General features: G+C 43.4%; 2 protein-coding genes and 1 long non-coding RNA gene across 3 annotated transcripts; all 3 read left to right on the forward strand.

Moving 5' to 3' along the window:
* The first annotated feature begins 13567 nt into the window (after positions 1 to 13567).
* LOC118946510 lies at positions 13568 to 20398 on the forward strand. Its single transcript, XR_005041385.1, has 2 exons — positions 13568 to 16690; positions 18332 to 20398. It is a non-coding gene; the product is annotated as an uncharacterized LOC118946510 (long non-coding RNA).
* A 9822-nt stretch (positions 20399 to 30220) lies between these two features.
* LOC118936416 (metalloreductase STEAP4-like) lies at positions 30221 to 70164 on the forward strand. The gene is given in 5 exon segments (XM_036964639.1): positions 30221 to 30232; positions 66132 to 66187; positions 66285 to 66333; positions 66335 to 66373; positions 68879 to 70164. Coding segments are annotated over 5 exon segments (531 nt in total). The 3' UTR covers positions 69254 to 70164.
* An 8-nt stretch (positions 70165 to 70172) lies between these two features.
* Positions 70173 to 94680, forward strand: LOC110503853 (metalloreductase STEAP4-like). Its single transcript, XM_036964643.1, has 5 exons — positions 70173 to 70189; positions 73450 to 73639; positions 90153 to 90431; positions 92578 to 92742; positions 94116 to 94680. Exons 1-5 carry the CDS (start codon positions 70173 to 70175, stop codon positions 94377 to 94379), a joined length of 915 nt encoding a protein of 304 aa, XP_036820538.1. The 3' UTR covers positions 94380 to 94680.
* Positions 94681 to 144179: the final 49499 nt, after the last annotated feature.

Here is a 144179-nt window from a genome sequence, read left to right on the forward strand (position 1 = left end):
GTTGCTAACTCAATGGCTAGGAGGTATCACTTCTGTAGTGAATAAGAGTTCAAAGTCCATACCATTCGCAACCAAAGCTCACGCTGATGTTGGCTTCGTTCTGTAGTTATTATCTGAACCATTCTGACATCGGACCGTCATCCTCACGTCCTTGGAAAAGGAGGTTACATTGTCGTCAAGGGCTTATATAGGAAGGGAGAGGAGGGCGTGTTTAAAAAGTTTTATAGCCCATGTCACTTCACAGGCTTCACATGCTTCTGATTCTGATGCTTCTGATTGAGCAGAGCCCTATCTTATGAAAACCCAAATCTCACATTTTCGAAGCTAAAATCACATTTCATCCCATCACGAAACATTTCATATTCAAACATTTAAATTGAACAACAATTCCACGTGAATCCGATAACTCTGATGTGTAGACTTTCCACTGTAGAGTTTATGTCATCTCATCATTGATGAGAATGTCTCAGATGACAACTGAACAGACATCATATTCATTAAGTACCACCACATATGTTCCATTGGTCGGATTACCAGAATATAGTTAATTTCCCCCCACCTTCTGATGTTCCCAGAATCTCTATGTTAACCAATGGTTTTGCAAATGTAACATCAGTGGGGTAGAGAGAGGAAAACGGGGGAAAGAGGTATTTATAACTGTCATAAACCTACCCCCAAGCCAACGTCATGACAGGGGTAAAGGATAGCTGAACTTGATGGTGGCCTTGTTCAGTGTTCAATAATCAATGCAGGGGCGCAGTCCCCCATCTTTCTAAAACAATAAGCTTGAGGAGGCTGGTGACATGCGGATAAAACTCTGCTGGAGACTCTCCTGTACATAGTTCTCCATGGCCTCGGTCTCTGCATAGGAGAGGGGATAGACATGTCCTCTTGGGAGGGCTGCGTCAGACAACAGGTCAATGGCACAGTCCCAGGGGCGATGGGGAGGCAGGCGTGTAGCCTGGGTCTTAGAAAAAACCCGGTACAGATCCTGGCACTCCTCTGGTAAATCCACTTGAGGAGCACAGTCCAGAATTTCCACCGTAGTGGTGTTGACAGACACCGCGAGATACCTCCCCTGATACTCCTGCGACCAACCCAGCAGTCTCCTCTCAGATCAGGAAATAACTGGGTTATGCAAACTCAACCAGGAGATCTGTTCTGAATGAGTATACTGGATCAGCAAAGGAACAGTTATGTTATGTAGGAGCCCTGTCCATATTGGACCATTATCTAGGGCTCAAACCAGAATGGGTGACTGTAGGGGAACCAAAGGGATGTGTAATTCAGTGGCCAGTGCGCAAAAAAAAATCCCAGCAGCTCTGGAATCAATCAGAGCTGACTGGAGTGAAGGGCGAGAGTACTCATGGAATTTAACGGGAAAACACACTGGTTGATTCGACAGACAAGGAGATGAGACCTTGTCTCCTACCTGGGTTAGCGCAGGAGAATTCCCTGGCTTGTCACTTCCTCGGCTCCTAGGGGATTGAGAGCAGGTCGGGGAGAAATTACCCCTTTCCCCACAATAGAAGCAGATTCCTCCTTCTCCTGTGCTCTGCCTCGGGAAAACGTGCCAAGACCACCTCCATCGGCTATGGCCACGGAGCAGGTGTAGCCATGGGCTCTGGATTCTGCGCAGGTTTACATCAGGACTGCAGGAGATTGTCCAGCCGGATCGCCATGCTGATGAGCTGGTCGAGTGACAGGTTGTCATCACGACAGGCTAACTCCAGCTGTACCTCCTCCCGCAGTCCGTTGCGGAAAATGGTGACCAGAGCCAACTCGTTCCATCTGGTGAAAGCCGCGATAGTCTGGAACTCCAGGGCAAACACCAAGGCGGTCCTAGCTCCCTGGCATAGTTGGAGTAGACACTCCCCCTCCCTCTCTGCCCTCCACACAATGATCAAACACAGAGCGGAAGAGTAGGGTGAAGCGCTCATAGGACTCGACCTTGGACCCACCCGTCTCCCAGACCATGGCACCCCAGTCCAGAGCCCGTCTGGTCAGTGCCGAGATGACGATGGAAACCCTGTCTCTTCTGGAAACAGCCTTGGCATAGCGAGCGAGGTACAGGTCGCATTGTAGAAGGAACCCCTTGCATCTTGCTGTTGCGCCATTGAAGCACTCCGGGAGGGCCAGGGGTATTCAGAGGACCGGCTCCGATGGAGCGGAGGTAGGTCGTGGTGTTGGAGCTGGTACCGGAATCGGTGCTGGAGATTAGAGGGACTGCACATTCCGCTCCAAGCGCAGGATGGTTGCCAGCACACTGTCCATGGCGACACAGAGTCTGGAGAGACAGTCCTCATGGTGATGTATTGTCCCTACAATGGTTGCAAGCTCGGCCTTCCCTGTTGTCTCCATATGTTGGGTCGATCATTCTGTCATGCTGGAATAAAGGATTTGGAGAAAAGGCGCAGGAATACATCATCTGGGGTTTTTAATACAGCTAAAATAAACACGTATATAAACACTGGGATGTGCACAAACAAAAGAGCGCGGGTAAACCTCGTAGAACGACACGGGACGAGACCCGTAGTACACAAAGCACAAAACACGCAGCACAGGCTGAGCCTACGCATAGGTACTCACACGACCAACGGACATGGGAACAATAATCAACAGCCCAATGGGGAAACAAAGGGCACACTTTCACTGCAGTGCACTTTCCCTTAATCTGAATTTCCTGTTTTGGGACCTCAGTCAGTGGTCTGCCATGCTGGTCCTGGGAACTCAGGGTGTGTTGACTCCTGTTTGTGCTTTTTATGGTTATGGACTGGGGCTGGGGCTGAGACTGGAGGGTCATTGAACTGGTGGTTAGTAATAAGGGTCTGTGTGGGGTAGAGAGCAGTTCAGGTCACACGCACTGCTGACAGGCCAGCTGTAAACGACGAGATACAGAAAAAACAACAGAAAACAGTTTTATCTTGTCTTGTGACCCACCCAGTAACATCAACACGGCCTCTGTCTGGTCCTTAGCTAATACCAAACAATAATAAGCCTGATCAACCTAAGTCTGATTAACTACATTAATCCCAGTCTTTAGTTTGGACCTTGATTAGACTGAGTCTGGTGTTTTAGTGCTGGGCAAGAACAAAAACTTGCAAATTCCAATAGCGGTCAAAGCCAAAACTGAAGAACCTTGTTATTATGGGAGGAAGTGGATGCACATTGTTAGTTGCCAGGTAGCAGAAACTTTGCTGGTAAGGAGACAGACCAATCAGAAGGCCAGTAACTATGTCGGCGCTGTGCCCCATTATCAGTTTGGTTGTGTGTGTGTATTTTCCCCTCCCGTCTTATGAGATAATGACTGCTGGTGAGTGGGTGTGACATGGGTTCCAGAAGAAAACCCACAAATTACAGGTTAATGTAAGACCTAGTCTCTCTCTCCCTCTAGCTATTTCTCTCTCTCTCTTTCTCTCTTCAAATACACAAAATATTATTATATAGGACTTATAGGTCAAGGTTTAACATCATTACTCAATTCCACCTCTGAAAGCTCCTCTTCCTGTGTTCATAGAACACCATAATTGCTGTGTTTGGGTTAAGGTGAACCACAGTTCTGCTGACCTGTGATTGCTCTCTGTGGTATACTGTGGGTGGTTGGGTAGCAGTGTGTCTTTGTGTGTCTGTCTTTGTGTGGTTCATGATGTGAATGGGAGGGTTGTTTATGTCGTTCCCACACACACACTGATCACAAACACGCACACACAGAGAGAGCTCAAATCAAATTTTCTTGGTTGCGTTCACATATTTTGCAGAGGTTATCGCAGGTGCATCGAAACATTACCTTGCTTGACCATGCTGTAGGTCATGTAACTGTTTGTTACAGGCAATATGTTTTGTGGACTTCACCGGACAGAGGTTGCTCTTCGGTTTTGTAATGAAGAAAAGGTCTGGTTCAATTTATTCTGCCACTGTGTCTTCATGTTGTCTCAGACTTATGCCTATATATCAAAGTCCCAAGGCATATGAACTAACCGGTTGTAGAGCAAAACGCGATTATCACAACACATAGGTTGTAAAATGGCCATTTTTTAGCTACCCCAGTGATTTTACGCATGCACCGCTACTGGCTTACTGTAAACTAAGCCCAGCCTAAAGCTTGGGTTCATTAATTCTACTGTGCTCTGACCCCACCTCAAGCATTTAGATTTTTCTTGCTTTCATGAAACCAGTGATTCAAGACACTGTTCATGGTGATGTGACACAGTTCTTCAGGTATTTCACATTCTGTGATTTTTGTGGTTACAAGCTTATTGCTGCACACACACGCAAAAACCCTCCTCTTCCAACCGAGTTTCCAGCTTGGCAGAGAGACTACTCCCTTCCCTCCTCACACCAGGAGCATGCCCAGACACAAATAGAGACTCAGTCAGTAGTGTCTCAGTCAAACTTTCTTCTGGATAACTCAGAGGAGCTGCTCCAACTCTGAAGACTATTGTTTTGGGACATGTAATGCAGAAACCATTTCATAGCAAGATTTGAACTACAGCAAGCTGTCCTAGCATTTATTGACAGTGCTCTGTCTGGACTGTAACTCCGTCTAGAGGAGGTGTCTGCTGAAGAACTTAGCGAAGTGAAAGGGACGTTCATCCTGCGAGCTCCATTGATGTGAATGTACTTTTTCTGTGATTGCAACTTCAGGAAGGTATTTAAAATCTCTGGTCTTTCTGACACTTTCTGTTGACTATCTACGACTCGAGGAGGTATTTGCCTGTCTCTGTTCAGGCATGACGGGTCAGGAGAGGAGTGAGGAGAAGAGTGAATGTGTGTCCCTGTCTCCGATGAGGGAGGCTGTGCCTGCCCCACCTGAGTGTGAGAGGGTGTGTGTGTTTGGGACGGGAGACCTATGGTGCTCTCTGGGCGTGTTACAGGCGGGGTATGGGGTGGTGTTCGGCCCCACAGCAGCCTCCTACCCCACGGAGCACAGGTACATAATAAAATAGATCTGATTATGTGTTTTTACTATGTTGTAAATGTATTTCAATGTATTTGTTTATGTTTGAAAGAGTATTTATGAATATACTGTATGTGTGTTTGTGTGTGTATCAATATGTTGATGATGTATATGCAGGTCCTGGGCCATGCTGCAGCTGCAGCTGCCCAGTCAACGCTTCTGATCTTCATCTCTGTCCAGAGACAACACTACGACTTCCTTCAGCTAAATCAGCTAAAGGGAAAAGTAGCATATACTGTATGTTTTACTGTTTTATTACTTTTGCAATATGTATGAATGTCTGTTTTGCCAGCATGTAACTGTAAAGTTGCCGAATATAATGTATATCCCAGCGTATTTAGCCAATATATTCTATGTTCCAGTGTATTTCAAATAAAAAATGTATTGGTCACACACACAAGGTAAGCAGATGTTATTGAGAGTGTAGAGAAATGCTTGTGTATTTAGCCAATAGAATGTATATTCCAGTGTATTTGGACAATATATTGTATGAATCAGTGTATTTGATGCCCTGTTGATTTGCAGGTGTTGGTGGACCTCAGTAACAACCTGAGGAAGAATTATTACCCAGTGGCCAACGTAAAGTACCCGCAAATGTGAGAGCTATATGGTTGTTTTTATGTTTTTATATGTTGATTTGTATATTGATGTAATGTAAATTTGGTTATATGTACATGAACAGTCTGGTCCCTGGAGCTGAGGTGGTTAAAATGCTTAAATACCTTGTCTGCCTGGAGCCTGCAGAATGGACCTTCAGATGCCAAGACAGGTTCAAGCCATGCCCATGAAACCAATTGGCTGCTAGATTCAAGTCTATATACACTACATGACCAAAAGTTTGTGGACACCTGGTCGTCTAACATCTCATTCCAAAATTATGGCCATTAATATGGAGTTAGTACCCCCTGCAATAACAGCCCCCACTCTTCTGGGCAGGCTTTCCACTATGATGGAACATTGTTGCGGCGACTTGTTTCCATTCAGCCACAAGAGCACTAGTGAGGTCCGGCACTGATGTTGGCCGATTAGGCCTGGCTCGCTGTCAGTGTTGCAACTCCACCCAAAGGTGTTCAATGGGGTTGAGGTCAGGGCTCTGTGCAGGCCAGTCAAGGTCTTCCACATATCGACAAACCATTTCTCTATGGAGCTTGCTTTGTGCAAAGGGGCATTGTCATGCTGAAACAGGAAAGGGCCACAAAGTTGGAATGTCAAGATTCCAGCGTTAAGATTTCCCTTCACTGGAACTTAGGGGCCTATCCCGAACCGTGAAAAACAGCCCCAGACCATTATTCCTCCTCCACCAAACTTTACAGTTGCCACTATGCATAGGGGCAGGTAGCATTCTCCTAGCATCCGCCATACCCAGATTTGTTCGTCCCAGATGGTAAAGTGGGATTCATCACTTCCAGAGAATGCGTTTCCACTGCTCCAGAGTCCAACGGCGGCGAGCTTTACGCGACTCCAGCCGATGCTTGGCATGGAGAGTGGTGATCTAAGACTGGTATGCGGCTGCTCGGCCATGGAAACCTATTTCATAAAGCTTGCAGAAGTAGTTTGGTGCTTCCAGAGGCAGTTTGAAACTCCCGTTGTGAGTGTTGCAACTGAGGACAGATGATTTTTACTCACTACGCACTTCAGCATTCAGCCGTCCCGTTCTGTAAGCTTGTGTGGCCTACCACGTCGCGGCTGAGCCATTGTTACTCCTAGACGTTTCCACTTCACAATAACAGTACTCACAGGTGACTGGAGCAGCTCTAGCTGGGCAGAAATTTGATGAACTGACTTCTTGGAAAGATGGCATCCTATGACGGTCCCACTTTGAAAGTCACTGAGCTCTTCAGTAATGCTATTCTACCGTCAATGTTTGTGTAAGGAGATTGCATGGCTGTGTGGTGATTTTACATGCCTGTCAGCAATGGGTGTGGCTGAAATAGCACTAATTTGAAGGGGTGTCCACATACTTTTGTATAAACAGTATATATACACTGCCTTCAGAAATTATTCACACCCCTTTACTTTTTCCACATTTTGTTGAGTTACAGCCTGAAATTTAAAATGTATTACATTTATGTTTTCTCTCACTGGCCTACACACAATACCCCATAATGTCAAAGACCTACACTGTATCGGCAGGATAGAACAGCAGCATCTGGTAAGACAAGGGGTGGCGGTCTATGTATATTTGTAAACAACAGCTGGTGCATGATATCTAAGGAAGTCTCAAGGTTTTGCTTGCCTGAGGTAGAGTATTTAATGATAAGCTGTAGACCACACTATCTACCTAGAGAGTTTTCATCTGTATTATTCGTAGCTGTCTATTTACCACCACAGACCGATGCTGGCACTAAGACAACACTCAATGAGCTGTTTACCGCGATAAGCAAACAGGAAACGCTCATCCAGAGGCGGCGCTCCTAGTGGCCGGGGACTTTAATGCAGGGAAACTTAAATCCGTTTTACCTAATTTCTATGAGCATGTCAAATGTGCAACCAGAGGGAAAAAACTCTACACCGCCTTTACTCCACACACAGAGACGTGTACAAAGCTCTCCCTCGCCCTCCATTATGAAAATCTGACCATAATTCTATCCTCCTGATTCCTGCTTACAAGATCAAATTAAAGCAGGAAGCACCAGTGACTTGGTCAATAAAAAATCGGTCAGATGAAGCAGATTCTAAGCTACAGGACTGTTTTGCTAGCACAGACTGGAATATGTTCCGGGATTCTTCCGATGGCATTGAGGAGTACACCACATCAATCACTGGCTTCATCAATAAGTGCATCGATGACGTCATCCCCATAGTGAGTGTACGTACATACCCCAATCAGAAGCCATGGATTACAGGCAACATACGCACTGAGCTAAAGGGTAGAGCTGCCGCTTTCTAGGAGAGGACTCTAACCTGGAAGCTTATAGAAAAATCCCACTATGCCCTCCGACGAACCATCAAACAGGCAAAGCATCAATACAGGACTTAGATCGAATCGTACTACACTGGCTTCGAAGCTCGTCGGATGTGGCAGGGCTCGCAAACTATTACAGACTACAAAGGGAATCACAGCCGAGAGCTTCCCAGTGACACGAACCTACCAGACGAGCTAAATTACTTTTATGCTTGCTTCACTGAAATATGAAGCAGATGACTGTGTGATCACGCTCTCCGCAGACGATGTAAGACCTTTAAACAGGTCAACATTCACAAGGCCGCAGACGGCCAGACGGATTACCACTGACATTTTATTTATTTATTTATTTTTTGAATTGTATCCCTTTTTCTCCCCAATTTCATGGTATCCAATTGTTTAGTAGCTACTATATGTCTCATCGCTACCACTCCCGTACGGGCTCGGGAGAGACTGTTGAAAGTCATGCGTCCTCCGATACACAACCCAACCAAGCCGCACTGCTTCTTAACACAGCGCCATCCAACACGGAAGCCAGCCGCACCAATGTGTCGGAGGAAACACTGTGCACCTGGCAACCTTGGTTAGCGCACACTGCGCCCGGCCCGCCACAGGAGTTGCTGGTGCGACGAGACAAGGATTTCCCTACCGGCCAAACCCTCCCTAACCCGGACAACGCTAGGCCAATTGTGCATCACCCCACAGACCTCTCGGGCGCGGCCGGTTATGACAGAGCCTGGGCGCGAACCAAGAGTCTCTGGTGGCACAGCTGGTGCTGCAGTACAGCTTCCTTAACCACTGCGCCACCCGGGAGGCTTCACTGACATTTTCAACCTCTCCCTGACTGAGTCTGTAATACCAACATGTTTCAAGCAGACCACCATAGTCCCTGTGCCCAAGAACATTAAGGTAAACTGCCTAAATGACTACCGACCCGTAGCCCTCACGTCTATAGCCATGAAAGGCTGGTCATGGCTCACATCAACACCATTATCCCAGAAACCCTAGACCCACTCCAATTTGCATACCGCCCAATAAAATCACTTCAGGAAGGAACAGCTGTGCAACCTGAGGCAAGGAACAGAGCGCAAGTTTTTTTTGTTTCTCAAATCATCAATAGCTTATAGTTGCACCATGCAACCCATATATGTTTTGATTTCTAAGACATTCTAAGGTTTGTATCATTCACGACTAAAGTTGCCAAGTCACTCTAAATCTATCATATAGGACCTGTTTAAAAGTATAATTTGACGCTCAACATAGCCACTTCATATGGGCACTATTAGGCCATTAGGCTAATGGGGAAAATATCCTTTCTATTTTATTCAGCTAAATTGAATGATATACTTTCTATAAAATCTGATAAAATAAAATAATTGAACTTATAAGCATATATTGTCAGCTAAATGAACAAGCCTACAGCCTATGGCATGGAGCATAGCCAGATAACATGTGCCAAGGGTAGGCCAAAAAATATTCTGTTCTTCTGAAATACATTTTCTTCATATCATAATCAATGTTCCCTCAAACTGAGCAAATTTCAGGTCTGCTGAGCGCAAACTTAAACGTTGTGAACATTCTGTGCAACTTCCAGGGCCGGTTTACTGTGAACACTGAGGCTGTACCTGCTTTAAGTTTCAGTTTTAACAGTGCTCTGTGGCTATTTGGTCACAATGTAGGCCTACCAGAGTGGTCTATCATCAAAAACAATGTAGAAAATGCATCCCATAACATTTTAACAAGGAAATAGCTGTTATATCATTCAGGCTACAGTATAAGCCAATGTGTGGTGTTCAATGTAGGCCTAGATTCCATTAGACTTTTGAAACAACATGCAGGGCTTGACATTAACCTGTCTATCCAGACCTCCAGACAAGAAGGTGACTGAAAATGCTTTTGTGTTGTTTGATGCAAAAAACAGCTTTACAAAATAAAATGCATTATTATTCTCAGACTACTATTGGCTACTTAGCTTTATTCAAGCCTGTCTCAAAATGCAACACTGCCCCTTTAACTTCTTGGTGACAAGAACGTCCGGATGAAATGCATGCCAAAATTCAACTGCCTGTTACTAATACCCAGAAGATAAGATATGCATATTATTAGCAGATTTGGATAGAAAACACTCTGAAGTTTCTACAACTATTTGAATCATGTCTGTGAGTATAACAAAACTTATTTAGCAGGCGAAACCCCGAGGACAAACCATTCAGATTTTTTTTTGAGGTCACTCTCTTTTAAATAAGATTTCATTGGGAATCCAGATTTCTAAGGGACCGTCTTGCAGTTCCTACCACTTTCACTGGATGTCAACAGTCTTTAGAAATTGGGTGAGATCTTTCCTTTGTGTAATGAAGAAGTACGGCCATCTTTGTTTTCCTCCTGTATTGAACACAGATCATCATGTCTTCAATTTGATTGATTATTTACGTTAACAAATACCTAAAGTTGTATTACAAAAGTAGTTTGAAATGTTTTGGCAAAGATTACAGGTAACTTTTGTAGTCACGTTGCGCAGGTTGGAACCAGTGTTTTTCTGGATAAAACGCGCCAAATAAGTGGACATTTTGGATATATATCGACGGAATTAATCAGACAAAATGACCATTTGTGAAGTTTATGGGACATATTGGAGTGCCAACAGAAGAAGGTCGTCAAAGGTAAGGCATGAATTATGTTTTTATTTCCCGGTTTTGTGTCGCGCCTGCATGGTTGAAATATGCTTCTCTCTCTTTGAGAGAGAGCATATTTACTATGGTGCTATCCTCAGATAATAGCCTCGTTTGCTTTCGCCGAAAAGCCTTTTTGAAATCTGACATGTTGGCTGGATTCACAACAAGTGTAGCTTTAATTTGTTATCTTGCATGTGTGATTTCATGAAAGTTGGATTTTTAGAGTAATTTATTTGAATTTGGCGCTCTGCATTTTCCCTGGCTTTTGGCCAGGTGGGACGCTAGCTTCCCACATATCCCAGAGATCCCAGTTAAGACAACAAAAAAGTTATTTATCTGACTCTCTTTTCAAAGGTGTCTAGAAATGTACAAATGTTGTGCTCTTGTAGGAAGTAATCACTCCCCTATTGCTGACTACAAATTATCTATAACTGGGCTAATAACTCACTAACTAGCAAAGGAAATTAACAAAATGTGCACATGGGGCTACATGCAGCTCTTGCTTGATCACAAAAAAAGCACATATACTCATGACCGCTTATGTTGTAAACACAGTCCAGTTCAAAGTAAATGGCACATATCCAAATATGGCAATGGTCTATTTACATATAGGCCTACTGCAGCTCTGATTGTTTATGCCGCACGGGTCTGTGTAGAATACAGGCTGGGGCCTTCCGAATGGCGTGCGGTCTAAGGCACTGCATCGCAGTGCTTGAGGCATCACAACAGATCCAGGTTTGACCGGCCACGACTGGGAGACCCTAGCTAAATTGCCATAAATGTTTAATGCTTTTCGACCTGTCCCCAAATAAATGTTTTGATATTAATAAATGTTTTGATATTTTAACCTGCGTGTCGTGGTCGCGTTTGGTGTGGGGGGACAAAATAAATTTATGCACGATGGCGTACGCGAGCAGCCAGTTTGGGTTCCATGTTTTAAGTCACCCATATTGAAAAAATGTATAACAATTAGACACCCTATAACCCACACCTACACACTCGTGTATCAATCTGATTGATGGATTGTGTTGTGCAGTAAGCAGGTGTATAACTGTGGCTCCTTCCACCTTCAAAGAATAGGCAAGAGGACCAACCATTGAGAATAGTAAGACACCTCATTATTTCTGTTTATATAACTAGGCTATATTGTTTGTCCTTGTGTGTCTGTGCATGTTTTTCAGTATAAATTACTCTGCAGCCACTTAGTGTGGAGACCAGTTGAGACCACACATACAGATTCCTGTTGAGTACTGTCTCTTTAACTACCTTATTTTCTCAATAACAGTATCTCTCTCCTTCATTTCATCCCTCTTCTCTCTTCTCCCTAAATCCTCTAGGTTATATCAGCTATGTCGGGGAACCCCACCCACATCTGAACTGGCTAAAACATAGAGGGCACAGCATGATCAGAGGTGAGGTCACTTGGTCGGGTCAACAGGAAGTATTATTAAAGAGATGCTTTACATTGAAATACAGATAGAGATGTAGTAGTCCCAGAGTTAATGATCCAAGGTCAGTTTTGCATTTCCCCTCATGATGATTATAATGACTGACAGTGTTAGAATAATAAAAAAAACACAAGGCTTAATCATGCTCTCTCTCTCTCCATCTGTCTGTCAATATGATTGGTCATCACCCAGTGGTCGCCGTGGTGATTTCCATAAAGTTGTGAGATGCTGATTTCCACTAAGTTGTGAAAAGCAGAAATTTTTCACCACCTCCCATGCCACTTTTGCACCGCCCAATGGTCCCCTGCCCTCTCTTTCTCACCGCTTTCCTTCCATTGAGAATTAATGGGAAGAGGTGTTTCACAGCACAATACCACGTGCTAGTGTACACGGGGCATGAGGGTCCGCCTCTCAACATCCCAGCTAGAAATGAGGAATCGGCCCAGAAGCGGCCCTCTCCGAGGGGCAGGAATTGATTGAATCGGCCCGGAATCGGGTGTCGGACTCGGCCCGGAATCAAAATGAATGACTGCCCAGAATGAGCCCAAGTACATCTGGCCGTTTGCATCTACTGGAATTCCGGCAAAGTCGGCTCAACTCTCTCTAGTCATGGTTTTAAACATTTTGAAATCTCACAGTATCAATTTTGCTATAGCTATCTTTTATGCCTGCTACTAAGGTAATCTAAGCCATCCAATGAGCCAGTGGTAAACCTATTGTACACTTCATTTGCTCTCTGGGCCCACCGGGAAGGCAGTTTGTCTGAGAAATGGTTCAAAATGGCAACAGTTTGCCTAACCAGCACGTGGGGCAGCTGAATCGGGAGCATCTAAAGCCCAAATAAATAATAGGAATACAAGTCTTTATCGTTTTTTTTTACAGACATTTTTGGCGACCGACTAGGAATGGCTTGGAGATCGACCAGTCGATCAAGATTGACCGGTTGGTGACCACTGCTCTAGAAAGTTGAGTGAAGTTCAATCTTGTTCTCTCTGTGGCCTGATATTTCTCCTTGCAGCAGTCCGGGGGAGCTGAGCGTTAGTCTTGGGACTACTGCGCGCACGGGCACAGTTTAGAAGGAACATTGACCATAATGTTTCTTTAGACCCGACTAAAATAAATAATGGCTTTATTGTGATGGTGTATATTAAATTGATTTCTTAGACTTTTTAAAATGTAGATGTTCCAAAGGCGCTCATCCAGCTTTTATGTTGGAGGTCTGTAGATACAAAACCTGTTTATGTTAATTAATGATCAATTACTGTGAGACCAGCAGTCTTTTGCATGATAATAATGCATGATAATGCATGATCACCACAGCCCTAGACACCACCGTCTTTGGGTTGCCAGGCATCTCAATCTCACTAAGACCCCTCCATGTCTACCTCAAGTCTTCCTCCATCTGCGTCTTCAATTCCTTCTCTCCAGTAGGACTCCCAGGCTACCCGGTGCCTCACTGAAGAGGCTAGACCACCTACCTTCTGCCGTAGGTCGGGTGGATGGTGAGTACCCAGCAATTCATATTCCAATAGTTCTACCGTGTGTATGAAGTAATGCACAAAACAAACTGGGTAATAACATTGTTAGGAAATTATGATTAATATGACTGAACAAATCATTTTAAATGGAACTGTAAGTAAACTTATACTCTGTTATATTATGTTTAATAGGCAATATGAGTTCATAAGAAGAAATTGTGTGACAAGAGAAAGGAGTAATAAAATGTTAATGAACACCATTCCAACTGGGCAGGAACAAATGGGTTGTGGACTGTGTAAACACATAAGGTCGTTAGCCTATGGTTGACCCAACCTGAAACTTAGCTCTGGGGTTTTTAGATAAGGCAGTGAGTGCATTCCTAGGGTTTCTGTTAATTAAAACTGTCAGTTCAGTGGTGATCGATAATGTTGAGGGGTCAAAAGTTATCTGGGAGTGTGTTAGTAAGTTAGAATGAACTTTTCACCTTACTTTGTCCTGTCGAGAGGAGGGGGTTCGGTTAAGGCAGTGAAATGACGTCATGATCTGTATTTAAACTGATGCATGTGTTTGAGTGGGAGCGCGCTCCGAGAATAAATTCTATTACCTATTATTTAAAGACTGGTCTGCGTCTATTTTATGCAAACAAGAAATCTTACAAATAATCATAAAATAGATGAAGGGCTTTCAATTGATGAAAGCACATTGGCTTAATTAAATTATACTAACAATTGGTCCTTCGAGTGGATTCCACAAACTTCTCTGTCGTCCGAAGGGAAAAGCTGAAAACCGTGCGCACGGACGAGGTTGGACTCGTAGTTTAAAAGTCCTGGCCTCCAGCAGAGGTTTAATAACAGGCCGGTATATATATCTTAGGTCGACAGAGAACGTGACGGAATCGAACCGGCATTGCTTTTCCCAGTCTACAGGACGAAGGTAAATAGTCTTTATTCTCGAATTTGGGAGGAATTATTTAAGATATTTTTGATTGAAGGTGCTAAAGGAGTTTGGATTTAATCAATGATAGTTGCTTGAATATTTTGAACAAATACAATGGGTTTCTACTTTGTGGGTAACCAAAATCGATAGGAAGGAAGCGAGTCTGAAATGACTCGTGGTAAGGTGCACTACCGAAAGTAAACTAGGACTTAATCAATCTTGGCCTTGCAAACCGAAAGATTTTTTAAGGGTGGGATATAGTAAGTATTGTTAGATGGGACGTTCATTCTGTACAAATAGGATAGCCATTAATTCAATAAACATACCTAAATAAAGTTTTTACCTAATAGTCTATCTGTAATATGGGAAGTAGTCTGACTATGAAAAGTATCAGATAGATATGTTAAAACAGGTGAGGATAAATTAGGCTTGGTGAGGAGGCAGAGCAATTCTAGGCGAACCTAATCACTGAACCCATTCAATACTGAAAGAGATTAATATCCAGGGAGGAGAGGGAAACTAATTCTAGAAGTAGTGAGATATGAGATATTAATTAACGTTGAAAGTCCCAAGGAACAATAGTTTATAATGAGCTTATAATTGTATACGGGTGAAATGTAATGTCCAAATCAAAAGTCAACTATAGATGAGGTTTCCAGGAAGGAGAATACATACAGATTATCATTAAAGAGAGGATCTGTACCCCCTAATAGAGTTACCCAATCCCCAGGCGGGGGAGGGAGATCATGAACCTATTGTTCGGGTCTATAGACCTTGGACGCAGAGAGACGTAGAAAAGGCAGTAGAAGGTATCCCCCACCCGAAGACAGGAATGGCAGGTTTTGAGAGAGATCTGAATGGACTAGTTTCCAGTTTCAGGCTAAACACAGGGGAGGTGGAAAGAGCAGTTAGAACCATGGTGGGAAAGGATTGGTTTGCTGTGCGCGGGGCCTGGGTGCCAACAGGGAATAATGGGGACATTATACAGTGGAGCGCGGGACCTGGAGAGCCATCCAGAGCAAACATTACAGAAGTAATCTAGTCGATCAAATAGTGGTGGTGAGAATACGGCTGCAGGAGCTACTTGCGGGATTATCACCCATATATGTGAATCCTGCTGAAGCCGAGGGAGGTGTAATAGAGGTAGAAAAAGGAATAAAGACGAGAAAAGAGGAGAAAAGAGGATAAGGCGAGTCAAAAGAAAAAGAGAAAATGTTTTAATTGTAACGAAATTGGACATTTCGCCCGGGAGTGTAACACTCCCTGCAAAAGACGTCACCACCAATATTGTAGTTTAACTGAGGGAAAGGTCAGAGACGACAATCGGGTAAAGAAAAAGAAGGGTTAGATCCAAAGGGAGCGAGATTAATGAGAATCATAACTGAGGGAAAATGTTGGGCGTTTAAATTAGTTATATTTTCTGTTGTTCAGATGCTGGAGTAACAAATACAGATAACTGTAAATTGGGTCTATTTGCGGAGAATCTCAGTTCCATAGCATTGGTGGTATAGTGGTGAGCGTAGCAGTCTCACAACCTGCAGTCCAGGGTTCGGTTGCTGAGGCGTAAAAAAATAATAATAATATATATATATCTGAGTTTTTGGTTGTAATTAAACTAATTGTTTAGCAGAGAAAGTTATAGTCACTAGTATTGGTATAACAGATAAACTGAACGTGTTAAATAGTTTGTTTGGGACAAACTGAAAGACTAATTCATTCAACTTAAAATAAGAACGAAGCGAATTTTGATGCAAGACGATGTCTGTTCACTAAATTATCTGTTGGGAATAATATATTGAGAATAGAGTTGTAATTAAAATGCTAAATCAAAGACGAGACAGTAATTCAAATCAAATTAATTGTGAATAATAACGGGGAAACAATTACGATAGATTTGTGTCCATCGAAATGTTTTTATAAAATTAGCGAATTGATTGATGTTGTAAACTCTAATTCAGGATTCAACAGATGTGATAAATCAGGTTTGGTTTATCGGACCCAAAATACTGTTGCTGCAGACAGCCAACCATTATTTACAATTAATTGAAAATCGTTGCGAAATGAGTCGAGGTTGAGCGCTTGTTGATGACATCACTCGCGAGGCTTTCGTCGCCACGGAAATGATGTCGTGACTGGGGGTAACGGAGAGAATGCTTCGTGTCTTTTAGAAGAAAAATGCGTGCATTATTATTGAGTCACTTTTCAGAAGTTGATAAAAATGTCGAAATACATTTTTAAAAGGAGTATGTAAATCGTCAGGAAAGATGCAAAAAACTAGCAGCTGATTCGCTAGGTGGGTATCATTGATTTGTGGCGTTTATTTGGACTGTAATTAGGCCATGTCTGAATCGTAAAACATCATGATAATGGATTATGATGGTTATTGATTCCTGGTTTGATTTAACTTTAATTAAGCATTTGTTCTGGTGTGTTTAAGTAAGGATTATTTATACCGGGACGGATGGAAGTTATATAAAATATGTGAGTTGAAGGAGCCAAGGGAAAATACGCTACATTTTTATTAAATATCTGGGATTATAATCTTGGGGAGAATGAGGCCATAAACGACCAAATTGAAAAAGGCCTGGAAGTTTTGATTAATCATTAAGGTTTGCAAATATATACACATAAGACATTTGTTAGGACTATTTGTTTTGGTGCAAAGGTATTTTAAAGAGGCATGCTCAAATATGGAACTTTATGAGTTTTTATTTTATTAGTTTTAGATTATACAAGTGAATTTAGATTTTAAGGATAAAGGGTTCTTTAATATGTCTAATGTAGTATAGAACTTGACTGTAAAAGGGTGGGTTGACTTATTGACCTTATCATGACTGTCTTCTGAGGTCTGATCAGCCTCAGGGGAGAGTCATTGGTATAATGAATGTGGTCCTATTGAGTTACTAGTTTTAAGGTAAATTCATTATAATGGAGTTTTGGTTAGGGGTTTGGAATTATTGTTTGAATCACTTAAGAGAAAGTGTTTCAGGATGCTGATTTACAATATTAGCTGTGAAGTTTTTGAATGGGCTATTAATGATTTGGTATTGTAACGGAGAAAAAAAAATCCTATTTATCATTGAGAATAAATAGGGGAAGATAAGATACATTGAGGTTTGGATAGGATATATATTAAGCCAATAGGGCAGGGAATTACATAGAAAAATAAGTTGCAGTTTTTAGGGGTGATGAATTACTGTAGATAAGGTATTCCACACTTTGCAACATATATTAAATTCATGTTATTATCAGATAGAATACTGAGGGTCCCTGAAGGAAAGGGCTTGTTAGTGTAGGAAGGACTTTGATATGATTAGCATTTGTTTTGAATTTGTTTGACTATTAGGAGTTTTTTTTAAATAGTATTACATTTAACAGGAATATAGGACATCTGTGATGATTTAGGATTATTGTTAGGATTAAGATAGATTGATTAAGGAAATGTAAGGACTTTAGAGATTGTCACTCATAGATATGTTTTTTCTAAAATCAATGATTTTAGATAAAGTCAAACAGTTAGGAGCTTAGTGGTATTTGAGAGGTATGAGAGAAAAGGGTTATGGTTTAAATCGGTAAATATATATATTTAAGAAAATATATAAGTAGCACAGATACTTCTTTAAAGTAGATAAGAAACTTGACAGAGTATTGGTACAGGATTGACATGAATGGACGCCCAAGGGAGAATTGGACATTTGGAAAATGAAAGGGGCGCTCCTACATGATTTACTAATCTTACCTAAGTCATTGTTTAAGAGTAGGCAAGGTTGTTACCTGGGCAGAGCCAGGTAACAAAGGGGGGATGGGTAAATTGTGTTCTAGGATAGGATGTGACCTACGGGATAATTAACTGATAAAAAAAAAAAAAAAAAAAATATTAGCTAATAATAGAACAAATGAGAAACTGTTTGTTAACCAAACCTGTATGTCCAAGATTTTATGCACTACAGGTGAATTACAGGTGAAGTCACTCAATCCAATCCCTGAGGCCTGTTGGGGGTACCATACCAATGACTCCTGGGGACAGCTAGCAGAAAGAAATACCCGGATTCATATCACACTGCGGGAGGGTAAGACACCTTGTCACTGTCGAACAATAACAGAGTTCGAGAGGAGAACTGGAATTAACAGAATTCTGGGGGCCATCTCTCGAATGAAAAATACCTTACCTGTCCTTTCCTCACTGTTCTTGTTCATAGAAGTGAAAATGTGTCTGACTCTTGCTAATGATGTGTTTTCTGGAAGAGGGTGGGGCTTTATAGGTGAGCTGTCCATCCTAAGCTGTATGGTTGGAGATCTTATTCCTACAACATGAACCCGAGAAGGCCAGAGGGTAATATTGACATAATTAAATGAGAAATTAGTATTAACCAAGCATAAGAGATTACTTGATCTGGATAAACAGGATGGTTGAGATCTGGGGATTTCAGTAAGATAAGGAGACTCAGGGCTCACATCTGTTGAATGTGTGGGAGAATGACATGATGGCGGAGTATTACTGGCTAATTGAACAGAGGTATGTGTACTGAAACATTTTGAGAATGCCTTTTACGCTCATTCAACACCATGACATGGTGTTGACTAAACGGGAGAAAAGAAGTACTCCGACTGGGTCTTTTGATGATAGGGTTTGTATTAATAACATTGTGGATCCAAGGGTGGCAGATGAGATCAAAGCTATAAATTAGATCCTGGCAGGATTAGAGTCAAGTATTTTTTGGTGGTCCACTCTCAATGAGAATGTGGATTGGATCAATTATATCTATTAAAAATCCACAGCGCTTCACCAATTATTTTAGAGATGTAATGAATGACTTGGCAGAATAGAATAGTCTTGGATGTTTGCTGGCTGAAGAGGGTGGGAGTGTATAGGTAGTTTGACTCCAGGATATACAGTTAGGATGGATCAGTGACCAAGGCCTTGTCTGGTTTACACACCCTAGTTCACGAGTTGGAAATAAACTCAGGGGTGGATACTTCTTTGGCTAATTGGGTTGACAGTGTGTTTGAAAGATGGAAAAATGTTATGATTACTGTGTTATGGGCTACCTTCACCTGTGTGACTGTGTTAGTTTTGTACGGACGTGGTTGATTGCGTGTATGTATGAAAGTTATCATTTCCAGGACTCTGGCGAAATCGATGACACTTCAGATGGAGATATATGGACCAATCCTAAACTCTGACCAGTGGAATACAAAATACATGGCTTGGACGTAATAGAAGAATCCGGATCATTTCACTCGCGAGGAGACCATATTTGATGTTTAGGAAACTTAGATGTTTTCTTATTTCAATGTATAGACTGTTTTTTCATGAAGATTAACAGAAAATCCTGATAAGTAGAATTAAGATTCTGATGTAGGATAGAACAGTCATGGAAGTTGATTATGTACATACATGTATTGGTTGTCTTCTTTTAGTATCATTGATATTTCCATGTAGTGTTTAATGTTGGTATGAGTTGTTAAGTCATTTTGAGGGTGGATTGTTAGGAAATTATGATTAATATGACTGAACAAATCATTTTAAATGGAACTGTAAGTAAACTTATACTCTGTTATATTATGTTTAATAGGCAATATGAGTTCATAAGAAGAAATTGTGTGACAAGAGAAAGGAGTAATAAAATGTTAATGAACACCATTCCAACTGGGCAGGAACAAATGGGTTGTGGACTGTGTAAACACATAAGGTCGTTAGCCTATGGTTGACCCAACCTGAAACTTAGCTCTGGGGTTTTTAGATAAGGCAGTGAGTGCATTCCTAGGGTTTCTGTTAATTAAAACTGTCAGTTCAGTGGTGATCGATAATGTTGAGGGGTCAAAAGTTATCTGGGAGTGTGTTAGTAAGTTAGAATGAACTTTTCACCTTACTTTGTCCTGTCGAGAGGAGGGGGTTCGGTTAAGGCAGTGAAATGACGTCATGATCTGTATTTAAACTGATGCATGTGTTTGAGTGGGAGCGCGCTCCGAGAATAAATTCTATTACCTATTATTTAAAGACTGGTCTGCGTCTATTTTATGCAAACAAGAAATCTTACAAATAATCATAAAATAGATGAAGGGCTTTCAATTGATGAAAGCACATTGGCTTAATTAAATTATACTAACAAACATTTAAGAAGATTCAAAGCAATCTCACATTGGGATAATATGAGATCTGAAGAACAGTGACCCAAGATGGCCTTCCTTTCTTTAGCTGTAGCCCCAACTAGGCTTCGCAAGAGGGGCAGGTTTCTTTTAAACGCAGAGACATAGCGGTTACTTTTTAGGAATGTACGCAGCTGGCCACTGTTCAAACACATCCCCCCCAGTTCAACCAGGTCCCTACACATCAATCATCATGACAACTTCAAAGGAATAGATGCAATATAGCCATAAAATAACACACCCTCCAACACGTGACAACATGAACAGGATGTATATTTGGATGTACATGCCCATATTTGGACATATACAACAGAAAACATTAATTTTCACCTTACAGTGAAATGCTTACTTACAAACCCTTAACCAACAATGCAGTTAAGAAAAAGAAGTGTAAAAATAGATGAGTAAAAAATAAAATAAAGCACCCCCCCCAAAAAAATGCCATTAAAACCTATGTGTTGCGATAATTGCGTTGTTTTCTCTATAACCTGTTAATTCATATGCCTTGTGACCTTGATATATATAGGCCTAAAGGCTGAGACAATAAGAAGACACAGTGGCAGAATAAATTCAACCACACCTTTGTTTTATCACAAAACCAGAAAGCAACCTCTGTCCAGTTGTCACGACTTCTGCCGAAGTCGTTGCCTCTCCTTGTTCGGGGGGTGCTCGGCGTTCGACATCACCGGTCTTCTAGCCATCATTGATCCTTTTTTCATTTTCCATTGGTTTTGTCTTGTCTTCCCACACACCTGTTTTCAATCCCATTCATTACCTGTTGTGTATTTAACCCTCTGTTTCCCCTCATGTCTTTGTCAGAGATTGTTTTATTGTCAGTGTAGTGTGATTGTTGTATAGGTGCGCGTCGGGTCTTCGTACCCATGTTTGTGTGTTTATGTACATTTAGTGTTATGGAGCATACTCCGTGGACTTTATTAAAAGACTCCATTTTATACTCCATTTGACTCTCCTGCGCCTGACTTCCCTGCCACCTATTACACCTACGCCTTGACACCAGTGAAGTCCACAAAACATATTGCATGTACAGTAACAGACCTACAGCATGGTCAAGCAAGTTAATGTTTCTGACATTTTTGGACCACTAAACAACTATTGATTTAGAACCACAGAGAGTTACCGCAAGTCGCAAAGAAAACAGGAGCTGCCTCCACTATTCCAGCACCATTTCAACTTCAACATTTCAACATCATCAAATCACATATGCTTAGTCTAATACAGTGACAACTAAAAGATTTTAAAAAACAATTTAGTCCAATCAACGTAAGCTAAATATGATGTGGCTGTCCATGGTTCTGATTTCTGTGTGTGCGCGTTTGTGCAAGTAGAAAAACATGTTGACTCACCGACTTGTAGAGAAACACCAATGCCATCCTCCTCTCTTTCATGCTGGCAAAATGGTCTATCACTCTGTCGTACGCTACATGCTTTTATTTTTGTTGTTGTCCTAGGCTACCTGGCTAAAATGCTTGCTCGCTAGCCTAACTTCCATTTATGGGCAACGTTGGCTAGTTAACGTTAGTCTTCTACATCAAGCTACATATTGAACTTCCATCCTCTCAGGCCAGGGGCACAACAATGTATGAATTAATGGTTAGATCAGAATCGCCGTTATAATCATTGGCCAGTATGGAGAATTATGTAAAACCACAAGTCCTAATCCCTTTCTCCATCCATGGCTAATTCCAGAAAAGGGCAATTTTTAGCAAGCTGGCTAGCTAGCCACTGGAGGATAACAACACAAACAGATGTAACAAATCAAGTTGTCTGTCAATGATGTATGCTCTCAATGGGATTTGATAGGAGTGACGTTAAATCCAAGCTGGTTTCCCTTAACACCTTTTTTGGTGCGCAAGGATGATTCACAGTTGAGCTTGCTCAATTTCGCTCAACGCTGATTGGCAAATGTTTTATACTTTTTTTGTCAAGGGAGGCCAGATGCTCGCTGGCTTCCCTTGCCTTCAATGCTATGGGTGGCAACAATGTTATACTCGTTTGGACCAGACAGCATCAGATAGATGGCCTACATGTAGAGAGACAGAGAGGTGCTGTTTCGCTCACTTGTATGCTTTCTCCTGTGAGATCTATTCAGCCAATTGCGAATTGAAGAAAAAATTCTGAAACACAGAGACGAAGGATAAATTATTATCTTTTTAGAAAATGTATTGGTATGTTTTTTGGGGAAGCCTGGTGTCATGACTTCCGCCGAAGTCGCCGAAGGGCTGCGTTCGGCGGTTAACGTCACCGGTCTTCTAGCCATCCCCGCTCCACCTTTCATTTTCCATTTGTTTTGTCTTGTTTTCCCGCACACCTGGTTCACATTACCTCATTAGACTAAATGTATATTACCCTCTGATTCCCCATGTCTGTGTGTGGAATTGTTCTTTGTGTAGGGTGTTATGCTACAGGCTGGCTTGCGCTAGGTTTGTTTCAAACCTAGGTTTGTTTGTTTTGTTTATTCCGGTTCATGTTACCCTGGTTGTGCTTTGCGCTGCCTCGGGTGTGCCTTTGGGCCAGGGTGTATATTAAAGTTCTCCTGTTATCACCCATCTCTGCTCTCCAGAGCCTGACTTGAGCCCGGCAACCAGTCACTCACCCCTTTACACCTGGCTTCCCTTGGTGTCCATGAATGCACACTACTGAGTGTATTTTAGGTTTAAAAATGCTAATTTCCATGTAGAAATTTCCGACTCGATTTACCCTTATGAAAAATGTATCAATCCCAACAAAAATTGGAATTTAATTGTAATCCACATAATAATTCATATTTCCTGTTGCTGCAGGATTATTTTCCTGCTGTAGCAAACTGTCTCAAATTAAGATCCTACATCTGTATCTATGTGAGAGAGGGAAGTGATGGAGAGATTCAGTCAGAGAAAGTGAGAGAGATGTGTGAAAGAGTGAGATTGTGAGGCAGAGAGCATGAGAGACAGCGTGAGAGAGTAAGAAAGAGGGAGAGAGAGCGAGATGATGGTTTGTCTGGGGAGAGCTAAGCAGCAGAATGTAACGTCTTAATAGGCCAGTGCAGTTACACACACACACAGACGTGCACAGTTTTAAAAGTCTGTTTAAAGTTCCTAATGTGCTTTAAGCAATTTAGCCTTTGGAGAGGAGCAGAGTGCATGTAGGATATTAACCCCTGGCAGTAACCTGCTCTAATTAAATTACCCTCACACACACATCTATAAAACACACACACTCTTCAAAAAGAGGATGAGATTAGTGAGGAGGATGATAAGGGAGATAAATCAGATGATTACAGTGGGCGTCTGTGCTAGTGGTTTATAGTTTGGGGCGGCAGGTATCCTAGAGGTTAGAGAATTGGGCTAGTAACCAAAAGGTTGCTACATCAAATCCCTGGGCTGACAGGGTAAAAATCTGTTGTTCTGCCCCTGAACAAGGCTGTTAACCCACCGTTCCTTGGCCGTCATTAAAAATAAGAATGTGTTCTTAACGGACTTGCCCAGTTAAATAAAATAGATAAATAAATACTGTATTTATTGACTTTGGCTGTTTCTTATTGGTTATGTATTATGTTTTGATAGCCAGTTCAGAGCACAATGTATCACTGGTTGCTGCATGCCTCCTAACATGAATCCTGAGTTTATGTTTTCTTTGTAGAGATTGTCTTTTTAATGGAATATGTCACTCATCTGTGGGACTTTCTGTCCTTCTTTGTTTCTTCTTTTGCTTCTTTTTCTTTAGCCTCAATTCAATTAATTGCAGGAAAAGGAAACAGCCCAGAATGTTTACACAGTATTTTAAGGACAGGTGTTATTTTGTGTCCTACAGTGTATTGGAGGTGTCAAACTGTTTATCTTGCAGACATTGTAATTGGATATTGACACAAAACCACACCTGAAATATAAAGGACATATTTGAATCCACAGTGCAGTCTCCCTTTCCTGATGAAATCTGTCTAGACTCTCTCACTTTGAATCTCCCCGAAGGTCAATTCAGGCTACCGTATTCAAAGGGTGTGTGTTTTTGTGTGTGCCATGCTGAGGAGCACTGTTGTGGTGAGACAGCAGACTGTCTGGGAAAATGCTGGACTGGGGAGTGCGATTAGCAGCACGTCAGCAGCTGTCATTCACAAACACACACATATATATACACACACACAAACAATGCTGCTGTCAAGCACTGACAAATTGAGAGACAGTGCCAGGTAACTCCCATTCAACACACACACACACACACACACACACACACATTACTCATGAGTCCATCATATTCGAGCTATCCCTCTCTCTTTGTCCTGCTGTATTAAGCTGTCAGTGTCTGATCCACCTTACAGAGGTGTGTGTGTTGGTTTTGGTTCATACCACCCACTCCTCTATGTAGGAATATCTTCCATAGACAGACATCTATACATCTTGTCTTTCTTTGTGAAAAACGTTTACTGATCTGTTTTATAAAAGACCATAGTGTATCATGACTGTAGTCACAGCCTAACACCTTGCCTTATAATCAGAGGGTTTTTCCTGTTTAATATTTTTTTTTTTATAAATTGATGTTCGTTTTTTACAATCACTTTGGCACTAATTTCAGAACCTTGATGTCATTTTTCAAAACTCACAACCAATGATCAAAATGGACATTTTTCAATTTCTTCAATTTATTTTTCCAATTTCTTGGATACAATACACAAAGCTAAGATCAGTTGTTCATTGATCTAAAATCACCTGTTCAAAATGACAACTATTACCATTTCAAAAAGTAATTCACACATTACATCTGAAATGACTGTCTATTCATTTCATTACAATGATCTATCAATTGATACAACTGCTCAAAATAATAAGTAACTGTTGCATTACTCTTAATGCATAGTTTTATGTAAACTGACAAATATTCCATGTTTAGATCATGAAAGTTTCAGAATAACGAGATCCATTGACACCAATTACCGTGGAACATGAACCAATTGGACTACATTATCTATGGATGTAATATTTCTTCAGACACTTTGTATGGTCCCATGTGCCACTTTTCCAGACCATGTTTTCAGATTTGACATTACTGTACACTCACCGGCCACTTTATTAGGTACACTTATCTAGTACTGGGTAGAACCCCCTTTTGCCTCCACAACAGCCTGAATTATTCAGTGTTGTACATTAAGAGATGCCCTTCTGCACACCGTTTTAAACAGCTGTTATGAGCATGTGTGGCCTTTCGGTTAGCTTGAATAAGTCTGGACATTCTCCTCTGACCTCTCATTAACAAGGTGTTTTGCCCACAGAACTGCCGCTCACTGAATGTGTTTTGTTTATCGCACCATTCTCTGTAAACTCTAGACTGTAGTGCATAAAAATCCCAGGAAGGCAGCTGTTTGAGATGCTGGAGTCACCATGTGTGGCATCAATCATACCACAGTCAAAGTTGCTTAGATTACGCATCTTGCCCGTTCTAAATGTTTGGTCGAACATCGAAAGCTCTGTACTCTATATATTGAGTAGCAGGCAGCCACATGATTCGCTGTTCGACTGTAACCTTCCTTGATGAGCTAAATCAGGTGTAGAGCTGATGGCATAACCTATGTCATTGTGTGGGATAATGTCAGGTTCCACCATGCTCAAATGGTGCAAGCATGGTTTCAGGCCCATCCACAATTTCCCAACCTGTACTTACCCCCATACTCTCCTTAACCTCTTGGGGCTAGGGGGCAGAATTTTCACTTTTGGATAAATAGCGTGCCCAATTTCAACTTCCTGCTACTCATGTCAAGAACATAAGATGTGCATATTATTCATAGATTTGGATAGAAAACACTGACGTTTCTAAAACTGTTTGAATCATGTCTGAGTATAACAGAACTTATGTAGCAGGCAAAACCCTGAGGACTAACCGTTCAGATTTCTTTTAGGTCTCTGTTCAGTGAGTTCTCATTGGAAAGCGATATTTCTTAGGAACTGGTTTTCAGTTCAAGGTTTCTTTAAAGATATGAATGCACAATGCAATGTTTTGAACATTGGACAGCCTGTGTTACAAGTGATGACCGTTTTGAGTTTGTGTCTAGAGTTTTGAAAAATGACCACAAGGTTCTGAAATTACTGCCAACGTGATTAGTTTTTAACAATGTTGTTCCGCTGTAATACTACTTGCCACCTAGCAATTTTATGAAGTTGGAATTAGTTAGTCCAGATCTGTGCCCAATCTCCCAATCTCATAATTAGCTACAGAGATCAAGTTAGAGTATAGAGTAACTATCTTAGCTGGCATGCCTACTGGATATAAAAGCAATTACTAATCTTTTACCCAGATTTTTGCAGAGAAGAATATTTAGTTTCTTTAAAAAATAAGCACAGTCAGGAGGATAAAGATAGCTCAAGAGGTTTGCTTAGATATGCAGAAAAATATACATATTGTAAGGGGTGCGTAACTGGTGGGAAGTCAGACGCAGGAGAGCAGAGCTGGGTAATAACCGGAGCAGTTTAATTATCAAAACCTACAGCATCCAGAAAAACAAAATATGGGTACAAAACCCGTCGCCACCAGTCAAAATGTGCACAAGCACTTACAAACAATTTCACACACAGACATGGGGGGAACAGAGGGTTAAATACACAAGTAATGATGGAAATGTAAATCAGGTGTGTGGGAAAACAAGACAAAAGGAAATGAAAGGTGGATCGGCGATGGCTAGAAGACCGGTGACGTCGACCACCACCCAAACAAGGCGAGGAACCGACTTCGGCGGAAGTCGTGACACATTTAACATGAAATGAAGCATAATGATTGTTACGAATCCCTTTTGGCCCAACAGTCTAGGGGAGATGGTAACGAGACCCGTAACATAACTCATGCAAATTATAGTGAAAAAGTAAAAGTGAGAACGAAATAACCACAGACAACTAAATTACCATCAAACACATGGTTTATTAGAAACACACGGTAATGGGGGGAGCAGGAAAAGGGGCTGAGCTGGACCCAAGGAAAGAAACAATAAGTATTCAAAAACACCCCTAAGCTAGACTAGCCTACTTTAACAACAGCTAACTAACAAAAAATACAGTGGGTGGTCCACCCAGTTCTAACTAGTGTTTGTAACAAAGTTTACCTACAGGTAGTGTATGTCCATGGGCGACTTGTCTTGGTTCCCACCAGCAAACAAACACCATAACAAAAAAGCAATACTCACAGGTGAGGAGGACAAAGTGATATGGAGGTGCTCAAACAAAAGATAGCTCAATACATAAAGAGACATAGTAGGAGAGCGTGAACCATAGCGATTTACAGAGAGATTGAGCTCCAGAGCAAACAACTGGGAAAGGAACTGTGATTGGGTAGGAAACAGGAGGAGGTGTGTCTTCTGATTGATGATTGATTGGTGACTGATTGGGGAGTGATGATTTTCACTTGTGAGGGGAGAAGGCGAGAAAAGAACACAGGATACATACACACAGGATACCTGTATCCGTAACAATGATTATGACTCTAGATTGCAGGAAAAAGCTATGTTAGGTGTTTGAAAAATGCAAAGTTCTACAACTACCAGCCATCCTTACATACTTTGTACCCCCTTAGATTTTTGGGGCGCATTACACCTCTGCTTATAATAATGTATTATCCATGATATACAGTGCTGTTAAAAAAGTATTTGCCCCCCCTTCTAATTTTCTCAAGTTTTGCATACGGAATGCAAAACTAATATTGGATGAGATGGGTCCCATTATGTCTGCCGAAAACCAAACACTCCATTCCAAAGTAAGAACCTCAGACCAACGGTCAAGCGTGGTGGTGGTAGTGTTATGATTTGAGGATGCTTTGCTGCCTCAGGAACTGGATGACTTGCCTTAATAGAAGGGACGTTGAATTCTGCTCTGTATCAGGCCATCCGTCTGTGAGCTGAAACTGAAGCACAGCTGCGTAATGCAGCAAGACAATGATCCCAAATACACAAACAAGTCTACATGAAAATGGTTAAAAAGCAACACATTTTAAGTTTTGGAAGGGCCTAGTCAAAGTCCAGACCTAATCCCAATGGAGATGTTGTGGGAGCACTTAGAAGGAGCAGTTCATCCTTGAAAACCCACAAATGTTGCTGAGCTAAAGCAGTTCTGAATGCAAGAGTGGGCCAAAATTCCCCCACAGCGATGTGAGAGACTGATCAACAACTACAGGAAGCATTTGGTTGCAGTCATTGGAGCTAATGGAGGCACAAACCGTTATTGAGTGTAAGGGGGCAATTACTTTTTCACACAAGGGAATTGGGTGTTGAATAAATTTAAATAAATAAATAACCCAAAAAATGACACTTATTTTATTTGTAAACTCAGGTTCCGTTTATCTAATATTAGGTTTTGGTTGAAGATCTGATAAGATCTGATAACAAAAATAGAGAAAATCAGAATGGGGGCACATACTTTTTCACCGCACTGTACCACATTCTCAAACACATTATGGCTTAAACATTCTCAAACACATTATGGCTTAAAAGTTTATAGTTTACCGTAATAATAAAAAGGTCTGGAGAGCAGATAGAAAAAGAGGAGAAATGGGAGTATGTGTTTTCTTGTGTCCACTGGGCAGCTCAATGCTGAAACGTAATCATCACAAACGAACATACACACACGCTCACTGCGCATACTCGCACACACGTAACTAGACACACACACACACACACACACACACACACACACACACACACACACACACACACACACACACACACACACACACACACACACACACACACACAGTGAATGACTTAATGAAGAATAACTTTGTTCTGCATTCTCCCTCTCTGCAGTCATGGATCATGGGAGGTCAGGGAGACAAGACATAGTCTAATATAGAAGGAGAATGCAGGACAACAGCCTTGGGGAGTGAGAAGGTGTGTGTGTGTGCGTGTGTGCGTGTGTGCGTGTGTGTGTGTGTGTGTGTGTGTGTGTGTGTGTGTGTGTGTGTGTGTGTGTGTGTGTGTGTGTGTGTGTGTGTGTGTGTGTGTGTGTGTGTGTGTGTGTGTGTGTGTGTGTGTGTGATGGGGAGAGAGGGTCTGAGAGAAAACGAGATTGGTGAAATGAATAGTGCACTTTCTTTCCCCAAATGAAAGTGGCTCTCATATTTGGGGGAAAAGTGATGGGGTGTGAAGAAAATCCATCTGAAGGAGGGAGGGATGCCAGTATCCCTGATGAAATGACAAAGGCTCACAAACAGAAAACGAATCAGGGAGAAAAGCAGACAAACAGATTGTATAAAAGCCAAGTGTTCCCTATGAGTCTGTTCGAAACTTTACTCATTGTTACATGTAATGTACATAAATAAAGTATCCGTCAAAAATATTAAACTTCCAGTTTATGCTGGAACCAAATTCTGGTTTATGCAAAACCAAATTCATAAGAGGTTTTAAAAAGTGTGTTCTATTTGACAAAACATTCCATGGTGTACAGTGTGGCAGGGTTACACATTGCTTGAACGGTCATAACCATGTCATAATATGCCATAACAGCTGACATAACTTGTCATAATATGGTCATAACACTGTCATGACACATATTTAGACCTGTTGTGACATATGTTGCATTAATTTATGGATGGTTAGGACATCTACATATGTGTCTAAACCTACAAAATCTACCACACAAGGAAAAACATTCCATTACACCAGGTATTTCCAAACAGGGATACGCGCAATGCCGTCGTGGGCGCAATGCCGTCGTGGGTACGCCAAATAAAAATGTGATTCAAAATCTTCACATTTTCAAACAGTCCATTTATACTCCCCCCCAGGTCTTTCCATCATTGTATGATTTTTGTGTTTAAATTAACTCAAGGTTGCGGACAATGTCAAATGTGATATAGCGAAGCACCTGAGTGAGCTGGGTACTTTCCCGATATGGATGACACAAACAACTGGATTCGTTATCCCTTTCATGCCCTGCCTACAGTCCACTTATCGATATCTGAACAAGAGAGCCTCATCAAAATTGCATCAAGCGGTTCTGTGAAAATATAATTTAATCAGAAGCCACTGACAGATTTCTGGAGGCAGGCAGTTTACTCTGGGCACCTCTGGGCACCTTTCATCCAAGCTCCTCAATACTGCCCCTGCAGCCATAGGAAGTTAACCTGTGGTGAGTTATTCACAATTTTTGATGAACAAATAAGGTTTTATATGTAAGATGGCTAAATAAAGAGCAAAATTGTTGAAGATGATTATTATTATATTATTATTTGTGTCCTGGTCCTATAAGAGCTCTTTGTCACTTCCCATGTGCCAGGTTGTGACAACAACTCACGTTCATTCTTCTGTTTAATAAATGTATCGTGTCGTGTCTGTGTGGCAGGCTTACAATGATGACAAAAAACAGCATTTGAGAGTGCTCTGACCCTGGTGCTAGAGGGGGTACGCACCTGGTTGAATGTTTGAAGGGGTACAGGACCATAAAAAGTTTGGGAACCACTGCATGATACCACTACTTTTTTAAGCCTACTTGCCAACAGTGTGTTTATGTTAAATCAAAATTTCTGAAATGAACCATGTTAAATTATCATTGTAATTGCGCACACATTGATGTTAGACATGCATCTACCCCCAATGCTCTGTTGCTGATGATTGGTATGAATGCAGGAGCAGGACAAGAAACCCTCTTTTTGACTGGAGACTGACATAATGGCATGTATGTGATAGGCCTATCTGGCTTACATGATTATGTTGGTCATAATGCTTCTTGAAAGTGTCAGTGTATTTTCTTAGTCCACGTAAAGTGACACTGGATGGTCATAATGCTTCATGACAGTGTCATAAAGTGTATTTTCTGCTAGTTATTTCAAATATGATTTAAAAAAGTGTTATTACCATATGGTTATGACCTTGTCATAACTTATTATGTTACTGGGTGTAAAGTGTTACCGTTGGCAGAATAGAAGGAAGCAGTTCAATGAGGCATCATTAATGTAATTTACCAACACATTTCTTGGTAGTCCATAAAATCTTGCTATCAAGTTGTAAATCACAACTGGCCTGGTACACTGTTTGCTTCTTCTACCCATTCAGGATGCACTGTTTCATTTTCAATGACTCAATATTTTGAACAGAAATGGATGACTGTAACTAAGGTGAATTCAACTTCAATTGTTTTCATGTGTCCCATTTCAAGTGCAGCCGAGGGGAAGTGTATAGACACATGCCACAGTCCTAGCTAGGCTACTAAAATGTTGCAGTCTAGCTTTGGTTTTTAAAGCTTGACAATGAATAACCAAAAAACTAAACCTGCAACAAAACACCATGCAAAGGAGAAACATGTAGACCTATTATAGCAACATTTGAGCAGTAGCCCATGGTGGCTATTCAACTACAATACATTTTGAGTACACCATACAGCAATGCTGCATTCAACTGCACCGGTGATCCATGCAGTGCAAGGAGTGTTTCTATCTGAGGAGTATTTCTATCTGTCATAAAGCCCATCTGTGGGGAAATTGATTGGCTGGGCCTGGCTCCCAGTGGGTGGGCTCCAATGTACAGTGCCTTGCGAAAGTATTCGGCCCCCTTGAACTTTGCGACCTTTTGCCACATTTCAGGCTTCAAACATAAAGATATAAAACTGTATTTTTTTGTGAAGAATCAACAACAAGTGGGACACAATCATGAAGTGGAACGACATTTATTGGATATTTCAAACTTTTTTAACAAATCAAAAACTGAAAAATTGGGCGTGCAAAATTATTCAGCCCCTTTACTTTCAGTGCAGCAAACTGTCTCCAGAAGTTCAGTGAGGATCTCTGAATGATCCAATGTTGACCTAAATGACTAATGATGATAAATACAATCCACCTGTGTGTAATCAAGTCTCCGTATAAATGCACCTGTACTGTGATAGTCTCAGAGGTCCGTTAAAAGCGCAGAGAGCATCATGAAGAACAAGGAACACACCAGGCAGGTCCGAGATACTGTTGTGAAGAAGTTTAAAGCCGGATTTGGATACAAAAAGATTTCCCAACCTTTAAACATCCCAAGGAGCACTGTGCAAGCGATAATATTGAAATTGTCATGTACTGTCATGTTGTGTCTTGTCTCTGTCCTTTCCCTTCACCCTGTCTCCCTCTGCTGGTCGTTGTTAGGTTACCTTTTCTCCCCCTCTTTCCCCCAGCTGTGCCTTGTCTCCTCCTAACCACCTCGTCACCCCTTTTCCCACCTGTTCCCTTTTTCCCTCTGATTAGGTCCCTATATCTCTCTCTGTTTTTGTTCCTGTCCTTGTCGGATTCTTGTTTGTTGTGTTTCATGCCTGAACCAGACTGTCGTCATGTTTGCTGTAACCTTGTCTTGTCCTGTCGGAATCTGCCGGTCCGTCTGAGCCTACCTATGTTTGGTAATTAAAGAAGCTCTGTTTAAGTTAATTCGCTTTTGGGTCCTCATTCACGCACCGTAACAGAAGAATCCGACCAAGAATGGACCCAGCGACTTCGGATCCTCTCCACTCAGCCGTCGGGATCCAGGGAGCGATGCTAGGCAGACACGAGCAGGAAGTGTCTGCTGCTCGACATGCCGTTGAGACCCTGGCCACCCAAGTCTCCAACCTCACAGAACAGGTTCACCATCTCCGCCTCGATCCACCGGCCACTTCCAGGGCTTTCGAATCTCCGGAGCCCAGAATCAATAACCCGCCGTGTTACTCTGGGGAGCCCACTGAATGCCGCTCGTTCCTCACCCAGTGTGATATTGTGTTTTCTCTCCAGCCCAACACTTACTCCAGGAGCACTGCTCGTGTCGCCTACGTCATATCTCTCCTTATTGGACGGGCTCGTGAGTGGGGCACGGCAATCTGGGAGGCAAGGGCTGAGTGTACTAACCAGTATCAGGACTTTAAGGAGGAGATGATACGGGTTTTTGATCGATCTGTTTTTGGGGAGGAGGCTTCCAGGGCCCTGTCTTCCCTATGTCAAGGCAATCGATCCATAACAGACTACTCTATTGAGTTTCGCACTCTTGCTGTCTCCAGTGGCTGGAACGAGCCGGCCTTGCTCGCTCGTCTTCTGGAGGGTCTCCGCGCAGAGGTAAAGGATGAGATTCTCTCCCGGGAGGTTCCTTCCAGCGTGGATTCCTTGATTGAACTCGCTATTCGCATTGAGCGACGGGTTGATCTTCGTCACCGAGCTCGTGGAAAGGAGCTCGCGCTCTCCGTCGCCCCCCTCTCCGCATCACTACCATCTTCCTCTGCCGGCTCGGGTGCTGAGCCCATGCAGCTGGGAGGTATCCGCATCTCGACTAAGGAGAGGGAACGGAGAATCACCAACCGCCTCTGTCTCTATTGCGGTTCCGCTGGTCATTTTGTCACTTCATGTCCAGTAAAAGGCCAGAGCTCGTCAGTAAGCGGAGGGCTACTAGTGAGCGCTACTACTCCTGTCTCTCCTTCAAGATCCTGCACTACCTTGTCGGTCCATCTACGCTGGACCGGTTCGTCAGCTTCCTGCAGTGCCTTAATAGACTCTGGGGCGGAGGGCTGTTTTATGGACGAGACCTGGGCTCGGGAACATGACATTCCTCTCAGACAGTTAAAGGAGCCCACGGCCTTGTTCGCCCTGGATGGTAGTCCTCTCCCCAGGATTCAGCGTGAGACGCTACCTTTAACCCTCACTGTTTCTGGTAATCATAGTGAAACCATTTCTTTTTTAATTTTTCGTTCACCTTTTACACCTGTTGTTTTGGGCCATCCCTGGCTAGTTTGTCATAATCCTTCCATTAATTGGTCTAGTAATTCTATCCTCTCCTGGAACGTCTCTTGTCATGTGAAATGTTTAATGTCTGCTATCCCTCCTGTTTCCTCTGTCTCTTCTTCACAGGAGGAGCCTGGTGATTTGACAGGGGTGCCGGAGGAATATCACGATCTGCGCACGGTGTTCAGTCGGTCCAGGGCCACCTCTCTTCCTCCACACCGTAGTATTGTAGTATTGATCTCCTTCCGGGAACCACCCCCCCCCCGGGGTAGACTATACTCTCTGTCGGCTCCCGAACGTAAGGCTCTCGAAGATTATTTGTCTGTAGCTCTTGACGCCGGTACCATAGTCCCCTCCTCCTCTCCCGCCGGAGCGGGGTTTTTTTTTGTCAAGAAGAAGGACGGGTCTCTGCGCCCCTGCATAGATTATCGAGGGCTGAATGACATAACAGTGAAGAATCGTTATCCGCTTCCTCTTATGTCTTCAGCCTTCGAGATCCTGCAGGGAGCCAGGTTTTTCACTAAGTTGGACCTTCGTAACGCTTACCATCTCGTGCGCATCAGGGAGGGGGACGAGTGGAAGACGGCGTTTAACACTCCGTTAGGGCACTTTGAATACCGGGTTCTTCCTTTCGGCCTCGCTAACGCTCCAGCTGTCTTTCAGGCATTAGTCAATGATGTCCTGAGAGACATGCTGAACATCTTTGTTTTCGTTTACCTTGACGATATCCTGATTTTTTCACCGTCACTCCAGATTCATGTTCAGCACGTTCGACGTGTCCTCCAGCGCCTTTTAGAGAATTGTCTTTTTGTGAAGGCTGAGAAGTGCACTTTTCATGCCTCCTCCGTCACATTTCTCGGTTCTGTTATTTCCGCTGAAGGCATTAAGATGGATCCCGCTAAGGTCCAAGCTGTCATTGATTGGCCTGTCCCTAAGTCACGCGTCGAGCTGCAGCGCTTTCTCGGCTTCGCGAACTTCTATCGTCGTTTCATCCGTAATTTCGGTCAGGTGGCAGCTCCTCTCACAGCCCTTACTTCTGTCAAGACGTGCTTTAAGTGGTCCGTTTCCGCCCAGGGAGCTTTTGATCTCCTCAAGAATCGTTTTACATCCGCTCCTATCCTTGTTACACCTGACGTCTCTAGACAGTTCGTTGTCGAGGTTGACGCGTCAGAGGTGGGCGTGGGAGCCATTCTTTCTCAGCGCTCCCTCTCTGACGACAAGGTCCACCCATGCGCGTATTTTTCTCATCGCCTGTCGCCGTCGGAACGTAACTATGATGTGGGTAACCGCGAACTGCTCGCCATCCGGTTAGCCCTAGGCGAATGGCGACAGTGGTTGGAGGGGGCGACCGTTCCTTTTGTCGTTTGGACTGACCATAGGAACCTTGAGTACATCCGTTCTGCCAAACGACTTAATGCGCGTCAGGCGCATTGGGCGCTGTTTTTCGCTCGTTTCGAGTTCGTGATTTCTTATCGTCCGGGCTCTAAGAACACCAAGCCTGATGCTTTATCTCGTCTCTTCAGTTCTTCAGTAGCCTCCACTGACCCCGAGGGGATTCTCCCTGAGGGGCGTGTTGTCGGGTTGACTGTCTGGGGAATTGAGAGGCAGGTAAAGCAAGCGCTCACTCACACTCCGTCGCCGCGCGCTTGTCCTAGGAACCTTCTTTTCGTTCCCGTTCCTACTCGTCTGGCCGTTCTTCAGTGGGCTCACTCTGCCAAGTTAGCCGGCCACCCTGGCGTTCGGGGTACGCTTGCTTCCATTCGCCAGCGTTTTTGGTGGCCCACCCGGGAGCATGACACGCGTCGTTTCGTGGCTGCTTGTTCGGTCTGCGCGCAGACTAAGTCCGGTAACTCTCCTCCTGCCGGCCGTCTCAGGCCGCTTCCTATTCCCTCTCGACCGTGGTCTCACATCGCCTTAGATTTTGTCACCGGACTGCCTTCGTCAGCGGGGAAGACTGTTATTCTTACGGTTGTCGATAGGTTCTCTAAGGCGGCTCATTTCATTCCCCTTGCTAAGCTTCCTTCTGCTAAAGAGACGGCACAAATCATCATCGAGAATGTTTTCAGAATTCATGGCCTTCCGTCAGACGTCGTTTCGGACAGAGGTCCGCAATTCACGTCTCAATTTTGGAGGGAGTTTTGCCGTTTGATTGGGGCTTCCGTCAGTCTCTCTTCCGGCTTTCACCCCCAGTCTAACGGTCAAGCAGAACGGGCCAATCAGACTATTGGTCGCATCTTACGCAGTCTTTCTTTTCGCAACCCTGCGTCTTGGTCAGAACAGCTCCCCTGGGCAGAATACGCCCACAACTCGCTTCCTTCGTCTGCGACCGGGCTATCTCCTTTTCAGAGTAGCCTCGGGTACCAGCCTCCGCTGTTCTCATCTCAGTTCGCCGAGTCCAGCGTCCCCTCCGCTCAGGCTTTTGTCCAACGTTGCGAGCGCACCTGGAAGAGGGTCAGGTCTGCACTTTGCCGTTATAGGACGCAGACTGTGAGGGCTGCTAATAAGCGTAGAACTAAGAGTCCTAGATATTGTCGCGGTCAGAGAGTTTGGCTCTCCACTCAGAACCTTCCTCTTAAGACGGCTTCTCGCAAGTTGACCCCGCGGTTCATTGGTCCGTTCCGTATTTCTCGGGTCATTAATCCTGTCGCAGTTCGACTTCTTCTTCCGCGATACCTTCGTCGCGTCCACCCGGTCTTCCATGTCTCCTGCATCAAGCCCGTCCTTCGCGCCCCCGCTCGTCTTCCCCCCCCCCCCCCCATCCTTGTCGAGGGCGCACCCATCTACAGGGTCCGTAGAATTTTGGACATGCGCCCTCGGGGCCGTGGTCACCAGTACCTCGTAGATTGGGAGGGGTACGGTCCTGAGGAGAGGAGTTGGGTTCCCTCTCGGGACGTGCTGGACCGTGCGCTGATCGAGGATTTCCTCCGTTGCCGCCAGGTTTCCTCCTCGAATGCGCCAGGAGGCGCTCGGTGAGTGGGGGGGTACTGTCATGTACTGTCATGTTGTGTCTTGTCTCTGTCCTTTCCCTTCACCCTGTCTCCCTCTGCTGGTCGTTGTTAGGTTACCTTTTCTCCCCCTCTTTCCCCCAGCTGTGCCTTGTCTCCTCCTAACCACCTCGTCACCCCTTTTCCCACCTGTTCCCTTTTTCCCTCTGATTAGGTCCCTATATCTCTCTCTGTTTTTGTTCCTGTCCTTGTCGGATTCTTGTTTGTTGTGTTTCATGCCTGAACCAGACTGTCGTCATGTTTGCTGTAACCTTGTCTTGTCCTGTCGGAATCTGCCGGTCCGTCTGAGCCTACCTATGTTTGGTAATTAAAGAAGCTCTGTTTAAGTTAATTCGCTTTTGGGTCCTCATTCACGCACCGTAACAGAAATGGAAGGAGTATCAGACCACTGCAAATCTACCAAGACCTGGCCGTCCCTCTAAACTTTCAGCTCATACAAGGAGAAGACTGATCAGAGATGCAGCCAAGAGGCCCATGATCACTCTGGATGAACTGCAGAGATCTACAGCTGAGGTGGGAGACTCTGTCCATAGGACAACAATCAGTCGTATATTGCACAAATCTGGCCTTTATGGAAGAGTGGCAAGAAGAAAGCCATTTCTAAAAGATATCCATAAAAAGTGTCGTTTAAAGTTTGCCACAAGCCACCTGGGAGACACACCAAACATGTGGAAGAAGGTGCTCTGGTCAGATGAAACCAAAATTGAACTTTTTGCCAACAATGCAAAACGTTATGTTTGGCGTAAAAGCAACACAGCTGAACACACCATCCCCACTGTCAAACATGGTGGTGGCAGCATCATGGTTTGGGCCTACTTTTCTTCAGCAGGGACAGGGAAGATGGTTAAAATTGATGGGAAGATGGATGGAGCCAAATACAGGACCATTCTGGAAGAAAACCTGATGGAATCTGCAAAAGACCTGAGACTGGGACGGAGATTTGTCTTCCAACAAGACAATGATCCAAAACATAAAGCAAAATCTACAATGGATTGGTTCAAAAATAAACATATCCAGGTGTTAGAATGGCCAAGTCAAAGTCCAGACCTGAATCCAATCGAGAATCTGTGGAAAGAACTGAAAACTGCTGTTCACAAATGCTCTCCATCCAACATCACTGAGCTCGAGCTGTTTTGTAAGGAGGAATGGGAAAAAATGTCAGTCTCTCGATGTGCAAAACTGATAGAGACATACTCCAAGCGACTTACAGCTGCAATCGCAGCAAAAGGTGGCGCTACAAAGTATTAACTTAAGGGGGCTGAATAATTTTGCACGCCCAATTTTTCAGTTTTTGATTTGTTAAAAAAGTTTGAAATATCCAATAAATGTCGTTCCACTTCATGATTGTGTCCCACTTGTTGTTGATTCTTCACAAAAAAATACAGTTTTATATCTTTATGTTTGAAGCCTGAAATGTGGCAAAAGGTCGCAAAGTTCAAGGGGGCCGAATACTTTCGCAAGGCACTGTAGGTGGGCCTATGCCCTCCCAGGCCCACCCATGGCTGCGCTCTTGCCCAGTCATGTGAAATCCATAGATTGGGGCCTAATGCATTCATTTCAATTGACTGATTTCCTTATATGAACTGTAACTCAGCAACAGTATCTATTTATGTCACTAGATATTTATTTAGAACGCTAAAAACACGGAGCCTAACATTAACTAGCTAGCTGCTGGGATGACTTGTCATTGGAGGAGTGGGTGAGTGACTGACCTTTTTCCCTTACATCGTTTTTCGGTGGCTACAGCTAGAGATGAAGGTGTCATTTGGTTAGATAGCAACAAATATGAATTGTCTTGCTAGCTAGATATTCTGAACTTGAACGACTGTTTTGTTATCCACAGTTCGCATATCTCTTAGTTGTCAATCAAATGTATTTGGTGTCGATCAAATGGGCGGCCATGCAGACAAGTTCCCACTCAGTTGTCAAAACGTGGGTTTGGACAAGCATGGCAGGCAAGCTGTAGAAGGACGAGCATGCTACTACTTCAATTTTGACGCCAACTAGCTGAGAGGGATTATCTAATGTTCCCTTGTTAGATTTTAGCTCATCTCGCTCTGGCTAGCATTAGTTGTTAATCTTGTTGTTGTTGATATGCATAGGCAACTGAGGGAGAGATTGCCTAGCTTTTCAAGGTTGTTTGATCAATTGGACTGTAAAGTTCCCAAATGTAAGAGGACTCCCGTGCTATTCACACATTTGCATAAATAATTTCAGGGGTATTTTGAGGCTTTTGGCGAATGCCTTCTAATGATCTAAAGCCTTTCGATTGTCAGAAAAAAAAGTGTAATATTCTTCCTGGGGGTGTATATAAACAGATTTGAATAAGATTTCATGTTGCTAAAACGCTGTCAGCTCCACTTTAAATATTGAGCTTCAGTGCTCCTTTGAAAAAGGAAGAGCAATGCAGGGCTGGTGCGGTGACCATATTACCGGCAATCATGAGTCATGACCGCATTAAAATTCCACATGGTAATTTCCTCATGCACTCTGGACATACCCAAATCGCTAACAACGATTAGGTTGCTAATGGCCTGGTACTTAGGGCTCTATTGTCCCTCTAACCACTTTGACATCAATGAAAATGCTATAAAAATATATATTAAATTAAAAAACCCTATCAAAAATCACATCATAAAAACAGTATCATGCTTTTAAAACTCACCTCACTGTGATTGATCAAACTTAAGAAAGAAGTTCAACACCAGGATAAAACTGAGTGGAAAATATGGTCATTGTGAAAGTTGTTTCGAAGCCTAACAACAAAATGAACAGCGCTTTCAGAGGTGATGATTAATTCAAAACGCCCACACGCATATAAGAGCTTATGCATATACATAGGCCTATATAGAGTGCATTCAGGAAGTATTCAGACCCTTGAGTTTTTCCACATTTTGTTATGTTACAGCCTTATTCTAAAATGTTCTCATCAATCTACACACAATAGCCCAGAATGACAAACCAAAAACGGGTTTTTCGAAAGTTTTGCAAATGTCTTACAAATAAAAAACAGAAATTATTCAGACCCTTTGCTTTGAGTCTCAAAATTGAGCTCAGGTGCATCCTGTTTCTATTGATCATCCTTGAGATGTTTCTACAACTTGATTGGAGTCCACCAGTGGTAAATTCAATTGATTGGACATGATTTGGATAGGCACACACCTGTATATATAAGGTCCAGAGCAAAAACCAAGCCATGATGTCAAAATAATTGTCTGTAGAGCTCCGAGACAGGATTGTGTCGAGGCACAGATCTGGGGAAGGGTACCAAAAAATATCTGCAGCATTTAAGGTCCCAAGGAACACAGTATTCTCCATCATTCTGAAATGGAAGAAGTTTGGAACCACCAAGACACTTCCTAGAGCAGGCCGCCCAGCAAAACTGAGCAATCGATGGAGAAGGGACTTGGTCAGGGAGGTGACCAAGAACCCGATGGTCACTCTGACAGAGCTGTAGAGTCCCTCTGTGGAGATGGGAGAACTTTCTAGAAGTTCAACCGTTTCTGCAGCACTCCACCAACCAGGCCTTTATGGTAGAGTGGCCAGATGGAAGCCACTCCTCAGTAAAAGGCACATGACAGCCCGCTTGGAGTTTGCCAAAAAAGTGCTTTAAGGCCTCTCAGACCATGAGAAACAAGATTCTCTGGTCTAATGAAACCAATATTGAACTCTTTGGCCTGAATGCCAAGTGTCACATCTGCAGGACACCGGGCACCATCCCTACGGGGAAGCATGGTGGTAGCAACATCATGCTTTGGGGATATTTTTCAGTGGCAGACTAGTCAGGATCGAGGCAAAGATGAACGGAGCAAGGTACAGAGAGATCCTTGATAAAATCCTGCTACAGAGCGCTCAAGTCCTGAGACGGGGGCGAATTTTCAACTTCTAACAGGACTATCATCAACCCTGAGCAGACAACCAAGAAAACGCAGGAGTGGCTTCATGACAAGTCTCTGAATGTCCTTGTGTGGGCCAGCCAGAGCCCGGACATGAACCTGATCGAACATCTCTGGAATGACCTGAAAATAACTGTGTAGTGATGCTCCCCATCCAACCTGACAGAGCTTGAGAGGATCTGTAGAGAGGAATGGGAGAAACTCCCAAATACAGGTGTGCCAAGCTTGTAGCATCATACCCAAGAAGACTCAAAGCTGTAATCGCTGCAAAGGGGCTTCAACAAAGTACTGAGTAAAGGTCTGAAAACTTATGTAAATGTGATTTTTCCTTTTTTTCAGGGGAAAAAACTATTTAATCCATTTTTTAATAAGGCTATAACCTTTTACCACTAGACGTGCTGCTAGCGGGACACCTCAACAACTATAATGTAACAAAATGTGTTATAAGTCAACAGGTCTGAATATCTCCCAAATGCACAGGATGAGCCCCAAAAAATCTAACCTGAATTAAAATAATGATTGTGCCTTCATACAATACATAGCCTATTGCATATTATGCATGGCAGAAAAAGAAAAACAAACGGATTTAAGATGTCTTTGGTCTAGCCTGTATTCCAAAATTAAAAGACTTCTAGTAATTGCCTTTGGGTGTCGACTTTATTATTATGCATACTGGGTGGACTGGTTACATTATGCCATGCTCCAAACTTTCTATACATGAGTCTTGGAGAGAACATGTAGGCTTAGGTGACACTGTTTCATTGATTGTGCAGGGTGGCTTACAGTTAGCCTACGATTATAGTGAATTTGTATTTGTGGAAACATTATACTATCGATGTTCCAGAACAGATTTCACTTGGTTTCCCAAATTAAGCATTGGGTAGTTGCAGGAACAGGGTCCCCGCCAAAATGCTAACATGCTGACCAGACCGGACGGGTCAGGTACGCGAGTGTTGCAAAATAAATTTATACATACATGTTATTCAATCATTGCACCCACACTTGCACGCGTCAGGGATCGTCTGCATGGCCAGGTGCTAAAATAGAACTTGGTTCTATTTGTGACGCTCAACACGTTGCGTTGTCCTGCCTCTTCCATCTCCTCATTGTTTTTTAGGAGGGATATACCTACGTGCCATCTCCTCATTGTTTTTTAGGAGCACATACTCACGTGGGTGATTGAAATATGAACTGATGTCCACACTCCAGTGGGTTGTGGCATTTCAGGTAAAATAACAACCCAATGTTTATATCCCAGGACAAGGACAAATTGGCTAGCAACAGCAAGCTAGCTAGCTAAATTGTCATAAATGTTGAATGATTTTTAACCTGTCCCCAAATTAATATAATTGGTTGAGTTCATTTTTGTATTTCAACCTGTGCGTCCTGATCGCGTCTGGTGTGGGGGGACAAAATCAACATGCGCGTGTGCGGTCTGGTCATTATGTAACACGTTCAAAAGTGAATACTGGAACAATATTTCAAACATAGATCGCAGGGAATGGTCAGAGGCGATCTATAGAACACTACTGTCATTTTGTTGGTTATTTTGTGATGTCATTAAAAAATGTATAAAGGAAATACTGTAACTTGGAAGTTTCCATACCATATGCTGTGCATGTAATATGAAAAAGGAGGGATGTGTTTTGAGAAGCTATAAGAGATCATTGTTTTTTATAACTTTACAGTAACAGCCCCTGAGTGAGGTCAGAGAGCATGTCCTGCCAACTGTATAAATTATGTGTTAAGAAATTAACATATCAGACCAGAAAAACGTGAAGCTGCAGCTGCACGTTTAAAGTTGTTTGAACTTTGAATCTCAACACGAGGTGGAGACGATAAACTCACCTCCCGGACAATCACTGGTACAGCTGATTAGCTGTTCTAAGTAAAGTATCTTTGAAAGCGAATTTAAGGAGCATTACGCTACCCTCATCACCCCACTGGGGAACCAACAATACGGCTGGCTAGCCTATCTTCAAAGAAGCATCTTCAAGAGCGAATGGATGGAAAATAAACTACAAAGAAGGACACAGTAGAAGTCTTGGTGGAACCATTTTGGACAATCAGAGCCTTACAAGCATGCCGCAGTAAGGCTCAACCCCATTTTTACAAGGCTGCCCTGTCCACCGAGAGATCCCCGGCGACCCAAGAATTTCACGTAAATATTTTCATGATTACTTACTCAAAGCGGCCGGCAGTTCGTGTGCAAAGTATGAGGTTAACGCAAGTGAGAGTAGTGTCTGAATGTACCAATGTTAAATGTCTCTGTCCCTCTCACTCTCCCTCTCCATCTCTTCTTTAATAAGCAGCAATGTTGTTGTCATTCCGCTATGGACCTGTTTTCTGCATATTAATTCTCCAGTCAGTAACCGGTGCAAATTGTGTGTTTATCCTGTGTTCCTATTTAATTGGCTAGTAAATAAATAAATAAACCAGTTTGTGTAGTACTGAATCATAAGTAAGGCTCTGGTTTTTGCAGATGCAAGGAGGTTACGACTGTTCAGAATGATGATATGATACGAGGTTATGATTAATAAGTTGACTGTTTATACTGTAGATGTGATAGGTAAAGACCGTCAAGTAACAACACTATCATGATTGAAAAATTAAGGTGGCCTCCATTCTCTATTCGAGTAGATATTATTTCCCCCACCCCTGTTCCTGCCCATTTGAAAATGGGCCATTATAAATCTAAACTCATTTCACATGTTAGTTGAGATGATAAAATTGAGAATAGTCTGACGGGTAAAAATATGATAACTTGATGAGAGAACAGTGTGTGCAGCCCGAGGCAATAATTAACACTAAATCTAGCATATAGGACCTGATTCAAATGATCACTTCTCCTCTCAACATGGGAAAAATATTGTTTCTATTTCATTTAGCAAAGTTCAAATCTATTATTCTTACTATAAAATCATTTAAAATAATGGCACGGGACTTATAAGTATATCTTGTCTGCTAAATGAACAAGACTACAGCCTGTGGAATGGCGCATAGCCAGATAGGATAACATACAGTAGGCCAACTCATGTTCTGTTCTTCTAAAGTACATTTTTTTAAATATAATGTTTCTTCAGACCTGCTTAAAATAAATTATGGATTTATTGAGATGGTGAATATTAAATTGATTTAGACCTTGTCTTCCAAAAAGGCTCACATCAGTCACTTGTATGCGTGGAGGCATGGAGATGCTAAATGGGTTCATGTTTATTAGTGGTCAATTACTGTGAGGCTGGCAGAGTTTTGCATGACATTAACAGGCTGACAAAATTCCATGACCGCCACAGCCCTATACACTGTAGGGTTTGGACAAGGCCTGCACACACACACAAAGACACACGCACACGCACACGCACACACACACACACACACACACACACACACACACACACACACACAGGACACTGAGAGACACATATTGGGAGATGGATGGGAGAGGTAAATAGGTGTGTCATGGCAGCGTGATGAAACGAGAGAGAGGAGAATCCATCCTGTGTTCCCTCACACCGCAGTCTGAAATGTGTGTGTGTGTGTGTGTGTGTGTGTGTGTGTGTGTGTGATTCCTCTTGCTTCTGTCCATCTGCTGACAGCATCATGAAATAAGGATGTGTGTGTGTTTGTTGCTCCCACTATGTGTGTAAGAGACAGAGGAGAGATAATGGTTGAGAATGCAACAGGGAGAGAGGGATGGAGAATAAGAGAGCCTTTAAAAAAAAATTCTGTTAGGTGTCTCCCTGGTCACCTGCTCATGATAGGTTGATTAGAGGTCACGTGTGTCATTCCTGTAACAGTGATGTCTTAGTGACTTATCGGTAATCCTAGTTTATATCCTTATTAGATAAACTCATACATAAAACAAGCCTACAAACTAGTGATGCACCGATATGACATTTTTGGCCAATACCGATATTCGATATTTTCCTTGTCAAAAAAAACAATACCGATACCGATAACCGGTATTTGAAATTTTTGCTGTCTTTTAAGCATTCTAGTACAGTTACACATGGACGCAGCGATCTAAGGCATTTCATCTCAGTGCAAGAGGTGTCACCACAGTCCCTGGTTCGAGTCCAGGCTGTATCACATCCGGCCGTGATTGGGAGTCCCATAGAGCGGAGCACAATTGGCCCAGCATCGTCCGGGTTTGGCCGGGGTAGGCCATTATTGTAAATAAGAATTTGTTCTAACTGACTTGCCTAGATAAATAAAGGTTACACACACACACCACACTGACCAAATAGTTATTTTTGTTGGCAGTTACGTATGTCCCCATTACCAGTAAAACATAATCAAAACAATTCTTTGACTTACTTGCTGTGCTGTTTCTTTGTTAATTTGTTCAGTCATTTCATTCTCAACCAGGATTTCTATGGAACGCCGTTTGGGTCTTCGCATGTCAAAAAATATGCGTCAAATAACACTATTTGACGTGTCAAATTAGCTTGTTGACCAATCAGGACCTGAATATGACTGCACGTCACATAGTAATTTAAAGCGTTCATATATTTTTTTACATAGTTATTACACATTGATTACACTATCACTCGTATTTCATATGTCACAACGATTCCTCGATACATATGCTAAGATGCTGGTAAAGTTGTCTCTCACACCTACAGTGCTGGTCATCATGGATGCAAACAATGTTCTTCCCCAAAAACATAGCAAAATGACATTTAAAAAAAAAATGTATTAATTTATTTCACCTTTATTTAACCAGGTAGGCCAGTTGAGAACAAGTTCTCATTTATAACTGCGACCTGGCCAAGATAAACCAGAGCTGTGCGACAAAAACAACAACACAGAGTTAAACATGGGATAGACAAACGTACAGTCAATAACACAATAGAAAAATCGATAAACAAATGTAGTAAGATTAGGGAGGTAAAGCAATGAATGGGCCATAGTGGCGAAATAATTCAAATTTAGCATTAACACTGGAGTGATAGGTGTGCAGATGATAATGTGCAAGTAGAGATACTGGGGTGCAAAAGAGCAAAACAATTATAACAATATGGGAATGAGGTAGTTGGGTGGGCTATTTACAGATGGGCTGTGTACAGCTGCAGTGATCGGTAAGCTGCTCTGACAGCTGATGCTTATAGTTAGTGAGGGAGATATAGAGTTATCGGAAGTTTACATACACCTTAGCCAACTACATTTAAACTCAGATTTTCACAATTCCTGATGTTTAATCCAAGTGAAAATGCCCTGTCTTAGGTCAGTTAGGATCACCACTTTATTTTAAGAATGTGAAATGTCAGAATAATAGTAGAGAGCGATTCATTTCAGCTTTTATTTCTTTCATCACATTTCCAGTGGGTCAGAAGTTTACATACACTCAATTAGTATTCGGTAGCATTTCCTTTAAATTATTTAACTTGGGTCAAAGGTTTTGGGTAGCCTTCCACAAGCTTCCCATAATAAGTTGGGTGACTTTTGGCCCATTCCTCCTGACAGAGCTAGTGTAACTGAATCAGGTTTGTAGACCTCCTTGATCGCACATGCTTTTTCAGTTCTGCCCACAAATTTTCTATGGGATTGAGGTCAGGTCTTTGTGATGGCCACTCCAATTCCTTGACTTTGTTGTCCTTAAGCCATTTTGCCACAACATTGGAAGTATGCTTGGGGTCATTGTCCTTTCGGAAGGCCCATTTGAGACCAAGCTTTAACTTCACAACTGATGTCTTGAGATGTTGCTTCAATATATAGATATAACTTTCCATTCCTCATGATACCATCTGTTTTGTGAAGTGCACCAGTCCCTCCTTGAGCAAAGCACGCCCACAACATGATGCTGCCATCATGCTTCATGATGCTGCCAACCGTGCTTCATGGTTGGGATGGTGTTCTTCGGCTTGCAAGCTTCCCCCTTTTCTTCCAAACATAACAATGGTCATTATGGCCAAAAAGTTCTATTTTTGTTTTATCAGACCAGAGGACATTTCTCCAAAAAGTACGATCTTTGTCCACATGCACAGTTGCAAACCGTAGTCGGCGGTTTGGCGGTTTTGGAGCAGTGGCTTCTTCCTTGCTGAGCGGCCATTCAGTTTATGTCGATATAGGACTTGTTTTACTGTGGATACAGATACTTTTGTACCTGTTTCCTCAAGCATCTTCACAATGTCCTTTGTTGTTGTTATGGTATTGATGTGCACGTTTCGCACCAAAGTACGTTAATCTCTAGGAGACAGAATGCGTCTCCTTCCTGAGCGGTATGACGGCTGCGTGGTCCCATGGTGTTTATACTTGTGTACTGTTGTTTGTACAGATGAACGTGGTACTTTCAGACATTTGGAAATTGCTCTCATGGATGAACCAGACTTGTGGAGGTCTACACATTTTTTCTGAGGTATTGGCTGATTTCTTTTGATTTTCCCATGATGTCAAGCAAAGAGGCACTGAGTTTGAAGGTAGGCCTTGAAATACATACACAGGTACACCTCTAATTGACTCAGAATATGTCAATTAGCCTATCAGAAGCTTCTAAAGTCATGATATAATTTTCTGGAATTCTCCAAGCTGTTTAAAGGCACAGTCAACTTAGTGTATGTAAACTTCTGACCAACCGGAGTTGTGATACAGTGAATTATAGGTGAAATAATCTGTCTGTTAACAATTGTTGGAAAAATTACTTGTGTCATGCTCAAAGTAGATGTCCTAACCGACTTGCAAAAACCTTAGTTTGTTAACAAGAAATGTGTGGACTGGTTGAAAAACGAGTTTTAATGACTCCAACCTAAGTGTATGTAAACTTCCGACTTCAACTGTAAGTCTCCAGTTTCAGTGACTTTTGCAATTCGTTCCAGTCATTGGCAGCAGAGAACTGGAAGGAAAGGTGGCTTTGGGGATGACCAGTGAAGTATACCTGCTGGAGTGTGCTACGGGTGGGTGTTGCTATGGTGACCAGTGGGCAGAGATAAGGCGGGGTTTTACCAAGCAAAGACTTACAGATGACCTAGATTCAGTGGGTTTGGCGACGGATATGTAGCGAGGGCCAGCTAACGAGAGCATACAGGTCGCAGTGTTGGGTAGTATATGGGGCTTTAGTGACAAAACAGGTGGCGCTGTGATAGACTACATCCAATTTTCTGAGTAGAGTGTTGGAGGCTATTTTGTAAATGACATCGCCGAAGTCAAGGATCGGTAGGATAGTCAGTTTTACAAGGGTATGTTTGGCAGCCTAAGTGAAGGAGTCTTTTGTTGATGTGAGTCTGGAAGGAGAGTTTGTAGTCTAACCAGACACCTAGGTATTTGTAGTTGTCCACATATTCAGAATTCTGACATAAGTCAGAATCGTCCAGAGTAATGACAATAGTCGGGCGGGCAGGTGCAGGCAGCGATCGATTGAAGAGAATGCATTTAGTTTTACTAGCAAATAAGAGCAGTTGGAGGCCACGGAAGGAGAGTTGTATGGTATTGAAGCTTGTTTGGAGGTTTGTTAACACACTGTCCAAAAAAGGGCCAGATGTATATAGAAGGGTGTCATCTGCGTAGAGGTGGATCAGAGAATCAACAGCAGCAAGAGTGACAGCATTGATATATACAGACAAAAGAGTCGGACAGAGAATTGAACCCTGTGGCATCCTCATAGAGACTGCCAGGGGTCCAAACAACAGGCCCTCCAATTTGACACACTGAACTCTATCTGATAAGTAGTTGGTGAACCAGCTCCTGTATGCAACTGTATCTCTGGCTGGTTTAAGTACTTTAGAGGACAGTACTCCCCAGGGGTGCATTTATTTGACTTAACATTTAGCATCAGTATATACAGAATGACGTGGCCATCAACTGGACATTCAAATGTTTAGTGTTTTCCGTTGTAACAGTTTGCTATGTTTCCATCATTCTAAACACAGCTCAGATGACAGTCATAGCTCTGGTTTACCACATTCTCCCTCTACACTCCTGGAAGGGGTGAATTGCTGATGTTTTTCACCCTTCCTCTCTAATCAGTGACTGATTTAGTCAACTGTGAAACCAGGTGTGTGGAACTTCTAGGGTAAATCAGAAACATCACTGGACACACTCGGTTTGTTGTTTTTGATTAAAACAAGCAATATTTGTTAAATATAAATGCTGAACTTGGTTTTGCATGGATTCTGCGACACGGTTAGCTTTTAACAGCTAGGACTGCTATTTCTTGTCCCGGAATCCTGCTTGACAGACAGGTTGAAGCCTGCTTGACAGACAGGTTGAAGCCTGCTTGACAGACAGGTTGAAGCTTGCTTGACAGAGCCGCTAATCTTAGTTAGCTAGCTAAGTTGCTAGCCTTCAAGGTAACAAAGTTAGTCCCAGATAAGTTTTGCAATGGAGCCCTCTTTGGAGAAGTAAATGAACAGTTCCAGCGCTGTAGGAGCTGTATCTACTGCACTTTGAGACAATGACTTATCAATGACCCAAGCCCAGCTCAGTTCATCCCTACCATTGTGTCACTGAGTTGTCATAATTCTTCAGCAAATGTACATTATACCAGGGGCGTTGGTAGACACAATGTAAGTAACCAAATCCATGTCCCTCCAACTTCTCTGAATGCCTCTAATGATCCTACAGCTATTATATGCATTAATCCTGTGCCTATGAACCAGAGTTACACTGTTAGCACTGAGGCGGTGTGCCCTAGTAGGAAGTCCACTGTGTGCAGCTCACCCTGCACTGACATAAATAACATAAATTGTATGGTTGAGAGGGAATAGGCAAAAGGAATGGCAAATAAGTTTGGCTGCACAACCGATTGGCAAACATACAGCAAATTGAGAAATCATGTGACTTTACTGATAAATATAATAAAATAAATATAAATATAAATATAATAATAATAATAAAATGAAGAAGAAACTATACTATGAAACACAGATAAATGGTATAAAGAATGTATAGTAAAAAGCTCTGGAGCACATTAAATGAAAATTTGGACAAAAGGGCAAACTCAGCTCCATCATTCATTGCATCAGATGGCTAACTCATCACAAAACCCACTGATATTGCCAATTATTTTAATGATTTTTTTTCATTGGCAAGATTAGCAAATGTAGGCATGACATGCCAGCAACAAATGCTGACACTACACATCCAAGTATAACTGATCAAATTATGAAAGCTAAGCATTGTCATTTTAAATTCTATCAACAATGATAAGCCTCCAGGGACTGACAAATTTGATGGAAAACTACTGAGGATAATAGTGGACGAATTTGCCATTCCTATCTGCCATGTCCTCAATTTAAGCCTACCAGAAAGTGTGTGCACTCAGGCCTGGAGGGAAGCAAAGTAATTCCGCTACCTAAGAATAATAATGTCATGTACTGTCATGTTGTGTCTTGTCTCTGTCCTTTCCCTTCACCCTGTCTCCCTCTGCTGGTCGTTGTTAGGTTACCTTTTCTCCCCCCCTTTCCCCCAGCTGTGCCTTGTCTCCTCCTAACCACCTCGTCACCCCTTTTCCCACCTGTTCCCTTTTTCCCTCTGATTAGGTCCCTATATCTCTCTCTGTTTCTGCTCCTGTCCTTGTCGGATTCTTGTTTGTTGTGTTTCATGCCTGAACCAGACTGTCGTCATGTTTGCTGTAACCTTGTCTTGTCCTGTCGGAATCTGCCGGTCCGTCTGAGCCTACCTATGTTTGGTAATTAAAGAAGCTCTGTTTAAGTTAATTCGCTTTTGGGTCCTCATTCACGCACCGTAACAGAAGAATCCGACCAAGAATGGACCCAGCGACTTCGGATCCTCTCCACTCAGCCGTCGGGATCCAGGGAGCGATGCTAGGCAGACACGAGCAGGAATTGTCTGCTGCTCGACATGCCGTTGAGACCCTGGCCACCCAAGTCTCCAACCTCACAGAACAGGTTCACCATCTCCGCCTCGATCCACCGGCCACTTCCAGGGCTTTCGAATCTCCGGAGCCCAGAATCAATAACCCGCCGTGTTACTCTGGGGAGCCCACTGAATGCCGCTCGTTCCTCACCCAGTGTGATATTGTGTTTTCTCTCCAGCCCTACACTTTCTCCAGGAGCACTGCTCGTGTCGCCTACGTCATATCTCTCCTTATTGGACGGGCTCGTGAGTGGGGCACGGCAATCTGGGAGGCAAGGGCTGAGTGTACTAACCAGTATCAGGACTTTAAGGAGGAGATGATACGGGTTTTTGATCGATCTGTTTTTGGGGAGGAGGCTTCCAGGGCCCTGTCTTCCCTATGTCAAGGTAATCGATCCATAACAGACTACTCTATTGAGTTTCGCACTCTTGCTGCCTCCAGTGGCTGGAACGAGCCGGCTTTGCTCGCTCGTTTTCTGGAGGGTCTCCGCGCAGAGGTAAAGGATGAGATTCTCTCCCGGGAGGTTCCTTCCAGCGTGGATTCCTTGATTGAACTCGCTATTCGCATTGAGCGACGGGTTGATCTTCGTCACCGAGCTCGTGGAAAGGAGCTCGCGTTCTCCGTTGCCCCCCTCTCCGCATCACTACCATCTTCCTCTGCCGGCTCGGGTGCTGAGCCCATGCAGCTGGGAGGTATCCGCATCTCGACTAAGGAGAGGGAATGGAGAATCACCAACCGCCTCTGTCTCTATTGCGGTTCCGCTGGTCATTTTGTCATTTCATGTCCAGTAAAAGGCCAGAGCTCATCAGTAAGCGGAGGGCTACTGGTGAGCGCTACTACTCCTGTCTCTCCTTCAAGATCCTGCACTACCTTGTCGGTCCATCTACGCTGGACCGGTTCGTCAGCTTCCTGCAGTGCCTTAATAGACTCTGGGGCGGAGGGCTGTTTTATGGACGAGACCTGGGCTCGGGAACATGACATTCCTCTCAGACAGTTAAAGGAGCCCACGGCCTTGTTCGCCCTGGATGGTAGTCCTCTCCCCAGGATTCAGCGTGAGACGCTACCTTTAACCCTCACTGTTTCTGGTAATCATAGTGAAACCATTTCTTTTTTAATTTTTCGTTCACCTTTTACACCTGTTGTTTTGGGCCATCCCTGGCTAGTTTGTCATAATCCTTCCATTAATTGGTCTAGTAATTCTATCCTCTCCTGGAACGTCTCTTGTCATGTGAAATGTTTAATGTCTGCTATCCCTCCTGTTTCCTCTGTCTCTTCTTCACAGGAGGAGCCTGGTGATTTGACAGGGGTGCCGGAGGAATATCACGATCTGCGCACGGTGTTCAGTCGGTCCAGGGCCACCTCTCTTCCTCCACACCGGTTGTATGATTGTAGTATTGATCTCCTTCCGGGAACCACCCCCCCCCCGGGGTAGACTATACTCTCTGTCGGCTCCCGAACGTAAGGCTCTCGAAGATTATTTGTCTGTAGCTCTTGACGCGGGTACCATAGTCCCCTCCTCCTCTCCCGCCGGAGCGGGGTTTTTTTTTGTCAAGAAGAAGGACGGGTCTCTGCGCCCCTGCATAGATTATCGAGGGCTGAATGACATAACAGTGAAGAATCGTTATCCGCTTCCTCTTATGTCTTCAGCCTTCGAGATCCTGCAGGGAGCCAGGTTTTTCACTAAGTTGGACCTTCGTAACGCTTACCATCTCGTGCGCATCAGGGAGGGGGACGAGTGGAAGACGGCGTTTAACACTCCGTTAGGGCACTTTGAATACCGGGTTCTTCCTTTCGGCCTCGCTAACGCTCCAGCTGTCTTTCAGGCATTAGTCAATGATGTCCTGAGAGACATGCTGAACATCTTTGTTTTCGTTTACCTTGACGATATCCTGATTTTTTCACCGTCACTCCAGATTCATGTTCAGCACGTTCGACGTGTCCTCCAGCGCCTTTTAGAGAATTGTCTTTTTGTGAAGGCTGAGAAGTGCACTTTTCATGCCTCCTCCGTCACATTTCTCGGTTCTGTTATTTCCGCTGAAGGCATTAAGATGGATCCCGCTAAGGTCCAAGCTGTCATTGATTGGCCCGTCCCTAAGTCACGCGTCGAGCTGCAGCGCTTTCTCGGCTTCGCGAACTTCTATCGTCGTTTCATCCGTAATTTCGGTCAGGTGGCAGCTCCTCTCACAGCCCTTACTTCTGTCAAGACGTGCTTTAAGTGGTCCGTTTCCGCCCAGGGAGCTTTTGATCTCCTCAAGAATCGTTTTACATCCGCTCCTATCCTTGTTACACCTGACGTCTCTAGACAGTTCGTTGTCGAGGTTGACGCGTCAGAGGTGGGCGTGGGAGCCATTCTTTCTCAGCGCTCCCTCTCTGACGACAAGGTCCACCCATGCGCGTATTTTTCTCATCGCCTGTCGCCGTCGGAACGTAACTATGATGTGGGTAACCGCGAACTGCTCGCCATCCGGTTAGCCCTAGGCGAATGGCGACAGTGGTTGGAGGGGGCGACCGTTCCTTTTGTCGTTTGGACTGACCATAGGAACCTTGAGTACATCCGTTCTGCCAAACGACTTAATGCGCGTCAGGCGCGTTGGGCGCTGTTTTTCGCTCGTTTCGAGTTCGTGATTTCTTATCGTCCGGGCTCTAAGAACACCAAGCCTGATGCTTTGTCTCGTCTCTTCAGTTCTTCAGTAGCCTCCACTGACCCCGAGGGGATTCTCCCTGAGGGGCGTGTTGTCGGGTTGACTGTCTGGGGAATTGAGAGGCAGGTAAAGCAAGCGCTCACTCACACTCCGTCGCCGCGCGCTTGTCCTAGGAACCTTCTTTTCGTTCCCGTTCCTACTCGTCTGGCCGTTCTTCAGTGGGCTCACTCTGCCAAGTTAGCCGGCCACCCTGGCGTTCGGGGTACGCTTGCTTCCATTCGCCAGCGTTTTTGGTGGCCCACCCGGGAGCATGACACGCGTCGTTTCGTGGCTGCTTGTTCGGTCTGCGCGCAGACTAAGTCCGGTAACTCTCCTCCTGCCGGCCGTCTCAGGCCGCTTCCTATTCCCTCTCGACCGTGGTCTCACATCGCCTTAGATTTTGTCACCGGACTGCCTTCGTCAGCGGGGAAGACTGTTATTCTTACGGTTGTCGATAGGTTCTCTAAGGCGGCTCATTTCATTCCCCTTGCTAAGCTTCCTTCTGCTAAAGAGACGGCACAAATCATCATCGAGAATGTTTTCAGAATTCATGGCCTTCCGTCAGACGTCGTTTCGGACAGAGGTCCGCAATTCACGTCTCAATTTTGGAGGGAGTTTTGCCGTTTGATTGGGGCTTCCGTCAGTCTCTCTTCCGGCTTTCACCCCCAGTCTAACGGTCAAGCAGAACGGGCCAATCAGACTATTGGTCGCATCTTACGCAGTCTTTCTTTTCGCAACCCTGCGTCTTGGTCAGAACAGCTCCCCTGGGCAGAATACGCCCACAACTCGCTTCCTTCGTCTGCGACCAGGCTATCTCCTTTTCAGAGTAGCCTCGGGTACCAGCCTCCGCTGTTCTCATCTCAGTTTGCCGAGTCCAGCGTCCCCTCCGCTCAGGCTTTTGTCCAACGTTGCGAGCGCACCTGGAAGAGGGTCAGGTCTGCACTTTGCCGTTATAGGACGCAGACTGTGAGGGCTGCTAATAAGCGTAGAACTAAGAGTCCTAGATATTGTCGCGGTCAGAGAGTTTGGCTCTCCACTCAGAACCTTCCCCTTAAGACGGCTTCTCGCAAGTTGACCCCGCGGTTCATTGGTCCGTTCCGTATTTCTCGGGTCATTAATCCTGTCGCAGTTCGACTTCTTCTTCCGCGATACCTTCGTCGCGTCCACCCGGTCTTCCATGTCTCCTGCATCAAGCCCGTCCTTCGCGCCCCCGCTCGTCTTCCCCACCCCCCCCCCCATCCTTGTCGAGGGCGCACCCATCTACAGGGTCCGTAGAATTTTGGACATGCGTCCTCGGGGCCGTGGTCACCAGTACCTCGTAGATTGGGAGGGGTACGGTCCTGAGGAGAGGAGTTGGGTTCCCTCTCGGGACGTGCTGGACCGTGCGCTGATCGAGGATTTCCTCCGTTGCCGCCAGGTTTCCTCCTCGAGTGCGCCAGGAGGCGCTCGGTGAGTGGGGGGGTACTGTCATGTACTGTCATGTTGTGTCTTGTCTCTGTCCTTTCCCTTCACCCTGTCTCCCTCTGCTGGTCGTTGTTAGGTTACCTTTTCTCCCCCCCTTTCCCCCAGCTGTGCCTTGTCTCCTCCTAACCACCTCGTCACCCCTTTTCCCACCTGTTCCCTTTTTCCCTCTGATTAGGTCCCTATATCTCTCTCTGTTTCTGCTCCTGTCCTTGTCGGATTCTTGTTTGTTGTGTTTCATGCCTGAACCAGACTGTCGTCATGTTTGCTGTAACCTTGTCTTGTCCTGTCGGAATCTGCCGGTCCGTCTGAGCCTACCTATGTTTGGTAATTAAAGAAGCTCTGTTTAAGTTAATTCGCTTTTGGGTCCTCATTCACGCACCGTAACAAATAAAGCCCCCTTTACTGGCTTTGTCACGCCCTGACCGTAGAGAGCGTTTCTATTTTGGTTTGATCAGGGTGTGATTTGGTGGGAAGTCTATGATCTATGTTCTATGATTTTCTATTTCTATGTGTTTGGCCGGGTGTGGTTCTCAATCAGAGGCAGCTGTCTATCGTTGTCTCTGATTAAGAACCATACTTAGGTACCCCTTTCCCCCACCTGTTTTGTGGGAAGTTAACTTTGACTTTGTTCAGGGCACGTTGCCCAAAACTTCACGGTTTGGTTTTGTTCTTTGTTTTGTCTGCATCGATTACCATGCTGCACCTTGGTCCAGTCCTTCAGCCAGCCGTGACAGGCTCAAATAGCAAACCAATCAGCCTGTCACCAACCCTTAGTAAACTTTTGAAAAAATGTGTGTTTGACCAGATACAATTCTATTTTACAGTAAACAAACAGACTTTCAGCACGCTTATAGGGAAGGACATTAAACGGGCACAGCACTTACACAAATGGCAGATAATTGGCTGAGTGAAATTCATGCTAAAAATTTTGTGGGAGCTGTTTTGTTAGACTTTTGACATTATCGATAATAGTCTGCTGCTGGAAAAACGTATGTGTTATGGCTTTACACCCCCTGCTATATTGTGGATAAACAGTTACCTGTCTAACAGATCATAAAGGGTGTTATTTGATGGAAGCCTCTCCAACATAATCCAGGTAGAATCAGGAATTCCCCAGGGCAGCTGTCTAGGCCCCTTACTGGGTCTCAACCCCGCCCTGTGCAACTGGGTCTTGGACTTTCTGATGGGCCGTCCCCAGGTGGTGAAGGTAGGAAACACCATCTCCACCCCGCCGGTCCACAACACTGGGGCCCCACAAGGGTGCGTTCTCAGCCCTCTCCAATACTCCCTGTTCATCCATGACTGCGTGGCCATGCACGCTTCTAACTCAATCATCACGTTTGCAGACGACACTACAGTGGTAGGGCTGATTACCAACAACGACGAGACGGCCTACAGGGAGGAGGTGAGGTCCCTCGGAGAGTGGTGTCAGGAAAATAACCTCTCACTCAATGTCAACAAAACAAAGGAGATGATCGTGGACTACAGGAAACAGCAGAGGGAGCACCCCCTCATCCACATCGACGGGACAGTAGTGGAGAAGGTGGAACGTTTTAAGTTCCTCGGCGTACACATCACGGACAAACTGAAATGGTCCATCCACACAGACAGCATGGTGAAGAAGGCGCAACAGCTCCTCTTCAATCTCAGGAAGCTGAAGAAATTTGGCTTGTCATCTTAAACATTCACAAACACTCACAAACAGATGCACAATCGAGAGCATTCTGTTGGGCTGTATCACTGCCTGGTAAGGCAATTGCACCACCCTCAACCGCAAGGCTCTCCAAAGGGTAGTGCGGTCTGCACAATTCATCACCGGGGGCAAACTACCTACCCTCCAGGACACCTACAGCACCTGATGTCACAGGAAAACCAAAAAGATTATCAAGGACAACAACCTGCTGAGCCACTGCCTGTTCACCCCACTATCATCCAGAAGGTGAGGTCAGTACAGGTGCATCAAAGCTGGGACCGAGAGACTGAAAAACTGCTTCTATCTCAAGGCCATCATACTGGTTTACAGCCATCACTAACATTGAGAGGCTGCTGCCAACATACAGACTCAAATCTCTGGCCACTTAAATAAATGGACTTAATAAAGGTATCACAAGTCACTTTAAATAACACCACCTTAATAATGTTTACATATCCTACATTTCTCATCTCATATGTGTGACCATATACTCATGCATCCCGCGAAGGCGGAGGTGTTGCTAACATTTCCGATAGAAAATTTCAATTTACAAAAAAAAATATGTTTTTGTCTTTTGAGCTTCTAGTCATGAAATCTATGCAGCATACTCAATCACTTTTTATAGCTACGGTTTATAGGCCTCCTGGGCCATATACAGCGTGGCTTTCGGAGCCATCATCGACTCAGTGGGTTTTGTCCAACATGTCTCTGGACCTACTCACTGTCACAGTCATACTCTGGACCTAGTTTTGTCCCATGGAATAAATGTTGTGGATCTTAATGTTTTTCCTCATAATCCTGGACTATCAGACCACCATTTTATTACGTTTGCAATCACAACAAATAATCTGCTCAGACCCCAATCACGGAGCATCAAAAGTTGTGCTATAAATTCTCAGACAACCCAAAGATTCCTTGATGCCCTTCCAGACTCCCTCTGCCTACCCAAGGACGTCAGAGTACAAATATCAGTTAACCACCTAACTGAGGAGCTCAATTTAACCTTATGCAATATTCTAGATGCAGTTGCACCCCTAAAAACTAAAAACATTTGTCATAAGAAACTAGCTCCCTGGTATACAGAAAATACCCGAGCTCTGAATGATGCTATACTCAGCCTTGTCTCAGGATGGTAAGTTGGTGGTTGAAGATATCCCTCTAGTGGTGTGGGTGCTGTGCTTTGGCAAAGTGGGTGGGGTTATATCCTGCCTGTTTGGCCCTGTCCGGGGGTATCATCGGATGGGGCCACAGTGTCTCCTGACCCCTCCTGTCTCAGCCTCCAGTATTTATGCTGCAGTAGTTTATGTATCGGGGGGCTAGGGTCAGTCTGTTATATCTGGAGTACTTCTCCTGTCTTATACGGTGTCCTGTGTGAATTTAAGTATGCTCTCTCTAATTCTCTCTTTCTCTCTCTCTCTCGGAGGACCTGAGGCCTAGGACCATGCCTCAGGACTACCTGGCAAAATGACTCCTTGCTGTCCCCAGTCCACCTGGCCGTGCTGCTGCTCCAGTTTCAACTGTTATGCCTGCAGCTATGGAACCCTGACCTGTTCACCGGACGTGCTACCTGTCCCAGACCTGCTGTTTTCAACTCACTAGAGACAGCAGGAGCGGTAGAGATACTCTTAATGACCGGCTATGAAAAGTCAACTGACATTTAATCCTGAGGTGCTGACTTGCTGCACCCTCGACAACTACTGTGATTATTATTATTTGAGCATGCTGGTCATTTTTGAACATTTGAACATCTTGGCCATGTTCTGTTATAATCTCCACCCGGCACTGCCAGAAGAGGACTGGCCACCCCTCATAACCTGGTTCCTCTCTAGGTTTATCTTCCTAGGTTTTGGCCTTTCTAGGGAGTTTGTCCTAGCCACCGTGCTTCTACAAATGCATTGCTTGCTGTTTGGGGTTTAGGCTGGGTTTCTGTACAGCACTTTGTGATATCAGCTGATGTAAGAAGGGCTGAATAAATAATTTTGATTTGATTAGATTTTTTGTAACGTATATACTGTATTCTATAACATCTACTGCATCTTGCCAATGCCGCACGCCATCGCTCATCCATACATGTACATATTCTATTCATCCTTTTACATGTGTGTGTATTTGTGTGTACAAGGTAGTTGTTGTGAATTTGTTCGATTACTGTTAGATATTACTGCATAGTCGGATCTAGAAACACAAGCATTTCACTACATTCGCATTAGCATCTGCTAACCATGTGTATGTGACTAAAAATGATTTGATTTGATTTGAGAAGGAAGTACAGAGAGTGAACATTTAATGAGGCACCCCCGGTCCCTACGGCAGTGGGACCTGGACCCGACGTCACCAACAAAACAATAAACCTCCCTGATGCTTCAAATGTTGATGTCAGTATTCTACGAGAAGCAAGTACAGGGAAGGAACATTTAATGAAACACGGACAGGAACAGAATACGGCCAGCGTCTGGACAGGGGAAAACAAAATGACAATAATGCTGACACAGGGATCTAACCGAGGAACTGACAAATATATGAGGGGCAATCAACAAACGTGAAGGAATCCAGGTGAGTCCAATGAGTGCAGATGCGCATAATGATGGTGACAGGTGTGCGTAATGAAGGGCAGCCTGGCACCCTCGAGCGCCAGAGAGGAGGAGCGGAGCAGGTATGACATTATGGAACAGCGGGGACTGTGAAGAGACACACATACAGGTGCAGACACACGTATACACACGCAGGGGCTAGCATGCTCACTCTACACACATTGTAATATTGTTGTTTGGTGGTATGATACATTTTGTGTTGTAGATACATTATGTAGCGGTGTAACAGTGTTGTATGATGTCCTGTTTTATCTTTTGTTTTATGTGTATTGTAAGTGCCTTAATGTGTTTGGACCCCAGGAAGAGTAGCTACAGCTAATGGGGATCCCCAATAAATACAAATATTTACAGGAAAATACAAAAATGAACGGAAAAGTCCAAGTTTTCAAGATACAGGACTTTCAAGACGCTAAGTGTCACTTGCCACACAATCAGGATGATGTCAAATGCGTTGCATCGTCATGATGATGTGGCAAGTGAAACTTTGCTTCTTGAAAGTCCAATATCTGCTGACATGCAAAATATTTATTTTGGGACTCTATTATTAACAGTGGACTAATGAAAAAGTACAAAAACATTGTTTTTAAGTGGATTTTTCCTTTAAGTGCCAGGGAGAGAAGAAACGAAGCAGAGCGTGTAGGCCTGCAGGCCTGGAGCGTTACAACGGTTTGAGAGGCAGCCTGACACACAGTTAACTGTTATTATACATGACTGTCAGAGTTAAATATTCAACAGAGTGTGGTCAGAGGGATAAATTATAGATAGACTACAGTCAGGAATTTGTTCAAGAGTGGGATTTGATGTCAAAGGGAATGATAGTAACGAAGAAAATGTGTAGAAAGGGGGGATCGTGAGGAGGGAGTGGAGTTGAATGGAGAGATGGGAATAAAGGTAAGAGTGTATTGTCAGTTTCCAGGCAGATGAGCTACTGGGAGATGAGCTGGTGGAGACAAGGACAGAGTCTCCATGGTCACTGGTCATCCAGGGTGCTGAAAGCTCATCTCTCATTGGAGAATAACTCATTGATGTTTTATGACTGCCGTGATTGAAATGCTATATAGCTTCTGGGATCATGTGAGCGCGTGTGTGTGTAACAAGGAGATGTTAGATCTGACACTTTTAACTTTACAGGCCTCACACGGAGCACCACTGGAGCAGGGGTCAAAAGGGAGATTCCACCGTACAGTATATCACCCAAACTATCACACACATACACCGTTGCTTTCACCAGCCTGTCCATATCACAGGGAAAAGCTCCGCTTGCAACATCTCCCTGTCTCTTTCCAAAGCTTAGATGTTGCAATACAGGAAACTGGACTTTACTACCCTTCTGTTGCAAGGGAGGAGGATAGGAGAAGTAGAGGAGGAGCACCATTTCATCATCATCTCTCCATTCAACTAATTTTCATTACCATCTGTCCATTCAACTCATTTTCATTACCATCTCTCCATTCAACTCATTTTCATTACCATCTCTCCATTCAACTAATTTTCATTACCATCTCTCCATTCAACTCATTTTCATTATCATCTCTCCATTCAACTCATTTTCATTACCATCTCTCCATTCAACTCATTTTCATTACCATCTCTCCATTAAACTCACTTTCATTACCATCTCTCCATTCAACTCACTTTCATTACCATCTCTCCATTCAACTCATTTTCATTACCATCTGTCCATTCAACTCATTTTCATTACCATCTCTCCATTCAACTCATTTTCATTACCATCTGTCCATTCAACTCATTTTCATTACCATCTCTCCATTCAACTCATTTTCATTACCATCTGTCCATTCAACTCATTTTCATTACCATCTCTCCATTCAACTAATTTTCATTACCATCTCTCCATTCAACTCATTTTCATTACCATCTCTCCATTCAACTCACTTTCATTACCATCTCTCAATTCAACTCACTTTCATTACCATCTCTCCATTCAACTCATTTTCATTACCATCTCTCCATTCAACTCATTTTCATTACCATCTGTCCATTCAACTCATTTTCATTACCATCTGTCCATTCAACTCATTTTCATTACCATCTCTTCATTCAACTCATTTTCATTACCATCTCTCCATTCAACTCATTTTCATTATCATCTCTCCATTCAACTAATTTTCATTACCATCTCTCCATTCAACTCATTTTCATTACCATCTCTCCATTCAACTCATTTTCATTACCATCTGTCCATTCAACTCATTTTCATTACCATCTCTTCATTCAACTCATTTTCATTACCATCTCTCCATTCAACTCATTTTCATTACCATCTCTCCATTCAACTAATTTTCATCACCATCTCTCCATTCAACTCATTTTCATTACCATCTCTCCATTCAACTCATTTTCATTACCATCTCTCCATTCAACTCATTTTCATTACCATCTCTCCATTCAACTCATTTTCATTACCATCTCTCCATTCAACTCATTTTCATTACCATCTCTCCATTCAACTCATTTTTATTACCATCTCTCCATTCAACTCATTTTCATTACCATCTCTCCATTCAACTCATTTTCATTACCATCTCTCCATTCAACTCATTTTCATTACCATCTCTCCATTCAACTCATTTTCATTACCATCTCTCCATTCAACTCATTTTCATTACCATCTCTCCATTAAACTCATTTTCATTACCATCTCTCCATTCAACTCACTTTCATTACCATCTCTCCATTCAACTCATTTTCATTACCATCTCTCCATTCAACTCATTTTCATTACCATCTGTCCATTCAACTCATTTTCATTACCATCTGTCCATTCAACTCATTTTCATTACCATCTGTCCATTCAACTCATTTTCATTACCATCTCTCCATTCAACTCATTTTCATTACCATCTCTCCATTCAACTAATTTTCATTACCATCTCTCCATTCAACTCATTTTCATTACCATCTGTCCATTCAACTAATTTTCATTACCATCTCTCCATTCAACTAATTTTCATTACCATCTCTCCATTCAACTCATTTTCATTACCATCTCTCCATTCAACTCACTTTCATTACCATCTCTCAATTCAACTCACTTTCATTACCATCTCTCCATTCAACTCATTTTCATTACCATCTCTCCATTCAACTCATTTTCATTACCATCTGTCCATTCAACTCAATTTCATTACCATCTCTCCATTCAACTCATTTTTATTACCATCTGTCCATTCAACTCATTTTCATTACCATCTCTACATTCAACTCATTTTCATTACCATCTGTCCATTCAACTCATTTTCATTACCATCTCTTCATTCAACTCATTTTCATTACCATCTCTCCATTCAACTCATTTTCATTATCATCTCTCCATTCAACTAATTTTCATTACCATCTCTCCATTCAACTCATTTTCATTACCATCTCTCCATTCAACTCATTTTCATTACCATCTGTCCATTCAACTCATTTTCATTACCATCTCTCCATTCAACTCATTTTCATTACCAGCTGTCCATTCAACTCATTTTCATTACCATCTCTCCATTCAACTCATTTTCATTACCATCTCTCCATTCAACTAATTTTCATTACCATCTGTCCATTCAACTCATTTTCATTACCATCTCTCCATTCAACTAATTTTCATTACCATCTCTCCATTCAACTCATTTTCATTACCATCTCTCCATTCAACTCACTTTCATTACCATCTCTCAATTCAACTCACTTTCATTACCATCTCTCCATTCAACTCATTTTCATTACCATCTCTCCATTCAACTCATTTTCATTACCATCTGTCCATTCAACTCAATTTCATTACCATCTCTCCATTCAACTCATTTTCATTACCATCTGTCCATTCAACTCATTTTCATTACCATCTCTCCATTCAACTCATTTTCATTACCATCTCTCCATTCAACTCATTTTCATTACCATCTCTCCATTCGACTCATTTTCATTACCATCTCTCGAATTCGACTCACTTTCATCATCATCTCCCCATTCGACTCATTTTCATCCCACCCCAGTTCTTCTATGTAAGGTGCAGCCCTTTTCCCCCATCCTCCAACCTCAAATCTCACTCTGATTCAGGTCCCAACTCAAGTAGTTGCATTTTCCCTTAATCTGTGAATTTCCTGTTTTGGGACCTCAGTCAGTGGTCTCCCATGCTGGTCCTGGGAACTCAGGGTGTGTTGACTCCTGTTTGTGCTTTTTATGGTTATGGACTGGGGCTGGGGCTGAGACTGGAGGGTCATTGAACTGGTGGTTAGTAATAAGGGTCTGTGTGGGGTAGAGAGCAGTTCAGGTCACACGCACTGCTGACAGGCCAGCTGTAAACGACGAGATACAGAAGAAACAACTGAAAACTGTTTTTTCTTGTCTTGTGCCCCACCCAGTAACATCAACACGGCCTCTATCTGGTACTTAGCTAATACCAAACAATAATAAGCCTGATCAACCGAAGTCTGATTAACTACATTAATCACAGTCTTTAGTTTGGACCTTGATTAGACTGAGTCTGGTGTTTCAGTGCTGGGCAAGAACAAAAACCTGCAAATTCCAAAAGTGGTCAAAGACATTACTGAAGAACCTTGTTATTATGGCCTGCATATTGCATATTGTTAGTTGCCAGGTAGCAGAAACTTTGCTGGTAAGGAGACAGACCAATCAGAAGGCCAGTAACTATGTCGGCGCTGTGCCCCATTATCAGTTTATTTGTTTGTGTGTGTATCAGTATTTTCCCCTCCCGTCTTATGAGATAATGACTGCTGGTGAGTGGGTGTGACATGGGTTCCAGAAGAAAACCCACAAATTACAGGCTAATGTAAGACCTAGTCTCTCTCTCCCTCTAGCTATTTCTCTCTCTCTTTTTCTTTCTCCAAATGCAAATACACAAAATATTATTATATAGGGCTTATTATATAGGACAAGGTTTAACATCATTACTCAATTCCACTTCTAAAAAGCTCCTCTTCCTGTGTTCATAGAACACCATAATTGCTGTGCTTGGGTTAAGGTGAATCACAGTTCTGCTGACCTGTGATTGCTCTCTGTGGTATACTGTGGGTGGTTGGGTAGCAGTGTGTCTTTGTGTGTCTGTCTTTGTGTGGTTCATGATGTGAATGGGAGGGTTGTTTATGTCATTCCCACACACAGAAGGATCACAAACAAGCACACACAGAGAGAGCTCAAATCAAATTTTCTTGGTTGCGTACAATACAGTACCTAACAATACAAAACAATACACACAAATCCCCAAATAGTAAAGAAGTACATGAAGAAATATCAGAATGAATGTCAGAGTACGGAATATAAATGAATGTATTACTGAACAATATAAAGGCAACAAGCAACCATTTCAAGGATTTTACTGAGTTACAGTTCATATAAGGAAATCAGTCAATTTAAATCAATAAATGAGTCCATAATCAATGGATTTCATGACTGGGCAGGGGTGCAGCTACCGGTGGACCTGGTAGGGCATAGGTCCACCAACTTGGGAGCCAGGCCCACCCACTGGGGAGCCAGGCCCAGCCAATAATAATTCATTTTTCCACACAGACAGAAATACTCCTCAGTTTAATCAGCTGCCCATGTGGCTGGTCTTAGACGATCCCACAGGTGAAGAAGCTGGATGTGGAGATCCTGGGCGGGCATTGTTACACGTTGTCTGAGGTTGTAAGGCCGGTTGGATGTACTGCCAAATTCTCTAAAATGACGTTGGAGGTGCTTATGGTGGAGAAATGAACATTCAATTACATTCTCTAGCAACAGCTATTGTGGCCATTCCTGCAATCAGCATGCCAATTACACGCTCCCTCAAAACCTGAGACATTTTAAAGTGGCCTTTTATTGCCCTCAGCACCTCTGTAAGGATCATTCTGCTAAATCAGCTTCTTGATATGCCACACCTCTCAAGGTGGATGGATTCTATTGACAAAGGGGAAATGTTCACTAACAGTGATGTAAACAAATTTGTGCACATAATTTGAGAGAAATATGCTTTTTGTGCATATAGAACATTTCAGGGATATTTTATTTCATCTCATGAAACATGGGACCAGCACTTTACTTTACATACTTTGCTTTCATAGTTTTGATCAGTGTGTGTGTATATATAGTGGCAGATGGCAGGGAGAGATGAGGGGAGTGGTGATTGAAGGAAGATATCTTGCAGCCTGCTGGCTCCACCCCGGGCCTCATATGGACTTCCTGCCCCAATGAGGCAAGCCTGGGGATCATTAAGCCATGGAGTGATTGGGAATAAAAGAGGAAGCGGGCTGCACAAACAGGGAGAGGACTGTGTACTGAACTGGTTTGGTTGAGGACCTGGGTTTTGTGATTACCCCTGGAGAACAGTATGAACAACAAGGACGAACTGGTTGCTTAATCCCCCCCCCCCCCCCTGTTTTCCCACAGTGAACACATCTCCCTAATAAATTCCCCATTTGCGCTTCATGTGCATGTTTGATTATTGAATGAAGAGTGAAGAGTAGTCAAGATCAGACCAAAACACATCGTGATAAGTGTCCATGTTAATATTTATTTTAACTCAGAACACTAAGACACAATAACAAAAAAATAGACCAACTCGAAACAGTTCTGTCTGGTGCAGACAGACAGAAAACTACCCACAAACACAGGTGGGAACAGGCTACCTAAGTATGGTTCTCAATCAGAGACAACGATTGACTGCTGCCTCTGATTGGGAACCATACCAGGCCAAACACATAGAAGTACAAAACAGAACAAAACAGAATGCCAACTCACGCCCAAACCAAAATAGAGACATAAAGGAACTAAGGTTAGGACGTGGCAGGCCAACGCAGAATACCTGCAAAGGTGAGAGCTACACAGTATATGTTGTTATTATGTGTTTTGTGTAAATTATGAATGTTTTTATATTGCTGATAATGTAATGTAATATATACCTGAACATTCTGGTCCCTGGAGCTGTGGTTGTTTAAGGCTTCAACACCCTGTCTGCTGTTGAGCCTGCAGCATCGACCTTCAGATGCCAACAGACATGTACACACACTGAGGTTCAAGCCATGCCCATGAAACCATTTGGCTGCTAGATTCAAATCTATATATTGTACACTACATGACCAAAGGTATGTGGACACCTGCTCATCGAACATCTCATTCTAAAATTATGGGCATTAATATGGAGTTGGTCCCCCCTTTGCTGTTGTAACAGGTCACTCTTCTGGGCAGGTTTTCCACTACAAGAGCATTAGTGAGGTCGAGCACTGATGTTGGGCCATTAGGCCTGGCTTGCAATCGGCATTCCAAATTATCGCAAAGTTTTTCCATGGGGTTGAGGTTAGGGCTCTGTGCAGGCCAGTCAAGTTCTTCCACACCGATCTTGACAAACCATTTCTGTATGGACCTCAATTTGTGTACAGGGGCATTGTCATGCTGAAACAGGAAAGGGCCTTCCCCAAACTGCTGCCATAATGTTGGAAGCACAGAATCGTCTAGAATGTCATTATATGATGTAGCATGAGCCCAAACCATGAAAAACATCCCCAGACCATTATTCCTCCTCCACCAAACTTTTCAGTTGGTCACTATACATGGTGGCAGGTAGCGTTCTCATGGTATCTGCCAAAGACACATTTGTCCTTCGGACTGCCAGATGGTAAAGCGTGATTCATCACTCCAGAGAATGTTTTCACTGCTCTAGAGTCGAATGGCTGTGATCTTTACACCACTCCAGCTGACGCTTTGGCATTGCTTATGGTGATATTAGGCTTGTGTGCGGCTGTTTGGCCATGGAAACCCATTTCATGAAGCTCCTGATGAACAGCTTTGTTCTGACGTTCCATTTTGTATACATTATAAAAAATAAAAACATAATTCCACTTTGACCTTTTGCGGTATTGTGTGTAGGCCAGTGACATATAATCTCAATTTAATCCATAACAAATGCAGGTTGTAACACATCAAAATGGGGAGAAAGTCAAGGGGTGGAATACTTTTTCAAGGCACTGTACATTTTGACTGTCAGCATGTCGATTTTTACTTTCTCTCCTCTGTGTTAAGAACATGGAGCTAGAAACCTGTATTATGCATCCTCTGTAAAGAGAAGCATACAGAAAGAAGCATGCGCGCGCACACACATACATGGGGACACACTCCTACCAGACCTGGGCAATTTTTATTTATTTTGTATTTGATTTGAAAATGCCAACTTTTCAAATACTTTGGGTAGTTGAATATAGTTTTAAAAGGCAATACTTTTCTATGATATACAACTTCACCTCCCTTAAAACCCCAAAATGTTTGAAGGTATTTTGAACACCTCAGAAAACCAAATAATATTTGAGTTATTTGAAAAGAAACAAAACATATTTATTTGTTGACTACCAAATATAAACTACAAAGGTTAGTTGAATTCGTCAAAATACCATCAGGTCAATATTTATTGGGACCCTTGAGCAATTTTTTAAAAAACAATTTAAAGACTGTCAAATATGTATTTCAATTACTGAGCTATTTTCAATGCAAATTTTCTGGGGAAATTGTATTTTATACTAATACAATTGCTCAGAGAAAGTAATAATAAAACAACAATTTTATTGGCACCCCTGTTTTCGACACACTAGAACCTTCCCCTTGTGAGGATAATGACACTGGCCTTTTTCTGACTTGTTTGATGAGTTGGAGAACACATTTGAAGCAATTATTTTTGTCCAATTAACCATTTCTTTGTGGATTTTTATTAGTGTTTGGGGTTGTTGTCTTGCTGGAAGATCCACTTGATGGCAAGTTCCGACATCCTGGCAGAGGCAACCAGTTTTTTTTGTTAAAATGTCAAGGCACTGGGTAAAGTTAATTATGCAGTTGACCTTAGGATGAAGGGCCCCAGGACGAATGGAAGCAAAATAGCCCCATAACATCAAAGATCCACCATATTTAACAGTAGATATGGGGTGGTAGGTAGTCTAGTGGTTTAGTGCATTAGGCCAGTAACAGAGAGGTTGCTGGTTTGAGTCCCTGAGCTGACTAGGTGATGTGCCCTTGAGCAAGGCACTTAACCCCAATTGCTCCTGTAAGTCGCTGTGGATAAGTGTTTGCTGAATTACTCAAATGTAAATGCAGCTACTTTTCTGCATATACTTCTGTATTTCAACGCTAAATCCACAACTGGCATGCTTGTCCAAGGAGCTCTATTGTCATGCCATCTGACAAAAGCACCCGTCTCAATCCAAGTGCCAATGCCGTTTAGCAAACTCCAGGCATTTGCATTTTTCTATCATTTTAGAAAAGGCTCAGTGTTGTTATCCTCACAAAGTGAGCTATTGAAAACTGGTTTGTCAATAATTGACCCCTACCTTTTTGACTTTTTTTTTTTATTACTTGTTAAACAAAATATCTTTCTCTCAGCAATTGTATTAGTACAAAGTATTATAATTTCCCAAATTTTTGAATGTATTTGAATGATTTATTTTGTACAGGCATTTTTGCTGATCTTTATCAAGGGCGTAATTGATTTCGGACCCCACTGTATGTGCATAAATATGTCAGGTGTATGTCTGCGGGGAAAGTGCAAAGGCCAAGCAGGCGGTGATGGCGGTAGCCACCAAGCTGTGTCTCAGTGCCCTGGACCCGGGCTTTCTCTCAGTGGCCCGGGAACTGGAGGACTTCCCCCTGCAGCTGTTCCCCCAGTGGAGGCTCCCCCTGTACATCGCCATCGGCCTCAGCGCTGCCTTCTATCTGCTGATCAGAGACATAATCTATGCATACGTCACCCAGGGCAAAGACATCTCCTTCAGAATCATGGTCTGGCTAGAACTCAAATTGTTAGGAGGCTGGCCCATATGGGGGAAATGTAGGGAAAATGTTATGGGACAGCTTCAAGAAAACAGTCGCTTTCATACTAAGTATTTTGTGGCTAATTGAGGTAAGAAAGTCATTTCGCTCATTGATTATGAATGTATGAACTACACATTGAGACATCCAGCCCAAAGCAGGAGGTTTAAAAAATAATTTCTTAGTCACCAAAGTTCTGGAGTATGTCTTAACAGCATTGCACTTTCATGTAGCCTAATTTTGGTCAGTTAATTGCCTAACCACCAATCAAGTAACATTACGTTAGTGGAAAAGGGTGAACAGACAAAACATTCAAATCCTGTTGCTGCAGGATTATTTTGCTGTGACACAATACTGGTCATATTAAGATCATACATCTGTACATTGGACACACACCTACAGTATATAGCAGGATTCAAGCACTGGTTTTGATTATTCGTCTCTGCCTGTCTCTGGTCTCTCTCTCAGATCAGAGAGAACAGGACCACAGTGTTTGATAACACAATGGCCTAGCGTGGCGACTCCTACTTGTCCCTGGGAATTCTAGGAATTGGCCTGTACGTCCTGTTAGGAATCACATCTCTTCCCTCCGTCAGTAACGTTCTCAGCTGGAGGGAGTTCAGCTTCATACAGGTGGGATCAGCAGGACCGGTCACACTGAATGCTTAGTCCAGACTCACCTGCTAGGCACATTTTCTGCCCATTTTTTTCCTAGCGGTGGAGTGGAAAATCGATAGTTACGTAACACAATATTATTTTGGACGATGTTATATTGATACTTTGACTCCAAGTATCAATTTGTTGCTAGATAGTTAGCTAGGTCTAGTCGGCTGTGCCCCTGGTATTTTTCATCCATTAGCTTGTTCTCATATTCTTTTTAAACAGTATGCCAATGTTTTCAGCACTTTTATTTCCATGACTGATAAGAACATTTTCTCATGCTCTTGTCTCTCTGCAGCAGACACATAGTGAACAACATCAAATTGCAATAAAATCTAAGTATTGAATCATGATACACATAGAATTGTGAGAATTGCATTACGTATCGCATTGCACCTAAGTATCGTGATAATATCGTATCATGTGGTCCCTGGCAATTACTGTTCTGCCTGCGGCTATGGAATCCTGACCTGTTCACCGGACGTGCTACCTGTCCCAGACCTATTATTTGACCATGCTGGTCATTTATGAACATTTGAACATCTTGGCCATGTTCTGTTATAATCTCCACCCGGCACAGCCAGAAGTGGACTAGCCATCCCTCATAGCCTGGTTCCTCTCTAGGTTTCTTCCTAGGTTTTGGCCTTTCTAGGGAGTTTTTCCTAGCCAACCTGCTTCAACACCTGCATTGCTTGCTGTTTGGGGTTTTAGGCTGGGTTTCTGTACAGCACTTTGAGATATCAGCTGATGTACGAAGGGCTATATAAATAAATTTGATTTGAATTACCTGCCCTAATTTGTACACTTATCTCCTCCTCCTCTCCAGTGTTTCCCCTATTGATGTATTCATGCGGGGTGCAAAGCCAACATCCAGGCCAGAATGCAATAGTACTCCAGGAAAGTAATCTGATTTTCAGCAGACAAGCCAGAGGTTATGCGCTGGGGATAATAAGCTGTGTTTCCATCGCTACAGGGAACACACACACTCATTCATAAATGCAACTGGGTCAGGAGAAACTCCGGCTCATTCTCTAATTCATTCATTCCCCACAAATTGGTGCAGTGATTTAAATGTTACATTATTCATCAGATGTAATTTAGGAAGAATGTATTAGAACAGGCCAGGATAATTCACCTAGAGATGCATGTGCAGGGGTGTCATCTGCCCCAAAAATTTGAGGGGGCAAAATTAGTGTCTGAGGATGGCTTGGTGATGGTCCGGACTGGTGGCCTGAAGTTGGAGAATTTGGCATTTTTCAAACATCTGAAACAGATGTTTCCTGTAATCTAGAACCATAATCATTATACTTAATTCCTTGTCAAATATATGTTTATTTCCCAGTGTCGTGTCTTTGGCAATGCCGGATTAATTGCTATGACATGCTATTCTATAAAATAATTTCTCCGTAAGTAATATCACCTGATTGAGCTAATCATGTAAATGTAATTAACTAGAGTCGGGTACCACAAAATAATATTTATAGAGCTGTTATCTTCTGAATAAACTCTTAAAGATTTAGTAATATTTTACATCAATAGCAGTCAACATTAATCGTCGTCTTACTTCAGTCTCATAACCAAGAATTTACAACTTTCAGATTATCTTCAAGAACCCTAGCTAACAATTTGAATCAGCAATACAAAATTAGGTTTAATTATTTATTTACTAGATACCTAACTAATCACACAGAATTACATATACAAAGAATGAATTATACCTAGATAATTCTCTACGTCATAGGAAAACGTCCCTAGCGGGCGGAACAGATATGACAGCTTGTTACACAAAGGAAAAGGGGCTGGGTTTGAGTGAATGAGCAGGAGACTGAGGAACAAAGGGAAGAAGCTGTGCTATCGTAAATACAGTATCTTATGTATTCTAAATTACCGCTCATTTGGAAAAGGAAAATGCAATAAATATTTACTCTGAGCTGTGCTTCAGTAGGTTGGTGGTAGATGGAAGACCGTTTTGCCAAACCGAGTCCTCTGTACTTTGAAGAATGTCTCTGGTGGTCACTTGGATAAGTTGTAGTAACGTCGTTGTGTGGTAGATGGGATACTCTCTCTGTTCCTTCCTAACCTGCATTTGCAGCTGCGGTCGCTAACTCAACGGCTAGGAGGTATCACTTCTGTCGTGAATAAGAGTTCAAAGTTCATACCATTCGCAACCAAAGCTCATGCTGATGTTGGCTTCATTCTGTAGTTTTATCTGAACCATTCTGACATAGGATCGTCATCCTACCTCATTGGAACAGATAGTTATGTTGTCGTCAAGAGCTTATATAGGAAGGAAGAGGAGGGTATGTTTGAAAAGTTTTACAACCTCTGTCTCTTCATGTGGGCGGGCCACTGAGTGAGCAGCCTTAACTTATGAAAACCCACATCTCACATTTTTAGAAGCTAAAATCACATTCCATCCCATCACAAATAATTTCACATTTAAATTGAACAACAATTCCATGTGAATCTGATAACTCTGATGTATAGACTTTCCACTGTAGAGTTTGTCATCTTATCATTGAGAATGTCTCAGATGACAACTGAACTGACATCATATTCATTAAGTACCACTGCACATGTTCAATTGTTCGGATTACCAGAATATAGTTCATTTTCCCCCCCACATACTGATGTTCCCAGAATCTCTATGTTAACCAAGGGTTTTTAAAATGTAACCTCAGTAGGTTAGAGAAGGAAAAAGGGGGGGAAGAGGTAATTATGACTGCCATAAACCTATACCCCACGCCAATGTCATGACACCAGCGTATCTAATCATACAGTGGGGCAAAAAAGTATTTAGTCAGCCACCAATTGTGCAAGTTCTCCCACTTAAAAAGATGAGAAAGGCCTGTAATTTTCATCATAGGTACACTTCAACTATGACAGACAAAATGAGAAAAAAAATCCAGAAAATCACATTAAAGGATTTAATGAATTTATTTGCAAATTATGGTGGAAAAATAAGTATTTGGTCAATAAAAAAAGTTCCCAATACTTTGTTAAATACCCTTTCTTGGCAATGACAGAGGTCAAATGTTTTCTGTAAGTTTTCACACACTGTTGTTGGTATTTTGGCCCATTCCTCCATGCAGATCTCCTCTAGAGCAGTGATGTTTTGGGGCTGTTGCTGGGAAACATGGACTTTCAACTCCCTCCAAAGATTTTCTATGGGGTTGAGATCTGGAGACTGGCTACGCCACTCCAGGACCTTGAAATGCTTCTTACGAAGCCACACCTTCGTGGCCCGGGCGGTGTGTTTGGGATCATTGTCATGCTGAAAGACCCAGCCACGTTTCATCATCAATGCCCTTGCTGATAGGTTTTCACTCAATCTCACGATACATGGCCCCATTCTTTCCTTTACACAGATCAGTCGTCCTGGTCCCTTTGTAGAAAAACAGAGCCGGGAGGCTCTGGCGGCTCTGGACAGAAATTAGCTAGTTGTATGGGCAATTCATTCATTTAAATGGGATTAGAGAAAATATACAAATTCAAACAGTTTATTTTCTCATCGGATGACAAAGGGCAGGTGCTCAAACTCCCTTAGACCTCTATCACCTATCTGTGCACATGCCTGGCGTATGTGTGTGTGGTTCATGTGTTTGTGTTCTTTTCTCCCCCACCAGTTCAACTCTGCTGTTGTGTACGGCTCACACCTACCTGTATGGCTGGAACAAGTTCCTGAGTTCCTCCACCTACAAGTGGTGCACCCTAACAGGCTACATGCTGTGTCTGGTGCTTCCCTCTGTGGTGCTGCTGCTCAAGCTGCTGCTCATGGACCGAACCATCATACGCCAGGGATGGGAGGGGGGGGGGGCAGATCAAAGGAACCCTAAAGACAGCCAACCACTGATACTGTACAGGGCTGACTGACTGACTGCACCCTCAGTGTGATGACAGCTTTGTCTTCAAGGCATGAACTCTTGTTCCTTTGCTATTATACCCTCAAACGTTGGCTAATATTCAATCATCGTTTGTTTCTAGGATCAAAAACCAACAATTTGTTATTATTTTTTTTCACCTTTATTTAACCAGGTAGGCAAGTTGAGAACAAGTTCTCATTTACAATTACGACCTGGCCATGATAAAGCAAAGCAGTTCGACACATACGACAACACAGTTACACATGGAGTAAAACAAACATACAGTAGAAAAATAAGTCTATATACGATGTGAGCAAATGAGGTGAGATAAGGGAGGTAAAGGCAAAAGAAAGGCCATGGTGGCGAAGTAAATACAATATAGCAAGTAAAACACTGGAATGGTAGAGTTGCAGTGGAAGAATGTGCGAAATAGAAATAATGGGGTGCAAAAGAGCTAAATAAATACAGTAGGGGAAGAGGTCGTTTTTAGGCTAAATTATAGATGGGAGATGTATTGGTGCAGTAATCTGTGAGCTGCTCTGACAGCTTGTGCTTAACTCTTGAGGGAGGTAAGTGTTTCAGAGATTTTTGTAGTTTGTTCCAGTCATTGGCAGCAGAGAACTGGAAGGAGAGGCGGCCAAAGGAAGAATTGGTTTTGTGGTTGACCAGAGAGCTTTACCTGCTGGAGCGCATGCTACAGGTGGGTGCTGCTATGGTGACCAGGAGCTAGAGCTAGTGGGTTTGGCGACGAGTATGAAGCGAGGGCCAGCCAACGAGAGCGTACAGGTCGCAGTGGTGGGTAGTATATGGGGCTTTGGTGACAAAACGGATGGCGGATCGGTAGGATGGTCCGTTTTACGAGGATATGTTTGGCAGCATGAGTGAAGGATGCTTTGTTGCGAAGTAGGAAGCCAATTCTAGATTTAACTTTGGATTGGAGATGTGTGATGTGCGTCTGTAAGGAGAGTTTACAGTATAACCAGACACCTTGGTATTTGTAGTTGTCCACATATTCTAAGTCAGAACCGTCCAGAATAGTGATTCTGGACGGGCGGGCAGGTGCAGGCAGCGATCGGTTGAAGAGTATGCATTTGGTTTTACTTGTATTTAAGAGCAGTTGGAGGCCACAGAATAATATTTGTATGGCATTGAAGCTCATCTGGAGTGTTAACACAGTGTCCAGATGGATCAGACACTCACCAGCAGCAAGAGCGACATCATTGATGTATACAGAGAAGAGTCGGCCCAAGAATTGAACCCTGTGGCACTCCCATAGCCACTGCCAGAGGCCTGGACAACAGGCCCTCCGATTTGACATACGGAACTCTATCAGAGAAGTAGTTGGTGAACCAGGCGAGGCAATCATTTGAGAAACCAAGGCTATCGAGTCTGCCGATAAGGATGTGGTGATTGACAGTCAAAAGCCTTGGCTAGGTCAATGAATACGGCTGCACAGTATTGTTTCTTATCGATGGCGGTTAAGATATCGTTTAGGACCTTGAGCGTGGCTGAGGTGCACCCATGACCAGCTCTGAAACCAGATTGCATAGCGGAGAAGGTGCGGTGGGATTCGAAATGGTCGGTAATCTGTTTGACTTGGCTTTCGAAGACCTTAGAAAGGCAGGGTAGGATATATGTAGGTCTGTAGCAGTTTGAGTCAAGAGTTCCCCCCCCCCCCCCCCCCCCCTTTGAAGAGGGGGATGACCGCAACTGCTTTCCAATCTTTGGGAATCTCAGAAAGAGAGGTTGAACAGGCCAGTAATAGGGGTTTCAACAATTTCAGCAGATCATTTTAGAAAGAAATGGTCCAGATTGTCTAGCCCGGCTGATTTGTAGGGGTCCAGATTTTGCAGCTCTTTCAGAACATCAGCTGACTGGATTTGGGAGAAGGAGAAAATTGGAAGGCTTGGGCGAGTTCCTGTGGGGGGTACAGCGCTGTTGATCGGGGTAAGGGTAGCCAGGTGGAAAGCATGGCCAGCCGTAGAAAAATGCTTATTGAAATTCTCAATTATAGTGGATTTATCGGTGGTGACAGAGTTTCCTATCCTCAGTGCAGTGGGCAGCTGGTAGGTGTTCTTATTCTCCATGGACTTTACGGTGTCCCAGAACTTTTTTGAGTTTGTTGCAGGAAGCAAATTTTTGCTTGAAAAACCTAGCCTTGGCTTTTCTAACTGCCTGTGTATATTGGTTCCTAACTTCCCTGAAAAGTTGCATATCACGGGGACTATTCGATGCTAATGCAGAACGCCATAGGATGTTTTTGTGTTGGTTAAGGGCAGTCAGTTCTGGAGAGAACCAAGGGCTATATCTGTTCTTGGTTCTAAATTTCTTGAATGGGGCATGCTTATTTAAGATGGTGAGGAAGGCATTTACATATTTTTTTTAAAGGCATCCTCTACTGACGGGATGAGGTCAATAACCTTCTAGGACACCCGGGCCAGGTCGATTAGAAAGGCCTGCTCGCTGAAGTGTTTCAGGGAGCTGACCCATTAAGGATGCAGGCAATGAGACAGTGATCGCTGAGATCTTGGTTGAAAACAGCAGAGGTGTATTTAGAGAGGAAGTTGGTTAGGATGATATCTATGAGGGTGCCCATGTTTACGGCTTTGGGGTGGTACCTTGTAGGTACATTGATAATTTGTGTGAGATTGAGGGTATCAAGCTTAGATTGTAGGATGGCTGGGGTGTTAAGCATGTTCCAGTTTAGGTCACCTAGCAGCACGAGCTCTGAAGATAGATGGGGGCAATCAGTTCACATATGGCGTCCAGAGCATAGCTGGGGGCAGAGGGTGGTCTATAGCAGGCGGCAACAGTGAGAGACTTGTTTTTAGAGAGGTGGATTTTTAAAAGTAGAAGTTCAAATTGTTTGGGTACAGACCTGGATAGTAGGGCATAACTCTGCAGGCTAACACCGCCCCCTTTGGCCATTCTATCTTGTCTGAAAATGTTGTAGTTAGGGATGGAGATTTCAGAGTTTTTGGGGGTCTTCCTAAGCCAGGATTGAGACACGCCTAGGACATCCGTGTTGGCAGAGTGTGCTAAAGCAGTGAATAAAACAAACGTAGGGAGGAGGCTTCTAATGTTAACATGCATGAAACCAAGGCTATTACGGTTACAGAAGTCATCAAAAGAGAGCGCCCGGGGAATAGGAGTGGAGCTAGGCACTGCAGGGCCTGGATTCACCTCTACATCAACAGAGGAGGAGTAGGATAAGGGCACTGCTAAAAGCTATGCGAATTGGTTGTCTAGGATGTCCGGAACAGAGAGTAAATGGAGGTTTCTGGGGGCGATAAAATAGCCTCAAGGTACAATGTACAGACAAAGGTATGGTAGGATGTGAATACAGTGGAGGTAAACCTAGGCATTGAGTGATGAGAGCGATATTGTCTCTAGAAACATCATTGAAACCAGGTGATGTCGTTCCATGTGTGAATGGTGGAACTTAAAGGTTGGATAAGGTATAATGAGCAGGGCTAGAGGCTCTACAGTGAAATAAGCCAATAAACACTAACCATAACAGCAATGGACAAGGCATATTGACATTAAGGAGAGGCATGTTTAGCCGAGTGATCATAAGGGTCCAGTGAGTAGTGAGGTTGGTTGGGGTCACAGCGATTCAGACAGCTAGCCGGGCCATGGGTAGCAAGCTGGCAGAGGATGGAGGTCTGTTTTTAGCCACCTCATGCGTTTTCCGTCAGTAGATTTAGTGGGGTTCCGTGTGGTAGAGGGGACCAATCCAATTGGCAAAATAGATATAGTTATAGCATCCCAAGAAAATTGTCCGATAGACCTATTCAGATACCAGCCGATAAGACAGCTAACGATTAGCGGGCCGCAGTTGGGCATCCAGGTCACGATGGAGGGGCCAGTTGGATAACTCCCTTGGGCAGATAACGTCAGTAGTCCAGTCGTGAAGGGTCCGGATAGGTGATTGCAGCCCAGGAGCGGCTGATGGAACTCTTCAGCTGACTAGCTCCGGAATAATTGATGTTTGCTCCGGAACCGACGTAAGCCAATAGTCACTCGGATAGCAGCTAGCTAGCTGCAAGATCCAGGTGTAAATGTCCAGAGCTTGGGGTAGAAATCCGGGGATATGGAGAGAAAATAGGTCCGGTATGCTCTGGTCTGAGTCGCGTTGTACAAAACTGGCGATAGCTTTTCGAGCTAAAGGATAGCTGATGACCACCAACCGTGGTTAGCTGAATACTAACGTTAGCTGTTAATAACATTTAATTGATATGCAGTTGTATTTATTTTTGTATTACATTGTTGCATTTTAATGCATATATTTTCAACCGTATGTCAACCAGACACTAGTTCTCTCTTATGTAAAGAGAATGGTGAAAGCTCTTTCTCTCTCATATCCTCTCTTACTGTATATCCTCTCTCTTCTTTGACTGATTGTACAGTTATCCCCAGATGAAACACAGGTTTCAAAGACGTGTAAAAGTTTTTCAATTTATATTTTGTGAAAACACATCTATCAGTGTGATCCTCTCTGGAGCAGAGTGTTGTTATTTCCTCCAGAAAACAGACTCTCTGAAACCCAGCAACAGGCTTCCCTTTCATCACTAGATAGACAAAGTGGCTCGCAGTGTCTTCTTTTATAGGGAGCACTTCCTTTTGTGGTGGATATAGCTGGATGTTTGTGTAGATGCCAAATATCTAAATACATAGATTAACTTTTAGGTGCATGCAGAATGTAGAGACAAAGCACAAAGACATACTCCCAGAAAGCGCTTGTACCAACACTAAAAACACAGGAACAATGTGTAAACAGTGTTGATTCAACCAAAGTCTGACAAGTGGGATCTTTTGGACTAATTATGTTTATTGCCTCAGTAAAATAAATGGGTACCGTAATTTCCGGACTATAAGCCGCTACTTTTTTCCCACGCTTTGAACCTTGCGGTTTATACAATGACTCAGCTAATTTATGGATTTTTCCCGCTTTCACAAGATTCATGCCACCATCACATAATGTGACATAAATCGAGCGTGCTCAAACTTCCCATCATTCTGATTACAGTAGTCATTTTGTCACCCTCATCATGGCAAAGACACGGAGAAATGCATATGATGTAGCTTTCAAGTTGAAGGCGATCGATCTGGCTGTTGGAAAAGGAAATAGAGCTGCTGACAGCGTGGAGTATTGTCAAAAAATCCACTATCATCAACGGGTTTCGAAATGCTGGACTGCTGCGTGTTGAAGAGGGCAGCGATCCAACATCGGATGAAGCAATTCTATTCAACTCCGACGCCGAAGGAAAGGAGATGACTTCAGTGGTTTCAGTGCACAGGAGGAGGAAGATAGTGACCAATGACTTTCTTGGTAGGCTACTGTTACGAGCCGTGTTTTGTTTAAAGGCTGTGTAAAGTTAATTTGTTATAGACGTGGCTGCCTGCGGCTTATGTACAAAATTATTTTTTTATTTTTTTATTTAGTGGGTGCGGTTTATATTCAGGTGCGCTTAATAGTCCAGAAATTACCTCTCTAGGGTATGTGGGACGGTAGTGTCTCACCTCGTCAACAGCCAGTGAAACTGCAGGGCGCCAAATTCAAAACAACAGAAATCCCATAATTAAAGTCCCTCAAACATACATGTATTTTACACCATTTTAAAGATAACGCTTGTTGTAAATCCAGGTTTCATGAGAATATTCTAAAATGCACAAAAACAAAATGTGCATTTTCCCACCAGAGATGTTTCCATCAAATTGACATGTGGGTGAAATGTTGTGCGTGATATAGTCAACATAAAAATATATTATGTGGTTAAATTCCCATGTACCAAATAAAAAAATAGAAGCTAAATGTGTTCCATTTTCAACTCTGCCAATAGAACAGCTCGCAGATACAGTGTGGGTATAGCCTACATGATGAGATTATTATGGACAGAAGAGTATTTGTATTTCTCAAACAGCAGCCGAGCACATCAATCATGATATTACCAGAAAAATACCCTTAATACTTCTTGGAAAGGAGCACCAAGCTCATAACTGTGCACTTTCACCACTCTGAAGTTTGTCATAATTTCATCTGTAGATTATTAAACCGCATGCTTTCCTATTTTTATGAACGTGTTTGTAAAGTACTACATTATCAATGTTATATCAAAACTTGTGACTGCTATTGTTCACCTGGATCAAATAAATATTTATATTGTTATGTTCTTCAATACATATCTACAGTATTAATGAAAACCCTGATGTAAAATTCCCAGTTTAGGAATCATTTCTTGATGAACTCAAAAAAAGATCTAAAATCTATTAAAGTTCAAGTTGTCTATTATGCTGATGTTTCCTCTTGTGTGACTGAGTCAATATTTCTATAAGTAAGGGAACTGGTGAATAATAATACCTGTTTAGGTCAATAATGCCTGTCAACTTTGCATTATATACCTGTTTCCTTTTTTGTGTCATAACTGCTGATGATAGAAATGAAACAAGTAGATAAAGTATTCAGCTCTCTCCCTCACACACACCATCAAGGCACTTTGACAACCCACAAGGTAAGTTCATGTATTTTACAAATTGATGTTAAACCTGTTGCAATGCTAATAACATGTGTGTCACTAATGTGTCACGCCCTGACATTAGAGAGCCGTTTTATTTCTCTATTTGGTGAGATCAGGGTGTGATGTGGGGTGTTAGGGGGAGTGTGATGTGGGGTGTTAGGGGGAGTGTGGTTCCCAATCAGAGGCAGCTGTCTATCGTTGTCTCTGATTGGGAATCATACTTAGGTAGCCTTTTTCCCCACCTATGTTGTGGGATCTTGTTTTTGTACAGCTCTTGTAGCCTACGGAACGGTACAGTCGTTTTGGTTTCACTTTGTTATTTTGTTGCTGGTTCTCATTTAAATAAATATGGTGACCACAAATATCGCTGCGCCTTGGTCTCCTTAAAACAACAAACATTGCACCTTGAATCTAAATAAAATGGTCTGCTTTTTAGCATACAGGGCAAATGTTTTTCATCACAGCTATGATAAATGGTATATTACTGTTCTGCTCAGTAACATACAGGGCAGATGTTTATAATATGCATTAAAAAAGTTAAGACAAAATAACCGTTTGTTTATTCTTACGAGATGGAGAAATTCCTACTAGTAATTGTGGTGATTACAACATGCTGTGCTGTACCTCAATGTAGATAGTCACTGTGATAACTGCAATGAAATGTGACAGTAAATAGTAGATAGTAAAACTTATTCTGTTTATGTTTAACGGTTTGTCTTTGCTCACTACTACTTAAACTTTTGGTAGAGTACACAATTTGCGCCTGTTTATTTTTTCAAGTCGAATGAAATGTAAGATGAAAAATGCACATAGTCTTTTCTGCTTGAAAATAAAGCATCCAACATTGAAAAGAACAAGAAAGCATTCCATTACAGAACACAACATGTTGTTGTTTACTGTTTCAGGATCCGTTCAGCGGGCGTTTCAACCAGCATTAGTCATTTGTTGGCCTGCTGACAGATGTCCACATTTGGGACTACGTGCTGTCTCCATGTGAGATCCAGAGGTACAGAAACCAGATGAAATTGACCACCAGCGACATGCTCAACAGGCCTTGCCTTCCAGACTAAAGGCAGAACAGACAGAGTAACCATTATCCCTCAAACAAATTACAACCAAGTATCTTTTATGCTATCTGGTAACTTTCCATAATTGTGTAAATTGAAAAGGCCATGACACTAGATGTCGTTCAGCTGACAGTATACCATAATAAACTGACAATGGAAATAAACGGTGAGCTTACTGAGTATGTTGCGTGATTTAGCTGTCAGAGGTTCTATCATGCTAGGATAAATATAACCTTGTTACGAATGTCAGAGCTGCTCGAAGGCGTGAAATTAAACATTAATGCAAAGGCAGGATGTAAGCCTGTGTGTTTCACAATGTTGCTGGTGTCGTTACAACTTAATACTGTCCTGAAGATATGCACTGATATCTAATTTTGTAGATCAGCGTTCACCCATGCGCTACACACAAACACGCACGCACACACACAAATCAGAACCATTGACAGCCACATCTTATTTAGCTTACCTTGACTGGACTAAATTATGTTTGGTGTCTTTTCATTTTCACTCTTTTAGACTAATCAGAGGTGATTTGATGATGTTGAAATGGTGCTGGAATAGTGGAGGCAGCTCCTGTTTTCTTTGGGACTTGTGGTAGAACCACTCTCCGTGGTTCTAAATCAATGATTGTTTATTAGTCCGAAAACATTAAATTACTTCACCATGCTGTAGGTCATGTTACTGTTTGTTACATTTAATATGTTTTGTGGACTTCACTGGACAGAGGATGCTCTCTGGTGTTGTGATGAAAAAAAGGTGTGGTTGTATATTATTCTGCCACTGTGTCTTCATATTGTCTCGGACTTGTATATCACGGTCCCAAGGCAAATTAACTAACAGTTTATATAGCAAACAATGGAATTATCACAACACAGGTTGTAATTTGGCTATTTTTTTACTGGCTTAGCTTCCCCAGTGATTTTTACCCACACGCTGGTTTACTGTAACTAAGAAAACGTTAAAAAAATATATGGCATCTGAGCTCCTAGAGCGTGCGGCTCTCCTTTATTTTGTTAAGTGTTCCACTCCGCTAGCCAGCACCTCGCCTAAATGGGTATGCATCAAAACCTTCCTCAAAAGGTTCTACAGCTGCACCATCGAGAGCACCCTGACATGTTGCACCACTGCCTGGTATGGAAACTGCTTGGCCTCCAATCTCAAGGCACTGCAGAGGGTAGTACGTAAGGTCCATTACATCACCAGGGCCAAGCTTCCTGTCATCCAGGACCTCTATACCAGGCAGTGTCAGAGGAAGGCCCTAGAAATTGTCAAAGACTCCAGCCACCCTAGTCATAGACTGTTCTTTTACCTTACGGCAAGCAGTAACTGAGCGCCAAGTCTAGGTCCAAGAGGCTTCTAAACAGCTTCTAATCCCAAGCCATAAGACACCTGAACATATAATCAAATGGCTAACCAGACTATTTGCATTGCGCTGCTGCTACTCCCTGTTATTATCTATGCATAGTTACTTTAACTCTACCTTCAAGTACATATTACCTCAATTACCTTCACTAACCGGTGCCCCCTTTACATTGACTCTGTTCCGGTACCCCCTGTATAGAACCTCACTATTGTTATTTTACTGCTGTTCTTTAATTATTTGTTACTTTTATTTCTCACTTTTTGGGGGGTATGTTTCATAAACCTGCATTGTTGGTTAAGTGCTTGTATACGGCGTGACAAATAAAATGTTATTTGATTTCCAATATCTCGCAAAGGGCACCTATTGACAGATGGGTAAAAAAAAGCAGACATTGAATATCCCTTTGATCATGGCCAAGTTGTTCATTACACTTTGTATGGTGTGTCAATATACCCAGTCAATACAAAGATACAGTCTGTCTGTACAGGGTTTATGAGAAAACTGAGGATGGATCAACAACATTGTAGTTGAGTGAAAAGAAGAAAGCCTGTACAGAATAAAAATATTCCAAAACATGCATCATGTTTGCAACAAGACACTAAAGTAATCCTGCAAAAAATGTGGAAAAGCGATTCACTTTTTGTCCTGAATACCAAGTGTTATATTTGTTGGGCAAATCCAATGCAACACATTGCTGAGTACCACTCCATCTATTTTCAAGCATAGTGGGGGCTTCATCGTGTTATGAGTATGCTTGTAATCGTTAAGGACTGGGACATGTTTCAGGATAAACATTTAATGGAATAGAGCTAAGCATCACAACCTACTTCACTCAAACATACCCTCGTAAAACTGACTATCCTTGACTTTTGTAATTTAAAAATAGCCGCCAAACACTTTACTCAGCAAATTGGATGTCGTCTATCACAGTGTCATCCGTTTTGTCACCAAAGCCCCATATACTACCCATCACTGCGATCTGTATGCTCTCGATGGCTGGCCCTCGCTACATATTCGCATATTCGTCGCCAAGCCCACTGGGTCCAGGTCATCTATAAGTCTGTGCTAGGTAAAGCCCAGCCTTATCTCAGCCCACTGATCACCATAGCAACACCCACCTGTAGCATGCGCTCCAGCAGGTATATTTCACTAGTCATCCCCAAAGCCAACACATCCTTTTGGCCGCCTTTCCTTCCAGTTCTCTGCTGCCAATGACTGGAATGAATTGCAAAAATCACTGAAGCTGGAGTCTTATATCTCCCTCTCTAACTTTAAGCATCAGCTGTCAGTGCAGCTTACCGATCACTGTACCTGTACACAGCCAATCTGTAAATAGCACACCCAACTACTTCAACAACAACTTCATCCCCATATTGTTATTTATCTTCTTGCTCTTTTGCACCCCAATACCTCTACTTGCACATCATCATCTGCACATCTATCACTCCAGTGTTAATGCTAAATCTTGCAACTGAAAGGTTGTTAGAGCGTTGGGCTAGTAACTGAAAGGTTGCTAGATTGAATCCCGAGCTGACAAGGTAAAAATCTGTCGTTCTACCCCTGAACAAGGCAGTTAACCCACTGTTCCTCAGCCGTCATTGATAATAAGAATTTGTTCTTAGCTGACTTGCCTAGTTAAATAAAGGTTAAAAAAAAATAGATAAACATAGATTTTTCTGTTGTGTTATTGACTGTACGTTTGTTTATGTGTAACTCTGTGTTGTTGTTTTTGTCACACTGCTTTGCTTTATCTTGGCCAGGTCGCAGTTGTAAATGAGAACTTGTCCTCAACTGGCCTACCTGGTTAAATAAAGGTGAAATAAAAATACAATAAATAAAAGCATGAGCAAAATCCTACAGGAAAACCTGGTTCAGTCTGCTTTCCACCAGACACTGGTAGCTGAATTCACCTTTCAGCAGGACAATAACCTAAAACTCAAGACCAAATCTACACTGGAGTTGCTTACCTAGAAGACAGGGAATGTTCCTGAGTGGCTAAATTATAGTTTCAAAATATATGGCAAGGCCTGAAAATGGTTGTCTTACTTTCTCTCCTCCGTGCTGAATAAGTACAGCTTCATTCTGGAGCTAGAAACCTGTATTGTGCATTGTGGAGGACAATTAACCACTTCTTTGTGGATTTTATTAGTGCTTGGGGTTATTGTCTTGCTGGAAATACACTTTCATCCGAGTTCCGGCATCCTGGTAGAGGCAATCAAGTTTTTTGTAAAAAATCCAGGTACTAGGTAAAGTTAATGATGCCATTGACCTTAACAAGGACCCAAGGACCAGTGTAAGCAAAATATCGTCTCGATTCTGTCTTATGTAGCAACATTTGAAATTGTGTTTTTTTACATTTTACAAAGTAGAGGCTCAGAGCTAGAAAATAGTGTATCATACACTACAGTTGAGAAACAATGGGAAAGTAATTCTGCTTTGAAACCTCAGTTTTAAGAAAGAACACCCATTCAGCATCATTCACACCCTCTTAAGCCTTACCCCCACCCATCTCTTTTAGGATTCACGCAAGACCAAATATTTCAAGACTAAAGGTTAGTTTAAACTAAGTCTATCGACAGTTGTTGCATTGACATCAGGAACATTCTATTGTCGTCCGGCATCAAACTTGTCGTTGTCGTTAGGAAAAAGTATAAACACAAAAAATGAAAGGCTGCATTAGCAGCTTGGTGGTCCAAAATAGCATAACTAATGTATTTAAATAACTTCTTAGGGCCAGGCCTCTTTTTTCTCAATTTCCGCCTGAATGACATGCCCAAAGAAAACTGCCTGTTGCTCAGGCCTTGAAGCCAGGATATGCATATAATTGGTACCATTGGAAAGAAAACACTTTGAAGTTCGTAGAAATGTTATAGTAATGTAGGAGAATAACACAAAAGATATGGTAGGAGAAAATCCTAGCCTAGCCCTTAACACCAATAAACCCACCCATTTAAAAATGTATTTAGTATACGTCAATCTAGCAAACCAGGCAACTAAAATCAACTTTCCAAACAATGTTTTGACTTGTTTCTAGCTTTACCAGCTACTTCGATCAGCCGTTGTCGCAGTGACATTCTATTGAAATGGATACTTTCATAGTGGAGTATTTTGTCAAGGCTAGACTAGCTTACCCGTTTATACATTATGGTTGGATGCTTCTCCTTGTCATGGATACTTAAAGATGTAATCCGGAGACAAGTGTTTTCTCCATCTCCTTAGCTATCATACTTCCACAGATTTCAAACTCATACTTCAAACTCTTATGCAGTTCTGTTTTAGAAGCCGTGTTAGACAGGATTACCTACACATACTAGTCCAATCCGAACTCATCTCTCAGCATATCCAGCCCACTCGTTATCTCAGCCAATCATGGCTTGCGGGAAGGTTGCTGCCTTTTCAGTGGCTAAACCAACTAGGCTGGTAATTAAAAAATATATATTTGGTATTTACAGATGGCATACAAGTTTGTTATTAAGGCACATGAAAGTTCACATGTTCCAGAAGGCATTTCTGCCAATAAACGCATTTTGCTTAAAAAAAAGATTACGTTCAAATGGCTCTTGTGTGTAGTTGTGTACCCACGACATACACCTAGTTTTCTGAAACGCGGCACATTTTAGAATAAGTGTCACGCCCTGACCATAGTTTACTTTGTATTTTCTATGTTTTGATTGGTCAGGGTGTGATCTGAGTGGGCATTCTATGTTACATGTCTAGTTTGTCTAGTTCTATGTTCGGCCTGATATGGTTCTCAATCAGAGGCAGGTGTTCGTCATTGTCTCTGATTGGGAACCATATTTAGGTAGCCTGGGTTTCACTGTGTGTTTGTGGGTGATTGTTCCTGTCTATGTGTTTTCACCAGATAGGGCTGTTTAGGTTTTTCGTTACGTTCATCACGTTCTTTATTTTGTAGTGTTTGTACTGATTCGTGTTTTACGTTTGTTCATTAAAACATGGATCGCAATCTACACGCTGCATTTTGGTCCGACTCTCCTTCTCATAAAGAAAACCGTTACAGAATCACCCACCACCAACGGACCAAGCAGCGTGTCAACAGGCAGGAGCAGCGCGAGGAGAAGCGCAATAAGGATTTCTGGACATGGGAGGAAATCCTCGACGGGAGAGGACCCTGGGCTAAACCAGGGGAGTGTAGCCGCACTAAGGTGCAGCGGGAGAAGAAACAACAGGAACAGCCCAAGGAGGAGTACAGTATGGAGTATACTACTTGGGAGGAGATGGGTGGGCGGCCGACCCAGGGAGAGTGCCGGAGCCCGCCTGGGATTCGCTGGAGCAGTGCGAGGAAGGTTACCGTAGAATGGAGGCGGTGAAAGCAGAGAGGCGCTGGTATGAGAAGGAAAGCTCGGCGACGCGGATGGAAGCTTGAGAGGCAGCCCCAAAAATGTCTTGGGGGGGGGGCTAACAGGGAGTATGGCTATGCCAGGTAGGAGACCTGGGCAGACTCCCTGTGCTTACCGGGGGGCTAGAGAGACCGGACAGACACCGTGTTATGCAGTGGTGCGCACGGTGTCTCCAGTGCGGGTGCATAGCCCGGTGCGGTATATTCCAGCTCCGCGTGTCTGCCGGGCTAGATTGAGCGTCGAGCCTAATGCCATGAAGCCGGCTCTACGCAGCTGGTCCCCAGTGCGTCTCCTTGGGCCGGCTTACATGGCACCAGCCTTGCGCTCGGTGTCTCCGGTTCGCCTGCATAGCCCAGTGCGGGCTATTCCACCTCGCGGCACTGGCAGGGCGACCGTGAGCATTCAACCAGGTAAGGTTGGGCAGGCTCGGTGCTCAAGAGCTCCAGTGCGCCTGCACGGTCCGGTTTTTCCAGTACCACCTCCACACCCCAGCCCTCCGGTAGCAGCTCCCCGCACCAGGCTTCCTGTGCGTGTCCTCGGCCCAGTACCACCAGTGCCAGCACCACGCATCAGGCCTACAGTGCGCCTCGCCTGTCCAGCGCTGTCGGAGCCCTCCTCCTCTCCAGCGCTGTCGGAGTCTCCCGCCTGTTTAGCGCTGTTAGAGCCTTCCTTCTCTACAGCGCTGCCGGAGTCTCCCGCCTGTTCAGAACTGCCAGTTTGCAAAGAGCTGCCAGTTAGCAAAGAGCTGCCAGTTAGCATAGAGCTGCCAGTTAGCATAGAGCTGCCAGTTAGCAAGGAGCTGCCAGTTAGCAAGGAGCTGCCAGTTAGCAAGGAGCTGCCAGTCTGCAAGGAGCTGCCAGTCTGCAAGGAGCTGCCAGTCTGCAAGGAGCTGCCAGTCTGCATAGAGCTGCCAGTCTGCAAGGAGCCGCCAGAGCTGCCTGTCTGCAGGATGCCGCCAAAGCTGCCAGTCTGCAAGGAGCCGCCAGAGCTGCCAGTCTGCAAGGAGCCGCCAGAGCTGCCAGTTAGCATGGAGCAGCCAGGGCCGCCAGTCAGTATGGAGCAGCCAGGGCCGCCAGTCAGTATGGAGCAGCCAGGGCCGCCAGTCAGTATGGAGCAGCCAGGGCCGCCAGTCAGCATGGAGCAGCCAGGGCCGCCAGTCAGCATGGAGCAGCCAGGGCCGCCAGTCAGCATGGAGCAGCCAGGGCCGCCAGTCAGCATGGAGCAGCCAGTCAGCATGGAGCAGCCAGAGCTGCCAGTCAGCATGGAGCAGCCAGTCAGCATGGAGCAGCCAGGGCCGCCAGTCAGCATGGAGCAGCCAGGGCCGCCAGTCAGCATGGAGCAGCCAGGGCCGCCAGTCAGCATGGAGCAGCCAGTCAGCATGGAGCAGCCAGTCAGCATGGAGCAGCCAGAGCAGCCAGTCAGCATGGAGCAGCCAGAGCTGCCAGTCAGCATGGAGCAGCCAGTCAGCATGGAGCAGCCAGAGCTGCCAGTCAGCATGGAGCAGCCAGTCAGCATGGAGCAGCCAGAGCTGCCAGTCATCATGGAGCTGCCAGTCATCATGGAGCTGCCAGTCATCATGGAGCAGCCAGTCAGCATGGAGCAGCCAGAGCTGCCAGTCGACCAGACTCTCCCAGATCTGCCAGTCGACCAGACTCTTCCAGATCTGCCAGTTGACCAGACTCTTCCAGATCTGCCAGTCGTCCAGACTCTTCCAGATCTGCCAGTCGTCCAGACTCTTCCAGATCTGCCAGTCGTCCAGACTCTTCCAGATCTGCCAGTCGTCCAGACTCTTCCAGATCTGCCAGTCGTCCAGATCTGCCAGTCGTCCAGACTCTTCCAGATCTGCCAGTCGTCCAGACTCTTCCAGATCTGCCAGTCGTCCAGACTCTTCCAGATCTGCCAGTCGTCCAGACTCTTCCAGATCTGCCAGTCGTCCAGACTCTTCCAGATCTGCCAGTCGACCAGACTCTTCCAGATCTGCCAGTCGACCAGACTCTTCCAGATCTGCCAGTCGACCAGATTCTCCCAGATCCGCCAGTCGTCCAGATTCTCCCAGATCCGCCAGTCGACCAGATTCTCCCAGATCCGCCAGTCGACCAGATTCTCCCAGATCCGCCAGTCGACCAGATTCTTCCAGATCTGCTAGTCGACCAGGATCTGCTGAAACCGCCAGCCAGCCAGGTTCTGGTAGTTTCTACTACCTGCCTGGGCTTCCTCTCAGTGCTGAGCTTCTTCTCAGTGCTGAGCTTCTTCTCAGTGCTGAGCTTCCTCTCAGTGCTGAGCTACCCATCTGTCCCGAGTTACCTCTGTCCCGAGCTGTCCCTCTGTCCCATGTTATCATTGTGGTGGGTAACCTATTTAGGGACGTTTAGGAGGGGGATTAAAACTGTCATGGAGTGGGGTCCACGTCCAGCGCCAGAGCCGCCACCGCGGACAGATGCCCACCCAGACCCTCCCCTATAGGTTCAGGTTTTACGGCCGGAGTCCGCACCTTGGGGGGGGGGTACTGTCACGCCCTGACCATAGTTTACTTTGTATTTTCTATGTTTTGATTGGTCAGGGTGTGATCTGAGTGGGCATTCTATGTTACATGTCTAGTTTGTCTAGTTCTATGTTCGGCCTGATATGGTTCTCAATCAGAGGCAGGTGTTCGTCATTGTCTCTGATTGGGAACCATATTTAGGTAGCCTGGGTTTCACTGTGTTTGTGGGTGATTGTTCCTGTCTATGTGTTTTCACCAGATAGGGCTGTTTAGGTTTTTCGTTACGTTCATCACGTTCTTTATTTTGTAGTGTTTGTACTGATTCGTGTTTTACGTTTGTTCATTAAAACATGGATCGCAATCTACACGCTGCATTTTGGTCCGACTCTCCTTCTCATAAAGAAAACCGTTACAATAAGGCTCAATGTCGTTAATCTCGCAAAGTGAGGTATTGAAAACAGGGGTGTCAATACCTTTTTTAAAGAGTATTACTTGTTAAACAAAATATCTTTCACTAAGCACAAGTATTAGTATAAAATAATATAATTTCCCAAATTTTTGGAACATACATTATAGCTCAGTATTTGAATGATTTATTTTATGTAGGTATTTTTGTGCATATTTAGAAAGGGTGTCAATAATTTCGGACTCCACTGTATGTGCATAAATATATGTCAGGTGTATATCTGCGGGGAAAGTGTGGAGGCCAAACAGGCAGTGATGGCGGTAGCCACCAAGCTGGGTTTCAGTGCCCTGGACCGGGGCTTTCTCTCAGTGGCCCGGGAGCTGGAGGACTTCCCCCTGCAGCTGTTCCCCCAGTGGAGGCTCCCCCTGTACATCGCCACTGGCCTCAGTGCTGCCTTCTTCTTCTACCTGCTGATCAGAGACATCATCTATGCATACGTCACCCAGGGCAAAGACATCTCCTTCAGAATCATGGTCTCACTGGCTAACAAGGTACTGGCCACAGGCCCTCGATGTGTTTGTGTTTGTGTTTCTGTGTGTGTTATCAGCTGTTCAAGGTGTGTGTGTGTGTTCTCGCCAGGTATGTCCCATTGTGTCTCTGATCATGCTGTCTCTCTGTTACCTGCCTGGTGTCCTGGCTTCCTTCCTGCAGCTCTACAGAGGCACCAAGTACAGGTCAGACCTCTGTGTGTATGTGAGTGTGTTTGCATACATGTATACAATACAATGTGTGTATATGTGTGCATCTACACTACATGACCAAAAGTATGTGGAAACCAGCTTGACAAACAGCTCATTCCAAAATCATGGGCATTAATATGGAGTTGGTCCACCCTATGCTACTATAACAGCCTCAAATCTTCTGGGAAGGCTATCCATTCGATGTTGGAACATTGCTGCAGGGACTTGCTTCCATTCAGCCACAAGAGCAGTAGTGAGTTCGGGCACTGATGTTGAGCGATTAGGCCTGGCTAGCAGTTGGTGTTCCAATTTATCCCAAGGGTGTTCCATGGGGTTAAGATCAGTGCTCAGTGCAGGCCAGTCTAGTTCTTCCACACCAATCTCGACAAACCATTTCTGAATGGACCTCGCTTTGTGCACGGGGCATTGTCATCCTGAAACAGGAAAGGGCCTTCCTCAAACTGTTGCCACAACATTGGAAGCACAGAATCATCTAGAATGTCATTGTATGCTGTAGCGTTAAGATGTCCCTTCACTGGAACTAAGGAGCCTAGCCCGAACCATGAAAACAGCCCCAGAAAATGATTCTTCCTCCATCAAACTTTACAGTTGGCACTATGCAGTCGGGCAGGTAGCGTTCTCATGGCATCCACCAAACCCAGATTCGTCCGTCGGACTGCCAGAGAACGCGTTTCCACCGCTCCAGAGTCCAATGGTGGAGAGCTTTACACCACTCCTGCCGACACTTGGCATTGCGCATGGTGATCTTAGGCTTTTATGTGGCTGCTTGCTATGGAAACCCACCTCATGAAGCTCCAGACGAACAGTTATTGTGCTGACGTTGATGCGGTGATGCGTTGTGCAGACCTCACTACCCTCTGGAGAGCCTTACGGTTGTGGGCGGGGCAGTTGCCGTACCAGGCGGTGATACAGCCCGACAGGATGCTCTCGATTGTGCATCTGTAGAAGTTTGTGAGTGCTTTTGGTGACAAGCCGAATTTCTTCAGCCTCCTGAGGTTGAAGAGGCGCTGCTGTGCCTTCTTCACGATGCTGTCTGTGTGGGTGGACCAATTCAGTTTGTCTGTGATGTGTACGCCGAGGAACTTAAAACTTACTACCCTCTCCACTACTGTTCCATCAATGTGGATAGGGGGGTGTTCCCTCTGCTGTTTCCTGAAGTCCACAATCATCTCCTTAGTTTTGTTGACGTTGAGTGTGAGGTTATTTTCCTGACACCACACTCCGAGGGCCCTCACCTCCTCCCTGTAGGCCGTCTCGTCGTTGTTGGTAATCAAGCCTACCACTTGTGTCGTCCGCAAACTTGATGATTGAGTTGGAGGCGTGCGTGGCCACGCAGTCGTGGGTGAACAGGGAGTACAGGAGAGGGCTCAGAACGCACCCTTGTGGGGCCCCAGTGTTGAGGATCAGCGGGGTGGAGATGTTGTTGCCTACCCTCACCACCTGGGGGCGGCCTGTCAGGAACTCCAGTACCCAGTTGCACAGGGCGGGGTCGAGACCCAGGGTCTCGAGCTTGATGACGAGCTTGGAGGGCACTATGGTGTTAAATGCCGAGCTGTAGTCGATGAACAGCATTCTCACATAGGTATTCCTCTTGTCCAGATGGGTTAGGGCAGTGCGCAGTGTGCAGTATTATCTTAGTCGCCAACGTACTCAAGCATGTCTTAACAGTATAGCACTTTTCATGTAGCCTAATTTTGGCCAGCCTAACCACCAATCAAGTAACATTACATTGGTGGAAAATTGTGAACGGACTAAACGTTCAAGTGCTGTTGCTGAAGGATTATTTTTTGCTTTGACAACACTGGTCATATTCAGATCCTACATCTGTATATTGGACACACACCTACAGTATATAGCAGTATTCAGGCACTGGTTTTGATTATAAACACTGGTTTACACCTCTCTCTTGCTCGCTCTTTCTCTCTCTCTCGCTCAGATCAGAGAGAACAGGACCACTGAGTTTGATACAACGACGGCCTGGCGTGGCGACTCCTACTTATCCCTGGGAATTCTGGGATTTAGCCTGTACGTCCTATTGGGAATCACATCTATTCCCTCCGTCAGTAACGTTCTCAGCTGGAGGGAGTTCAGCTTCATACAGGTGGGATTACCAGAATGGAGCACACTGAATACTTAGACCAGACATTTTTACTAGCATTGGGTGAATAAATCAACACATTTACATATCGCAATAATATTTTGTACAATATTATATTGATACGTTGACTCCAAGTATCGATTTGCCTAGCGCTAGTCAGCTGTGCCCCTAGTATTTTTCATCCTATAGCTTGTTCTCCATCTTCTTTTTAAATAGTGAGCCAACATGTTTTCAGCACTTTTATTTCCATGACTGATAAAAAAACATTTTTCTCACCCTCTCTCGTCTTTCTGCAGCAGACATACCGTATCGCACCTAAGTATCGTGATAATGTCGCATTGAGGTCCCTGGCAATTCATTCCCAACCCTAATTTGTACACTTATCTCCTTCAGTGTTTCCCTTACTAACATATTCATGTGGGGTGCAGAGCCAACATCCAGGCCAGAATGCAATAAAACTCCAGGAAAGTAATCTGATTTTCAGCAGACAAGCCAGAGGTTATGCGCTGGGGATATGGAGCTGTATTCCCATCACTACAGGGAACACACACACTCATTCATAAATGCAACTGGGTCAGGAGAAACTCCGGCTCATTCTCTAATTCATTCATTTCCCTCAAATTGATGCAGTGATTTAAATGTTAAATTATTCATCAGATGTAATTTAGGAGGAATATATTACAACAGGCCAGAAGAATTCACCTAGAGATCGTGTGTGTGTGTGTGTGTGTGTGTGTGTGTGTGTGCGCGCATGCGCGCAGGGGCGGAATGCACCCCAAAAAATCTGAGGGGCACAAGGTACGTGAGGATAGCTGGGTGATGGCTAGGCCCCCCATCTGGAAGTTGTAGCATTTTGCGTTTGTCAAACACCTGAAGCAGCTTTTTCCTGTAATCTAGAGCCATAATCATTATACTTAATTCCATGTATCCTCCTGACTGGTGGTTCTTTTTTTAAAGAAACTAAATATTCTTCTCTGCATCTCTGCGAAAATCTGGGTAAAAGCTTGAAAGGAATGTGAGTCTTATTTAGTAACTGCTTGCTTTTTTCAAGTCTACCAACCTTGCCAGCAGGCATGCCAGCTAAGATGGTTATACAAGCTAGCTACTCTAACTTGATTGATAGCCAAGAATGGCTTCTTGGCAGCTAGGGTGGGATAAGATAAAAACAATTATAAATTAACTAGTTAGATGGGCAATTCACTTAGATAACATTCAAGAAAATAGACACAAATTTACACAAAAAAGTTAAATTTCTCATGGGATGGCAAAAGGGCAGGTGCTCAAGCTCCCTTAGACCTCTATCTGTGCACGTGCCTGGCATGTGTGTGTATGTGTGTGTGGTTCATGTGTTTATGTGTTCTTTTCTCCCCCACCAGTCCAAGCTGGGTCACCTGACTCTGCTGTTATGTACGGCTCACACCTACCTGTATGGCTGGAACAAGTTTCTGAGTTCCTCCACCTACAAGTGGTACACCCCACCGGGCTACATGCTGTGTCTGGTGCTTCCCTCTGTGGTGCTGCTGCTCAAGCTGCTGCTCATCACCCCCTGTGTGGACCGAACCATCACCCGCATACGCCAGGGATGGGAGAGGGGGGCAGATCAGAGGAACCCTAAAGACAGCCAACCACTGATACCTTAGACGACACACACACACACACGCACACGCACGCACACGCACAATAACACCCTCAGTGTGATGACAGCTTTGTCTTCAAGGCATGAACTCTTGTTTCTTTGCTATTATACCCTCTGAGGTTGTTTACCATTCCATCATCGTTTGCAATGTTTCTGGGATTTAAAAAAAACAGCAATAACATTCAATTGATATGCAGTCATATTTATTTTTGTATTACACTGTAAACATTGTTGCATTTTAATGCATATATTTTTAACCATACGTAAACCAGACACTAGCTTTCACTGGTGAAAGCTCTCTCTCGCTCTCTGTGTATATCCTCTCTCTTCTTTGACTGATTGTACAGTTATCCCCGGATGAAACACAGGTTTCAGAGACGTATAAAAGTGTTTCAATTTATATTTTGTGTCTGTTTGATACATCTCCAGTTGCAGGTCAGACACATAAAAACACATTTATCAGTGTGATCCTCTCTGGGGCTGAGTGTTTTTATTTCCTCCAGAAAACAGACTCTCTGAAACCCAGCAACAGGCTTTCCTTTCATCACTAGATAGACAAAGTGGCTCGCAGTGTCTTCTGTTATAGGGAGCACTTCCTTTGTGGTGAATATAACTGGCTGTTTGTGTAGATGCCAAAGATCTAAATACATAGATGAAGAGGCAAAGCACAAAGACACACTCCCATAAACAGCTTGAACCAACACTAAAAACACAGGAACAATGTGAAAACACTGTTGATTCAACCAGTGTGTGCCCAGTGAGATCTTTTAGACATGATTGAAGTGACAAGGTTAATTATTTGTATTGCACCAATAAAATAAATGGGTATATATTTTTCCTCACTTACTTACTTAATAAAATACTACACACACAAAATGTTGAGTGAAGTTCCATTAGAGCCTATTAGACTTTTGGAGAAATTTGTGATTTCTTCATGAAAGAACAGTTAGTGGCAAAAGTGACACACAATCAGTGGCAACCCATCATTCAGCTCCACCTGTTTATCTAAATAAATGTAATGTTTTTGTTGACTGTTTTGCATGTTATTTTAATAATAATAATGTACAAAATATATATAATGGAGTTAATAAAGCTGCATACAAAACTCTTAGCTAGCAAGTTAGACAAGCAGTCATCGTCATGATTCCAGTCGATAATCTACTGGCTAATCCTTTTCAATCCTTGTCGTATGAAGAGAATTTCTAGATAAAATGTATCGGTGCTCATCGGCCATTGAACATACAGTTGAAATCGGAAGTTTGTATACACTTAGGTTGGAGTCATTAAAACTAGTTTTTCAACCATTCCACAAATTTGTTGATAATAAACTATAGTTTTGGCAAGTCAGGTTAGGACATCTAATTTGTGCATGGCACAAGTAATTTTTCAACAATTGTTTACAGACAGATTATTTCACTTATAATTCACTGTATCACAATTCCAGTGGGTCAGACGTTTACATACATTAAGTTAAATGTGCCTTTAAACAGCTTGGAAAATTCCAGAAAATGATGTCATGGCTTTGGAAGCTTCTGATAATATAATTTACATAATTTGAGTCAATTGGAGGTGTATCTGTGGATGTATTTCAAGGCCTACCTTCAAACTCAGTGCCTCTTTGCTTGACATCATGGGAAAATCAAAAGAAATCAGCCAAGACCTCAGAAAAACAATTGTAGACCTCCCCAAGTCTGGTTCATACTTGGGAGCAATTTCCAAACACCTGAAGGTACCACGTTCATCTGTACAAACAATAGTACACAAGTATAAACACCCTGGGACCACGCAGCCGTCATACCGCTCAGGAAGGAGACGCGTGCAGTCTCCTAAAGATAAATGTACTTTGGTGCACTTCACAAAATAGATTCATCACGAGGAATGTAATATTATGTGGATATATTGAAGCAACATCTCAAGACATCAGTCAGGAAGTTAAAGCTTGGTCGGAAATGGGTCTTCCAAATGGACACTTGTTAAGATATTTTATCAAGGTTTAAGATATATGATTAAATAATTCTACCCAGAAACTTAACCATTAGGGATTAGAGTTTGTGTAGCATGAACAAAGAGTAAAAAAATAATAAACACAGCTCCAACTACAGTGGGGAGAACAAGTATTTGATACACTGACGATTTTGCAGATTTTCCTACTTTCAAAGCATGTAGCTCTCTGGTCTTAGCCATTGTGGAGAGGTTGTAGTCTGTTTGAGTGTGTGGACAGGTGTCTTTTATACAGGTAATGAGTTCAAACAGGTGCAGTTAATACAGGTAATGAGTGGAGAACAAGAGGGCTTCTTAAAGAAAAACTAACAGGTCTGTGAGAGCTGGAATTCTTACTGGTTGGATTTTTGTTTTAGATTCCGTCTCTCACAGTTGAAGTGTACCTATGATAAAAATGACAGACCTCTACATGCTTTGTAAGTAGGAAACACTGACGATTTTGCAGGTTATCAAATACTTGTTCTCCCCACTGTAGGCTGGAGGGGGGAAGAGAGGAATGCATGTGTGTGCCTAACGAAAACAAAGAGGATCCTTAAGCAGTCCTCCAGGACTGTTTCCAGGTATGGTCGTTTCAATTCGTGTTCGTGTTGGACATATTCCCCACAAAGTGGAGTGGTCGTTCGCAACGACGTGATGTGTCAATTCTGTTCAAGGTGGAAGCAGATCGACTTTTCAAAGCGTTTGTTGATGGTTGAAACACAAAGCCTGTGTTTGATGGTTGATTTTGGAGAGCGTTCACAATTTCGGCTGTTTTTTTGCTAATGGCATAATTAGGGTTGGTATCGCTGCTGAGGTCAGAGATCAATCCTTTTATGGGTGGAGGTTCACTAATTAGCGGAGGAGTGGTGACCACCTCCTTTGATAGCTTGCACATTATTAGAAAAATGTTGAGGAAAAATGTTGGGAACATTCACAACTATGGTACACTCCACCCTAAGGCCGAAGCCACATGGGATTCCCGCTAGGGCGGGACTTCTGTCAGTACTGGATTACTGAATGGGTTTTTCAAAAACCTAGTTTTACTGATTGATCAATTTAATGATAAATCAAACCTGTATAGGCGATTTGGGAATTATACTTTAATTAACCTGAGAAGTTGCTTCATCTAGGTTAGTTTGTAAAAAGTTTACAATGTCTTATTTAGAAAACTCATCAATTTGGATATTATTTAAAAGATCTATTTGAGAATGTAAATCTGGCAATTTCACTTATTAGTTCAATTGAATAAGACATTGATATCCGTCTGGAACGAACCACGAACTACACCGTGGTCTACTCGCGTGGAAACACGAGAGAGACAGAGATAATCATCGCTGGTCAAGCTAATATCTCCTGAATTTCAATCGGCTGGCTCTTTGTCCTCGCTCGAGAAATTAATAATGACCAAGCCTACACGCGTCTGAAACACGAGAGGCAGAAATAGCCCTGCGTTTGGCCAAACGCTCTATTTCTCAGATTTCTATAATTAGCTTTATCAGCCCAAATACAGAAATGTATTCGAATCAAAATGAAAGCGTCATCCTATTTTAGATTCCTCGCACGGGGGCACCAATATGTTTATGTTCAGACCATTTTCGGATCATCGAACAATGTTAAATTCTTGGTTATCTTCACGAACCCTGGCTAACAAGTTGAATCAGCAATACTTAATTGGGTTTAATTATTTATTTACTAAATACCTAACCAATCACACAGAATTACATATACACAGAATGAATCATACCTTGATTACAAATTACATCATAAAGGAAAACGTCCCTAGCGGACGGAACAGATATGACAGCTGGTTACGCAAAAGAAAAGGGGGCTGGGTTTGAGTGAAAGAGCGGGATTGTCACGACTCCCACCGAAGGTGGCTCCTCTTCCTGTTCGGGCGGCGCTCAGCGGTCGTCGTCACTAGCTGCCACCGATCCTTTTCTGTTAGTTTTGTCTTATTGGTTACACCTGTTTCTTGTTTAGGTTTTGGTTAGGGCTATTTAAGCCGGTTATGCCCGCCTGCTTTTGTGCGGGCTTGTTCCTCTGTTCATTTTGGTGCTATTTTCTTGTTTTCTCCGGACTGTTTGGGTCCTGTTTTTGGGCCGGGTCATTTGTATGCGCCTGATTGTCCTTTACCCTCTGCTCTCTGCGCCTGACTCCGCACCCACTACTCCTAGAAGTGCGTAACAGGGATGACTTGAGGAACAAAGGGAGAAGCCATGCTATCGTAAATACAGTATCTTATGCATTGTAAATTACCGCCCATTTGGAAAAGGAAAATGCCATAAATATTTACTCTGAGATGCGCTTCGGTAGGTTGGTGGTAGATGGAAGGCCGTGTTGCCCAACAGAGTCCTTTGTCCTTTGAAGAATGTCTCTGGTGGTAATTTGGATACGTTGTAGTGTCGTTGTTGGGTGGTAGACGGAATACTCTGTCTGTTCTTTCCTAGCCCACATTTGCAGCTGCTGTTGCTAACTCAACGGTGAGGAGGTATCACTTCTTTAATGAATATGAGTTCAAAGTTTATACCATTCACAACCAAAGCTCACGCTGAGGTTGGCTTAGTTCTGTAGTTGACATGTTAGTCCTTTTTAACTTCTTGACGCACCCATCCCGTTAGCGGGATCATTTTCATCAACATCCACTGAATTACAGAGCGCCAAATTCAAATTAAATTACAAAAAATATTTAATTTTCATGAAATCACAAGTGCAATATAGCAAAACACAGTTTAGCTTGTTGTTAATCCACCTGGCGTATCAGATTTCAATAAAGCTTTTCGGCGAAAGCTATCCAAGTGTTTATGTAAGCACATCTCTCTCAGTAGACAAAATATTACAAACAGCTAGCAGCCAAGTAGATTGGTCACGAAAGCAATAAATTCAATCGCTTACCTTTGATGATCTTCGGATGTTTGCACTCACGAGACTCCCAGTTACACAATAAATGTTCCTTTTGTTCCATAAAGATTATATTTTTATATCCAAAATACCTCCATTTGTTTGGCGCTTTATGTTCAGAAATCCACAGGCTCGAGCGGTCATGACATCGCAGACGACAATTCCAAATAGTATCCGTAAAGTGCGTAGAAAGATGTCAAATGTTTTTTATAATCAATCCTCAGGTTGTTTTTACAATATATAATCGATAATATGTCAACCGGAATGTAGCTTCTTCCATAGGAGAGAGAGAGAAAATGGCTGTTGCGCATGAAAAACTCTGCTGGCACACAGCCATCCACTGATGCGATGGGTTCTTTCTAGCTCATTTTTCAAAATTAAAGCCTGAAACTATTTCTAAAAGACTGTTCACAGCTTGAGGAAGCCATAGGAAAAGGAATCTTGTTGATATCCCTTTAAATGGAGGCAAGGCATCCAATGGAACAGAGATCTTTCAGGAAAACAGCACTTCCTTGTTGGATTTTCCTCAGGTTTTCGCCTGCAATATCAGTTCTGTTATACTCACAGACAATATTTTGACTGTTTTGGAAACTTTACAGTGTTTTCGATCCTATTCTGACAATTGTATGCATATTCTAGTTTCTGGGCCTGAGAAATAGGCAGTTTCAAATGGGTACTTTTTTTTTGCCAAAAACTAATACCTTCACTCAAGAAGTTAACGTATGGACCGTCGTCCTCACGTCCTCGGAACAGAAGATTACATTTTCGTCAAGGCTTTATATAGTGGAGGGAGAAGGGTGTGTTTTCATAGTTTTATAACCCATGTCTCTTCACAGGGGCGGGCCACTGATTGAGCAGAGCCCTATCCTTATGAAAACCCAAATCTCTCATTTGGAAGCTAAAATCTTTTCACCAATATTTTTATATTCAAACATTTAAATTGCCCAACAATTTCATGTGAATCTGATAACTCTAATGTGTAGACTTTCCACTGTAGGGTTTATGTCATCCTATCATTGATGAGAATGTCTCAGATGACCACCGAACTGACATCATATTCATTAAGTACCAACCCATATGTTCAACTGGTTGGATTGGATTACCAAAATATGTTTAATTTCCCCCACTTTCTGATGTTCCCAGAATCTCTATGTTAACCAAGGGATTTTCAAATGTCACATCAGTAGGGTAGAGAGAGGAAAAGGGGGGGGGGGGGGGGGTATTTATGACTGTCATAAACCTACCCCCGGGCCAACGTCATGACATTGGTATAATGCTATTTTTATGAATGTGTTTTGTGACTTGTGACTGCTATTGTTCACCTGGATCAAATAAATATTTATATTGTTATGTTCTTCAATACATATCTACAGTATTAATGAAAACCCTGATGTAAAATTCCCAGTTTAGGAATCATTTCTTGACGAACTGTCACGGTCTTCCTCCTCTTCATCTGAAGAGGAAAGGCGAGAAGGATCAGAGGACCAATATGTGGCGTGGTATGTGTTCATAGTGAATTTTTAATAAAGAGAACACTGAACACTATACAAAAGAGTAACACAAAACAATTAACCAAATACGACCGTGAAGCTACAAATGAGACCTGTGCTGACACAAGCCACTAACATAGACAATCACCCACAAACAAACAGTGCAACCCAGGCTACCTAAGTATGATTCTCAATCAGAGACAACTAATGACACCTGCCTCTGATTGAGAACCATACTAAGCTGAAACATAGAAATGCACCAAAACATAGAAAAACAAACATAGACTGCCCACCCAACTCACGCCCTGACCATACTAAATAAATACAAAACAAAGGAAATAAAGGTCAGAACGTGACACGAACTCCAAAAAATGAAGATCTATTCAAGTTGTCTATTATGCTGATGTTTCCTCTTGTGTGACTGAGTCAATATTTCTATAAGTAAGGGAACTGGTGAATAATAATACCTGTTTAGGTCAATAATGCCTGTCAACTTTGCATGATATACCTGTTTCCTTTTTGTGTCATAACTGCTGATGATAGAAACAAGTAGAAGAGGAAACAAGTAGAAGATAAGTATTCAGCTCTCTCACACACACCAACAAGGCACTCTGACAACCCATAAGGTAAGATCATGTATTTTACAAATTCATGTTAACCATTGCCCTGTGTAATGTGCCGTCTTTTGGGTGGGACGTCAAACGGGTGTCCTGACTCTGTGGTCACTAAAGAACCCATGGCACTGATGGTAAAAGTAGGGGTGTTAACCCCGGTGTTCTGGCTAAATACCCAATCTGTCCCTCATACCATCATGGCCACCTAATCATCCCCAGCTTCCAATTGGCTCATTCATCCACTTCACCCCTGTACCTATTCCCCAGGTCGTTGCTGTGCATGAGAACCTGTTCTCAGTCAACTTAAAAAAGCTTATTTAAAAATAATAATAAACAGCACCATGAATCTAACTTAAATTGTCTGCTTATTAGCATACAGGGCAAATGTTTATCACACAGCTATGATACATGGTATATCACTGTTCTGCTCAGTAACATACAGATGTTTATAATATGCATTATAAAAAGTTAATTGATTAAGACAAAATAACCGTTTTTTTATTCTTACGAGATGGAGAAATTCCTACTAGTAATTGTGGTGATTACAACATGCTGTGCTGCACCTCAATGTAAGATAGTCACTGTGATAACTGCAATGAAATGTGACAGTAAAGAGTAGATAGTAAAACTTATTCTGTTCATGTTTAACGGTTTGCCTTTGCTCACTACTACTTAAACTTTTGGTAGAGTACACAATTTGCACCTGTTAATTTTTCCAAGTCGAATAAAATGTAAGATGAAAAATGCAGTCTTTTCTGCTTGAAAATAAAGCATCCAACATTGAAAAGAACAAGAAAGCATTCCATTACAGAACACAACATGTTGTTGTTTCCTGTTTCAGGATCCGTTCAGCGGGCGTTTCAACCAGCATTAGTCATTTGTTGGCCTGCTGACAGATGTCCACATTTGGGACTACGTGCTGTCTCCATGTGAGATCCAGAGGTACAGAAACCAGATGAAATTGACCACCAGCGACATGCTCAACAGGCCTTACCTTCCAGACTAAAGGCAGAACAGACAATCAGAGTAACCATTATCCCTCAAACAAATTACAACCAAGTATCTTTTATGCTATCTGGTAACTTTCCATAATTGTGTAAATTGAAAAGGCCATGCATGACACTAGATGTCGTTCAGCTGACAGTATACCATAATAAACTGACAATGTAAATAAACGGTGAGCTTACTGAGTATGTTGCGTGATTTAGCTGTCAGAGGTTCTATCATGCTAGGATAAATATAACCTTGTTACGAATGTCAGAGCTGCTCGAAGGCGTGAAATTAAACATTAATGCAAAGGCAGGATGTAAGCCTGTGTGTTTCACAATGTTGCTGGTGTCGTTACAACTTAATACCGTCCCAAAGATATGCACTGATATCTAATTTTGTAGATCAGCGCTCACCCATGCACTACACACACGCACACGCACGCACGCACACACACACACATGCACACGCACACATACACACACGCACACAACCTGCTGCAAAAAGTAACAATCTAATATTAACATCAGCAACCTGATAATATGAGAATAACACACACACACACACACAACACACACGCGATGTGGTAATATGAGAGTGAAAACTGTTGCCCAAAGCAGAACGTTTCACAGGAGGCATCCTATTATCCAGCATCTAACATGTGCATGTGTGTGTATGTGGATAGGATTGGTTTTCAACATCTGAGACCATACTAAGATAATGTTTGTTGCCATAGCTATAACCATAGTTATAACTTGTCCTCTGTAGGCCTCTGGAAGGTTTAACAGTAGAAAAACAACAACCACAGGTCATATATCCCAATACTCACATTTTATTCCCAGATGTTGATACAGAAACACCACGGAGGATTCTAATACTACACACAAAGTTTAGAGAACATTCATCCCTCGTAATTTTCTTATCAAACCCTAAACTGTGTTTTCTGCCTATTTAATTTATTAAACTGCAGTTATTCATGTTCTGTGGCAGTACTTGCCTTGGTGTGAATTCATTCCACAGTCATTTTGTGTTTAAAATAATTCCTTGTGGCAGGAAATTCTACATCAGCAGAGGAATGCTGATGTTTTACAGTAGTCTGTCTGGCTGGAGTGAAGATGGTGGGTGTGTTCAATGGTGCGCACCCATACCCTCCCCTTCATCTACTCCCTGCGCAGGCTTTTTGCTCCACCCCCTCCCCCATCCGCACAGAAGGCCAGCCCTCATGGCCCAACGACCTTAGGAGCACCATCAAGAGCATAATGTCGGGCTGCATCACAGCCTGGCACAGCAACTCTACCGCCACGGACAGCAAGGCTCTCCAGTGGGTGATACGTGCAGTCGTACGCACCATTGAACACACACTGCCTGCCCTACAGGACACCTACAACACCAGGTGTCGCAGGAATTCCAAGATAATCATCAGGGACCCGAGCCACCCAAGCCATGCCCTGTTCTCCCAGCTTCAAACACTCAGACGTGGGCAGTACAGGAGCATCATGTTAAAAACTGAAAGACTGGCCAATAGTTTCTACCCTCAGACCATCAGGCTGCTGAAAAGCCACCACTAGTCAGCTACATGCTCCCCCCTCCCCCTGCTACTCCCCTTATGGACATCCCTCCCCCTCCGCTACTCCCCCCCACACCCTCAAATCTCACTTACCTTACCTGCTGCTTCCCATATGAACATTCCACTCCTGTTGCAACCATGGAGGTGTTTTTGCTGTGAAAAACCTCATTCCTCCAGCGCATCACTGGCATATCCTAGATTACATCGCAGACAATGAAACAAAAAAAGCTCTCAACACCTCCATTCCAAACACACCACACCGGGGTGGGTTCAGAACACCAGATCTGGGAATGTGTACTAAGTCAATTAAAGTTTATTGGTCACATACACAGTTTAGAAGATGTTAGCGGGTGCAGCGAAATGGGCCTCCCGGGTGGCGCAGGGGTTAAGGGCGCTGTACTGCAGCGCCAGCTGTGCCATCAGAGACTCTGGGTTCGCGCCCAGGCTCTGTCGTAACCGGCCGGGACCGGGAGGTCCGTGGGGCAACGCACAATTGGCCTAGCGTCGTCCGGGTTAGGGAGGGGTTGGCCGGTAGGGATATCCTTGTCTCATCGCGCACCAGCGACTTCTGTGGCGGGCCGGGCGCGGTGCGCGCTAACCAAGGTGCACGGTGTTTCCTCCGACACATTGGTGCGGCTGGCTTCCGGGTTGGATGCGCGCTGTGTTAAGAAGCAGTGCGGCTTGGTTGGGTTGTGTATCGGAGGACGCATGACTTTCAACCTTCGTCTCTCCCGAGCCCGTACAGGAGTTGTAGCGATGAGACAAGATAGTAACTAAACAATTGGATTCCACGAAATTGGGGAGAAAACGGGGTAAAATTATTCCATAAAATTAAAATAAAACTACACCAATAATAATCAAAGACAAAAGCTGAACAGCAACGGGCTGAGGCTACTCTCCCTATGCTCCGAACACCACCAACACCATGTCAAATACAAGACCTCTTGGCAACACCCTTGCTCCATACACTGGCATATCCTAGATTACATCATCGTCCGTTAGTTAGGCGGGGTGGGGCGGAATGCTGGACTGATCACCATATTATCAAAATCAAGCTCCGCAATAAGATCCGTCCACGCCATCCAAGGAAAGCCCCAAATAAGAGACTCAACTGTAATGCCCTCAAAAACCCTGCAATCATAACATCTTTCGGCGTCTTTTCTCAAACAAACTCCCCCGAACCACTCCCCCAACACCATATAGACTGAGCTGCGCACAGCCATCCTCGAAGCAGCTTCTGAGAGATGGCGGAGAACTTCGAAAACTTCCTCAACCACTCCAACCCCACAGACCTGCTCAACCTCGACAAACTCCCAGACATCCAGCACATTCAGGGACTACACATCCCACCAAAGTTCCCTGAGGTCCACCAGGTGGTCAAAGGTCTGAAAAACAACAAGTTCTGGATGACATCCCAGCTGCGATCCTGAAGCACGGGAGATACCTCTTCCTTTGCCACTTGCATCATCTCATCAAGTCTATCTGGCTATCCAAAACCATACCACAGGACTGGAAGGATGCAAATGTTGTAGTTATCTACAAGACTAAGGGTGATAAAGCGGCTTACGGCAATAGCATTCTACACCATCAACTGTGAGATACTCAGGCAGCAGCTCACCGAGCTTTGGGTGCCACCCAAGTTTCTGAGCATCCTAAAACTGTTTCACCTGTCTGTTTCACCTGTCCTTGTACTTGTCTCCACCCCCCTCTGGGTGTCGCCCATTTTCCCCATTATCCCCTGTGTATTTATACCTGTGTTTTCTGTCTGTCTGTTGCCAGTTCTCTTGTTTGTTCAAGCCTACCAGCGTTTTATCTCAGCTCCTGTTTTTCCCAAGTCTCTCTTTTTTTCGTCCTCCTGGTTTTTGAACTTTGCTTGTCCTGACTCTGTACCTGCCTGTCTCTGACCCTGAGCCTGCTTGCCGTCGTGTACGTTTGCTCCACCTCTGGATTACCAACCTCTGCCTGACCTGAGCCTGCCTGCCGTCCTGTATCTTGGCCTCTGTTCTGGATTATCAACCCCTGCCTGCCTTGACCTGTCATTTGCCTGCCCCTGTGTTACAATAAACATTGCTACTTCACACAGTCTGCAATTGGTCTTACCTTGATGCCTGATAAAAACAGTTCCATGAAGGAATGCATGCCAGAGTGGTGCTTCAATCAGAACCCTTCAACGTGGGGGTATGGGTCAAGCTAGGATGTGTTCTGGCTCCAGTCATATTCAACATGCTCCTTGTTGCCGTCAAACACCTGTCACACAACTCCCTCAGCTCAATCGACAGAATACAGCTACAGTACCATCTGGCTTGCAACTTTTCAACCTACAGGACTCCTGCTTAGTGTCATGTAACTATTGTTAATGTCCATTCAGGATGCCAAATTGCATGTCACAGGTACAAGGCCAACATTGATGGTCATCAGAAGACTGGGCAGGGGAGAAGAAAGTGGGAGTTCTACTCCATCATAGAGGAGGTCCTCTCTGGTGAACCCTGCAGTCATTTTTCATATTTTCCCACACACAACACTCACATCCCACAGCAACCCCAACATCACTACACATACAACATACAGCACACAATACTAATTACACTGTCACTCAACCCAGCACCTCCGCGGACACCCCACACACAGCACACTACAGTAACACTGATGCACTCTCATCCTCTCCCTCTGCTACAGCACCTTATAACTCTCATGCCAACACCACTCCCCATTCTCAACCCAAAAAGAAGACCAAAGGAGATGCTCGAGGCAAAACGAGACAATATCATCACACTTCAGAAACAGACAGTTCAAGCAGAGTGAGAGGAACAATATTCTTAAACAGTTTACCGCTGCACTCCAGAATTTCAAAGAACAGTAGCCTAAATCTATGTATTTATTTATTGTTTAATTGTACACTAATAATCAATTATCCGGACAATTTTCCTTGTTCGTATGTTTAACTGAAATCGTTAATAACTAATTGTTTTGGAACATGTTTTATTCAAATGGAAACTTAATTAACACAAATAACACAAACACATAAATACGTGTGTGGTTGGGTATTCATGTGTGTGTGTGTGATTGTAGAACTGCTGCCCTTTGGGGGTCTGGGGCAAGGGCAGGGACAAGGGCAATGGGGGCCTCCACTGGTATTTCCTCCGTTATCCCTTCATGGATCAGGGCCAAGTTCTGGAGAACACATGCACTGGTATTTCCTCCATTATCCCTTCATGGATCAGGGCCAAGTTCTGGAGAACACATGCACTGGTATTTCCTCCGTTATCCCTTCATGGATCAGGGCCAAGTTCTGGAGAACACATGCACTGGTATTTCCTCCGTTATCCCTTCATGATCAGGGCCAAGTTCTGGAGAACACATGCACTGGCAATCCCATGGTACATTGTTAAGAAGGCACATGTCCAAGTATAGCAGTCTCCTCCACTTGGATATCCCAAACGCCCTCTCAATGTGTCCACGTGTTGAACTGTGGACCTGGTTGAAATGCTTTTGTTCATCTTCTGAATGGGACAATTAAGTCCACGCTCAGAGAGTATGCAGAATCCCAGAGCAGATGGAATTGGGTTGGTCTCCAGGTGGGCCTTGAGGTCGCTGGTCCTTTACACTCTGACATCGTGCACAGAACCAGCATTCCCTGTGTAGATGTTTGTAAAAAAATGAGCTGGCTGTCGCACACTACCTAGAGTTCCTGTGGCCATCACCCTATTTCCAATGGGTCCACCTCTATGAGACACCAGAGGAGACAGGTCTTCACACAGTATCAGGAACAAAGCAAAATAAGAATCTGTTAGCTCTGTCCTTCAGCTGAGAACACTTAACAATCTTGAGTAGTCTGCTATTCGTTGGTGTTGTTGATTTACTGCACAATTGCTATGCAAAATCTGCCAGTAGATGGCAGCAGTAGCCTATTGATAGTCAGTTTACAAAGGTTTACAGTGCAGAGTATCTTAAATAGTAGGCTGTAATTTATGAGGTTAGTGTTACTAAATTAATTAATGATTGGTAAATTGGTAAATCGCTACTTTTTAAATCTGGACACTGAAACATCATGTATTTGCCTATGTTTTGATATATATAGAAATATATATGTTTTTTTATAATTATTTTAAGTCAGTTGCATAAGAGGCAATTCTACTGGCCATACAAACCGCAAATGGAGACTGCAAAGCTGTGGTTGGCTAGCTAGATCATTTTTATTTTTTATTTTGTTTCACCTTTATTTAACCAGGTAGGCCAGTTGAGAACAAGTTCTCATTTACAACTGCGACCTTGCAATGAGGCTGGGCTTGTTTTTATTATGATTGATTTTATTTTATTCAGGAAATCAGACAGCGTTCAGAATTGTTTAAAGAGGAGTATGCACATATCATAAATAGTACATCTATTATAATACATGCAAAACATAATATGCAAATGTGGTGCAAATACCTGGAAGGTCTTCTGACCCATCTGAAAGTGATCCCGAAAGGAGTGGTCACTGTATGTTGGGATTCCCTCCTCCACATAATTCAGTATTCTACCGGACTCATCTTCAATCCCATATATAAGCAACTGCTAGTAGGTGAAACAGTGCTTCAATAGGATCGGGAACAAAATCTAAAAAAATCTTCCACAATTGCTCCAGCTGCAGCAAGAAAAGCTGCTCTTCTTGCTACATCCATTTCGTTTTGCCAAGAACTAACAGAAATGGAACATTGAAAACGTTCAACAAACTCTGTTCAAAACAATCTCATAGTTCGCCACGAGCATTCACAAACCAAATCCTTGTGGAACACACTTCTGGTCTCCTCCTTCTACCTCTCTGTCGGCCTCCAAGTCAATACCCAGAAAACAGAAATACTTGCTTGACTCATCTACAGTACCCCAGCGTGCCCTTCAAAGTGGTACCCCATTTCATCTACCTTGGTGCTGCCCTCTCCCCTACATGCTCCCTTGGCAACAAAATCCACACTATTTAGAATCCAGCACATCCTAGGGCTAACCTGGGAGGACAGATTACCCAACATCGAGATCCTCGACAACCCCAAGTCTTCCTGCATTGAGGCAAGCATGGTTAAACAAATCCTTCACTGGCTCGTCCCCACGTGATGCGCATGCCTGATCACCGCCTCCCCCGCTGAGTTCTCTACCGCCAACTCGATGCTGCCAAATGCTCCGCTGGAGGTCAGAAAGAAAAACGTTTAAAACTTTTTCCAGCCTGGAAACCTTAGCACTGGTCAGGTGCACCTAGCAGTATACCTGTGCAAGAGGGATTCAGCACCTGGAAGACGCTATCTTACAAATGAGATACAAGAGACTCACCCCAATACGCAGCTGGGATAATGCAATCTGACTCCCAACACAGCTGCACCAGTGGGATGCTCTCGCATCGGCCTCCACAACCAGATGAAGTGACACAAGCACCAAAAGATATAACCCACCCCTACCCCAGCGTCCCCAAGGGGAGCACCGTCATCATTGTCTTCGATGGACAACCAAGATGGTGTGTGTGTGTGTGTGTGTGTGTGTGTGTAGGCATGTGTTTGTTTATGTGCGTGTGTGTCATACTAATTTAAAAATCAACGAATAGTGGGAAACTACGCAATCACGCATGACATATTCTCAGTATGCAAAAATATGTTTTATAGTATGTGGATTTTTGAAAATCAATTGTGGTTTAAATGCCAGGATGTTATACTCATTTCGGCACACGATGCACACTTTTCCACATTGCATTGGAAGAAGTGGGCTGCAAATGATAGGCCCTAGTTCTCTTCAAGAAGCCAAACAACTAAGCTAGGCTACATAATTGGGAAGATGACGAATAGCAAAGCTTCTGTGGTGGTGTTTAAAAGTAGGTGTCACGCCCTGACCTTAGTTTTCTATTTTTTATGTATTATTTTGGTCAGGGCAGGGTGTGACGAGGGTGGGTATGCTTGTTTGTCCTGTCTAGGTTTTTGTTGTATACCTAGAGGTGTTTGTTAGTCTAGGTTTATTATAGGTCTATGGTGGCCTGAATTGCTTCCCAATCAGACAGCTGTTTATCGTTGTCTCTGATTGGGGATCCTATTTAGGTTGCCATTTTCCATTTTGGTTTGGTGGGTTATTGTCTATGTGTAGTTGCAGGTCAGCACTCGTGTTTATAGCGTCACGTTCTTTTTGTTATTTTGTTAGTGTTCTTCATTTAATAAAGAAGAATGTATTCATCTCACGCTGCGCCTTGGTCTCCTCACTACAACGAACGTGACAGAATAACCCACCAAATAAGGACCAAGCAGCATGTGAATGAGGAGGGGACATCCTGGACCTGGGAGGAGGTAATGGCAGGGGACAAGACCCTGCCATGGAAGCAGGTGGAGATAGCACAGGAGGAAAGGCAATGATACGAAGAGTCAAGGCAACCACAGAAACCCCAAGATAATTTTTTTGGAGCAGTCGGCGGAGCCGAGGAGTAAACCAGAGCCAGTCTGGGAGAAGCAGAATTCGGAGGAGAGAGAAATGGGGGAGTTGTTGAGTTGGTGGACGACGCACGGATTTGGAATAAAATAATGTGTTGTCAGTTTGGTGCCACCTGAGTAAGCTCTCTGTACTCGTCCTGAAACGTGTGTTAAAGTTCCGGAACAATTGATGCCGGCTATACACACCAGGTCTCCAGTGTACCTTCAAAACCCAGTGCGTCCTGTGCCAACTCCTCGCACTCTCCCTCAAGTGCGCTTTCTCAGTCAGGTGTCCTGTTCCTGCTCCTCGCACTCGCCCTGAGGTGCGTGTCCCCAGCCCGGTACCACCAGTGCCGGCACCACGCACCAGGCCTACAGTGTGCCTCGGCAGTCCAGTACGCCCTGTTCCTCCTCCCCGCACTCTCCTTGAGGTGCGTGTCACCAGCCCGGTACCACCAGTGCCAGCACCACGCACCAGGCTTCCAGGGTCCAGTACCCAGTCCAGAGCATCCGGCGACAGTACCCAGTCCAGAACGTCCGGCGACAGTTCACAGACCGGAACCTCCGGCGACGGGCCACAGTCCGGAACCTCCAACGACGGGCCACAGTCCGGGGTCTCCAGCGACAGTCCGGGGTCTCCAGCGATGGTCCCCAGTCCAGGGTCTCTAGTGACGGTCCCCAGTCCAGGTTCTCCAGCGATGGTCCCCAGTCCAGAACATCCGGCGATGATCCACACAGTGAGGGTCCCCAGCCCGGGGCCTACGGCAAGGATCTGCAGTCCAGAGCCTCTGACGATGATCCACGGGTCTGTGCTACAAGAGCGGACTCAGTGTAAAGAAGGGGGGGCGGCGTCCAGAACCAGAGCCGCCACCGAGGTTAGATGCCCATCCAGACCCTCCCATATAGGTTTAGGTTTGCGGCCGGGAGTCTGCACCTTTGGGGGTGGGGGGGTACTGTCACGCCCTGACCTTAGTTACCTTTGTTTTCTTTATTATTTTGGTTAGGTCAGGGTGTGACGAGGGTGGTATGTGTGTTTTTGTCTTGTCTAGGGTTTTTTGTATCTATGGGGTTTTGGTGTGTCTAGGTAAATGTAGGTCTATGGTGGCCTGAATTGGTTCCCAATCAGAGACAGCTGTTTATCGTTATCTCTGATTGGGGATCCTATTTAGGTTGCCATTTGCCATTTTGGTTTTGTGGGTTATTGTCTGTGTAGTTGCCTGTCAGCACTGGTGTGATATAGTGTCACATTAGATTTGTTTCTTTGTTAGTTTGTTTAGTGTTTTTCCTTCATTAAAAGAAGAATGTATGCTTATCCCGCTGCGCCTTCGTCTCATCAATATGACGAACGTGACAGTAGGTTAAGTCATTTTTTTTCTCTATAAAATGATCACGAGTAGCCTTTTGCGACAGACTACAGCTTTGAAAACAGAAGTGGGGTTTTTTCTCATTGAAAAGTGTGTCTTGTTCTCTTGGCTTTCATCAGAGATTTTAAACTAAACACCAAACCCTCTTTTGATTGAATGTGTCTGCACCTGGGACTCGGGATGTGGCTGCGTTACTGATATCATGTTAATCAGGCCTTTTGATTTGAACATATGGATTGTTTTACTTTTGTAGGCCAGGGTTTCCGAAACTCGGTCCTTGTGTTGTAACAAGATAGGGGTGGTATACAGAAGATAGCCCTATTTGGTAAATTACCAAGTCCATATTATGGCAAGAACAGCTCAAATAAGAAAAGAGAAACGACAGTCCATCATTACTTTAAGACAGAAAGGTCAGTCAATCCGGAAAATTTCAAGAACTTTGAAAGTTTCTTAAAGTGCAGTCGCAAAAACCATCAAGCACTATGATGAAACTGGCTTTCATGAGGACCGCCACAGGAAAGGAAGACCCAGAGTTACCTTTGCTGCAGAGGATAAGTTCTTTAGTTACCACCCTCAGAATTTGCAGTCCAAATAAATGCATAAAAGTTCAACTAACAGACACATCTCAACATCAACTGTTCAGAGCAGACTGCATGAATCAGGCCTTCATGGTAGAATTGCTGCAAATAAACCACTACTTAAGGACATCAATAAGAAGAGACTTGCTTGGGCCAAGAAACACAAGCAATGGACATTAGACCGGTGGAAATCTGTCCTTTGGTCTGATGAGTATTTCTGAGACACCAAGTAGGTGAACGGATGATCTCTGCATGTGTGGTTCCCACCTTGAAGCATGGAGGAGAAGGTGTGGGGGTGCTCTGCCGGTGACACTGTCTGTGATTATTTATTTATTTATTTTAATTCAAGGCACACTTAACCATCATGGCTACCACAGCATTCTGCAGCAATATGCCATCCCATCTGGTTTGTGCTTAGTGGGACTATCATTTGTTTTTCAACAGGACAATGACCCCAAACACACCTCCAGGCTGTGTAAGGGCTATTTGACCAAGAAGGAGAGTGATGGAGTGCTGCATCAGATGACCTGTCCTCCACAATCACCCGACCTCAACCCAATTGAGATGGGTTGGGATGAATTGGACCGGAGAGTGAAGGTACAGCAGCCAACAAGTTTTCAGCATATGTGGGAACTCCTTCAAGACTGTTGGAAAAGCATTCCAGGTGAAGCTGGTTGAGAGAATGCCAAGAGTGTGCAAAGCTGTCAAGGCAATGGTTCCCTACATTGAATAATCTCAAATATAAAATATATTTTGATTTGCCTAACACTTTTGTTTTGGTTACCATATGTGTTATTTCATAGTTTTGATGTCTTCACTAGTATTCTACAATGTAGAAAACAGTCAAATAAAGAAAAACCCTTGAATGACTAGGTGTGTCCAAACTTTTGACTGGTACTGTATGTTGAAATTGGACATAATTATCGGTTTCAGTCTTTTCTTCAGTCTTTTTAAATAGGATAAATGGGCTACATATATACAGTATGGACTACAGTTTATGCCTAAACCAGCCTGAGTTGGCCTAGAGTTTAGATAAATTAATCCAATTGGAAATTAGCAATGGATGTCTGTTGAATTTTGAACCACCCTCACTCAACCCCACCCCACCTTTTCAGCCAGTCAGGAGCCGCTACTGCATTGCATGGGTACATAGTATGTAGTACACTAGCTTGGGTATTCGGACACAGCAACCCTCAGGAAACAGAAAAGCTCTGTCCATGTTTGTCAAAACTATCTTTATCTCACTCGAAGATAGTTGTCCATTTCTTCTGCAGTCAGTGAAACAGGATGAGAGAGAGATGGCAACCTATTCCCTATATAGTGCACTACTTTCCCTGGACAAAATACCCTAGTTTCACTTCTAGTAATTATTATCCTTACACCTCTGAAGACTAGACACTTCCATGGCAGTTGGAATTATCTACAGCCTTTTATCTCTGAACACTACCCCCCACATACACCCAATGGGACCTGGTCAAAAGTAGTGCACTAAAAAGGGAATAGGATCCGATTTGGGATGGACACACAGTATGCCTTCAGGAAAAAATGAATGTTTGAAACCATTCACTTCATCCAGGGAGAACCTATGTCTGTTATCCATCTACAGAGAAACAATATATCCCCAAGTGCAGGATAAAGTGTATCCTTGGCACTGAAGTCAGTTTAGCATTTATTGCCCTAGTGTTTCAAAAGTTAGGATTTGGGAAGGGTAAACACATCCTAGATATGCACCGGTTCTACGGCAAGTAGAAGATTAATAGCATACAGGGCAGGCTATGCAACAGAAAAAGTCAATAGATGGTGCTAATAATGAACTTAGAGGACTCATCATGGATATAACCCGTTTTGTATGGACATTGCCATTGGGGGCTTCCACCACCAATATTAGCTTTATACTTTATTCAAATACAAAAGAAGAAAATTACTACTTTAAAAACGAGATGGCCTCAATGGCACTGTCCTTGTTCACAGATTCCATAATAAAACATACAAAGATGGGTCCCCTAACTGACTCTATGGACCAGACTTAAACGTAACTCTCAACTAGCTGCCTTGAACACCGCTCCTCCATTACCTCAACATGAGCTGCTACTCATTGCCAATCAGCCTCCACATCAGTCCTCACTCTCCTTAATCACCATGACTTATACCCGACCAAACTAACATTCCTACTCTCTGTTCTGCAGTGCATGACACTGTAATATAAACAGTTCATTTAAATGAATTACAATTATCCTTAACCAATATGGAGAACTTATTACTAGTGCTTGTGGTAATATAGTCACTGATAACGGTAATGAAATGTGACAGTAAATAATAAACTTATTTTGTAATGTTGGGGCTTTTGTTTGCTCATTTTACAAGCTCTCGCTAGAGTGCACACTTTGTAGCAGTTTTTCTAAGTTGGGTGAAATGTAACTATTTAAGACTACATAGACCAAAGGTGAAATTGAAGATTTTTTGATCAGGAAAAAGTTGTTCACTACAATCTGTCTGCAGACCCCTCAGGTAAAAATGTTGATCTTTCCACAAGAGACCGACACAGCTCATGTGAGACTAATGACTTAAAGAGAAATCTCACACACTGAAAACAAACTGAAGTTTTTCTTATTGACTAATGTTCAACTTATTAAAACAAATGTAACATTTTGCAAGTTGTATGATACATGAACCATAACCATTTCTCACCGTGTTTCTTCCTGTCCCTCTACATGTGTCTCCAGGTTTTTCACGGATCTCAGAAGGAACCACATCCTGTTCTCCCTCGCCACACTTATAGTTGACGCTTTTGTCATCTTCGAGAGGACGGTGGCAGGTGAGATCGAACAATGTTCCAAGAATGGCGCTGGACTACACCCTCAACACCTGGCACTCTCTGCGCCTCTGCGACAGACCTTGGACAGCTGTGGCTAGATGGCAAACCCAGCACCAGGAAATTCCTCCAATCTGAAGCCATCAAAGAAAAAAACATCATCCTTGGACAGATAGAATGAGTACAAAACCATGGCTGTTTTAAATGAAACCCTATTCCCCATACAGTGCTACTTTTGTCCACATACGGTAATGCTCTTGTGAAATAAAGCATTAAACACTGAAAATAACACTATTTTAACCTTTAACTAGGTAAGTCAGTTAAGAACCCAAAAACAAGAAGGTATTCTATTACTGAACGCATTTTCCTGTTTCAGGAGCAGGTTACGTTTGGCTGGCTTTTCGACCGGCAGCAGTCGTTCATTGGCCTGCTGACGGATGTCCACATGTGGGACAACATGCAGTCTTCCTGTGAGATCCAAAGGTACACTAACCATACAATCCTCACCCCTGGAAACGTTCTCAACTGGGGGGCTCTGGACTTCCGAGTACTGCTGGAGAACAAGCAGTCCGACTAACCGTTCAAACATGTAATCAATCAAATAAATGGTCAAATGACGTTATGCTGTTCTGTTGGGTAATGTTCTGTAATTGACAATTGCAATGCCATACCGGTCTTTCAGTTGTGGGGACAATATACCATACACTGTCATGCACCCAACAGCAGACAAAAATTAACACCAGCAATCTGAGAATAACACATCCTCCAGCAATATGTCAATGGGTAATATACAAACTCTTGCCCAAGCAGAAAATGTAACCAGAGGCATTCTATTATCCATCATCTACAGCAATATTTATCTGCAATTTTAGGCAGGTAGGATTGGTATTCAACATCTAAGACCATATTAAGATAATGGCTGTGTTCGAGCAGCTACATTTTGTCCCCATAATGCAAAATGCTTTGAAAGGTGGCGACAAAGATGAAGAGTTCATGCAGGGTGTTTACCATTAGGGGGGAAAAATAGTCAGTTCCTGTCTACTTAATGGAATGGCTCTCCCACAAACCCTAATGTGATAGCAGCTGGGTCTGGTCTTTTTAGTTAATTGACTTCAATTAAACCAGCAAGTGGGGTGTTTTGCTTCCTCTTCAGTCTCTGGCGGTGACCAACGATGGATGTCACTGCCTTTCAAAGTGTTACATTATCGGAATAAAAATCAACTGACTTGCACCTATATTTCGACTTGCATAAACTTTAGAAAATCCTTGTGATGAAAGGTCATGCAGTTTTTTATATTCTCCTTCAAGTCACTGCAGTTGCTTCCCAGCAATATGCAGTCATCACCTGTATTGTGGGTAGCACTATTTGTCAACCAATCAATTAGGGGGGTTTTGGTTGAGCAATGCAAATGTGACAAACGAGAACCAACTTTGCTGCAAATCTAAAGCCACAGGAATACAAATGAGTGATATTTGAGACTTCTTTAACTGATTTAATTGTACACGTTTCAATAGAAAAGTTTATTTCCTTTATATTGAAACATATAAACGCAAAACATGTAAAGTGTTGGTCCCATGTTTCGTGCTGAAATAAAGGATCCCAGAAATGTTCCGTAAGCACAGAAATCGTATTTCTCTCAAATACTGGGCACATTTGTTTACATCCCTGTTAGTAAGCATTTCTCCTTTGCCAAAATAATCTATCCACCTGACAGGTGTGGCATATCAATGAGCTGATTAAACAGCATGATCATTACACAGGTGCAGGTGTCTATATAAGGTCCCACTGTTGACAGTGCATGTCAGACCAAAAACCAAGCCATGAGGTCGAAGGAATTGTCCGTAGAGCCTTGAGACAGCATTGTGTCGAGGCACAGATCTGGGGAAGGGTACCAAACAATTTCTGCAACATTGAAGGTCCCCAAGAAAAGTGGCCTCTGTGAGGGGAAAATTATGTATTCACCATATTTCTTGGCTATGTAACAATTATTTATTTAACGAACAGTAAGATATTTCTGTCCTGTAAATGCTGTGTTTTATGGTCTCCACACTAGCACCCTACAGCTAGTCTGGGTGTTGAGGACATGGGTTTGTACTAGAGATAGCTTGAAGCTGACAATTGATTTGTGTTGGTGATAAAAACCTAAAAGCTAGCATTATATAGACAAGATGTGGTGTGTGTGACTCGAGAAAGAGAGAGCCTGGAAGAGTTAAGAACAATGCCTCATTGTCTCATCTTCCTGGCATCTGGGAAACTAAATAAAATACTGTCCTGTGTAGATAACCAAGGTGGCTTATGGGAAGGTTAGAAGTGACTGACTAAGCAATCTTGGTATCAGCTAAAATAAAACTGTGCATCGTCTGTAACGGCTGGACACTCAGCCTAACAGTCAGTCAAGACTGGTGGGATGACGGTCTCATTATTGCAATAATTCATCAATATTAAATAAAGATGATTGTTTGAAGTACTGAATTTCCACGACACCTCCATCATTCTTAAATGGAAGAAGTTTGGGACCACCAAGACGATTCCCAGAGCTAGCCGCCCGGCCAAACAGCAATTGGGGGAGAAGGGGCTTGTTCAGGTAGGTGACCAAGAACCCGATGATCACTCTGACAGAGCTCCAGAATTCCTCTGTGGAGATGGGAAAACCTTCCAGAAGGGCAATCATCTCTGCAGCACTCCTCTGTAAAAGGCACATGACAGCCCACTAAAAGACTCAGACCATGAGAAACAAGATTGAACTCTTTGGCCTGAATGCCAAGTGCCACGTCTGGAGGAAACCTGGCACCATCCCTATGGTGGAGCATGGTGGCAGCATCATGCTATGGCAATGTTTTTCAACGGCAAGGACTGGGAGACTAGTAGGATCGAGGGAAAGATGAACGGAGCAAAGCAACCCCTATTACCAGCCTGTTCAACCTCTCTTTCATATCGTCTGAGATCCCCAAGGATTGGAAAGCTGCCGCAGTCATCCCCCTCTTCAAAGGGGGAGACACCCTGGACCAAAACTGCTACAGACCTATATCCATCCTGCCCTGCCTATCTAAGGTCTTCGAAAGCCAAGTCAACAAACAGGTCACTGACCATCTCGAATCCCACTGTACCTTCTCCGCTGTGCAATCTGGTTTCCGAGCCGGTCACGGGTGCACCTCAGCCACGCTCAAGGTACTAAACGATATCATAACCGCCATCGATAAAAGACAGTACTGTGCAGCCGTCTTCATCGACCTTGCCAAGGCTTTCGACTCTGTCAATCACCATATTCTCATCGGCAGACTCAGTAGCCTCGGTTTTTCTGATGACTGCCTCGCCTGGTTCACCAACTACTTTGCAGATAGAGTTCAGTGTGTCAACTTGGAGGGCATGCTGTCCGGTCCTCTGGCAGTCTCTATGGGGGTGCCACAGGGTTCAATTCTCGGGCCGACTCTTTTCTCTGTATATATCAATGATGTTGCTCTTGCTGCGGGCGATTCCCTGATCCACCTCTACGCAGACGATACCAATCTGTATACTTCCGGCCCATACTTGGACACTGTGCTATCTAACCTCCAAACGAGCTTCAATGCCATACAACACTCCTTCCGTGGCCTCCAACTGCTCTTAAATGCTAGTAAAACCAAATGCATGCTTTTCAACCGTTCGCTGCCTGCACCCGCACCAGCATGCCCGACATCTATAAGTACCTAGGTGTCTGGCTAGACTGTAAACTTCACTCACGCCGCCAAACTTACCCTAGTAAAACTGACTATCCTACCGATCCTCGACTTCGGCGATGTCATCTACAAAATAGCTTCCAATACTCTACTCAGCAAACTGGATGCAGTTTATCACAGTGCCATCCGTTTTGTTACTAAAGCACCTTATACCACCCACCACTGCGACCTGTATGCTCTAGTCGGCTGGCCCTCGCTACATTTTCGTTGCCAGACCCACTGGCTCCAGGTCATCTACAAGTCCATCCTAGGTAAAGCTCCGCCTTATCTCAGTTCACTGGTCACGATGGTAACACCCACCCGTAGCAGTGCTCCAGCAGGTGTATCTCACTGATCATCCCTAAAGCCAACACCTCATTTGGCCGCCTTTCGTTCCAGTTCTCTGCTGCCTGTGACTGGAACAAATTGCAAAAATCGCTGAAGTTGGAGACATTTATCTCCCTCACCAACTTCAAACATCTGCTATCTGAGCAGCTAACCGATCGCTGCAGCTGTACATAGTCTATCGGTAAATAGCCCACCCAATTTGACCTACCTCATCCCCATACTGTTTACATTTATTTACTTTTCTGCTCTTTTGCACACCAATATCTCTACCTGTACATGACCATCTGATCATTTATCACTCCAGTGTTAATCTGCAAAATTGTAATTATTCGCCTACCTCCTCATGCCTTTTGCACACAATGTATATAGACTCTCTTTTTTTTCTGTGTTACTGACTTGTTAATTGTTTACTCCATGTGTAACTCTGTGTTGTCTGTTCACACTGCTATGCTTTATCTTGGCCAGGTCGCAGTTGCAAATGAGAACTTGTTCTCAACTAGCCTACCCGGTTAACCAGTTGGATTTAGGGGGCGCTATTTTAATTTTTGGATGAAAAACGTTCCTGTTTTAAACAAGCTATTTTGTCACGAAAAGATACTTGACTATGCATATAATTGACAGCTTTGGAAAGAAGACACTCTGACGTTTCCAAAACTGCAAATATATTGTCTGTGAGTGCCACAGAACTGATGTTACAGGCGAAACCCAGATAAAAATCCTACCAGGAAGTGCCGCATTATTTTAAACCGCCTCATGCCAATGACTCCTTATATGCCTGTGAATGAGCTACGAATGAGCTTACGTTTTCCACGTTTTCCCCAAGGTGTCTACAGCATTGTGACGTCTTTTTAGGCATTTCCCTTGAAGAATGGCTGTAAGGGACCATATATGGCATACTGACATATTCAATCAATCCCTATCCCAGTCTGTTGTTCCCACATGCTTCAAGAGGGCCACCATTGTTCCTGTTCCCAAGAAAGCTAAGGTAACTGAGCTAAACGACTACCGCCCCGTAGCACTCACTTCCGTCATCATGAAGTGCTTTGAGAGACTAGTCAAGGACCATATCACCTCCACCCTACCTGACACCCTAGACCCACTCCAATTTGCTTACCGCCCAAATAGGTCCACAGACGATGCAATCTCAACCACACTGCACACTGCCCTAACCCATCTGGACAAGAGGAATACCTATGTGAGAATGCTGTTCATCGACTACAGCTCGGAATTTAACACCATAGTGCCCTCCAAGCTCGTCATCAAGCTCGAGACCCTGGGTCTCGACCCCGCCCTGTGCAACTGGGTACTGGACTTCCTGACGGGCCGCCCCCAGGTGGTGAGGGTAGGCAACAACATCTCCACCCCGCTGATCCTCAACACTGGGGCCCCACAAGGGTGCGTTCTGAGCCCTCTCCTGTACTCCCTGTTCACCCACGACTGTGTGGCCACGCACGCCTCCAACTCAATCATTAAGTTTGCGGACGACACAACAGTGGTAGGCTTGATTACCAACAACGACGAGACAGCCTACAGGGAGGAGGTGAGGACTCTCGGAGTGTGGTGTCAGGAAAATAACCTCACACTCAACGTCAACAAAACTAAGGAGATGATTGTGGACTTCAGGAAACAGCAGAGGGAACACCCCCCTATCCACATCGATGGAACAGTAGTGGAGAGGGTAGTAAGTTTTAAGTTCCTCGGCGTACACATCACAGACAAACTGAATTGGTCCACCCACACAGACAGCATCGTGAAGAAGGCACAGCAGCGCCTCTTCAACCTCAGGAGGCTGAAGAAATTCGGCTTGTCACCAAAAGCACTCACAAACTTCTACAGATGCACAATCGAGAGCATCCTGTCGGGCTGTATCACCGCCTGGTACGGCAACTGCCCCGCCCACAACCGTAAGGCTCTCCAGAGGGTAGTGAGGTCTGCACAACGCATCACCGGGGGCAAACTACCTGCCCTCCAGGACACCTACACCACCCGATGTCACAGGAAGGCCATAAAGATCATCAAGGACAACAACCACCCGAGCCACTGCCTGTTCACCCCGCTATCATCCAGAAGGCGAGGTCAGTACAGGTGCATCAAAGCTGGGACCGAGAGACTGAAAAACAGCTTCTATCTCAAGGCCATCAGCCTGTTAAACAGCCACCACTAACATTGAGTGGCTGCTGCCAACACACTGACTCAACTCCAGCCACTTTAATAATGGGAATTGATGGGAAATGATGTCAAATATATCACTAGCCACTTTAAACAATGCTACCTAATATAATGTTTACATACCCTACATTATTCATCTCATATGTATACGTATGTACTGTACTCTATATCATCTACTGCATCTTTATGTAATACATGTATCACTAGCCACTTTAACTATGCCACTTTGTTTACATACTCATCTCATATGTATATACTGCACTCAATACCATCTACTGTATCTTGCCTATGCCGCTCTGTACCATCACTCATTCATATATCTTTATGTAAATATTCTTTATCCCCTTACACTTGTAAGGTAGTAGTTTTGGAATTGTTAGCTAGATTACTTGTTGGTTATTACTGCATTGTCGGAACTAGAAGCACAAGCATTTCGCTACACTCGCATTAACATCTGCTAACCATGTGTATGTGTGACAAATACAATTTTATTTGATTTTATTTGGTCACATGATGTCTCCCGCAGAAAACCTTGCGTAAAATACTGAGGTAGCCATTTTTCTAATCGCTTCTTATGAGAAACCAACTGCCTCGACGGATATATTATCGAATATATTTGTAAAAAACACCTTGAGGATGGATCCTAAACAACGTACAATGTTTGCCGTGTTACTGTCGATATTATGGAGCAAATTTTGAAGAAAGTTTGGCGTTATAGTTGTAGCATTTTAGGGTCGATTTCTCAGCCAAGCATGATGAACAAACGGGAGCTATTTCGCCTACAAAAATTGTATTTTTGGAAAAAAGGAACATTTGCTATCTAACTGGGAGTCTCCTGAGTGAAAGCATCTGAAGTTCTTCAAAGATAAATGATTTAATTTGGTTGCTTTTCTTATTTTCGTGAAAATGTTGCCTGCTGCCAGCAGAGCCTAGCATAGCATTATGCCATGATAAACTTACACAAATTCTTGTCTAGCGTTGGCTGTAACCCATATTTTGAAAATCTGAGATGACAGTGTTGTTAACAAAAGGCTAAGCTTGTGTTTGAATATATTTATTTCATTTCATTTGCGATTTTCATGAATAGGAAAAGTTTATAGGGGTATTTATGTCCGTTGCATTATGCTAGTGCGTTTGAGGCTATGATTACGCTCCCGGATACGGGTTTGCTCGTCGCAAAAGGTGACATAAAGGTGAAAAAATAAAAAATAAAAAAATTTAAAACTGAAAGATCCTTAATGAAAACCTGCTCCAGAGCGCTCAGAACCACATACAGGGCAAAGGTTCACCTTCTGACAGGACAATGACCCTAAGAACACAGCCAAGACAACGCAGGAGTGGCTTCGGGACACGTCTAAATGTCCTTGAGTGGCCCTGCCAGAGCCCCGACTTGAGCTCTATCAAACATCTCTGGAGAGACCTGAAATAGCTGTGCAGGGACGCTCCCCATCCAACCTGACAGAGCTTGAGAGGATCTGCAGAGAAGAATGGGAAAAACTCCCTAAATCAAATCAACTGTCACATGTGCCAAGTACAACAGATGTAGACCTTAGGGTGAAATGCTTACTTACTTAACCAACAATGCAGTTTTAAGAAAAATAACTGTAAAAAATAGATAAGTAAAAAATAAAAGTAACAAATAATTAAAGAGCAGCAGTAAAATAACAATAGTGAGGCTATATACAGGGGGTACTGGTAATATGTACATGTAGGTAGAGAAAGTGACTATGCATAGATAATATACAGAGAGTAGCAGCAGCATTAAAGAGGGGGGCCAATATAAATAGTCTAGGTAGCCATTTGATTAGCTGTTCAGGAGTCTTATGGCTTGGGGGTAGAAGCTGTTATCTTCTTTGGGACAGGGGGCAGTATTTTCACGTCCGGATGAAATGCATGCCCACATTCAACGGCCTGCTACTCATCCCCAGAAGATAAGAAATACATATTAGTAGTAGTTCCGGATAGAAAACACGCTGAAGTTTCTACAACTGTTTGAATCATGTCTGTGAGTATAACAGAACTTATTTAGCAGGTGAAACCCCGAGGACAAACCATTCAGATTATTTTTTTCCCAATGTGTTTTCATTGGGAATACAGATTTCTAAGGGACCTTCTTGCAGTTCCTACCGCTTCCACTGGATGTCAACCGTCTAGAAATTGGTTGAGGTTATTCCTTTGTGTAATGAAGTAGCAGCACAGTTCAGAATGAGGGTAACTTGAAGTCTACTGTTAGATAGAGGCGCGTGACCAGAAAGTTGCTACAGTTTGTTTTCTTCCTGTATTGAACACAGATCATCCGGTCTTCAATTTTATCGATTATTTACATTAAAAAATACCTAAAGTTTTATTACAAAAGTAGTTTGAAATGTTTTGGCAAAGTTTACAGGTAACTTTTGAGATATTTTGTAGTCACGTTGCGCAAGTTGCTTTGCGCACGTTGCGCAAGTCTGGATCAAACGCGGCAAATAAATGTCCATTTTGGATATATATCGACGGAATTAATCGAACAAAAGGACCATTTGTGATGTTTATGGGACATATTGGAGTGCCAACAAAATAAGCTTGTCAAAGGTAAGGCATGGTTGAAATATGCTTCTCTCTCTTTGCTTACTGAGGTGCTATCCTCAGTTAATAGCCTCGTTTGCTTTCGCCGAAAAGCCTTTTTGAAATCTGACATGTTGGCTGGATTCACAACAAGTGCAGCTTTAATTTATTATCTTGCATGTGGGATTTCATGAAAGTTAGATTTTTATAGTAATTTATTTGAATTTGACGCTCTGCATTTTCACTGGCTTTTGGCCAGGTGGGACGCTAGCTTCCCACATATCCCAGAGAGGTTAAGAAGCGTTTTGGATCCAGACTTGCTCCGGTACCGCTTGCCATGCGGTAGCGGACAGAACAGTCTATGACTCGGGTGGCTGGAGTCTTTGACAATTTTTAGGGCCTTCCTCTGACACCGCCTGGTATAGAGGTCCTGGATGGTAAGAAGCTTGGCCCCAGTGATGAAACTGGGCCGTACGCACTATCCTCTGTAGTGCCTTGCAGTCAGAGGCCGAGCAGTTGCCATACCAGGCAGTGATGCAACCAGGATGCTCTCAATGGTGCAGCTGTATAACTTTTTGAGGAGGTGAGGACCCATGCCAAGTCTTTTCAGTCTCCTGAGGGGGAATAGGCTTTGTCGTGCCCTCTTCATGACTGTCTTTGTATGTTTGGACCATGATAGTTTGTTGTTGATGTGGACACCAAGGAGCTTGAAGCTCTCAACCTACTCCACTACAGCCCTGTTGATGATAATGGGGTGTGCTCGGTCCTCCTTTTCCTGTAGTCCACAATCTCCTTTGTCTTGATCACGTTGAGGGAGAGGTTTTTGTCCTTGCACCACATGGCCAGGTCTCTGACCAAGTCCGTATAGGCTGTCTCATCATTGTCGGTTATCAGGCTGTTGTGTCATCGGTAATCTTATTGATGGTGTTGGAGTCGTGCCTGGCCATGCAGTCATGAGTGACCAGGGAGTACAGGAGGGGACTGAGCACGCACCCCTGAGGGGCCCATGTGTGGAGTATTAACGTGGCGGGTGTGTTGTTACCTACCCTTACCACCTGAGGGCGGCCCGTCAGGAAGTCCAGGATCCAGTTGCAGAGGGAGGTGTTTAGTCCCAGGGTCCTTAGCTTAGTGATGAGCTTTGAGGGTACTATGGTGCTGAACACTGAGCTGTAGTCAAAGAATAGCATTCTTACATAGGTGTTCCTTTTGTCCAGGTGTGAAAGGGCAGTGTGGAGTGCAATAAAGGTTGCATCATCTGTGGATCTGTTGGGGCAGTATGCCAATTGGAGTAGGTCTAGGGTTTCTGGGATAATGGTGTTTATGTGAGCCATGACCAGCCTTTCAAAGTACTTCATGGCTACAGACGTGACTGCTACAGGTTGATCATTTTTTAGGTTACCTTAGTGCTCTTGGGCACAGGAATATGGTGGTCTGCTTGAAACATGCTGGTATTACAGACTCAGTCAGGGACAGGTTGAAAATGTCAGTGAAGACACTTGCCAGTTGGTCAGCACATGCTCGGAGTACTCGTCCTGCATGTCCGTCTGTACCAGACGACTGTGGAACAGCTGATGCTATCATGCATGTTTCAGTGTTATTTGCCTCGAAGCGAGCATAGAAGTAATTTAGCTCGTCTGGTAGGCTCGTGTCACTGGGCAGCTCGTGGCTGTGCTTCCCTTTGTAGTCTGTAATAGTTTGCAAGCCCTGACTCTGGCTGGCGTCAGAGCCAGTGTAGTACGATTCAATCTTAAACCTATATTGATGCTTTGCCTGTTGGATGGTTCGTCGGAGAACATAGCGGGATTTCTTATACGTTTCCGTGTTAGAGTCCCGCTCCTTGAAAGAGGCAGCTCTACCCTTTAGCTCAGTGAGGATGTTGCCTGTAATCCATGGCTTCTGGTGTGGGTATGTGCGTACAGTCACTATGGGGACGACGTCATCAATGCACTTATTGATGAAACCAGTGACTGATGTGGTGTACTCTTCAATGCCATCAGAAGAATCCCGGAACATATTCCAGTCTATGCAAACAAAACTGTCCTGTAGCTTAGCATCTGCTTCATTTGACCACTTTTTTATTGACTAAGACACTGGTGCTTCCTGCTTTAGTTTTTGCTTGTAAGCAGGAATCAGGAGGATAGAATTATGGTCAGATTTGCCAAAGGAGGAGAGCTTTGTACACGTCTCTGTGTGTGGAGTAAAGATGAGAGTTTTTTCCCTCTGCTTGCACATTTAACATGTTGGCATAACTGAGGTAAAACTGATTTAAGTTTCCCTGCATTAAGAACAGGTGTGCAAAGCTTGTAGCATCATACCCGAGAAGACCTGAGGCTGTAATCACTGCCAAAAATGCGTCAACAAAGTACTGAGTAAAGGGTCCGAATATTTATGTACATTTGATATTTCAGGTTATTAATTTTAATACATTTGCAAAACATTTTAAAACCCTGTTTTTGCTTTGTCATCATGTGATATTGTGTGTAGATTGATGAGGGGGAAAAAATATATATTTTACAATTAAGGCTGTAACTTAGCAAAATGTGGAAAAAGTAAAGGAGTCTGAATACTTTTCGAATGACCTGTATCCCGAGACTTGGAGAAGTGTATCCTAGACATATGATATGTCAGTTTTTAATTTTCTGCCCTAATAGTTAAAGGTAGGATTTTTTATGGGTATATCTGTACCTGTGGGCAAGATACAGTGACCCTGTGGAGTTTTATTTGTATTGCATCTTAATCATTTAACTCAAATCAAGAAGTTGTCCTTAAGCCATTTTGCCACAACTTTGGAAGTATGCTTGGGGTCATTGTCCATTTGCAAGACCCATTTGCGACCAAGCTTTAACTTCCTGACTGATGTCTTGAGATGTTGCTTCAATGTATCCACATCATTTTCCTACCTCATGATGCCATCTACTTTGTGAAGTGCACCAGTCCCTCCTGCAGCAAAGCACCCCCAAAACACCCCCATGATTCAGGTTTGGGATGGTGTTCTTTGGCTTGCAAGCCTCCCCCTTTTTCCTCCAAACATAACAATGGTCATTATGGCCAAACAGTTCTATTTTTGTTTAATCTGACCAGAGGACATTTCTCCAAAAAGTACTATCTTTGTCCTCATGTGCAGTTGCAAACCGTAGTCTAGCTTTTTTATGGCGGTTTTGGAGCAGCGGCTTCCTCCTTGCTGATCGGCCTTTCAGGTTATGTCGATATAGGACTCGTTTTACTGTGGACATAGATACTTTTGTACCTATTTCCTCCAGCATCTTCACAAGGTCCTTTGCTGTTGTTTTGGGATTGATTTGCACTTTTTGCACCAAAGTACGTTAATCTCTAGGAGACAGAACACGTCTCCTTCCTGAGCGGTATGACGGCTGCGTGGTCCCATGGTGTTTATACTTGCGTTCTATTGTTTGTACAATAAAACCTTTAGTCGTTTGGAAATTGCTCCCAAGGATGAATCAGACAATTTTTTTCTGAGGTCTTGGCTGATTTCTTTTGATTTCCCATGATGTGAAGCAAAGAGGAACTGAGTTTGAAGGTAGGCCTTGAAATACATCCACAGAGGCACAGTCAACTTAGTGGTTGTAAACTTCTGACCCCCTGGAATTGTGATACAGTGAATTATAAGTGAAATAATCTGTCTGAAAGAGCTGCTGGAAAAATGACTTGTGTCATGCACAAAGTAGATGTCCTAACCGACTTACCAAAACTATAGTTTGTTAACAAGAAATTTGTGGAGTGGTTGAAAAATGAGTTTTAATGACTCCAACCTAAGTGTATGTAAACTTCCGACTTCAACTGTATAGTGTATTGGGGGGAGGATTAAGAGTAGTTTCACTAGATATTGTGTGTAAGTGGACCGGGCAGCGAGCCGTGTCTCTGTACATTACCAGTAAAGTAATAGTATGGGGACGTGGACCAAGGATCTCTGTCTGAATGTAACTGTGACACAAGCAGAGCACCCCTGTGGATTTAATCAAACTGCAAGGCAGGGAATGCACATACGCATGCATGCACACTCACGCACACACACACACCTCTTTCTCACGCACGCACACACACGCACACACACCACACACACACACACACCACACACACACACACACACACACCACACACACACACACACACACACACACACACACACACACACACACTCTTTATCTTTCTCTGTCACATACACACATTAACACACCAACAAACACTACTACAGTGCTCTATTGTGTTGAAAAACAGGTAGTTGTGAGGGAAGAGCAGTGTGTGTGTTCAAAGAGCATGTGAGGCAGATTCAGGTTTGCTCTCCAGAGGGTTGAGGTGTTTGTTTTCTCTCTGAAGCTGAGGCATGAAGTGCCTCATCTCCACAACATAGCTAAGTGTGTGTGTGTGTGTGTGTGTGTGTGTGTGTGTGTGTGTGTGTGTGTGTGTGTGTGTGTGTGTGTGTGTGTGTGTGTGTGTGTGTGTGTGTGTGTGTGTGTGTATACTTTAACAATGCTTTCACCAGCCAATGGAAATTCACTAAAAAATTTAAGTAAAACAAACAAAATGCCTCCACACTGGCCCCACAACCCACAGAATGCTCCATTATATTTTCTCAATTATTTGTTTTCTTCATTGTCAGGTGTTTATGTGCGTGTACCTGTTTCCCGCCAGTGGTCCATTCTGCAGAGCCCAGGCAGACAGGGTGTTGAATCCTTTAACCACCTCAGCTCCAGGGACCAGACTGCTCAGGAACATAACATTATAACCACATTTACAGTACATCAACATACTGTAAATGTAAATACTGTAAATCTACATACTGTAGATACACATCAACATATGAAAACATTCCTCGTCTAAGGCACTGCATAGCAGTGTGGCGGCATCACTATAGTCAGGGGTTCAATCCCAGGCTGTGTCACAACCGTCCGTGACCGGGAGTCCCATAGGGCTTTACTTGGCCCATTAAACAACCCATCATACACAGGGCAAAGTCCCCAATCACTACCCTGGGGCATTGGGATATTTATTTTTTTGACCAGAGGAAAAAGTGCCTCCATCACCACTTCCAGCAGAATCTAGTCTCCCATCCAGGACCAACCCTGCTTAACTTCTGAGGAAAGCCAGCAGTGGGATGCAGGGTGGTATGCTGCTGACAGTAATTGACCATAAGAGAGAAAGAGGGTGAGAAAGTGAGACAGCCTCTCTTTCTCCCTCTATCACAGTTTATAGCAGAACATCTCTCTCTCTCTCTGTGTCTCTGTCTCTCAGTCTTATGGCTTGGGGGTAGAAGCTGTTTAGGTTCCTTTTGGTCCCCGACTTGGCGCTCCAGTACCGCTTGCCGTTCAGTAGCCGAGTGAACAGTCTATGGCTTAGGTGGATGGTTTATTTGACAATTTCCCAGGCCTTTCTCTGACACCACCTGGTATAGAGGTCCTGGATGGCCGTCTGCACCACCTTCTGTAGCACCTTGCGATCGTTATCATACCAAGCAGTGATGCAGCCAGTCAAAATGCTCTCAATGGAGTAGCTGTAGAACTTTTTGAGGATCTGAGAGGCCATGCAATATCTTTTCAACCTCCTGAGGGGGGAGAGGAGCTGTCACGCCTTCTTCAGGACTGTGCCCCATCGATTTGTAAGGGGGCGTGCTCGCCCTTCCATTTCCTGTAGTCCACGATCAGCTCCTTTGTCTTGCTGAAATTTAGGGAGAGGTTGTTGTCCTGGCACCACACTGCCAGCTCTTTGGCCTCCGCCCAGTTGGCTGTCTCATCGTCAGGCCTACCACCGTCGTGTCGTCAGCAAACTTGATGATGGTGTTGGAGTCGTGAGTGGCCACACAGTCATGGGTGAACAGGGAGTACAGGAGGGCAGTAAAGTGCACACCCCTGAGGGGCCCTGTGTTGAGGGTCAGCGTGGCGGATGTGTTTTACCTACCCTCACCACCTGGGGGGGGGGGCGACCCGTCAGAAAGTCCAGGGCCCAAAGCATTTCATGGTTACAGATGCGAGTGCTTCGAGACGATAGTCATTTAGGCAGGTTACTTTTGAGGAACAGGAAGAGGTACAATGTTGGTCTGCTTGAAACATGTTGGGATTACAGACTGGGACAAGGAGATGTTGGACATGTCCGTGAAGACGCTTGCCAGGTTTAGTATTGGGTTCAGATTAAGGTTTAGGTTTTGGAGAAGAAGCTGGGGATCTAAGGAAGAATAAAGATGTGAGATAAAAACAGAATGTCCCATAAGTATACTCCATAAATATTCCATCACTGGCTTCGCAGACAAACACAGGCGTTCATTATTAGGCTTTATGAGGAATAAACAACAGATTGGATGAAACTGCTGCTTTGGGGATTGTGTGTGTGTGTGTGTGTGTGTGTGTGTGTGTGTGTGTGTGTGTGTGTGTGTGTGTGTGTGTGTGTGTGTGTGTGTGTGTGTGTGTGTGTGTGTGTGTGTGTGTGTGTGTGTGTGTGTGTGTGTGTGTTAGCTCTTCCCTGACATTTGTGAGTGTGAGAGTAACCCTGCTCTCTATGCAGTATCTAGGACAGGACAGATTGGCTGAGCTTTATCATCTCTGTCTTTAAATGTGAAGTTTAAAGTTTGATGGACATTTGAAGTCCTGAATCTTATCAGCCCGACCCAAGCTGCAGGTATCAAAGCTGGGAGGAACTTCATGAAACTGCTGATTTTAGAGATTTCGATGGTTTCCACTTGCATTCTGCAGCATTCTCTCTCTTTTACGTAGACTTTTACAAAGTAAACTGCAGCATTTTTCTAGAAGTCTCTACTCTATAGAACCCTCACAACAATGGTACAGAGCTGCCTCTGCATTAAGAGCCAGGCTGTGTTAACATGCTTGTCTCTTTTCAGATGAGAGTGTTCTTTAAATCATTAAGTTGCCTTGAGTTTGACATGATGAGGCTGATGGTAGACTAATGAGCAATGGCCTCGGCGCAGTGGTATATCAGGGTTTGTGATTTCAATTCTCGCAGGGGCCTTCAACAATTTTGACCAACCATGTGCCATTCACCCACATCATTGGAATGTGCTATTTCAGTAATAGCTCAGAATGAAATTTCCCTGGCTTGTCTGTCAGAACAGAATGCTCCAACTAAAGTGGTTGTGTGCGTTCAGGCAATGGTGAGCTATGTGGAACATACTTTCTGTGGAATTCCTGTTTTATTGGAAATTATAGGACTTTGTTATGGTAATTACATCCTATCTTTACTATAGTAAAATAACAACAACATGAATACTAACAAACATAAAATAATATTTATCATAACTTACTGACAAAACAGGCAGAATTATATCCTGTCATGTTCCTACTGACATGCTCATTAGAAAAGGAACATTATTTAGTACTGTATTGTGTATTATATGAATGAATTCTGTTTATTATTCTAATTTGTTATGTTGTGTTTTAATTGAACATGTTTCAGGATGTCTGTTTGCCCCCAGTCAGTTAATACAACATGTACCACATCACAGTAATAAATGGATGAAGATGAATGTCATTTCTAATATTCCTTTATTCCGCAGAGGTTTTAGTGCAAAACACTATTACAAATGTACTTTATGTTACATACATGTCGTTGAACCCGGATCTCCTCTTGGGCAAGCTCTGTCTGTCTGCGTGTGTGTGTGTGTGTGTGTTTGCACGCGCACACACGTATATCAGGGAAAGGTTAAGGGATCTAGTCTGATAGAAATGATTCATGTCTTTGTAGTGTGTGTGTGTGTGTGTGTGTGCATGTGTGTACATGTCTTTGTAGCATAGCAATGTATGCCGTGGGCATGCAAACCTGAACAGGCAGCTGTCGGGCAGGAAACACTTACCTGAGAATCACACATCAGATGAAGTCCTGTGAACTGGATGGTGGATGAGAGAGCAAATGAAGTTCTGTGAACTGGATGGTGGATGAGAGAGCAAATTAAGTTCTGTGAACTGGATGGTGGATGAGAGAGCAAATGAAGTTCTGTGAACTGGATGGTGGATGAGAGAGCAAATGAAGTTCTGTGAACTGGATGGTGGATGAGAGAGCAGATGAAGTTCTGTGAACTGGATGGTGGATGAGAGAGCAGATGAAGTTCTGTGAACTGGATGGTGGATGAGAGAGCAGATGAAGTTCTGTGAACTGGATGGTGGATGAGAGAGCAGATGTTGGGCCACAATGCTGAATTGTGCATTTGTTTATGCCATAAAGACATAATAATAAGAAGGTTTCACATTATTTGTTGCTGTATTGATCTCAATTTTTTTATTGTAGGCAGATCCCAGAATAAACTGCTTAGCAGCCATAAAGTATCCGAATTCTCCCAGAATGAGAGAGAGAGAGAGAGAGAGAGAGAGAGAGAGAGAGAGAGAGAGAGAGAGAGAGAGAGAGGGAGGGTTTTGTACACTGGCACTTTTGTCTCGGTGTGTATGTGTGTACGTCGGTTAATTTCTGTCTGACCGCTGTGAGACTAGTGGTCTTTGAACCGCCCTGTTACATGCTGTTACTAGGGTTACTCCAGGGCTGATCTGATTGGTTCTCACAGGAGAAAATGCTTAATTAGTCTGAATCACCTTCCTGTTAACCTTGGGATTCAGCAGAAACCACACACACACAGACACACACAGCAACCAGGTGGAGCTGACAAACATTGACCATCATGGAGTGAAAAACGTTGTTATTGTAAATCATTCATATTCCTCCCCTGTTGAGAGACAGACAGAGACAGACAAGTCTCACAGCAGGCAGTAGCATAGGGTTCTCATTCAGACACTTTCACCAGTTTCTTCCGGAAAAAGTGCTATTTTAATCTCTGACTAATTCCAGGAGAGGACAGCTCTGGTCTGGGAGAGCTGTAGGGTGTGTAAGGGTTAGTTAACACACTGAGACTTTCCCCTGGCTGTGAGCGGATGTGAACATACAGCCTTCAACAGGATCAGAGAAACACTGAGCTCAGAATCACACCTGTCATTGTTGTGTGTGTGTGTGTGTGTGTGTGTGTGTGTGTGTGTGTGTGTGTGTGTGGGGGGGGGGGGGGGGGGGGGGGGGGGGGGGGGGGACAGTAATCCCTCTAGCTGTGTCCAGGTCACATAGGCAGCCAGGTAACCGTGGAGATTCAATTAAGTAGCCAATGGAACGTGTTTGTGTGAATGGAGGCGTGTTATTAGGCAGTGACTGGGTTGACATTTCAGTGTCACACCTCTGCACTCCATAAAATGTAAGTGCCAGACAGAATACACCCTTTTTGCAGTATAACTTGTCATAACAGATGACTGACAGGGATGTAACACGTTATGATAGGAGTAAAATGACATTCTGACAGGCCAATGACAGTAAAGGACTGGATGTGTCTTGATCAATATAAACATTATCCTTCCTAATGAGATGAATGAGTGCAGTGCACTGTTTTGTTGAGTTATAAAGTATATGCCGTATATATTGTAATTCTCAGCACAGTAAACTTGTATGACCTGGCGTTTGTTACTGACCGGAAGATGGGCCTGACTGCTACTGACAACACAAACTGTGTGTGTGTGTGTGTGTGTGTGTGTGTGTGTGTGTGTGTGTTACGTTGCACTACCTAGCGCTAATGGCAGGGAGGAATGTGTGAAAGCTGTCAGAACATGAGGTTCCTGAAATAGACTAAAACACCTTCCTATGGGAAAGGGTTAGGGGGGAGAGAGAGAGGATGGAAAATGAGAGGAGGAGGGAGAGCGAGTGAGAGAGGGAGGAGAATGAGAGGGGAGAAAAGAAAGAGAGATGAAGCAAGGGTGGAGGATGAAAAGGAAAGGAGTTGAAAGAGATAGAGATGGAGATGGGAGGAGAGGGGAGTATAGAGCAAGATTTCACTTTGTGAGACAAAAATCCAAGATTCCAGGACAGTGACAATGATGAGTTATAGATAGGAGATCACACACAGTAAACTCCCACCAATGAAAAATCTTATGGTCTATATTCTATTCAGCCTGTTGAAAGCCACTAATATAACAGGGGGTATGTGTACAAATTCACCTAGGACATATGGGAAAAGATCAGCAACAAACATTGTTGTTGTTCTACAGTGCCTTGCGAAAGTATTCGGCCCCCTTGAACTTTGCGACCTTTTGCCACATTTCAGGCTTCAAACATAAAGATATAAAACTGTATTTTTTTGTGGAGAATCAACAACAAGTGGGACACAATCATGAAGTGGAACGACATTTATTGGATATTTCAAACTTTTTTAACAAATCAAAAACTGAAAAATTGGGCGTGCAAAATTATTCAGCCCCTTTACTTTCAGTGCAGCAAACTCTCTCCAGAAGTTCAGTGAGGATCTCTGAATGATCCAATGTTGACCTAAATGACTAATGATGATAAATACAATCCACCTGTGTGTAATCAAGTCTCCGTATAAATGCACCTGCACTGTGATAGTCTCAGAGGTCCGTTAAAAGCGCAGAGAGCATCATGAAGAACAAGGAACACACCAGGCAGGTCCGAGATACTGTTGTGAAGAAGTTTAAAGCCGGATTTGGATACAAAAAGATTTCCCAAGCTTTAAACATCCCAAGGAGCACTGTGCAAGCGATAATATTGAAATGGAAGGAGTATCAGACCACTGCAAATCTACCAAGACCTGGCCGTCCCTCTAAACTTTCAGCTCATACAAGGAGAAGACTGATCAGAGATGCAGCCAAGAGGCCCATGATCACTCTGGATGAACTGCAGAGATCTACAGCTGAGGTGGGAGACTCTGTCCATAGGACAACAATCAGTCGTATATTGCACAAATCTGGCCTTTATGGAAGAGTGGCAAGAAGAAAGCCATTTCTTAAAGATATCCATAAAAAGTGTCGTTTAAAGTTTGCCACAAGCCACCTGGGAGACACACCAAACATGTGGAAGAAGGTGCTCTGGTCAGATGAAACCAAAATTGAACTTTTTGGCAACAATGCAAAACGTTATGTTTGGCGTAAAAGCAACACAGCTGAACACACCATCCCCACTGTCAAACTTGGTGGTGGCAGCATCATGGTTTGGGCCTGCTTTTCTTCAGCAGGGACAGGAAAGATGGTTAAAATTGATGGGAAGATGGATGGAGCCAAATACAGGACCATTCTGGAAGAAAACCTGATGGAGTCTGCAAAAGACCTGAGACTGGGACGGAGATTTGTCTTCCAACAAGACAATGATCCAAAACATAAAGCAAAATCTACAATGGAATGGTTCAAAAATAAACATATCCAGGTGTTAGAATGGTCAAGTCAAAGTCCAGACCTGAATCCAATCGAGAATCTGTGAAAATAACTGAAAACTGCTGTTCACAAATGCTCTCCATCCAACCTCACTGAGCTCGAGCTGTTTTGCAAGGAGGAATGGGAAAAAATGTCAGTCTCTCGATGTGCAAAACTGATAGAGACATACTCCAAGCGACTTACAGCTGTAATCGCAGCAAAAGGTGGCGCTACAAAGTATTAACTTAAGGGGGCTGAATAATTTTGCACGCCCAATTTTTCAGTTTTTGATTTGTTAAAAAAGTTTGAAATATCCAATAAATGTCGTTCCACTTCATGATTGTGTCCCACTTGTTGTTGATTCTTCACAAAAAAATACAGTTTTATATCTTTATATTTGAAGCCTGAAATGTGGCAAAAGGTCGCAAAGTTCAAGGGGGCCGAATACTTTCGCAAGGCACTGTATATCAGCATGAGAGACTAATGGGGAATTGACACGTTCACTCATTTATTTATAATGGAGAGAGTCACTACTTCACCCCCTCTTTCACTTGAAACGTTTATGATTCCAGTCACTTACAGTTTTTCTCTATTGCTAAAACACTAAAACCCATTGGCTGAACAAAGTTCTCAGTTGCCTGGACTCATTTAGCTAATTATGCAGTCTGTTGTCAATACCTTAAACCATTTCACATGGTAAAACACAATTTGCAGATCTCACTTAGACTTTTCAGCAAAACTCTAAACACATTCTCATTCTCAAATCACTTTCTGCACTCTAATGCACATGTCATCCAAACACAAGTGGCAACAATCAAATACAAATAGAGAACATATGTCATTGATTGAACACAACCACTCAAAATTGATTTAACCTGTTTCAAATGATGTGACACAACCAATATAAGCCTGTTCAGAGAGCAAACAGGTTGTTGAAGGTGGGAAGGAGAAAGTCTGAGAATGGATACTGTAGTACAGTGCATTGTAGGCTGTGTACTGTACAATGGACAAATTGTATGGCCCTGAATATTGTGCTTTCCATTTATTAACAGTACTGACTGCTCAATAGATTTTGACTGGTTGCAGGTACATATCAAGAAAGAACAAGAATTAGAGTATCACAGACAAAGGGGTACAAGGAGGAGGAAGAACAAAAAACAAAATTGCAAAGAGCAAAGCAGAGTAGTAATTTCTGATCAATTTTGAGCTACTATGATAGAACATGTTTTCGTTCATCAAAAGACAATGACGGAAAAATATGAATACTTATGTGCTTTCTATTTTTCGGTGTATTGTTTACTGACTGCTTGAGAGTGTATATCATTTTGATCACTTTGTTTATGATTTGAGAGCAGTGTTTGATTTTGAACACAGGTAAAACTGTTTTGAGGCGAATGTTTCATTTTGCAAGAGGAGTCAGAGGTTATGTAAATAGTGCTTGAAGATGAGGTTTTGTGTTTAATGTTTTCAGGAAATGGAGCAAGGTTTCAGAAATTGTGTTTTAGCAATTGAGAAAAACTGTAATTAACGATGGGAATTGAGCATAGAGAGAGAGAGAGAGAGAGAGAGAGAGAGAGAGAGAGAGAGAGAGAGAGAGAGAGCAAAAAGAGTGAGGGATACAATCATTCTTTCAATCACCTCGAATCTGTTTCTATAAAAAAGAGAAAGATGGTCTATGATTCTGCTACCTGGGTCTCCATACCACCACTCTACTCTGAGGCGTTCTCTATAAGAGTGAAACATTTACCAGAGTCGTCACATAGCAATAGCTTGACCTTGATCTTCACATTTGATAAGAGGGTTAATGGATGGGGTGTATGAGTAACACAGGAGGTTGGTGACACCTTAATTGGGGAGAACTCATGGGCTCATGGTAATGACTGGAGTGGAAATCGTGGAACGTTTGATGCCATTTCATTTGTACCGTTCCGGCCATTATTATGAGCCATTCTCTCAGCCATACCCATTCTCTCAGCTATACCCATTCTCTCAGCTATACCCATTCTCTCAGCCACACCCATGCTCTCAGCCATACCCATGCTCTCAGCCATACCCATGCTCTCAGCCATACCCATGCTCTCAGCCATACCCATGCTCTCAGCCATACCCATGCTCTCAGCCATACCCATGCTCTCAGCCATACCCATTCTCTCGGCCATACCCATGCTCTCAGCCATACCCATGCTCTCGGCCATACCCATTCTCTCAGCCATTCTCAGCAGCCTCCTGTGATAATAAGTACACTGTTTTGAATGATGGATAGATTTTGAAGTTCTAATTCTATAATGGATATGATTGTTTTTATCCATTATCAATCTTCTTACTAAAAGAACAATGAGAATCAAGTGGATGGAGCGAGGCCAAGGTGTGGTCCTAATGTTCTGTCCTGACTTGAACCCAGCCCATCCTGGAATAAAAGTGTGTGTCAGAGTCTGAGGCTGGGGAATGGAGATCGTTAAGGTACAGCCCTTCTTTGCCCTCACACTATTAATGGCACTGCAACACATTCACTAAAAGTTATGCACTGTGGGTGTGTGTGTATGTGGAATGTGTACGTGTGTGTGTGTGTTAGCGCGCCTGCGCTCGCACACAGCACAACTATCCCCTCTTGCCAAATTCCAGAGATTAAATGTAGCTTAAATGCACTTCGACAGCAATTCACTGCCCATATCTCACCCACCCCTCCCTCTTGCCAAGCCTCCCTACCCTCTCTTCCCTCCCCCCTCCTCTTTCATCCCCCCTCCTCTTCTATCCCCCATCCTTTACCCTCCCCCCTCCTCTCCTCTACTCCCTTAATCAGCATATATTCAGACAGAGATGAGAGTAATGTACTAGAGAGCTCTAGATCAGGAGTACAGAAAACCCCGGAACCAACCACTTAAATTCAAGGATGGTGTGTGTGTGTGTGTGTGTGTGTGTGTGTGTGTGTGTGTGTGTGTGTGTGTGTGTGTGTGTGTGTGTGTGTGTGTGTGTGTGTGTGTGTGCTCGTGTGCCTATCCTCTCTATGTCTATCAAATGAAGTGGACTGTCGATCCTGAGGCACTTGGAGTTTCTATCCAGTGTTTTTATTGATCTGGTCCTCAAAAAAAGAGCTAATCAATGCTTGTGATTATTCCAGACAGGTGTTCGAATCAATGACAGTGATCATCCTAGACAGACAGTTGTCATTATGGACCCGATCTCTCCTGCATGCTCTGGGGAGAAAGACACTCTTTCTATCTGTCTTCATTCCAGGAAAGAGGTTATATGTTATAGAGCCAATCATAGAGTCTGGTTGACAGTTACTTCCAGGTTGTGATGTTCAATCAGCTGACGAGACGAGACCAGGCATAGAGTTAACAGAGATGTATGGAACCACTAAATTAAGATTGGGAAGTTCAGCATAACTCTCAATGAGAGTGTAAGAACACACAATAGAAAACAGTTCAAAAAGGAAAGTGACAATGACTCTTCACAAATGCTCTTCTAAAACCCTGTTGTCAGCCAATACTCTCTTGCTCCTCTCCTCTTCGACACGTGGCCATGATGTGTTCTGACTGGCTGAGAGCAGGGTCACAGGAAGTGATGTCCTGTGAATCATGGAGCGGTTAAAGAAGCATTTGGCAGTGAAAGAGGTTTTCACTCCGAAGGTCAGACATACAGTTGAAGTCGGAAGTTTACATACACCTTAGTCAAATACTTTTAAATGCTTTTTTTCACAATTCCTGACATTTAATCCTTTAATCCCTGTTTTAGGTCAGTTAGGATCTCCACTTTATTTTAAGAATGTGAAATGTCAGAATAATAGTAGAGAGAATGATTTATTTCTCTCTCTTTTATTTCTTTCATCACATTCCCAGTGGGTAAGACGTTTACATACACTCAATTAGTATTTGGTAGCCTGTAAATTGTTTAACTTGGGTTCAAATGTTTCCGTTAGCCTTCCCACAATAAGTTGGGTGAATTTTGGCCCATTCCTCCTGACAGAGCTGGTGTAACTGAGTCAGGTTTGTAGGCCTCCTTACTCGCACACGCCTTTTCAGTTCTGCCAACAAATATTCTATAGGATTGAGGTCAGGGCTTTGTGATGGCCACTCCAATACCTTGACTTTGTTGTCCTTAAGCCATTTTGCCATAACTTTGTAAGTATGCTTGGGGTCATTGTCCATTTGGAAGACCCATTTGCGACCAAGCTTTATCTTCCTGACTGATATCTTGAGATGTTGCTTCAATATATCCACATAATTTTCCTACCTTATGATGCCATCTATTTTGTGAAGTGCACCAGTCCCTCCAGCAAAGCACCCCCACAACATGATGCTGCCACCCTGTGCTTCGGTTGGGATGGTGTTATTCGGCTTGCAAGCATCCCCCTTTTTCCTCCAAACATAACGATGGTCATTATGGCCAAACAGTTCTATTTTTGTTTCATCAGACCAGAGGCCTTTCCTCAAAAAGTACAGTGCCTTGCGAAAGTATTCGGCCCCCTTGAACTTTGCGACCTTTTGCTACATTTCAGGCTTCAAACATAAAGATATAAAACTGTATTTTTTGTGAAGAATCAACAATAAGTGGGACACAATCATGAAGTGGAACGACATTTATTGGATATTTCAAACTTTTTTAACAAATCAAAAACTGAAAAATTGGGCGTGCAAAATTATTCAGCCCCTTATTATTTCAGTGCAGCAAACTCTCTCCAGAAGTTTAATGAGGATCTCTGAATGATCCAATGTTGACCTAAATGACTAATGATGATAAATACAATCCACCTGTGTGTAATCAAGTCTCCGTATAAATGCACCTGCACTGTGATAGTCTCAGAGGTCCGTTAAAAGCGCAGAGAGCATCATGAAGAACAAGGAACACACCAGGCAGGTCCGAGATACTGTTGTGAAGAAGTTTAAAGCCGGATTTGGATACAAAAAGATTTCCCAAGCTTTAAACATCCCAAGGAGCACTGTGCAAGCGATAATATTGAAATGGAAGGAGTATCAGACCACTGCAAATCTACCAAGACCTGCCGTCCCTCTAAACTTTCAGCTCATACAAGGAGAAGACTGATCAGAGATGCAGCCAAGAGGCCCAAGATCACTCTGGATGAACTGCAGAGATCTACAGCTGAGGTGGGAGACTCTGTCCATAGGACAACAATCAGTTGTATATTGCACAAATCTGGCCTTTATGGAAGAGTGGCAAGAAGAAAGCCATTTCTTAAAGATATCCATAAAAAGTGTCGTTTAAAGTTTGCCACAAGCCACCTGGGAGACACACCAAACATGTGGAAGAAGGTGCTCTGGTCAGATCAAACCAAAATTGAACTTTTTCGCAACAATGCAAAACGTTATGTTTGGCGTAAAAGCAACACAGCTCATCACACTGAACACACCATCCCCACTGTCAAACATGGTGGTGGCAGCATCATGGTTTGGGCCTGCTTTTCTTCAGCAGGGACAGGGAAGATGGTTGAAATTGATGGGAAGATGGATGGAGCCAAATACAGGACCATTCTGGAAGAAAACCTGATGGAGTCTGCAAAAGACCTGAGACTGGGATGGAGATTTGTCTTCCAACAAGACAATGATTCAAAACATAAAGCAAAATCTACAATGGAATGGTTCAAAAATAAACATATCCAGGTGTTAGAATGGCCAAGTCAAAGTCCAGACCTGAATCCAATCGAAAATCTGTGGAAAGAACTGAAAACTGCTGTTCACAAATGCTCTCCATCCAACCTCACTGAGCTCGAGCTGTTTTGCAAGGAGGAATGGGAAAAAATGTCAGTCTCTCGATGTGCAAAACTGATAGAGACATACCCCAAGCGATATACAGCTGTAATCGCAGCAAAAGGTGGCGCTACAAAGTATTAACTTAAGGGGGCTGAATAATTTTGCACGCCCAATTTTTTAGTTTTGATTTGTTAAAAAAGTTTGAAATATCCAATAACTGTCGTTCCACTTCATGATTGTGTCCCACTTGTTGTTGATTCTTCACAAAAAAATACAGTTTTATATCTTTATGTTTGAAGCCTGAAATGTGGCAAAAGGTCGCAAAGTTCAAGGGGGCCGAATACTTTCGCAAGGCACTGTATGTGCAGTTGTAAACCGTAGTCTGGCTTTTTATTGGCAGTTTTGGAGCAGTGGCTTCTTCCTTGCTGAACAGCCTTTCAGGTTATGTCGATATAGGACTTGTTATGCTGTGGATATAGATACTGTTGTACCTGTTTCCTCCAGCATCTTCACAAGGTCCTTTGCTGTTGTTCTGGGATTGATTTGCACTTTTCGCACCAAAGTACGTTCATCTCTAGGAGACAGAACGCCTCTCATACCTGAGCGGAATGACGGCTGCGTGGTCCCATGGTGTTATAACATGCGTACTACTGTTTGAACAGATGAACATGGTACCTTCAGGGGTTTGGAAATTTCTCCCAAGGATGAACCAGACTTGTGGAGGTCAACAATTGTTTTTCTGAGGTCTTGGCTGATTTCTTTTGATTTTCCCATGATGTCAAGCAAAGAGGCACTGAGCTGGAAGGTAGGCATTGAAATACATCCACAGGTAAACTTCCGACTTCAACTGTACATCACCTCAGAGAGCGAGAGAGAGTCAGAGAGAGAGGGAGTGGGAGAGAGAGAAAAGGAGAGTGGGAGAGGGGAGAAAGGAATAGGTTGAGTGGGGAGAGGGAGGGGGCATAGATAGAGAGACAAAGAGAGGGACAAACCATCGCTTATCTCTCGCATCCTTTCTCTGAACAACAAAGAACAAAAGAGAGAGAGAGCAAGAGAGAGAGAGAGAGAGAGAGAGAGAGAGAGAGAGATAGAGAGAGAGAGAGAGAGAGAGAGAGAGAGAGATGGAGAGAGATAGTGAGGGATTGTATATTGCCCGCAGTATCATTTTGGCCAGTCAACCAGAGGACGTTTATGATGTTGTTTTTGTCTTTGTTGGGAGATACACAATGGTTTCTCTCTCTTTCTTTCTCTTTCTCTTTCTCTCTGAACTATATCCTAGGGTACATAGATTCTGAGGCTAGAGTATATGAACAGAAGTTTTCTGTGTGTGTGTGTGTGTGTGTGTGTGTGTGTGTGTGTGTGTGTGTGTGTGTGTGTGTGTGTGTGTGTGTGTGTGATCAGACAGAGCTTCGGGAGTGTTTGTATCAGAAGTTGTTTCCCCCTGGTCAGCTGACCTCAGGCTATCAAGCTGTTGATTGGTTAATGTGTTTCTGCAGACCCAGTCTTCGTGAGGGAAGCCAGACCTGATTAACCGACCCCAAATCCACCTACACACGGTTTACTGACTCACGCACATACACGCACGCATGCATGCACGAACACACGCACACTGTTCACTGCTCTCTTCCACACACACACACATTAACAGTCTCTGATAGGTAAAAGCTTGAATGTGTGTGAGTGTGTACATGCATGCATGCATTTTAGAATGTGCTTGACTGGGTCTCTGACTTCCTCAAATTGAGTGTAATCTAATCAGGGACCAGGTCTCCAGAGTTTGTGACTTATAATGATTTACAGCTGACCTCGTCTCTCTAACTCAATACAGTATAAGTCAGCCAATCTGTGTGTGTGTGTGTGTGTATATGTGTGTGCGTGTGTGTTTCTGCATCAACTATTGAAACTATTGATTCACCTACCCAGGTGTGCCCTTCTGCATTCAATAGTGGAGTAAATACCACGACCTGATTTAACGCCATACAATATGTCAGCTCCATGTAGTTAAATCTGCTTTAATGTCCTTTAATATCATAGTGTTGTTCAGACTCTGCAGGTAGCCTGACAATAGAAGAGAGTCATTTTGAGTGTATGAGGAGAACAACATAAAGTGGTGGTTAATTTTGTGTCTGTGTGATTGAGAGAAAAGGTTTGTGTATCATGGAAACCTATGCGTCTAATCACAGGGGATGGCTCTCCCTGACCAATGTGTTTAGAGTGGGAGGTACCTCTACTCCCATACAGTCCAACCTCACACACACACACACACACACACACACACACACACACACACACACACACACACACACACACACACACACACACACACACACACACACACACACACACACACACACACACACACACACACACACACACACACACACACACTCGTAGTTATTGAAGTGAAACTGGCCTCCCCCTACTGCTCCTTCTCTCTTTCGCTCTCACACACACCTCTCTGTGTGTGTCTGATATGAGAGATTCTCATAAAGCCTTTCAAAATCTCTGTCATTATCTCAGGATTCGGCAAAGCCCTGGTGGACTCCTGCCACACACACAGAGACACGCAGACACACACACAAACCTGCAGATTGCAAGTGCGAGAGGGAAATAGGGAATTGAAGTGGGACAGAGGTAAAGAGACCGAAAGAGCAAGGGGAGGAAGAGGTATATAAAAAAATAGTGTGACAGAATTGATCAGTCTATCCCAGAGGATAAGGAGCTGTAGGAGGGGAGTCAAAGAGAGACAGGGAGAGAGACAGGGAGAGAGAAAGAGATAGGGAGATTTTTGTAGTGCTGATAATGTAGAGAATACAAAAAATATAGTCACAATCCGATTGTGACAATTGAATTCAAGAACTCAGCACAATCCAAATTCAGTTGGAAGAAGACTGTGTGCATTGCATTTGTGACTAATCAGGTATCAAAACATGTTGTTAGGGTGCCTCAAGACTGTACTGTGTTGGTAGTAAACCTTGTTATTTATTTCCATAGGTTACCTTTCAAAGATTTCTACTCGAGTTAGAAATGTTTAGTAGGTGAGGTGTGAGGCTAAGGATAACAGAAGATGGACACTGAGGTCATATGAATGTTGGAATTTTAGATGTTTGACATTCCTCCATTTTGTTGTATCATGCCTTTAAGTTGCTACCATGGTTTCTAGCAGTGATACAGTTACTGTGAAGTCAGAAATGCCAATCAATAAACAGTTAACCCAGCTAACATGGTTTGTCAGTGTGTGTGTGTGTGTGTGTGTGTGTGTGTGTGTGTGTGTTTGTTTGTGTGTGTGTGTGTGTGTGTGTGTAGCTCATTCCAGGGTGTCAGAAAACAATGTTTTTCAATCTCCAACTGAGAGCTTTGCCCTGTAGGTCACACCCTGGGAGAGACAACAACTGACACCCCCCCCCCCCCCTCTCTCTCTCTCTTTATCCCCCCTCTCTAACC

Source organism: Oncorhynchus mykiss, chromosome 3, assembly GCF_013265735.2.
Source record: "Oncorhynchus mykiss isolate Arlee chromosome 3, USDA_OmykA_1.1, whole genome shotgun sequence".
In the NCBI taxonomy this organism is placed as follows: Eukaryota; Metazoa; Chordata; class Actinopteri; order Salmoniformes; family Salmonidae; genus Oncorhynchus; species Oncorhynchus mykiss.

Coding starts and splice junctions, on each gene's coding strand:
- LOC110503853 (XM_036964643.1), top strand. Junction 73,640..90,152: donor AGGGATGGGAGGGGGGGGGG/GCAGATCAAAGG, acceptor AATATATGTCAG/GTGTATATCTGCGGGGAAAG. Junction 90,432..92,577: donor TGGTCTCACTGGCTAACAAG/GTACTGGCCACA, acceptor TCTCTCGCTCAG/ATCAGAGAGAACAGGACCAC.